Here is a 144,179-nt window from a genome sequence, read left to right as displayed (position 1 = left end):
TGAAGAAAATTAAATGGACTGCAGAAGGAAATTAAAGAGGGTTGACCCCTACTGTCTTCTGTAGACTTCATCTTAGCTTTGGAGTGCATAACAAGTTTAGGTACCATATTTCCCTAATTTAAGTAATCACTGTAGTAATACATTACTAGAAATACATGTAAGTTTAGTTTGTTTTCCTGCAACAGATCAAAATCAACATTTGGAAACAACCTTCAGAGCAGTCCGATCTGGCAGTCAAATTCTCAACACCTAAGAAAATAATATCCATAGTGCTGCTATCACCGAATTGATTTTTTTTTTAATAACGAATCAATTGAATTTGCACATTCCTGCTTGGGTTTTTTTGGGGGGACAGGGGCTGATTCTTCCTGTTTTGTTTTTATTGGATGTTTTTGTTTGGTTGATGGTTCTTTTTGGTTTGCTTTGGTGGTTTTTTTAAATAAACTAGGAGAATAACATAATTAGAGCTTTAAGGTAAATTAACAAGCACTTAAAATACAGCACCATGAACTCTAGAATGGTAACTCACAATCAAACAATAGTCAGTGTCAGAAAGCATTATGTTTTACATAAGGAACTAGTTTGGCAGGAAATCAGTAGTCATGTATGTAAAGTGAAAAGAAACAGCTCTTCAGTTTTATTAATTTTGCATGAATGACACACAGTGTGAGTCTGCTCTTGCTTTTTGTGACCCTTGACTCACACTGGGTCCATGTCATATCATGTAGCACTATCACTGGCTACCTACCCCAGATAATGACAGCAAAAAGGACTAGTAAGAGTTAAATGAGTCCTTATTAACCAAGTGCCTACACATTTACATCCCTGTTTCCAAACTCAGAACAAAATTCTGGCTTTTTTTGTCTACATATCTGTAGATGCACATGTATGTATGTGTTTGTGAGCATTTGTGTGTGTTCTATAAAATATTTTTCTCATTCAATATCTGACACTGGCGTATCTGTTCATGAAGACCTATGGGAAGGCCAGCTCAAAGATCTCCAGCAATCAAGCAATACAAATACTGCTTTCTATGCTGTCACCAAAGGATCTCTCCACGAAAAGACTCAGGAAGGTTAAGCAGTATGTGAAGTAATACTGTAAGATGTTCTTGAAGCACTGAGTTGTTTTGGGTGCAAATGTGTCTGTCCTGCTACAGTCAGGTAAGGCTTACAATGTAGATAACTCTAGGATCCAGTCACTGCAGTCTTTTAATAGTCAATAACCATCAAGTCAATAGCCTAGTATTACCTGCAGAGGGCTGATTTACCTCTCTTATCTGAAAAAGGACTGCAGAGACAACACTGTTGACATAAATGGGAAGTCCTATCCCACCTGTACTTGCAACAACAAAGCATCTTCTACAATGGCTTTCCATAGCTTCTCTATGCTGTGAGATACCGGGAACTCCTCTGCAGTTACTCTTTGGCAGTATTTCTCATTGCAGTACTCTGGCAGTTATGCAGCCTCATGCTGGGGATGTATTATAACCACATTACTTTAAAGCTGCCTAAAGTTGCCAGCACAGACTCTGTGTCTTTCTAAATGTGCATTGTTCTGCAGCAGCCATTCTGTTCCAGCCTTTCACAAGCTATGTAATGTGGTGACTCATCTGCTCTCTTTCCCCTTCCCACCCTGTATAAGCTTTCAATCACTGACAATATATTCAAAACAAAAGTATTCAAGAAATTAAAACCAGAATGAAATCCTCAAGGCCAGTATTCAGAAACCAGTTGTAAATGCAATGTCTAGTTGCCTTTATAGAATTTAAGTGGTGTAATGGTAAATAAGATTTCTCCTTTAAGGGGTGACTCATATGCCAGGGCACACTGGAAGGCACATGCAAACTGACCCAGTTTGAGTGGGATGCAAAGTGCTAAAATGCAGTCTTAGACATGTGCAGGAATTTTGGCCCCAGAAAAAAGTTAGCTGGGACTTTAAAAGGGACAGGGATCTGAGGCAATTGGCAAAGAGAGAAAACAACACAGCAGTATCAATGATAGCATGAAATGGGCTTGATTATGGATACCTGCCAAGAGGAATATTTTTGCACATGACGAATCAGATGCATCCGTGGCAGAAAGCTTCTCTTGTCCTTCAGTGACAGAGGATGAAACACTGACCATAATAAGTGCAATTGTAAAAGCAAAATTAATTCCAGCATTTTCCAGTTTAAAGTCAAATTCCAGGATTATTTCATCCAGAAGCAGCCACAAAGCTCATACAGAATGGAATAGAGTCTTTGCTTTCTACCCATTTGCCTGCCGGCAAAACAAAGAGCCTCACCAACCGTATAGACACATGAATATTATACAGTTTTGAGTGTGTAATCTTTTAACCTGTGTATGCCAATCCAAAGAAAAACTGTGAATCTCTGGTTCTCTGGAGAACCCTGGGAAAACACAGAAACGTAGACCCATGTGCTGGGAAGGTAACTCTCCACTGACTTACTGTTATAAACATTATGAGGATAAGGTTTAATAGTTACAGCAACACATTAGCAGAGGGATGAACTGGAATTGATTCCTTACATTTGCTCCAGCTTTTACATCACTGGGAACCTAACACATTCTCTCATCCTCACTTCACGCATTCCAGTCTCCCAGAGGCATAGGGAGACTTTTCCCACTCCTGGAAATTTGGTGGAAGGTGCTCTATGTGCAAAGTAATATTTGTAAAAGAAAAAAGGTGGTGACTGGAAGCTGAAGTCCTTTTGTTTGACATTGAAACATTGCCAGGGCAAGGCATTTATAGGCTGATAGACATTCTTAGTCATAACTCACAGCAGGAGAAAACACTAGAAAAATTTTCTACTATATGGACATTAAAACTGAGAGTCCCCTTTAAATGATGTGCATATTTATTTGACCTTCCTGTTTAGACAGTGCATTTGAAATTGTCAAATTGAGTCAGATTTGTATGTAGCTTTGTAGTGTATTAAATACTTTTCTTGTATCAACAATGCATTATATATATATCAACCTACCATATCACAAGAATATGAACAATACATATAAGGATATAAAACTGCTTCCCTTCCAGACTGGGATTCTTTAAAGGCATGTGAATGTAGGGTTTTTTTACTTTTCAGTGAAAAGACAGCTCTATCACAAGCCTCTTCCTGCTGATAAGCTAATTCTTGAACATGTTTTGAGTGAACGGTACATTTTCTGGATACCAGACTAAAATTTTACTTTGAATATATGGTGGAGGCGGGGAGGTTTGAGGAGAATGGAGTGGTTGGTGGTGTTTTTTGGGTTTTTTTTTCTGTTTTGTTAATTAGTTTGGGGGTTTTGTTGTTATTTTGGTTTTTTGTTATTGTTGTTGTTGTACTTCCTTTTTTTGTTTGTGTTTTTTTTGTTTGGTTCTTTGTATTTTTAATTGTTTTTTGTCGTTTTTTAAAGCCACAGACTAAAAACATACATTCACAGTTTTGGCTGTGAAACATGCATTTGTTGGCAGAGGTATTCATTTTTTTAACTTAATGCTCAGTGCCTAATCAACTGTAAGATTCTCATAATTTTTCATTAATAGTTCTAAGTTCTGAGACAATTTGTTTTGCTCAAAGGCAGTGAGTTGGGAAAATTGTACTAGTTATCTTCCTGGAGTTAGTATTTATTTAGGGAGCTAACACTTAATTTGCGTTAAGTCACACCTGCCAGAATGACCCTCTGAAACTCACACCACCCCAGAAGAACAGTGTGTTTGAAAGCTTTCCAGAGTTTGGCCAAGGACTCCATCAATCATGGGAATGACAGTGTGTTTGGATAAGAGAGCTGTCAGGTTTGCTTAGCCCTTCTGGTACTCGCCTCCCTTCTCTCATCTTAAACCAAAGTCTTTGAAAATGCACCAGCTGTTATTGGGGAGAAGGACCTGAAAAGTGTTTTCCAACTGTTGCTTTGAGAATGGGTTAGAGATTGGAACAGCACCATCAATAACAAAACACATGGAACATAGCCCTGTTTCATAATCAAAAAAGCAGAAAAGAAGCCAGCTATTGAGCATTCTGCAATTAAAAACAAAAGCTGAAACAATAGATTTGGGCAAATGTGATGTTGTCAGTGAACATCCTGCTTTTCCAGCAGTCCACATGGAGTGGGACAGTAATGAAAGGTCTCAAATCAGAAACAGTGCTGAGCAAAAGGTGCTGCTCCTGGTGGGATAGTTCTGGTCTGCCTCCAGTGGGCAGGCTGGAGCAAGGATGGGAGGGAGAAGCACTGTTGACACAGAGATCTTACCATAGCATTTTCACAGTAGCTTGCCATAGGGAAGTGCAAGACCGCTTCCAAGAAATATCTCGCTTCTGGGTGGGCCAGCCTAATGCCACACATAAGTTTATTGCATAGGGCTGCAAAGTTCAAAGGAATCTCCGGGAAGGGGGAACTGTGGCTCACAGTGCTGAGCCCAATCTGCTACACCACACATGGCTAAAGTACACACTATCAGTAATCAAGGGAAGGACCTCCCTGAAGCACAAATGGCAGTGGGGGTACCCTTCTATAAATATCCTGAGAAATAGCAGAGTTTCCCTTTCCAGTTGCCTGAGTGACTCCACCTCCTTTGATAGCTTGCAAATGTTCCCTAGGTTTAGCAGTCACCACCGTCGCATATGTTGTAGATCAAAAACAAGTGCATGGGAAAAGTCTGCTAAACACAATAGGCATGGGTTGAATTGCACGCAGTAGGAACTGTTTTAGAGTTGTGGTTCTGTCCCTTCCCTTTTTTCCATCCTTCTAATCCCTTTCCTCTTTCAGTTACATTCTGATTTCTTGTACTCAGAGAAACCTAATGCCAGCTACAGTTCTCAGCCCTGAGGAATTAAAACCATACCCACAAACTGGTAAAGGACAGATCCTGCTTGGCCCTTTTTTCCTGCTGCAAACAGCAAAGAAGTAGAATCCAAGAAGAGCCTCCAAGCCAACTCAATACCACCCGAAAACCATGCTGGCATTCAAACAATCTTTGTAGGTCTGCATATTCAGTTCTGAGGTCTGGGTTCAGTTGATGATCACAGTCAAATTTGCCCTGATACCTTTCCACTAATCATTGGAAAATCTGATGTAGACTTCACGTAATTCTGTAAACTCAGATCTACTTAAAATTATGCAAAGTACCAATAAAGCAAGAAAAACATATACTTAGATTCCTAAGAAGAAGAATAAACTGCAACAATTTCCCCTGTAAAATAGTATTTTTGTTCCATAACATAAAAAGAGGTAGGGAAATTCAGTAACTGTATTGCATCGACATCATCAAATTTAAATCACAGCTCATGTGTTAGTGATCAGAAGAATAAAAAGAAAACTTCCTCCTTCTTTTTCATGTGCCTGGAAATGATTCAGTGATGGATAAAACTTGTAAATCGCTGTGGGAACTGGCCTGTTGTACTGAATACAGCATGAATACTAGCAATTCCGTATCAGTGTGACTACCTGGAATTTAACATGAAAGAAACAGTACTAGAAGTAGTGTTCAAGCCTTACACTTTCCTAAGAGCTACCATTTATCCAAATGAAAAAGGGACTCACCTCATGCTGTAGGTGGAACTAGTCACCTCTGATGAGGATTTAAACCTTTTTAAGGCTCTGTGACGACTATGAGAAAAGTTTTCATTTTGGGAAAGGCTGGCTATTTCCTCCAGGTTTAAAAAAAGGTACCATACAGCACTGCATGTCATGTAGTTCATCTGGTTCATTTTTAATGGTTTGAGGGATGGACTCAATTTGAAATCACACTGCATTTCTGTCAGGGAAAAGAGGAAAGAGGAGACATCTTCATCGAAAGGTCCCACAAAATGCAACAGAGGCTTTTCTGGATTAGCCTGCAGTAATAGGGAATTATATTCTTGTTAGAAAATAGAAGAGGCAGGAGTCTTATGAAAGGCTATTATTGCTTTCCTTGCAATCATATCACATTACTACAGAACCAAGGTCATATTCAGCAAAACAAATCATTTCTGTCATGAGGATTAGGTGAAAGAGTTGAGTGATTTCTCGGAGCAGGAACTCCTCCACAGGTTTGGAGAACTTGTTGAACCTAGAAGTGCTTCTTCTTATGAATAGACCAAAAATGCAAGCAAAATTTCCTGACGATACCTTTACTTCTGAAATTTTGTAGACAAGCAGCAAAGAGTCACAAGCACAACAGCTAGCAAGTGAAATTTTCATTATTAGTGACAATAACAGTCCTCTAATGGCTTTTGCCTACCATGCCAATGTGAAATCTTACAAGAGCAGAAAAGGTGATTTCAGCCTGATTCCAAACTCAAGATCCAATTTTGCCTAAAATATAGTCCTGTACCTACTCCAAGTCTGTCTATTTTGTTCCCGTGTCCCCCACATGATATGCAAGTGGGGTAGATCGTTAGGCAGATACACTGATAAAACCAGACCTGTTAAATATCCCTTTCATTTGGTACATCACACTGAACAACCACAGGGACATATTAAAATTATTACAGGAGATATTATATGCTTACACAATAAATGTTACTTACCAAAATTTTAAGTTAAATACTTTTTATCATTATTCTTTGAGCAAGATCTCTAAAAAAGCCAAAGCTTTTTATCATATCCACAAATCTTTTTTCGTGTTTAGCAGAAAAAAAGTAAGTGGCAGATGCCAGAGATCTCTTCCTAGGAAAACAATTCACTTGGCTGTTTTTTACCCCCAAGCTATAAAATCAGATGCACATTAACAAACTCTGTCCATTGCCATACTTTATCTATGCCAGAATTATCTATGCTAATACTTTAATTTAATCAGGGTTATATGGTTGCCAAAAGGTAATTTTTCAAATACATTCAGAAAACAGCTTTGATAATATGAACATTAACTGCCCAAGTGTTTCCTCTACCTAGTTCACAATAAATTCATCATCAGACTTTTATTCCTGCCATACAAGAATGGGATTCTCCTCATAATAGAGTACACCTTATACACACATTTCACTCAGGTGTCCAAGGTATAAATTAATTATTCTTTATTATAGAAATTAACAAAACTTTTAGGCAGGTTTCTCATGATGAGCTTCTCTGTGTATACAAAAAGTATGATCTACTGAATAGATCTGAAGTAGAGATAAAAAATATATTTAAATACTGAACAGTGCTTAAAATTATGCAATCTATTAAGCTTGTTGAACTTGATGGGAGACTCCCAAAATCGGATGGTGTATAAATGTTTGTTGGATAAGAAACTTACACTTCATACTTAAAATAATGGGTCTCCAAAGCTTCCCAAAGCTTCCACTTAAACTTTTCAAACAAATTTGACCAGGGTTATTTCTGTTGTATTTTTATTTGACCCATAGCCTTTGAAATAAATACTGTAAAGGAATTGAAATTCTATAATCATTTCCCCCTGCTTTTATGTCACTGCAGTACTTAAAAAGATAGAGTTGATAAAAACATCAAGACCTTCTAGGATTTCTTACAGACATATTTTCCAGGTTTGATCATCATGTATTTTTCAGGTACAGTTACTCTTTCCCTCAGTGACTCTGATGTTATCTCTGAGGGATGAAATATCAGTTGATCTCCTTGCAGGAATTACATGCTCTGTCTTTCCATTAAGTGAACCCGATTATGACTACTACTTTGTGAATGATCTTCTAATATGGAAACAGCATATGGGATGCAAACGGAACAAAAAGATTTATCTTCAATTAATGCTAATAGAAGAAAAACACTCCAATCGCTTTAGTCAACCTGCCTTAAGTCTAACTTTATCAATCTAGCATGCCTTCTTTTGAAGAAGCCATAGTAGTTAGAAAAAATGTAGTTTACCTTTGAACAAAAAGTATAAATTTATAGAGAATATATTAACTAAGCAACCAAATCTAGGTCATGAAGAATCAAACTTCAGAAAATCTGCTTGATAGGTGTTTAGACATTGGTGTTCTGTTATGATGGTACTACTCAAACCTCAGTAGTGAGAAAAAGAGAAATTAGCTACATGGCAAACTTATTATTTTTAAAATTCTTTACACTACTGCAATATTTTATATGCTTAGATATTCAAAATTAATATATTCTCCTTTATTTTTCCCATTAAACTCTTCTATCTATTAAAAGAGTGTAATTTTCTTCAAACCCTAAGAGCACTCCAGAACAGCAATGAGCACTCTGGTTAAAGTGTATTAACACCGGCATTTCAAATGGATAGTACAGAAGACAGTAGAAAAAGATGCAGGTTTGATTTGTGGCAGGACACAGGAGTCATATATGGAGTCCAGATATTTCTGGGACAAATGCAGAGGGAATAACCCAGGTTCATTCTGCCATTTTGGGGTCAGGTCACTTCTTTTTGCCCATATGCCATCTCAGTCCTTTTTCACCTCCTCCCTTGTGCTTTCAGTTTATTTTGTTGTTCACTAGATGACAGTGCTTTACCATCTTTATGTTTTAGTAAAATAAAGAAAATATTATTAAGCAAAGAGGTGCAACATCCTTTGTTTCCTACAGTCTCAAAAAGTAATGTCTCTTTTAGAGCCAGTCCAAGCACCAGGCTCAGCAAAGGGAGCAACTTTTGGGAATTGCCTGATCTGTGACAGCCTGTGCTTTAGCAGTGTCTTATGATTTTAAAAAATCTGAGGTTTTCCATTAAAAGAGGAATGGTGCCTTTTTATCACTTTAATGGGTGTAAGAGACATACATCTCTTTTGCAGTCCCTCAGGATCCCTGGGAAACGCCCAGATGAGGATTGTTAAATAAGCAGTAATTACTCTTGCTATGACAGCCATACAGCTGTGGTCTCCATAGCTGTAAATGTCTTCTGTGAAACTCCTTTTCAGTAGGGTGTTAATTTAAAATCTTTACTCTTGTCACAGCATTTTGAAATGCATATAGATTTCTCCCTTGGCACATCACCTGCAACTGGGTAACATGCACATGATAACTCCAGACACACATTGTTTTTTCTGTACATTTCATATACATGTTCCCAAGTACACAACCTGCCATAGTAGAGTTCAGCACTTCTGAGTCATCAAAAAGTAATCTCTGAAAACAAAGAAAACCAGCCTCAAGCATGTTCACACAAACTTGGTTTAATTTGTATCCATTTGTTTAATGGTTGTTGTTGGGGTTTTATTATTATTGTTGTTGTTGTTGCTAGTATCATCATAGTCATTGTCGTCATCATCATTATTACAGTAATTTTTTGTATATTCAGACAATGATGAGACAGACAATTTTTCTGCATGCAATCTAGATCATTGTTGCAGCCTATCCCCTTGGGCTGCAATTATCTGAGACTTAAAAAACAAACAGCCTGAGATTGCTCAGCACATAGTCCTTCATGAAATAATACTACACAGTTGTGCTTGGGAGGTGATTATCCACTTCATTTTTTTCTTCCTTTCTGCATAACTTTAGGATAATTTTCTGCCAGAGGTCCTGGTTTTCTTTATAATAAGTCATAAGTTGCTTGTTTGACTGCGTGCTAAAATTAAATGTCTCTTTGTACTTGGGGCAAGAGCTGGGTATGCTCTCTAGCTCAAATTACAGTTTGAAAAATTACATCCTACTTTCTGAAATGCCAGCCATACATTCAGCTGGATATTAATACTTACCACATTTCAGCTTAAAATGCAACAATATTGGGAGTTTTTAAGCAGCTGCTGCTCTCCACTCACCCTCCCCTCCAGGTGGCTGCACTTTACTGACGGGTAAAGTGATTTTCGTTTAGAGAAAAAGCAGCTTTTATAGTTTGTAAATGGTTTTAGGGTCCTTTGGGAGGAAAAGCATGGTGCAGGAATGTAAGCTATTCTGATTTTTGTTAAGAGAGGGGTACAAAACCCCATGGGAACTAGACCAAAATTAAACTCCTGTAAAAATCTCCAGGTGTGCAACCTCACAGAGTAGGAACACTGCGCCAACAAAATGATCAGTTGTGGATTTAACTGAAAGAAAATGAAAAAAGTTGTTAACAACATTTGCATCATGGAGGGGGACTGGTGAAGAAAATGGTTGAGATACATAAAAGGTCCCTCTCTCAAATGTGTTTACAAAATCAGGAAACTTGTATGAGGTGCTGATGATATGACATGAAACAATCCCACTTCACTGTCAGAAGCCAGTTTTCTGTGAGCTCAAGTGGACTGCACTACGCCTGTGACCCAGAACGGATCCATTAAATTGTGATCCACAGGGATTTGTTGTGCTAAGGATGTTAATCGATGTCTGATTAACTATGCATGCAAACATGGACAGCCCCCACGGGTTCTGGCTTTAAAGCTCAAGCTTTAAACTCAGCCCAGCAGCACTGGTGAGCTTTAAATCCTGTCAGCAGCATTCTGAAGAGTCTCTCTGAGACACAGCCAAGATGCACGCAGTGCACTGGGAACATTAACAAGCGGGAACGAGACTGTCCCTTCAGTACAAAATGTTTTCTTCAACCAAAAAGAAAAAAAAAGTAGTAAAAGAAGTGATCTGAAATTTGAATAAACGTCTTAGATTTTAATCTGTGAGCTCATGCAATTTTTCCCATGCTTTCCTTAGAGAGAAGAATTCCACAATTTAAATAAAAAAGTTCCGTTTTCTTGTAAAAATATTGACATTGACAACACAACCCAGAATCCTCCCACAGACCCCCTCTGGCTGCCCTGTGGCTGGCAGGACAGGCATTGCCGTGGCCAGAGCCTGGCAGTACCCCAGGGACAGCAGGACACTCAGTGCATGGAGGCACACCAGACTCCCAGTCTGCTGCCACAGGATGGGAACAGCACAGCCTGAAGCCCTGCCTTTCCAACCCAAGGCTCAGAGAGTGGATCACATTTTGCATGTCTTCAGCAGGGTCACAATGCAGAGATGTTGAGCGGGTCAGATTTAACAGGGAAACTGACTGGTGGGATTTGGAAAGGATTTAAATTACTGCTGTACAGCTACCAGGCCATTTTCAAGATTGAATGCACATGGTTTTTTTCTGATACACTTGTGTCGGTCTGCTGGAAGCACATTGGCGCACTGTCCCTTAAAGATATCTGCCTCAAGCCTATATGGGAATTAGCTCTGTTTAATGCTCCAATCTGCAGACTACTACTCCTACAGCTGAGATGGGTCGGGATGATCTAACCTGTTTCTCAGCCGCCACCATTCGCAGTCCAACTGTTCATGTTCACTGCAATAAGCTCTTTAATTTGGTTTGCAGGGATGCAGTGGGATGTGAACCACAGTGGCTCACACAGCTCACTCTGCTCCGCCACATCAGCAATTGCAGTAGGCAGGTGAGACACGTCCTGCTGCTGCAAAATCAGGCAAGGGAGCATCACCAGGGCACAGCATGGGACTGGCAGGGCAGAGCCTGTCTCAAAGGCAGTCGCTGATCAGTGCAATAACACTTATGACCAACTCAAACCAGAGATGTAAATGCTAAAAAGGGAACTGACAAGATGAATCCCACTCTAATGACAGGCCTTCACATGTGTGACTGAATGTGCCTTCAAGGCAACTTTTAGGCAGCTCAGTGGAGTTGAAAGCAATCATTTGAGAGTAGTTTAGGGGGCAAGGGCAGCTAGCAAGAAATTTGGCAAATTTGCAAGGAGATGTGCACGGTAGAAGAGCAAATGCTGTTCATCAGGATGTATGACGTTTAGAGGTATTGATTAACTGTAAAAGGCCAGGCTAAGGGTGGGAAAAGAAAGAAGCTAATTACTTCTTTTGACTTAGTCCTAGCATGGCTTGTATCAGGCTGCAGACCTTCTGTTTTGTTACTGCTCCCTGTAGCCTTCTGGGTCCCACACTGACCAGGTACTGCTGGAGTATGTCCTTGTGTTGAAGTAATATTGACCCATTCCCCAAAGGTCCCTTGCGTCAGAGGATGCATGAAAGAAGGAAATGAAACTTAAACAACCTTCACATCTGCAGGGGATTTCCGCACTATCTAGATAGCTCTCGACAAAGACTGTCACTATCTGAGCAGTAGCAGCAGTACCCTGATTTTGTGCTGGGCAGATGCTCTCAGAATTTGGACTGAAGAAAACCCAACTTGCTCAGGAAAGGGAGAGGAGCGGAGAGGAGAGGAGAGGAGAGGAGAGGAGAGGAGAGGAGAGGAGAGGAGAGGAGAGGAGAGGAGAGGAGAGGAGAGGAGAGGAGAGGAGAGGAGAGGAGGAGATAAAAAAGTTGTCAAGTGGTAGTTTATCAAAATTTGTTCTTGGCAATGGTGCTGTTTGTTATGTCTTCTACAGAGACTGGGTCTGATTTGGTATGAGGAAACAAAGCTAGTCAGGATCACATTAGTCAGGAACTAAGCCTAGATGGCATTATTCCAGATGAGAGCTCTTTTTCCTACACATAGGTCAGCTTTGGGTTGTTAATTCATTGGTCTAAGCTGAGTATGTTAAACAGTGAAAGGAAGAGAATAATGAGAAATTTTACACACACAGAAGCACTGGCTCTGAGTTCCTAATAGCAATTTATTTTCTTTTCTATATTTTTTAAGAGGCATTTTATCACAAAATACATCTAGTTTAAAAGGAAGTAAAAGTGTTGTGAAAATAATTGCACTGCAGTGGTAGAACAGCCTTGCCCAGGCATTACACCTGAGCTCTTGTAACACTCAGAGCTGCTTGCAGCATCCTGGGTTCCCTCTGGCATGTAGGACATCACTAGGAGAGGAACCCTTATGCTGTCTGGGATGAGGACAAAGCAGAATTGATAGCAAAGGGTTGGTCCACAGAATTGGTACCGTTGCTGGTGGCCAAACGCTAGCCTTTGCCCCTCTCTGCTCAAAATGCTTGTTTGCCAAACAAGAACAGTAGTATTTCCCTATCATGTAGAAGTTGTGCAGGTGTAAGTGAACAAATTTTTCAGAAGGACCCACGAGGGTATTAGAAAAACCCTTGTTATGAAATGTCAGTGTTATGAAATGTCACATGCCTTTCCAGCCAGTGCAGACTTACAGGAAGCCAGGGGGCTGCAAGCCCTCCTGCCAGCCACTACTCCATCTGATTCAAATGCTCCTGCTCCCAGTCAGGTGGCATGGCCACCGTGTCCTCCCCTGCTGTGTGTGGTGGCTGTGTCCTCCTTGTTTATGGTGGTGTATATACAATGAATAATAGTATAGGTGGGTTGGTTATGAATTAAGCAAACAACATTAAAATTGATTTTGGATTGGGGGTAAAGTAAGTTATGAGGTGTTACAGTTGCAAACATTTTGGTTTATATGTTATTTCCAAGAAGAAAAATATTATGCTAAATGAAAAAGAGGTGTCAACCAATCGGCTCTCCTGATGCCTGTCCCTTCCTCCAGCAGTAACAGTCCCACCGTGCTGCTTTACAAGGCAGTAACCCAGTCACCAAGTGGAGGAACTACCAAATAAGTTCTCCTGGTTTATGCCAGGGAGGGAACCAAATTACGGCTCTGTAAAACAGTATGATAGTGCTATTATTGTGTGGGTGCTACAAACTGCTTAAAATCGTGTTTTGAAGAAGATTTTCAAAATATTCTCAGGAGAGAGAGTCTGTGATGCCGACTCATGAAAGCAAGCAGGAGACCTCAGAGCATGTGTGTCTGCTCAGGAACGGTATTCGTGAGCCAGGACCCAGTGCAATGCTGCATTCCTTGTTGAAGGCTGGACAAGGTTCAGGCTGGGGCTGCCAACATTTCCTGTGGGATTTTCAGTCTTTTTTCATTCCTTGGTATAACAGACATTTTACAAGGTTAACTGTTATCTCAATTTTTAAAAAAAAAATTTTAAAATTTTTAAAATATCTCAAATTTTTAAAAAATGGGCTAGGGTGTCAAGAGAACCTTTTAGCTGTTTTTGATCACTGATGCAAAATGTCCTATCTTGCCTTTTGTAGACTGCTCAAGCCTCCCTGCGACATTAATGCTGAAAGGAAACATTTTCCTGAAGCATACTAAGATGCAATGATAAGCAGACATAAGCTCCCTAGCCCAGTGATAATAAAAGGTAGTTTAGTATAAACCTCAAGAGCAACATCTAAAACTAACTAGCTGGGGGAGCAGAGCAGTGATAGCTCAGAGGGCTTCTAATCAAAGCCTCCTTGGATGAAAAATAAAGTCTCAACCAAAAAAAGTCTGCTTGTGGCAGAAAATGTTAAATTTCCATTGGAAATAATGTAAATGTCTGCCTGACAAACCAAAACATGTGGGTCAACAAGAAGTATTCCCATTTCGTAATGCTGTTGACAGCATGAGCTCTGAAATGCAGTTGTCTCATGGCTTATGAGGCAGGACCATGCTCTGTGACACAGCCGGGGAGATTTTTAGGGTTTACACTCTGTCTCAAAAGAGAAGGCTGGGATGCAGGAGGGAAAACACAGCTCGTAAAGAGAGCCCATGTTCAGGAAAGAAATCCTTGCTAGCATTAGCAGATCAGAGCATAAACATGGCAGCTCACCAAACCTCAGGTAGATACCTGCAAATGACACTCAGGTACTCCCTGAAATGCAGCAAATACACACACTTCTCCAAAGCCTGGAGGCTGGGAACAAGACAGACTGAATCTCTTTAGTTTATAAATCAGCACTAACTTATTTCTTTAATCTTTGAAAGATGTGGTTTGCAAATGAGCTAAAACATATTAAAAAACAAATATCAATCCTTATACATGGAATGTACACTTGCATCCATGACTTATGTGCTTGTAGGCAAGAAAAACAGAGCAGGGTGGCACTGACGCAGAAGAGAAGGCAGGTTTAACTTGTTCAATATTTGTAAAAATACCAGAGAGGAAATCTCATTGATTTAAATCTAGGCTCTGCTTGTTTGTTGCCTCTAGTAAATTAAATTCCCAGATAAAATTACCAGTGGGCATATCTGAGACTTTTTAAAATAACTTCCGTACATAAGGAATCGGGCAGACCTTCACATAAAACAAATACACAAGGAAACCTATTCATTTTAGTAGCATCTACAGATGATGATAGGGAAAGTAAAACTCAGTGATATTGTTCAAACAGAAGGCATAAATAAGGATGACTCACATTGTCCAAAAAACGGTAAGAATTAAATAATAATAAGGATTTTGTTCAAGGCTTCAGTGTAATTATATAGTTTACATCTTTTTCAACGCAACACTTTGTTTAAGCATGGGAATGTTCTAGCAGACTTACAACAATATTTCCACACTGTACATTTATTGTAGCTGCTCATTAAGTCAAATTGCTAGCACATGAAGTCATGTGGAAAAAAAGAGGGATTTAAGACATAACATTTGCAGGATGCAAACATAAGAAGTGAAGATTTTTTCATCAAACTCTGGTTCACAGTCAAAGCAAAATTCCAATGAGCATGCAGAGGCAAGCTAAAGGGAGGGAGACTGCTATCAATTTAAATATGATTTTACATTCAATTAGCAAATTACAGCTCTTGCCAGCCTGGTTGTGGTATATTTACGTGGTGTTATTCACACGAAAAAAAACCAACAACCTAGTAGGTAGCAAAGCTCTAAAATTCTTAAAAAATAGCAAGCAAAAGAAGCATTACTGTAACCAATCTTAGTAATTAACAAAGTGCTGTTATTCTCACACTAACAATAATCCATGTAGAGACTTCATATTAAAGGTCTCTGCAAAAAAATTTAAATCACAATGTAATTAAGCAAAAGCAAAAAATATTTGGGGAGTGAAGGAAGTTTTGGTGGTGTGTTTTCCTCTTGATTTGTTCCCCAGTTGTGCTACATTTGCATTGCCGCTGAGTTTTGAATCTCAGTGTCTCCTTAGCATTCATTGCACACAGCTGTATTTCACAAGTTAACTAGACATGAAAGCTGCGCTGCTTATTGTCCTCCTTCCTCTAAGCAGTTTCCATCTACCCTTTGCAGAGGAACTGGAGCTCAAGTCCAGTGAGTGGGCAAAGAAGGAGGGCAGCATAACCAGTTTATCCACCGTGAGAATGGCAGCTTCTTTCTAGGCCAGCCAGAAATCTGCCCTCTGCAAAAGCTATTGCTAAGCTGGGAATCAACAAAGCAAGGTTTAGCCAGGTAAAGTATCACAGGGTTTGAGGAGGGGCAGGAAGAAAGGCGAACTGTGGGAACTATATAATTATGTGTGTATATACACTAATGTATATTTTACAGAGGAAGTGAGACCTGTGTAACAGATGGAGTTAAAAAATTGGCAACATAGCCCTGTTGAGGAACAACAGCTGTAGCAACACTAAGAGCATCCACCCTCCTGCATAACACCTGCTGGGGGGGTCAGTAGTCATACATTTTTCCTGTTCATCTCATTACAATGTGACCAAAATATGTAGCTCTAAGAATGCACTTTCTACTCCCTGGTGCATATTATTTGTTGTTCAGTACAGCAGAAGGGGGAGGCAATAACAACTGCAGGAGCAATAGTTACATGTCAAGGTAACTCTTTCTGAGAGGTGAGTTCCTATCTCTAGATATCCTACATTGGCACAATATGGATGAATGTAGGAGTAAAAACCAGGGGCAAACAGGAGTTAGGCACAGAAAGGAGGCCATGCTACTAAGACAGCAGTTAAAAAGCAATTGGAGACTCCCCATCACTTCCACACCGCTGGTGTGCTAGGACAGCAGCTACTGAGATCCCTAAGCCATGCCATCTGAAAATGTCAAACAAGGCGCACAAAAAAATAAACAAGAAATACAGGACCACCTGCCTTCCTCTGGTCCAAGAAGCATCCCACAAATTGTCATCTGCCTACTTTGGGGAGCTTGGCAAGCAGTACACAGGCATGCTCTAGAACCACTGGCATTTTTAGGTCATTATTCCAGAAAGTGTACCTTGCTGTCCTGCCTTCCTCTGTTCAGTATGCCTCTTCCTCTTCTATCCCTAGCCTACAAAGTTCATCTTCCATTTTAGCAAGAGTTTCACACCAGAAGATCATGACTTATCTCAAAAGTTCATTTTTCTTGCAAAGTAAATAATGTGTGCTCTTTTCCACTACATGATCAGTGGATTTACTGAGAAGAGGGGTGCAGATTATATGCTGATGGACATGACAGGCTCAGGACATGAATTTAATCTTGTATTTTTCATTAGCCTATCACTGCCAGTCTTAGAAACCCAAACACAAAGCAACACACAGATGCTAAGGTGCTGCTTCCTGTTCATTGCTTTGTGCAACAAAGCAGATTTGCACAGCCTGGTAAATGCGTGCATTGCTGGGCACACTTCCCTGCTACTCTGAAAGCAGGTTTGCGCTCAGTGATCTTCACCAAGACTGTGCTGCAATTGCCACAGCTGCATAATGACTTCTTTGTGAACCACCTCAGTGTCTACTGTATCACAGCTAGGTATTGGTAATATTACAGTCAATTTGTTTTCAGGTGGAATGATGCCATTTTAGACAGCATTTTTTCAGAACATTGATGCATTTGTCCTTTTAATCCCTGGAATGTATAAGCACAATTAATTGAAAATTTTAAAAATCCCAAAGAGTAATTTTATTAGCTGCTGAAACACATTAGGATTCCTGGACTTTGAACTAGGAAAAATTATAATAAGCCTTTTCTGAGAGTGGGAAATTTTTTCTGATGTTAGATTAAATTATCTTTGTACTGCTTCAGCTTTAGTGGTACATAAATAGCTCTTTCTTAGTCTGCGTTTATGTGAGAGGACAGTAAATAAAGCTCTCTTTTTGATCAAGGTTATTGCATGGTGATGTTTAGCCACATGATGGCTGCCTTTGGGCAAACTCAAAAAAAGAATCCAAGTCTGTGATCTTTCCTTTCATTTAAGAAGCCTAATTTTTTATGGTTGCTGTTATACCTGGAAAGCCTGTAAAGAATCACAGAGAGAGGGAGGGAAGTGGGGTTGAGGGAATCCCTGATGACTTTGCCTATGCTTCTTGGTTCTTCCAGTGCTCTGTGTAAAGCCTCTGTGGACAGAGCTGTGGTCTGTGTTCACCCAGCCCTGGTGTCTCTGCACAAGCATTTATTTACAGGAAGCAAAGTGATGGAATGTTGGGCAGGTCTTCACTCACACACCTTTCTATGTTCAACATCAAGGCACTGAATACCTTTGATTTCTGTTGACTATGAAGAAACTCTGAGACTTTTTAAACAGATTTGAAGGTATATGTAATCAACACCACATATGAATCAGTTGTAGGATGAGTAAGAATAGGAAAAACAGACACAGAAATTATTCTAAGTGCCCTGTATTTCCCTCACATTCTGCACCTTCCCTGGCTGTGCTCTGGCCTTCTCATCTTTCTTGTTGAAGATTTTATTGAAAGTTGTTCTGAGGTTGAGGGAAATCCATCTCCTATTGTTCTAATTATTCCAGAAGGTGCTGGAACACACATAAAGACTGGTAAGAACAGAAACTTTGCCCTTTTTTTAAGATAATTATGCAAAGGCTGCATGATTTTTTATCAAATCAGTTAGATTACTAATGTATTTTCAGGTATTTTAAAGCTTGTTTTTTTATCTTTTTAGAGTTGTTGATTGCATTATTGATTGTTGCATTATTTTATCCAGATCCTCAACATATATGGAACCTCTTTCTTAAAGCCTTGAGAAGCTAAGTTTCTTAATCAACTGATATGACTTGTGCTGGACTACTTAAATAAGACATTGAAAATTGAGGTGCAGCCACAAATCTTAAAGAAAAAGAAAAATATTGTGACTTTCATTTTCATATAATTTTAAACTGTTGATTCATGGCAATTTCACAAACTTACAAGGTGCAATGTGTTATAATTTGATTTTTGGAACTGGCAAACCCATAATTTGTTCCTCACACTGCTGTTCTCTAGTCCTCAGAAATATTAGTCCTAAGTACTCCCTAACTAAAAATTAAAAAAAAAAATCACATAAAGTCTTTTTTGCTGATATTAAGCATTTGTTCTCAAGGTGGCTTTCAAGCTGGGTACTGAATGCCTCCTCCTACCTCTGTCAAGCAAGCAGCAGAAGCTATAGGTGAAAAAGTGGTGCATTAATACACGTGCAACACTGAATTAACCAGTGTTAACCAATGTAGTGAGTGCATGCAAAACGAAAAAAAAAACCAACAAAACAACCAAAACCCCAAACAAACAAAAAACCAACCCCCTTAAACAAACAACAACAAAACCTAACCCAGAACAAAACTCCAAACAAAACCCCCCAGTAATTTGCATTAGCCAGCCATTTCATGCTGAAGCGCTGTAAAGGAGAAATGTTATCATGACACTCCAAGTGCCACTATCTTTCAAGGACATACACGGAATGCAAAGTTTAAGAGTGGATGGTGACAGGTTACAGATGCGCTAATTTGGGTTTATTAAGCCACCACAGATAATCCATACAGGATGTTAATGGGACAACAGAATCTAGTAACTAATTACAGCATGGATGTACTGTTTGCACATAAGAAATGGGCCAATTTAAAATACATATTCATTTATCAGCCATGCATCATGGCCATGTGATTTTCTCAGTAACAGGAAACAGATTAATAGATTGTTATGTTCTCATCTCCCTTACAAAAATTCACCAAAGAAGTAGGCGTAGAATAAGAATGCGTCTTTATGGTTCAGCCAGTAATAGGTTACATATGTGGAAAGACAAACTGCTTTTATTTTCAAGACTATGATTAAAATAATGTGATGCTCAAAAAAAGACATTTAATAAACAAACATTCTAGTCTATGGCTGTGACAGTGAGACTTAAAGTCTACCTGTCTTTCCAGAAGGCTCAGCACATTTTTGCCTCCATCTGCATGGCTGCAGAAAGGGTGCCTGTTCAACCTGCCCTGCAGGATGTCACCTACAGAAGAAGATGATCTGTCTAAAGCTGTGCTTCCAGCATCAGTGCAGGAGTGAGCTGAGCTCCCAGTGTCCAACCTCAGCTATCTCGCCAGGTGGCCCAGAGAACCTTGCATGAACACATTCCAATGTTTAAAGGGATCTTTCTTTTTCATAATGATGTGATACATAACCTCAATGTCCATCCTCAGCCCAGGACTGCACTTAGGACAGTGTCACAGAGGCAAAAGCACCAGGAAACTGTCAATCAGCACATTAACTCCGGTCTGTGAGACTTCACACACTGTCACAGCAGGTAACTCAAGATCCTCTGGAGCAAGGCAGGCTAACCTTTCCATGCTCTCAAACTAGTTAGAAGGATTTCAGTGCAATGGGCATAAAATGCACACAGAACAGAGGAAGGGGGCAAGAGAACTGAGAACAAGAGATTAACTGATTAGAAAAATATCAGAAGCAGAGACTCACATGTGAATTGCAAAAGGAATTGAATATTTTTTTAAAAAACATTTTGTTAAGGGATTATTTTTTTATAAATGGAAAATGCTTCAAGTTCAAACCATGCTGAAAAGCACAACCATACGGGATGAGCGAGCAACTGCGGCACTCAAATATTTTCTTAAGAAATGGACATACATACTCACTCTGTGCTATATCAAAGTAACATTTCTGTATATCAGCTTAATTCACAAGTGCTTTTGAAAGGGGATCATTGTTTGTCTTTTCCAAAGCCATTTTTAGCTGGAGCCATCATTGCTGACTTTTCCTGGTGACACATAGTACACTGGATCCTCATAAGCAGAGTATAATATCCCTTTTCTGGCAATGAAGGGGGCATTGGCCCCTCAATATTGCCCGAAGAAGGAGAAAGTAAGACTATGTCCTGTCCACATAACTTCAATATTTATCCATCCTTGAATTAAACATTCAAGTATAACATGTTAAAAATAAAATGTTCAAGATCTTACTCATAAATACTTTATTTATGGCTTTGAAAATATAAGTTGGAATGTCAAACTGAAATATGTCCTGCGTTTACAATTATAAATTATACAGCACCATAAATTTACTGGGCATTTTACAAATACAGATATTTTCCCTGTCCCAAAAAATTTAGGTCTAAATCAGGCATGACAAACAGAAGACAACCTTTCAGAGACAGATATGGTGAGAAAAGGGTAAAAATTGTCTGAAGAGATGGGTATAAAGAGACTAGAGAGAGAACATGAAGTAAAGCTCTCCTTTCAGGTGCAGGAGAGTTTTCATTCCCAAGGGGAAGGGGAAAACACTTTTCTGGAGGTCTTCATTTACATGCTACTGATAAGTTCTCTCGCAGAGTTTTGAAAGTTCGACTGAAACTTTTTTATGTTTTGATGGTTAATAGATTATTCTTCTAAGCAGACTTACAGAAGGACACTGAATTTACAAGTGACAGCTTTTGGTGTAGTAACAAACTTTAAAAACTCAGACAGGGGTGGCAGAGGGCTTTGCTTTGCTTTGTTTTCTCAACTGGGAGAGCCTGTGCCAAGCACTGAGAGAAGTCATGACCATGGTGCAGAGCTGATTTCACAGGAAGTATGGAGAGAGTCAACAGCATGTGTACAAATCTGGCTACACAGGAACCTGGCTGGTGGCAGCCTCCTAAATCTGATTAATGGCAATTTCTGGCTAGCAGAAGATGAGGACTGATAGCACTGGGCAGTGTGGGTGTGCTGCAGGCTGGGACCTAGCCCTGTAGACCTCAATGGACCTGCAGAGGGCTGCTACTTCCATGGGCCCCTTCTCCACTGAGGAGTAGAGGGGGCTTTCAGTGTGGCAGCAGATAAAGTTTGCAGTGGGATTAGGCACTCTGACCTCAGAAAGGTGAACAATAAATACTTGGAGCTCAAGGCTGAACTTCATGTGAAATGCTTTGAAGTAATTTCTTCCCAAATATCAGCTAAAAGCACAAGGAACTATATGACTTGTCTTTGTTGGTCTTTTCACCCTGCGCAATAACACAGCAATTTCCTCTTATTAGTAGGCTGGAACTGGTAAAAAGTCAGAGCTATTACTCCATAACACAGCAGCAGTGTTACAACTAAGGTACCTCATGGGAGACATCGACCAACTGCAGCACCAACTGCAGTTGCATCGAGGTAGGAGGCTACTGTGGACTCCTGAAACCCTCATGCAGCACTTGTGGGAGCTCCGCAGCCCTCGAAGGTCACAGCTGATGGTTAGGCATGGTTCACCATAGGACATGAAATTACTCTAGACATCCATATTTAAGCAGCTGAATTTCTCATACGGTGTCAAACATCAAAGCAAAAAGAGGGTTTAAACAAAAAACCACTATAATCCAAGGAACTGGAATGATACTTTACTTCAGCCATTGTTCCTGATTACAATGAAGCACTGACAAATCTAGATGAATTCTCAAGCTACAAAATGCCCTGTGTATCTTCTATCAGCTAAAGTTGCTGAATCTTTCGAACCTTGTGCCATTTATCCCTACCTCAGCTTTAGCCTCATTTTGTTGGTCATTGGCAATATATTGAGTAGTTGAATGATGAGAGAAAGTCTGACCCTTGGGGGTCTGATATGTCTCAGAAATGCTGGACAGACATGGAACAGGACACATGATAAGACATGTGTAAAGCACTCTGGGAATTGATACATTGTGTCAATAGAGAAATCTTTGCCTCTTCTGTTGGACCGCATTTCATAGGCTGTCAGCTAGGTCAAAGCCCCCCACCATGGCTTCTTCTTCCCAGGAGGACAGCTGTTCACTGCTGTCAGTATGTACGGTGGGTCAGGTGTGCTTGTAGTAGGGGAGACACTTGCCCCTCCTGATGGCAAGGCATAGCCATTGCTCCTGCTGACCTGATAAAATGTCCCAGATTGAAATATGCATGTAAAGGGTTCTATGCTTGTTGGTGGATACATACAAATGCAAACAGCTTAGTTCTATGGAGAAAGACACATTGGACAATTTTTTCAGATGCACAGATTTCAATGATACCTTTTGACCTTTTGTGTGAGATCACAGTCACTTTTAGCATATAACCCTTTAAAAAAAGACATCAAGTTTGCAATTAGCAGTACAAACATGAGCTTCAGTTGCAGATCCAGACTACCTTCCCTTTTCTTCATCAACATGCGGTGGATAAAATCACTGTTGTCCTGATTTAGTATCTTAGTTTGTTAGAGAGACTAAGCTAAAAGCTATTTCAACTGTTTATCCCCATCTCCGCCCTTTCTGTTTAGTTCTAACCAAAGGTTAGGACAGATGCATTGATCTCTCACTACTCCCTGCTAGGAGTGCAAAATATCTGGTTTGCTAAAAGTCAGGAAGCCAAAACATCATGACCCCACAAATATGAGTTTACATAGTTTTCTAATTGCTAGATCCAGGTGCTGGTTCCCAAAGAGATTCACCAAGGTGCTCCTGAGCTAATCAAGAAAGAACTATGCTTTACAGGAAATTCTCATCATGAATTGTACAACAAAATTTGCTGTTCCAGAGATTTTTCAAAATTTAACAGCTACAGAAGCTTTGTTTTACCTGTGACAATGTTGGTGCTACCTACAACAAGTCTAATACTGGTTGTATGGAGGAACAGGCAGAATAGAAAAGACCCCTGCTCCCTGATACAATGAAGGGCTGAAGCACATGTCTGATCAGCCAGCAATACCACAGAAACTGCCTCAAACTCATTACTTTGGTTTTGCAAGCTGAAGTAATAAATTAATACAAAACCTGATAATATTCTAAATCCTGATCTATAGATTTGAGTATCTGGACTTAGCACAACAGTGGTGGATGAGGCTGTCAGAACAGCTCTTGACCTCCTACAGATGGGAGCAAAGGCATTGCTTCCATTAGGTCACAGCTGTAGCATAATTGCCCATTTAGATGAGTTAAAAATATCCAGTTTGTCCATAAGAGAAATCTTTACAGGAATAGGGTGGCTTCCACAAATTCATCAGGAAATATTTGAAATACACAGCTTCTTTTCTCCACTTTGGTTAACCTTCAGTTGCTCAGACTGTGACAAAGTTTATGTAACACTGTAATCTACCTGGAGAAAATAGTTATATACTATGAACATTATGTATAATATACACTAATTTAATTTTCAAAGTTCAACAAAACTGTAACACAAATATTAAAACAATTTTTTAAATACTACCACAGTAATCAAACCCCGTCAGACTTTTGTTTAATGGGAACATGTTACCATTTTATTCTGTTTTGGAATAAGCTTTGTCTGAAACCATTGGAATTTCCTTTAAAACAAAAATCCCAGTTACCAACCATTTTTGTTCCCATTGTTCCTGCATCCAGATCCTAGCACCCAGAGGCTAAACTTCTTTTCCAGTGTATGTCCTTGTTCCACCTCCCCATGCTCACACGTCCTGCTATGCAGGGTCTCACAGGCTCTCATTTTGAGAAAGAGCCTCTGCAGACAGCATGGGCCCACAGCCCACTCTTTGGAGAGCAATTGTATTGTGTTAGGTTCCTGTGCCTAAGGCTTTTTTTTGAATAACCTCTTGCAGCACAAACATTAACCATCTAGAACCATTTATCCCAAGGAGAGTCCCTGTGGACTACATTACCCAGAATCCTGGACAGGGGAGTCAATGAGTAGGTTAATGAGGGAAAAATAAATGATGCTCAGTCCCTGTGTTCCTCAGGATCTTTTTCTTGCATAAAAACTACTGGCCAGGTGCACACAATGGGTGATAGCAACGCTAGATAGAAATCAGAAATAGTTGCACATAAATTAATCTCAAAAACAATTGAAAAATTCAGACCCAGTCTTTCTGTTCACATCCATATCCCCAGGCACATTGTGAAAAAACTTACTTTTGCTCTGTTCTGATACAAATACAAACAAACAAACACACACCAAGGAAAAAAAAAACCCAATAATTGTAAAATTTGAGTAAAATAAAATCAGGTTCTGTAAACAAAACACCCAGGGAGATTAATCAAAGTTAGCCCTGCTAAGATAATGGGGGTCAGTGGTTAAAGACAGATGGCTCTACAGATGCTGTAGTAAGACACCCATATTGATTCCATTACAAGCACAGGTGGAAAGATGCCAACTTCCTCACTGCGGCTGGAGCAAATGATGGTAAATCTATCTGATTCTTCCCTAGGCAGCCACAGCACTGACCAGCAGATTGGCATTTGCACCCCCTGCTACCAGTTTTCTCAGATCAGAGTGCTACTGCTTTCACTGCTGACAGTAGTCCTCCAGTTTCAGAGAGGGATCACTACAATTTTAAAAAGTTTCCTTCAAGTTTACAATGGTGGAGACATCACAAAACATTTGGCTTTTCATGTGAAGCAGTGTAAATGGTGTAATCATATTTACAGGACATGATTGATAACATGCTGCACATGAACTCCTTCCTTTAAACTTTCCCATAAAACACATTCATCTGCCATTTCCCAATCTCAACTACCAAGGTATTGAAGTGAAAGAAGAAAAACAAATAGGTTCAAGCAGAGCAAACAGGCCCTAAATGACTGTTTAGGGACAGAAGATCAAAGTTCAGCTCCAAATTTCAGTTTGACGAATTATTATATTCTTTTTTGAAAAGTCTGTATAAAATTGAGGTTTTGGAGGGTTTTTTCTTTGTTAGTCTCACTGAACAAACTAGACTCACACCCATATAAGATTAACATGACATCCCAATGAATACAAATCCCAAGAGCAAGTGTTCACTTGATTACCAGTTCAACTAATTCTTCTTTTTAGCAGTGTGATTTCATTGATACAGAAGGCTATTCCTGAGCTCCACTGCTGTGCAGGGATCTATGGGAGATGCTGTGGAGAAGGCCACAGACTTCTTGAGCTGCTTTGCTTCCTGACAATTCTCTCCTGTTAGCTGCAAATCACAGAAAATCACCTAAGTCACTAGGTTATAGACAGCTCTGTTGGCAGGGAATCGAGGAGAACTCTGTTACCATTCTGTCTCTGGGGCTGGGAGGTGATAATCACAGGCTAATCACAATGGCAGTAGGGAGTAGCCCTGTTAGATATTAACATTTCCACCACAGATGTAGGCACAGAAGTCTTGGTCCAGGGAGGGACCATTTTACAACAAAGTCAATCACTTATCTTGTTTGAAATTCCCCTTCAACGCCATACAGGAAAAGTCTGCCCCCTGCAGAAGACATGAATTTGACCAGGTCACACAACAGGAAACACATTAAATTCTTGTAACTGGAGTGTGATGGAAAAATTAAAACAACAGTAAAAATGCAAATTTGTCATAGTGAAGGAAGAACATGGTAAATAAAGTCAGATGGAATGGAACATATTTGTATTGCATTAGAATTTCACAGGATTCTGACATTAAAGCAACCAAATAGCACATATTAGAAAACTCCAGATGCAAAAGAAACAAATTCAATTTTTGTGTCATAGAGAGGTGTATTATTTTACTATAGCAAGTTTGAATGTACAGCCAATAACGTCTAAAATACACTGTAAACCTTTGGGCAAATGGTAGGTAAGGTTAAATCATCCTCCCAAAATCTGTCATGTGGTAAAGTTGTGCTGCACCCATTTAAGATTACTTTGTGTAGCAGATGGACATCCCATCCTGCAGATGTTCAGATAACAAATGTTTTCAAAGCACTTTGAAGATGAAGTACATAAATACAAGGCTTCATTATTAGATATTAGGAAGAGAAATAAAAATAAATACAGTTTGTACTAAAGAACATCTGAAGGTTTTTTTATGAGACACAACATAGAGGTCTTTTCAAAGCAGTGATTTATTTTTTCACATTACTTCTTTTCATTAGCAGAGTTCACAAATTAATTTGAAAATTTCTGTTTCACTCAATCTAGCAAGCGTCAAATATTTTTGCCAAAAAAATACACAACTACTCAGAGAGTGTAAAGAAGCTTATAAAAAACTAGTAGATGGAGAAGTTCATTCAATGACTAGCAGCACTGATTAGATCTAGAGCCCCTATACGAATGGATTGCCAATACACACCCTTACCTTAAACCATCTCAAATACCACACAAAGGAAGGGAGACAAAGGAGCAAGAGAGCATAATGTAGAAAAACAAAATGAAAGCCATTCATTCAACATTTCAGTTTCAAACAGTTGTGTAAAAACACCTGGAAGCTGCAAATCCTGAAAAGCCCAGCCGTGCCCCGGTCTAATGTTTCACCCAAGGGCACCATATTTGGTTTCTACTAAATAGATAAAGAACAGGTACAAAAACAACTATAACAACAAAAACAAAGTATAGCATGTCAAATATAGCACATGCATGAGCTAGATATTTGTTGGCTCCATTACAAATTCATCTATTTTCTATGTAATCAATGAGAAATGTCCTAGTGACTTTGGCTGTGAGAGCAGCACACTGCAAAATTCCTTTGTTTTATCAAGAGACATTTGGAAGAGGGTCTCACACCCTGAGGCTTACATGGGTAAGTCTGATCTTTCAGCCCTGTCACTACAGTTACTGTAAATGTATACTGTATCTAGATAGCCTCTTATTTTTTGCCATGATGATTATACGTAATGAAAATTTTGATAGATATAACTTCAAGAAGGGAAATTCCAATAAGGTCATAATGGTGTTTTTGAAGCAAGAAATATACTGAAAGATAGCCATTAAAATTTTATGAAGTTTCCTTTACTGGTAGAAGACAAAGACCTGTAGTATTTGATAGACCTAAAGTGAGACACAAGGCAAATTTAAATACCACCAACATGAAAAAAATGAGAATGCAAGTCACACTGGATTGGGAAAAGAATGTACTGTCCTGTGCTTTGTATAAGGCAATTTTTGTGAATACTAATATTATCAGAGAAATCTCTTCACTGAAACACCAGACAGGACATTCTCAGAAAGAAGGATAGTGCAGGGAGAAAGGAAGTGGAACCAAAACAGATGCCAAATAATTGTCAGCTGGATCACAGAATCATAGAATAAGCTGTGTTGGAAGGGACCCACAAGGATCATTGAGCCCAACTCCTGGCGCTGCACAGCACCATCCCCAAGGGTCACACCATGTGCGCGACAGCATTGTCTGAACTCTTCTTAAGCTCTGTCAGGCTGATGACCTCACTTCTCTGGGAGCCTGTTCCAGTGCCCAATCACCCTCTCGGTGAAAAACCTTTTTCCATAAAAGACCACTCACAGAAGTGAGGACCAGAGCAGCTAAGGACAGGACAATACTACGGGATGCAAAGACCTAGATTTTCTTTTCAATGCTGGAGGGAGGGTGGGTATGTTGTGGGCAAACAAATACTTGTTCCTCTGATTCAGACATAAAAGATGTCATGATGTAAAAAAAACACAAGCAGTTTTCTAATAGAAGAAAAGTATAGAAATATAAGGAATATTTTAGAAAACTCAGATTAGACTTAGGATTACAAGGATGATGAAAAGAAGAGCCATAAGGGATGCATTATTTCATGTGTGTGGTGCACACATATAAGGCAAAAAATCCACAGTGAAGTCACAGATTCAGTTCTTTAAAATTAAGAATACCAGAACGTGGGGTCACTTGTTTATGTACCTTAGGATACAGCTTGGGCTACTAGTCATCACTGTGTCCCATTTCCAGTGCTCAGCATGTGTCTTCTGCATAATTCATACACAACTTTGAAGACATAAGCGCTGAGTTTCTTGCATGTGTCTCTGTTTTCCTTGCATTATAATACTTGAGTGCTTCACAGACTGCATTTGTACCAAACCTATGAAGTGAGGGACTACTATAATAACATGGAGATTGAAGCACAGCAGGTTAATGTCCAAGAGGATCAGGGTCTAAAGTGGGTGTCTAAAGTGAGGTTCCTAGATATTTTTTCTCCACTTTTTGGAATTAGCAGGAATTTTACATTTTCCAGATGACCCTTCCATTGACTTTCACAGCTCTTGTGAGTGCCCTGGAGTTCTGCAGAAAGCAATAAGCTGCTAAATTCTTGACAGTACGATGCTCATAAAAGGTGTTAAGAGAGAGAGAATTCAGTCAACAGAATTTTATCATCTGACTCTCCCTGAGTCAGTAAACATCTTCCAGTTTCCTCAAAGGGCTAAAACAAAGTATTCCGTTAACAACTCTAGCCCCTTGTGTATTGCATTCAGTGTGCTGAACTGGCCCACTCAGATGGTTGCCAGAAAAAGTCTCCAATGCAAACTGAAAGTAGCAGTTTTCTCCTAATATTCCAACAAGTTTCTTCCCTATCTTGAAAAATTTCTAAAATCTCAATGAGGAAAAAGTATCCAGTCATGAAAGATGTACTCCATGATAGACTTCCCATTGGAAATGCTATTTGGCAATTTCAAACACAAGCAAGGCAGTGGTACAGAGTCTGGAAAATACAAAGCCATTATGGATTCCTGTACTCCTGTTGTCCAAAAACAAAACAACCAAAAGTTTACTGGTTTACTGGAAGTTAGTTCTTTTGGTTTTGACACTGTAGACTGATGAATAAAAACAACTGATGGGATGGCTCTATACATATCTTGTGTTCTTGACTCAGCAATATAACATGGAAATATTGGTTGGCTTTCAAATACTAAGATTTGCTGATTATAATGAACATCTGAAGGTTATTTATACACATATTGTTCTGGCTGACCTTCATACAGACTATACATTTATATGCTGTATAAAGTGCAGTGAAGGTTGTTTAACATACCTGTAATGTAGTATGTTTAATGACCAAATTAAGAACAAATGAAATTCAATGGTTGTGAAAGAAGTTAATGGACCCTTCTGGTTTTAAACTCTTATGAATCTATAAGAAGATACTAAAAAGTTACAGGGGTATTTTCCCTCCTGGTTGTATATCAGTATCTGGTTATATCTTTCAGAGTTCTGATTCAACAGCTTCCCAAGAACCTGATGTTATTTGAAGCACAGAAGACCCACAACTCATGGCAACAACCACCTGAAAAAACAAATTAACTACTCTAACTTGCTTTCAACTAAAGAATGAGTAGTCCTTCCAGTATATGAGTCAATCCTTTTGGCATAACTGTTTAGACATTGTGGGACTGTATTAGATCTCATTCTATCATATCAGACTGTGACACAAAATAATTGTTGCCAGTTCCTTGTCACCACTGCTACTTCCTTCTTTTGCTGGCAAACAACCAACTCTTGTAACTTGACTGATAGATTGAAATGACTATCCTAATAACTGGTACCATAGATGACTATATTTTTCTGTCATTCTCATAAGACCTTCACACATACTCCTAGAGCAAGGTTTAGAAATTAGTTATTTGCAATACAAGAAATTAATTTCCTACCCAGCAGCCATTAATAACCACTAAGTTTCTCTGTCAAGCACTGTGACATTTTGCTGATGTGGAAGACTGAAATGAAAGGAGAGGAAGGACCTTCCTGCACATGGTATGAATTGAATCCATGTGGATAACCTACAACTTCTGAGAAGTTTCGATCCAACACTGAGACAAATGAAACTGAAGCTCCATTTTTATTTAGGCAGGAATTATTTTTTTCCCCCTCCTTCTTTCTGTGTCCTCAGGCACTTTAGCCATATTCACTAACACTACATGGCTGCTAGAGCCTCCATATTCAAGAGCATAATGAGTCATTCAGACCAAAGCTTGAGTGAGGCAAGGTGGTAAGATTCAGCACATAATACAGGTTTCATTGTAAGCTGCCTGGATATTCCGCACTTCTACAGATCAAATGAATATTCTTTTTCTGCTCTCTGCCAAAGAACTCAACACTCCTGTACTTCACAAGACAGACTTTTAGTCAGACTTTAGACAGACTTTAGTCAGCTTTTTACAACTACATGAGAACTTCACCATAATAACACCCAAGAGAAAGTGAGGGATTTCTTCTGTTTAAGTTGCTCATAGCATCTAGATTTTTTGCATATTCACCCCTCTAGGTCATCCTTCACAGTCTTGTTGTGAAGCTGGAGGAAGCATGTAGGTTATATCAAGCTCTGTTTTAACTCTCATTTAACATGTTGATTACTGTTATGTCACACAGCAGCTGCAGAATTACAACATTTTCAACCAGTTCTGTGCTGTTGTCTGTTATCTGATGAATCCAGAATACCCTGGCATTTTATGTCTGAAAGGCTAACATAGACCTGTGTATTTTTTGAATATGTCAAAATTTTCAGCATTTTCTTCAAGGTTTGTTCACACCAATAAGCATTTACATTTGAGGCTGTTTCCCACAACAAAAGGACAGAGTTTCTGAGTGTGGTCTTCGTGCTTTCTCTTTGACTCCAGTTATTTGCTGCATAGATGATCGGTCACTGTTACAGGTCCCCACCTGTAGTTATCATCACCACTAGTACACATTTTAGGGCCATGTCAGCCAATCACTGTTTTATGGTTGCCTCCTTTCATATACCACACACTAACCAAGGCTACAAAACATTGAAACTCTGCAGCACTACATAGCTCTTGACATTCTTAATTGAATCAAACAGCCAGAATTTCCTTTGTTTCTTTTGTTCTCCATTTGGAAACACATTTTTACTAATAGAACATGAGAACTAAACAGATTCACCATAAACTTTGACAGTAGTTCTTACTTAATACAAAGCCATATGAAGATCAGATTTATAATGACTAACTAGTCTCAACTGGCTTCTCAAGTGGCACAGAGCAACCATCAGTACTTATTCAGATAATTTTATAACTTTCCACCAAACATTTACCTGTCACTCCAGTACACTGCACTATTTTGACATATTAGCTTCCTGTACACATTGAAGAGTATATGTAAATTTTGATAACTAACTCAGTTTGTTGAACTTTAATGACATAGCTGCAGACCAACAACTCTGGGAAGGAATTAGAAGAAATCTTGCTGGAGAAGAGAGGTACACCGGTGTAGAATCTTTTGGTTTTCCACACAAGACTGCAAGGCAAAATTAGTTGTAGATTACAGCTGTAAATCTTGATTATTACAGAATTTTGCTTCCTTCAGTATTTTATTAGAATATGGCAAGAAGTAAATCCCATGACAGACATGTATCCTATCAGAGTAAGGCCACAAAGGCCTTACTCAACATTTTTCTGCTAGTAATATTTGCCATACGTGTTTTAATGGTGCAAAGGACTTTGTGAGGCAAACTGGTCAACACCTATGTTAGCCTAAACATTAAAATAGCTTTTGACATCAGGATGATCTCTAGACAAGGTTCTACACTGAAAGTTTCCGACAGTCACCTCAAAGAGAAAAGGAGAAGTTAACAGAAATATATCCTTCAACTATAATATCACTAGACACAGATGAGTTAAAAACTACTTTGCATTGGGGTCTAGCAAGCCAACCTCACTCCAAGTGGACAACTGCCAATAAGCTTGTAATGGCAACATCCTGAGGAGACAAGAAACACTTGAGGTGGGTGAGAATGCCCATAGTGACTGGAGGCAAAGGGCCAGGACAGAGCTGAGGACCTGAAGGATGCATGCTGTTGGATAAAGGGTATAAATGACTTTGAAACAGTAACTCAGGTCTTCACACAGATGCATCAAGATGCCTATTATCCTCTGAAGTTACACAGAGGTACACTTTAAGCATTAAGAACACATGAACTTAATGTTAACAACATTTTCTGAAAGCAGTTACTGCTTACAGACCATTATCTGCTCTCTGCAGTAAATTTTCACCTTTTCTGTTTTATGTTTTTTTCAGATTTAATACACATATCCTGAACAACATGAAAATATAGTCTAGGGATGAGTTGGAGAATACAGAAAATCCTTACACAGTGTAAAGAAGAAACAGAAAAAGCCAAGGAAGACCTACTGGCTTTTGGGAATTTCAAAGTCATGATCTTATTTTTTGTAACAATGCAGTCATTATTTCAGTAAATGTGACAGGATTCATGAGAAAATTCTTAGCATTTAAGAGATTTTAAATTATGGATAAATCTTATGTACAAAATACTGTCTTGGCTTTTCTGCATTTTTCTCTCTCACTTGCCTTTGGCACATTTTCCTCAGAGCTTCACACTTCAGTGACTGAGCAGTGTTTATTACCAGGATCTTCTACCCTTACTTATTCAAGCAGAAGAAACATACCTTACATGTATTGCCCAGAGAGAAGGAAAATCATGGAGGTTAAAAGAGAAAGTGTTTCCAAAGAGCTACAAAGCCTCATTTCTTAAAGTCTTTGCCAAATAGGAAAGAACTACCTGGCAAGAAGATTGAAGAGCAGGCAGTATTGCTTAAAATCCCATGGTTACCGCTTCACCCTGTATAAATTATCCCTCTAGAGGCCAGCAGAGTATCAAAAACCAATTACCATGAACTAGACCATAATACTACTGTAGACTCAAATCTTGCCCAAACTATTAACATTTAAAACTTCTTCCAGCTGTCCAAGGGCTGCCTTTTGCAATGAGACTGAACTGTCCTGCAATTATAGTAGCCATGTAAAAAAGCATTTCATAGCATTACCTCTTCCACAGATCCAGATTCCTTAATGTGATGTCAGGAATGTTAGAGAGTGCTCATGACAATAGATCTATTGCCTTCACTCATAAAGGGAAGATCTCATTTACGCAGTGTGTTTGAGATTAGAGCATACTCAGGAGGAGCAGAGCGTATTGTGGGCAGAGACAGGAATGGGACTCTAATATACTCCAGCACTGATTTGCTGTCTCTGAACTTTCTGTCTTAGTTTTACCATCTGTAAAACAGATACTATAACACTTAAAATGCAAAGCTGACCTGGGAGAAACAACTTCTGCCGCACAGAAGTAAGCAACGGGAACATTAATTACTGCAATCAATTACATGGGAAAGCCTCAGTGAAAAGCACAGTGGGAACACAAAGGAGCAAGAGATTTGCCAAATGAAACAGGTATATGCATGCCTTAGTACTTTGTTCTAATGAGTGCACTGATCTAATGCTTTCACTTAAAGTGGGTCTTACTCTAAGACCTGTTCCTGCAGCCCTCACACAGTCACATTCCCACAGAAGTTTGCTTGGGGAAAGCCTCAAGATTTGACTTTGTGTGTTTTCTCTAGTGCCAGGAAATACTATCCTTTTAATTAGCAGGTCCATTTCTTTGATAACTGTTTAAGTGGCTTCACTGCAATTTCATCTCTTTAGTTGTCATCCAGCACCTGGGAGGTAAGGAAAAAGGAAACAAGCACTGAATTTTTCCATAATTTCTGCTGAGGGATATTTCTGAGACACTGTACTTTTGTGGGTGGGCGGATGGATGAATAGACAGACGGAAAAGAGAGTTTCCTTTATGGGATTCCAATAATTGGTATGTGGTTTACATTCCATTCATCTGAAGGACTCTTATTTTAATCAGAAACAGGCTCAGGCTACTAAACTACCTCCAGCGTTCAAAACATATCCATGCTTTCAGCTGGCGACTTTTCTCACATGCATCTTTTCTTTGACACCCACAGGCCCCAAAGAGTAAGCTGGTCATTTACCACCAAGAACTCAGTGTCAGGTCCTATAATAGGGGTTGGTTCAGAGCCTTTTTCCAGACAGAGAGAGGTTTTCTGATTGCTAGCTTCACAAGCAGAAGCTTTTTAAAGTACGGTATTTGAAACTGGCATAGATTCCTCTAAGCTGGTTTTGGGTTTGGTGGGTTTATTTCCTAGCCTCATCCAACTCTGGGAAAGCCTTGTCTGGACAGTGTTGTTGAAGTCTGGCAGCACAGCTTGGTCTTAGTACCAGACGCTAAGGCAGACAACTGCTGAGAAAAGCCCAATATTCAGCAGCTGGACACATTGGTGTGCTTTAAGCACAAAGGAATGAAGGACTAACACCTCGTCCAGAACAAATCAGACTCAATAAACAATAATACAACAATTTTCAGCTTTGGGGCTGGTGAAAATGTGAAAATATTCAACATAAATTGCTGTCATTCAAGGGCAGGGAAAATATAAAATGACTTGCAGTAAATTAGTATTTTATTATTCAAATCTCTCTGAATGTTTTGTGATAGATCCCTAGTACACCCTAAAAATTTCTTCAAATGCCACCTTTTCCGATCAGCTAACTTGTTTCACTGTCCAGATTTGTTTACCCTTAATCTTCATTATGGATGCCCTAACAAATTTCTTTGTAGGGACTATATTGTCTAACCTGTCCCGAGAGTAACTGCACATGCTTTAGGGATTTTCATGCCATTCATCCTTGAATGTGGTCCATGCCACAACTCCCTCCAGTGCCTACTGTTCATCAGATCTGTCAAACAGCACAGCAAGAAATCTCCTGCAGGCAGATCACACATTACACAATCTAAGAAAGGAAGAACAGTTTCACAGCTAAGGTCTATGTCAACCTGGGTCCATCACAGAGTTTTTGCACATGCAGTTTGCATCCCTTGTGCTTCACTTTCCCTGTGGGGAAAAGGAAATGAGGCACACAGGCAAATATGCCATCAAAGGGAACAGTAAGCCTGCCCCCTCTTTCCCACGCTGAAGATGTGATAGAAATGACCTGTGGCAGTAGCCAGTGAGTACAGACAAGAGCTACACAGACACCAGTTCTTTCTGGATCCATGCATCCAGAAAAGACAACACGCAATATGGTTTGGCAATTCATCTGTCTTTGGCCCATGCTAGGCTAGTAAGAGTTGCTAATGTCACAAAGCAAATAAAACCTTCAAATACCTCTTGCCTATAATCATAGGCAAGAGGTATTTGAACACCCTCTTGGCAACATTCATTTCTCTACTGTTTATTCAGAGCATGAGACCCTTGGCCCCTAATTTAACACTGGTACAGGGACTGAGAAGTATTTGAAGTTGCATTCTGGGTTGCAAAGGTTTCAGCAAAACCCCCTATCCACAACCTGATGATTTCCTCTCTTATGCCACAAGGAAGCAGAAACCTCATTCCTTGGGCAAAGGCCTGTAGCCATGCACTCCGATAGACCTCTGACAGGCCATGCTACTCAGGGCAAGGAGACCATTGTTGCATATTTGTCACAGGATGCCTTCATCAAATTATGTTACCACATTTTGCCCTGCCTAGGCTTTCACAGATCCTGTTCTCTCAGGATACAAGATTTCTGTCCGAGAGAGTCACTTTAAAAGAGATTCTTTTGTTTTGATTTAGTTCAGAGCTACAATGAAGTTAATCTTTAAATACATGGATCTGGCAATTGCAGAGCTAGCTACACTACTTGTTTGGAGCCAATATATGCAGATTAGAGATATTCTGATCACTGAATACTGGACTGAAAACAGGATTTGGAGTACTCAACCACATTCTAGCCAAAAAATTTCAAATTGAATGAATAGTAATATTTTGTTTGTTTGTTGTAATTTCTTTCTGCCATGAAATGAACCATCATTTATTTTGGATACAGTGATTTATTACCAAGCTAAAATTTGCCACAATAATGCTTTGTTGCAAGATATTTGTAGCATTCCAGGGTAGAGCCATTTGCGTATTTTGGACAGCAAACCAGCTTGATTCAAGGATTCTTTAGATTGATTTTTCTGGGGCTTACAATAATAATTTTACACCACTTTTGATTAAAGGAAGGTGAAATGCTGAATAAACTGTGACCAGCAGACCACAGGGGACTGTTAGAGGCACAGCCAGTTCATTTAATCATTCCCTAGTGTTCTTCCTGGACTGATCAGACAGCACCTTCACACACCAGGAGCTATAATGCAGCCTTTAAAGTTAATTAATTTATGACTGCTTAAACTTATATGTTTTTTTCCCTTCCTTCTCTTCTCTTGGCTGGCCACAACTGTTCAAGTGTCGCTATCAGTTATTCTGCTTAAGTATTAAAAAATGCTTAACTAAATAGGCTAGCTTATTTGCTTTTGCTGATAGTAGCAGTCCACCCACAGAGCCTTTCAAATCTCTTCAGTGTTTTGGAAACTGGATAAGGGACTTATTCAGTGACGTGCAAGTTTGTCTGAGCCAGGAATGAAGCATGCATTTCATGAAATGAGAAATAACCTCAGACCACACACACAGTGTAATTTCTGAACTCCAGCTTGGGCTCTCTTCCCCTCATCCCTGTGCACACACACACACACCCCTGCTAAAAAACCAATGATGACTGACATCCCTAAATCCTTTAAGCATTCTTTTACAGCTAAGAGCAGAGGGAGGTTTCCAGAGCTTAGGTGGCTCATTATTAGTACCACATTGATGAAAAAAATGGATTACTACAGTATGTGCACACCATGCCAAAGAGAAATAGCAAAAAACCTGTGCCATCTAAATACTTTCAAGAGGAGAAACTGCTGATGCAAACATATTAAAGCTTTTTTTATTGCATAGGGAGATGAGAAGTCCTTCCCACAATTTTCCTAGAGACTAATGTTGGTTCTGTCACTACTTGTTTAGTTAAGCTAAAATCACTGAGTGTTTCAAATATTATTTTACATTATAATTATAAAAAGAAGTAAACTAGGAAGATATATTTATTGCATATTAAAAACTCACACTCTTTCCTCTCCTAAGCAGAGGAACTACACTGTATGCCTGTTGGGAACAAACTACACACAGAAGAGGCAAAGGGCAAACTTTTCCGCAGCTGTTACTCCACAGCTTCAATATCCTCTCCTAAACTTAATTCTTCACAGCCTTACACCAAATGAACACACTTAAACAATGAGACAGCAGGCGACTCCTGCTCAGCTCTCCTTAAGTATTTCCTTTATGCTGGACTAGAAGAAGTACCTTTACTGTCTTCAGCAGGTAAGGAGCTTTCCTGCATAACAATTGTAGCACCACCACTGTTGAACTGCCCCTGCAAAGCTTAAAGCAAAGGTGTTTACAGACTGACTCCTGTGCCTTTTCTATTGCCTTGTACCTGATCAGTAATACCATCGGACACTGAGCCACTGACACTATCTGCTTATGCATACAAATGTACATCTATACTCATACCATACACACTGGTATTGGTACTTCCACCAATGAAGCTTGCATAACACTTTCTGTTACAGGACCCTAATTCAGTTGTTAATAACTTTGTCAAACTAAGTGCTCAAGCTGAAATTCTTCCTGCTGCATGTCTCCACCAGGCTAAATTTTTTCTCACAAGTTTCAACTAAAACAGCTGTTCTGAAGAGGGGACTAAAGGGGATCAATCTCACTTTCCCTCATGTTTTTTTCTATAGCCATTTCACTGAGAATCTGTTTTGTTTCTATATTTGGGGAGAGATAGTGTGGGTGGCAACAGCAGTTACCTTACTGCAAGCAATCATGCCCAGTAATAGCCTTCTAAAAACATACCGAATTTTGGTCAGGTTCTAAACACTGTTTTACCCACGCTCCATACAAATCTCCTAGAGAGAAACAACACTTTTTGTGAACACTCTACTAAAACAGATCACTACCTTGCCTCATACACTTCCTCCATCACCAGACTAAATGCATGTCCTTCCCACAGATGAATTTAGCGCCTCCACAATTAAAAAAGGATTTATAGAGCATTTGGCATCTTTTTATACTGTTTATGGTACTGGCCTCCAGAAGCTGCTGTGGCACCAGAACTGAGAGCTGAGAAATCCTACCTGTTGCTCCATCAATACTCATTGATGGTGCCCAAGCAGGACACTGAGGAAGCTCATTAGCTTGGAAACAAGACAAAGAGCTTGCGCTGACAAAAAAGAAATAGAAAGCAGAGCAGACTTCAAGAGACAGATGCAACAACACAGGCAGAGCAGAGTGATCTATTGTGTTAAATACACAAACACTGTCTCCAGACTGTAGAATAGAACAAGATTTCACAGATGCCTGTACTCTTTTGTTTTCAACCAATTTCTGTGACATCCACATCCTTTCTTCCCCTAACTGGCTAGTCTACAAAAGAGACGGTAATCTAGTGCTATCAGCAACTCCAGTTGGTCAAGTAATTGGAATTGTGATTCCAAATTTTCATAATGATCCATGAGGAAATCAATCAATTCTGAGTAAAGGATTACCCTTCTCTTTACAGTTTTGTTTGAAAGTTTTCAAAAATCAGCTTTTCAGAACTGTGCAAAAAATAATAAAGTTATAAAAACACTCAGAAGCTAGAAAACGACAGCATTACAACAGCTCAGGCATCCTGTTGTAGTCTTCTACTGTACACTTAGCAATACTAACTTTTCACAGAGACATCACCCTCCCTCTCTGCAGATCACCACATTAGTAAAGAGATCCCTTTATCTCTTTCCCTTTAAGATTTATAGTTTTTCCCCTCTGTCTGAGCACAAAGCCAAGGATGAAGAAATCCCAGGCTGCACTACAGATCAGCTGCAGCCTCTGCAGCTGTGAAGCACAGCTGCACTGTGGGCTACCATCTCAGTGCATCCAAACCAAGCTACTGGGTAGTTATAATCTCTTCTAGTTAGTTTCCAGTTCACTGCTTGAAAACCAAAAGATAAAGCCAGACACAGATCAGAGACTTCCAATCTGTTATGCTATAATCTCAAAAGGTTAAAAATGAAAGTCCTCTGCTGCCAGGAAGAACAGATTCACTGAGGCTTCCCAGAGTTTGAATACCTGCTTCTCATTCCTGAAGGAATAAAACAACAAAACAACCTTTGCTTAAAAAGTAACATGCTTAAAGCACAGCAACTCAATTACAGATGGTTTTATTGATCACTCTGGGTCTTAAACACAATGACTTCTAAAATTTTGAGATTTTGATGGTGAGGCAAGTAAAATAAAAGTGTCTTGTTCTATTTTTTAAACTCCCCTAAAGTTTCCTAAATTGTTTTCTTACCAGGATTTTTTCTTTTCAGAGACATCATCCTACTACCAGATTACAAATGTCTCTTCTCATGGTAGAAACAAAGACTTCATGTGTGAGATGAATAAGTGTAACCACCCACCAACCTATCATCATAGCCTAAACACCTAACCATGCAGAGCAAGCTCTGAAAAAAGGCCTGAACCTTTATCTTTCTTAGGGTAAGGGTGACAGTTTTGACACTGGACATCAGGGTCTCCAGATGCAAACAATGCTTAAACCAAAAGATAAATGAAAACCTTTAAAAAACTCCCACCTCTTTAAACAGCTTTTCTCATTACTAAAGAAGATGATTGAATTATTAAATATTAAATTCTTATTTTAACTTTTTCATTACATAAGCAATAGTAAGTCAAACTTTACACTTTTAAGTGGCATCCTACCACTTCTATTTCTTTTAGTGAAGTGAAATTTACAAAGAGAATTCCTTAATATATCCAGAAATGTTTCAAGAGAAATACCACAGTTTAGTCCAAGCTAAAAACAGACTGCACAGTCTAAGAATGAAGTAAGAGACTGCACATTCTCCTCTGCGCAGTTTACAAAGAATCAGAGAGATGAATGGCACTGAATTCAGGTATTTCTGATGTTACCATTTTTCATTGGTTTCTCATCTGCCTAAGGTTTGAATAGAAGACTATCAAATAGCAAATTACCCAGTTACAATTTGATAGAACCACAAAATTCTAAACCACTAAATTATTCTATATTCCCAAGGTTCAAACAGCAGTATGCCAAATATTAAGATAAAATACCTAATATTTCTTTTACCTCAGGCACAAAATACTTATTTCATAATCATAATTTCTTGAACTCTATGCCTGAAGTTTATTATATTGTATAATTCTAATTTATACATACATATGTATGTATACTAAATAATATACAGTACAAAAGTAAGTACCTATATATTAAATATATATCATCTACCTCTAATGATTAGGGCACATAGTAATGTAAAGAAAATGTCCATTCAAAGGAACACAGGTTCTGTTTTTTCTAAATAGTGCAGAGTGACTGCATCAGAAACAGAACAGGACCTCAATATTTTACTAATGAGGAGATATTCCTCAATACTCCCTCCAAGTATGAGACTCTTAAATTAGAATTAGCATATTGTAATTACAGCAATATATATAGCCACAACTACAAAAGAGTGATGGCAGAGAGGCAAGGTGAGCACAAATGCCTCTAGTTATGCTATTACAGTATACACATATTGAGGGACCAAGCCAAGATCATCTCTGAGTCTGCTGTGGAGGTGAAGAGGCAAAAGTGATGTTTTAAGAAAACAGCTTTCTCAGAGGTAACTAAATTACATTTCAAATCAGACCACAGTATGAGTGTTTTCTTTGCTGCAGAATTATAAATCAGAACAAGCAGAAACTGTCACAGAAGTTCCAAGTTCCATCATAGTCTGAATCATGCAGAGGCAAGTGCTGATGACAGTTGTGAGCACTTACCTCAAACAATATAAACAGACATATGGTATTTGTTTTTAAAGTAAGTAGCATAGAATGATTTTCAGGATGATACATTAGATCATGTTTACTTGAGCATTCACATGATGGAAACAACTCAATACAAACAAAGGGGAATAAAACCTCTCTAGTATAAACAGTTCTGTTGAACAAAAAACAGATTCACTCTGAGGTTAGCTGGTGTTTGTTTAGCATCCCAGCTAGCCCTACTGATAAGTCACTGTCTTCACCGGGTACAGTGTTAGGGACTGAGAATGCTGCTATTAAATATACAAATAACATTCAGCCATTGTGACATGCTACAATGGACCAATGCAAATTGTAACGTAATTAAGTTGTCTCTACGTATTTTCAGAAAACAATGATTTAGTGCAGTGGGCCTGCTTATGCTCCAGCTTGTGCAAGTTGTGTGTACAGTCTCAATTCAGTCATACTGTGTGTTGACACAGACACTAGGTCAGGTTCTGACCACTCAATTCCATCCTCTCAGCTCAGGCAAACCTCAGAGAACAACTAGAACAATCTGTCCTCAAGTATCATGCATATACGTCACGCTTACATTCAATTACATCTTTTGTTTCAGAGTACAGTCTTCACTTGGTCTTTGAAAGGAAATTCAGCTTTCTGATGCCAACTAAACAAAGGTTAGGATGCCAAGCAAATAACTCTGAAGCCCTCCACTCATCCATTTAGATACACTTTCTTCCTCTTTCAGAATTAGCTGCCAGAATTACACACTTGTCCTTGTGAGATATAGACTCACAATGACACTGCTATGATCCACATATGATCTACAGGACACGAGGCATGTCTCTTAAATGCTCTGAATCACTGCCTACTTTTCTCATCTGCAATCTAGACATCCAGTTTCAACAAAAGAAATTGCATCTCCTTAGTCATCCCTAGCCAATTATCTGCTTTTCAGGTACCCTCATAAGGAGGGTAGATTCTGACATGGTATTTACTTAAGCGGTCATTACCCATTTTTTATAGAATGGACCAAGACAAGATGTACTGAATCGGGGAATGCACAAACACGAGGAGAGATAGCTTGTAACAGTATTACATCATTTGTTGCATAAGCTGGAAGGTATGCAGTGAGTAAGATATGCAGGACACTGCAGGAATAGAAAAAGACCTAACAGCAAAGGCAGTTAAATACTTCCTTGGAAGAATAAAATCCTCTCCTCCTTCTGCAGTTAAGACATGTAAGGAAGTAACTCAAGTCATTTTTTCTTACATAGTAACTGTATTATCACCTTTGAATTACCCTGTGATACTCTGGTTATGTTATTACCAATCACCCTTTCCTCTTTGTAATGCTGGTTTTTACTCTCTGTACTGAAGCCATGGCACTGGCATCAGTCTGCCTTCTGGTGCTCAGTCATGACCTGCTAAAGCTAAGCAAATGTATCCTTTCAAACTGTCTTAATATGTTGACAAATGCTTGCATCCACACCCTGACTTTCTCAAACATATTTATTACCTGAAATTATTCAGTCTCCCTCCCCCAGATCAAATATGGAACCACAGTACCACACAGCTACTGTCAAATGCAGTTCTAAGTATAGCCCCAGCTGCAAAACAACTTACGATCCAAACTACACTTCAAATCAGACTCAGAACACACAGTGTCTTTAAGAACACACTGAGTCCTGTAAGGTTGTTGGGATAGCTGCATTTGTTAGCATAGTCAGGGCCATTTTTTTACTATTTCACTGGCAACCTGATTTTTTTTCCAGTCAAAGAATTTCTATTGAAGGCAATACTGGAAGCACTGGTACCACCTGCAAGGTCAGGGACCCACAGTCAGACCCATAGGAACACCACTGAGTAAAAAAAAAAGGGAACTGCCATCAAGAATAGTAAAACCTACCAAGTCATTTCCACACGAAAGCAATGACACTCCATCTCCTGGATGATTTCTAGTCAGATCAGGTGACAACTATCATGCAGCTATTTCCTTATGCCAGGAGGTTGTTAAGAGTTTTCCTGTAGTTCATGCTTCACACATGGAACCTGTACATGGAAGTATGAATTCCACACTGTAAGTTTTTTTTTTTAAAGCCAAACAAAATTATAACCACAGATTTATAAGAAGACAGAATTGATCTCTTCAGTTTTAATATTTGAAGACTATGTCCTCAAACACAGGTAAAATTCATCTTTTTTATATGTGTAGATTCATTTTTAAAAATTATACCGATGTCTTGACAACCAAAATATTTTGCTTACAGATCCCTAGGGCACTAAGTTGCAATATTTATGGCTTAGGTGATATTTCCTTGTAAAACACATTAAATTTTCAGAGTGACATAAATCTTACCTCAAGACATGTTCCTATAGCTCAATTCAATTGCATATAACATATACATTTCCACAAATATACTGTCAGTATTTGGCATACATGTGAATAAAACATGCACATCTAAGGAAGTTTTGATTTATGCATACTATCACATTGTAAGAGAAACAATCTCCTGCTTACTTCAGGAAAATGATGACAGCTTCGTACTTGGTTATCAATAGAAATTTTACCTAACCCAATCAGATTTCACTCTATCTAGCACCTACTGATTCACACCATGACCAACAAACATGGCGCTATGGTGAAGCTTTCCTTCAGTACACCAATATCAGCTGAAATGAAACAAGGTTATCTAGCCCCTTCTGGCCCTTAGGTGGAGGCTATCAGTCCCTCCTTCCGGCCTAAAACAAGGACAGTTTTATCCAAGCAACTTTTAGCAGGTACTTTTCTCTCTACACACTGGCTCTACACAAACTATTAACTCCCTACAGGGTTTCTTTCTCTATTATCTAACTTCAACTATCTTAGGAGCAATTTAAGCCACCTAACTCCTCTTTTTTGCTGTAGACACAACGGGGTTATTCCCTTCCTCTTTTTTAACGTATTTGATGACCACAATTTTTATTTCACCAAACTTTCTCTTTCTAACCTAAGAAGCAGTTTGCCTCTTTAAGCATAAGAACACTACCTGTAAAGAAAATCAATACTGATGCCATGAACAGAAGGCCTTAATTTATCTCATATTTATTAACATCAATGAGGGTGTAGATATTACCTAGCTGAGGCTGGCTTTCTTTAGCTGTACATAATTCCAATGTACCAATGTGTAAGAGCTTCTTCTTTTACTTTCTTAGTTCATACTTCTTCTTGAAAAGCTGTTGCAACTGACCATTATACCATTTGGTATAATAAAGTGGTAACAGCATAGACTCAGAGTAAGAAAAAGTTAGGGAACACCATTTATGTTAAACATTCAGCTCCCTGTTTCAGGTAGTTAAGTCAGATTTTACAATCAATGGTTACAACAGAGACAGAGTATAGTCTACAACAGCTTCCCATGATCTAAAGTAGAAGCTGCCCCAGATCAAATTTAAGCTTATTTTCCAGTGGGCAGTCTTCCAGACCACAAAAACTACCACAATTCACAGACTGCTGCTGTGCAGGTTCAGTGTCCAGGGTTTCAAAATTTCGTAACATTTACCCTTCACATAAAACAGTTTATACAGTATATTGAATGTAAACATGTATACTGATGCTTACAAAAATCAAAAATTAGGGTTAAGGTTTCCAGAGCAACATGAAGCTCTGTTCTCTTCTAGTTATGTGTTACAAGGTACTCTTCACATCGTCCTGTACCACTGAAAAATGTGACATACTACTTGGCAAATGAGATACGACACTGAGTATCTTACATCCTTCCCATCTGTGAAGTACAGTTTTCATCTGGAAGTTCTATTGCATCCAGCATTCTACATGTAAGATGATAACCCATCAAAATGTTGAAATTCCTTACCACATATACACTGGATTGCATGTTTCCAACACATATACTGTGCTGCATATTCCCTGAAAAAGATATGACAGAAGTCTACAGAAAAAGGGAGATCAAAGCGTAATGAGATGAAATTTGACACCTAACATAGTTTAATGAGAAAGATCAAATAAAAAAACTTGGTGGTTCTTTACATCAACCAAGCTGAGAAACTCGCTTATATAGGATACTATGAATATTTCAAAGGTCCACAGCTTCAGAGACTGAGCAAAATCATGGAGGATGGGAATCCATCAAAAGCTACTAGACACAAAGACATCATCCCTTTCTCAGGAAGTCCTCCAGTCTCCAGCACCTCAGAAAATATATGCAGTGTCATTGTCAAATCCGTTATTTCTAAATTGTGTTGAGATGACTGCTGATGTCCAAATTTAAGTAAAGGGAAAAAATTACTTAGTATTTCTGTTGAGCCTAGGAATAGAATCAGAATTAAAGAAAGTAGAATGCACTCAAAAAATTCTAAAAAATTTTAATATAAAATCATTATATACCACAGGTTACAACATACAGTACATATGCATGACTATGCATATATGTACTATACATTGCATATGAAATTGCAAACATCTTCACTTGTAAATAACTACAAGTAAATAATTACTTGTAAAATGTAATTCTGTATCACTATAAATATAAAATCACCATTTTACCTTTAATTTCATGGAATTACCTTATTTTGTGGCATAATGCTGTCAAAGTTCAAATAAAATAGTTATAGTGCAACTTGCATAGAAAACTTTCATTTTACTACACTACAAGCTTTAGCAGTAGCTGGTTCATCTCAATCATCTGCACTGTATTTTTTCCACAAAAAAGTTTCATTTCTTTTCCAAAGAGAACTTTCACACACTTCTCTCTCTTCTGCCACTGTGGAATGAGGGGCTCTTTCACAAAGCTTCTCTATGACTGCTATATCTGTGAGCTTTCTGAAGGTGTCCCCATTCTGTTCATTCAGCATATCCCAGAAATCTTTTGGTCTCCCCTTTGATTTTTCTGCTTGTCCTGAAGAGAATCCCCTTGGAGATCCTCTAGACCCATTTCCATCATTTCTGAAGATTTCATCGAGAATAGAGGTATCTCCAATTAAGTCCACAAAAGAATTTTTCTTGCAAATCTGAGCTTTTCTGTCTCTATTTTCTGACTGAGACATGAATCTTTCCTTTGGTATCTGTATTTCTTCTGAATCTTGCTGTCCTTCACAACCTTTTACAGGCAGCACCTCAATTAGTTCTGATTTACTGCTTAATGAACCAGATGGCATAAAATCCTTGAATGCCTGACTGTTTCTTTTTTGGATATGTTGAGCAGCAATAGTAGGTGATTGTTTATATTTTGCATCAACAAACATATCTTGGAAGTAGGAGTCCTTGTGAAGCTGTTCTGCTTCTCCTTTATGGCCCTCCTGGGTCTGTGTTTCTGTAGTTCCACCCAGAAGTAGTCCTTTAGCTGATGAAGGTCTAGACTCAGATCTTCCAAAATTAACAATGGATTTTCTTTTTCTGGAGCGTGTTCTACCTAGTTCACTTTCCTCACAGTTATGTGAAGCTTCTGCTGGTATTTCAAGTGAGAAGAAAGACTCCATCTCTGGATGCTTGGAAACATAGAATTCCTTCAACATTTTCTGCCTGGTTTCTGATGTAGCTTTTGCAATGTGTTCTGCAAGGTCCTTCACTGATCCCATATTAAAGTGAGATACCATTTGCTCAAATTGTCTCCTGTAATTATCAAGAAGGAAAAATGTGTTATGCTGACACCCTTAACAAGGTAGTGGGGGAAATGGGGAGGAAATAGTTGTTCCAAGTCCTTTAAAAGACTTGCTAAACAAAAATTGGATAAATGTATGCGCAGGAGACATTGTCCACATCATCCTACCCAGTGAATTATGGAATATTTGTTTCTGCTAAAAAGCCAAGCTCTAATTAAAACAGATCACTCTAGTCGAGTGATCAACAATCCCAAGCTGGAGAAAAGATATGAAACATGTCACTTTTCCAGTTATGAGGGCTCCCAAAGGCAGTAAGATTTAACCCTGTTTGCCTCAACTACCACTTGACTGGATAGCTCCAATCACTTGATTGTGGTGACTGCAGGCAGCTTCCCAATCTGCCCTACAATTACAACAAACTGAGGCATGTAACCACCCTCATTCACTCTGTGGCACATCCACATGTACTACAAAGTCTAACGTCATGCCAGGTGCTAAAAATTAACCTGCTCAATGCTCAGGAGTGAATTGTTTCAGTTTTTTGGTAGATATGGCTTTAGGATCTTGGAATAACAGCCTTAGTCACTTCACTGCCTTTGAAAATTTTACCTCAAGAGATTTTTCGTAACTAATTACGATTTTGAACATTTTTAGAATGAAGGGTTCTCCTTTACCTGCATAATAAATATTTATAATTTTCAGTGTCTATAATAGTAAAAAAACCTGACAATTACTGGCACTTTGACAATAACAGTACAGATAACTGAAGCCAGCTAGCAGATATGACAGCTTCTGAATGCTTACAGGCATTACCTAGATACCAACTTTCATATAGTAATTTACTTCTCTCAAGGCAAATTGAAAATATATACCAAATGCCTGTTCTGTAGGTTTGCTTAGCTAGCTACAGCATTCCACTTTCTATTTCCACAAACCACCAGGCTATTTTTATGGAATTTCTATCTACGTAACAATGGAAATTAATATTCATATTAATAACAGCAATCATTTGGGAAAACAGAAAACAAAAAATTATTATCCCTCCAAAAATAACGGGGGGGGGGAAGCATTAAAAGAAATACTGAAAAATACTGAGCCCCATGCTAAAAAAGAAACATGAAGCCCATTTTTTTAAACAGCCATTCAATGCAAGTGATGAGATCTGGGCAGAATCAGTAGGCAGTCAGAAGCTAATGTTATAAAATGCCTCCTTTCTATATAGTTTAAACAGTGTTTTGTATAGCCCATGATGCACGTAATACGAACACTCATAGTGACGACATCTACAGAGTTATGTAATATATGACCACTGTATCAACACATTCAAGTAATTTGTGGATTCAATTAATTTTATTAATCAATTACAGTACTCATAGAGTAGTGTGAGTCGAAGTTTCCCATTAATTCCACTCTTGCCATAGAAAATAACAGTATTGCCTGAGCAGGGTTGAAACAAAGACAAATGCTACTACTGAAAAAGTTTGTTTCACCCTTAGAATTTTACTTCCAACTCACCAAAACAGTCTCACCTGCGTATTCCTTTGGGTGTCCTTCCAATCAAGAAAGTGGCTGAACCTACTCTGTGTACTTTTTTGCTTCTCTGGGTCACAGGATGTGTAACGTACAGATAATGCTTACTGTTCTTCAACATTTCTTGCCTTTCCTTAACAACTTTCTTCTCTGAAGTATTGTCTTCTGAAACTTCATAATTTTTCTAGTAAAAGGAGACATTGAAGTCATTAGAACAGCTGTGCCTCTGATGTAACAATGCACCCAACTGAACCCAATTCTGCCCCTTGTAACTAGCATTACCAGACTGAACAGAAATGCAGATTCCCTGCTCAGTCACAAGATTCCAGGGACATTGAAGGAAGTCTTGGTTCTCTGACATCTTGCAAAAAATATGATCCTATTTAAACCTGACTTATGTTTCTGAAATTTTCAAAAATTCACACCAAAATTTCCCCTTTGCCAAAACACATCTGCTTAGTGATATCCTCAGTCTTCCTACAAACACTACTTCAGAGATTAAATCACAAATTGCATTCACACCTTGTCATCTGCTGTTCGAAAACTCGTTTCAGATCTACACTGTTTCTTCTCAATGTTTTTCTACTTGATCCATGTCCATTTCCTTTATTTTCATGGGCTGTTCACAATGTTCTTGAGCTTTAGGATCTTACATGTGTTCTCACTCCACTACTTTGGTAACTAAACTCAAACTAGCATACAGAGAGAGATGTTAGTATCACAGAACCTACAGGCATACATTTCACTGTAAGACAAATGTGCAGCTCCAAAGACCAAAATTTTACTTCACCATTATGTTACTCCACACAACACTGAAACCCCACCCCAATTAAGATAAAAACCCTATTCTCCCAATAATGGTATAACATTAGTAACAAAATTAAGAATTAGTAGACATTATATGTCTATATTAGTAGACATTATATATTATAATATTCTACAGTTCTCTTGCTGGTTCTATATACATTTGTTAACTTTTTTACTTGGAAAATGTATTGTCAAAAAAGAAAGCAACCATAGTTTAAAAAATATTTATTTTTTGGATTTTTTGCATGAAAAATACTTACAAGTATTCTGATCTCACTATGATAAGACAGCCCATTTTTCACTCTGTTAGGAAACCAGGGCTGTATAATTTAATTCAAGAAAGTATAACTTGAATAGAATACAAGACAAACCATGTAAATGCCTGCCTTAAAGTTATGTTAAACCCCCATAAATGTGCATCAATCTACCTCTCATTAAACAAGACTGAAGTATATAAGGCAATAATACTTTGGTTAACACACATGTTCAAACACAGAAGATTTTTAATATCTTTGGGAAAAAAGCCAAATGTTGTAAACACACTGAAAGTCATAAAATCGCTTGTCTTTGCAAAGAACCACATTTAGCATGAGAAGCATTACTAATTGCATATAAATGCACAAAAGGCATTATTTAGTTCTGGAAGCATACAATTTTAGGTACACCGCACCACCCAAAAGAACAACATCAAAATACCACCAAAAATATACAAAGAGCATGTCTTCTTCCACTTAAATAAGTTGTTTAAAGGTGGGGTTTTTTTAACTCATGGCAGAAAAAGTTACTGTAAAAAAAATTATTGCAAGAACTGTAGGAGCGAATTCCAGTGAAAGTCTGGAGCCATTGTGAGTTACTCCTGAAAAACTTCCCAGCTCCCTAGAGCAAAAGCAATTGGTTACATGATACCCAGTAAGGCTGAAACACAACAACTGACTGCTGAACAGGCAAACGTTTTAGAAAGCCCAACACCTAGCTCCTAAATCCAGGAATTTATTTTTTAAAAAAATAAACATTTTTTTAATAAACCTAAAACACATCTTTTTTTACATATCTCCATGTTTGTTAAAGGTCAAATCTGATGTTTATTACTCTGAATGACACAATGTGTGACAGGGTCTATGTATAAGTAAGATTTGAAAAATGAGATGAAAATATTTTTTCTATTAGCATTACTATCAAAAAGTGAAAACTTCAGTCAATACTGCAGTACTGTCAATATTCTACACTACTTTGCTTTCCTTTGAATTTGACTTCCTGTATTGTCCTCCTAAATTCACTCATCTCGTGGCCAGTATCTTTTCAATTATCTTTCCGTATTTGCCCTCTGAATCACTGATCTCATAATGAACATTTTTCAACAGCTTTCTATATTTTTCTGTTCCTCAAGCCCTTTCATTGACAAATTACTCTGTCCACACTCCTCGCTTCTACAAGAAACATCGTGTATAGTGCTGGTCATGTTCACACAAATTATCAAACTTATCACATGCATAAGACAATCTCACAAAGCAAGACTGAAACCAAGACAACTTGATTCAGCTAGAAGCCTCTGACTCTTGCTCTTCTCGAGACACTAGCACATTTAATCTGTTTCTACTATTGAATGTCACACTCTGTATGACATTCAATATGTCATATTTGGATATTGTATGATGGAATAATAAAGGAAACAAAAATCCTTCTGCATGCTGAATGCTAAAAGAATACTGACAGAGACAATGACAGCAATCAGGAAAATCTTTACTAAATATTTAAATACACTACACACAATATGCCTTTGCAGTTCATGTTATAAAATTTCTATGGATCAAAGTGGAAAATTTCACCTAAACTTGACCAATACTTGTTTGTCATCTGACAAATTATATTTGTCTATATTGAATTATCTGTAACATAGATACATTATACATTTCTGTTTTCACAAACGTGAGGGGGAGGGACACAAGATGCAGCAGAATAATTACATGGACATCAAAGATAAAACATTTTGATTTAATTACTGAATGCACTATTTTTACTACTTTATTAAACTTTGTGCACTTCCATTATGTCAAGAAAACCTTCACAGCAAGTTCAAAAGAAATGCACACTTTATTTACTTTCAAAGGCATATATAAAAGATAAAGACCATGCAAGTGGTTTAGTAGAAGGCAGTGGTTTTTAATTGAAAAAACGAAATGAGAAAAAGATACACTCCAGAAATATCCAACTAAACGCAATGACAAAGTTAATGAAAGTACAATAAAATGAAATTATGAAGTGCTATTGTGAACCCATTGAAAAACCCACAAAACTGTAGTCAGTCCTTCCTGTTTTATCCTTGTTTACCTCTCCTATTCTGCCTTGATCTACTACGCTTAAGACACTTTTTATATATTGCAATGGGAAAGAAGATTAAGTAGTTGTTCAGAAAATGGTTTCTAGAGTATTCAGAAAACCCAGGGACTCTTACTACAATGGTAAAATACTTTGAAGAAAGCATGCGTTGACCCCTTTCATGTTCCATTTAGTCTATGATGGTTTTGATCCCTTCTTCTTTAGTTATGTAATTCTCTTATTCTTGAAAGTGTATATCGAGTTTTGGATACCAATAATGAGTTTTGATTCCTTTAAATTACATATTAGCTAATGCAGCAATCAAGAATGTAGCAAAAATGCTAGACACATTAAGTGTCACACAACCCAATTAAGGGTAACACTCTTCAAGAAGCATGAACACAGGCATCAAGCAAAAAACTTAAGTGCTACAATGCAGCAGTAATACCTATTTCAAGTTTCCATCCTGAATCTACAACTCTTAGACCTGTTAGCTCTGTATGGCAATCTGTCTCCTGCTGCCTACAGGCCAGTTACAACTGGCCAGTTACAACTGTTATTTAAAAACAGTATGCACCTACCAAATGAAGTTCTGATCTATCTTTGAGAGTACAAAATTTCAGTATCTGTCCTTCTTGTAACATGAATAAAGAGGCAGCTCTGTACTCTGGAGCAATGAATGCTAGTCCATGTACATGCATCATCTGACAGGACTGAGATAATTGGCACCTTAAGCCAGTAAATTCCTTTTCTTTAGTCTCTTCAAGCAAGGCAAAGGACAACAATGTTTCACTTTTTTAAATACAGCAAGATGAAAAGGCATGGTAGAGTAAGTGGGCAGAAGCTGGGAGTAAGATTAAGTAGAGAAAAAAAGAGAAACAGAGATACTTGTTTTTTAAACTGTCTCATGTCTGTGGCAATTTGTTATGAAACCTGACTTGGAGGATAATGAACATCCTTCAGAAGCCTGAAGCTGAAAACGTTTGTATCATTATTCTTTAGCCATAGTTGCATCATGTTCAAGCACCTTCCTCTCTTTTAGTGCCTCACTACCCAAAGTATCCCTGCAGTAACTAGTTTGCCAGATACTGACTTCCAGTAATCAATAAACTCTCTGACTTGCCCCCGGTGTTGTAAGAGTTTTCTCCTTCGGTGTGCATGAAACCACTGCTGTCAGATATCCAGGATACTTATCATTGCACAGTTTCATTATTTACGTTTCTATAATAAACAAGAGTAGCCTTCTAAAATGTCTAGTTGCAGCCACCCAAAAAACACAAAAGAAAGAAACAATAAATTCAGTATGACTAACCTCTTGAAATACATCTTATGACAAATAACAAACCATTATGCCATATCTTAATTTATATATTCCTCAAAACTTCCCTCAAAACTTGGGAAAACACATGACTTTCCCAATACATTGTGAGTTGAAGTTGGTTTTGGATAATTGCTATTAATTTGATGATTTGATACTGCATTCCAGTGACTCTGTCTACACAAACTACAATTCTAAATTATTTCAACTAATCTTATTCCCTTTTGCAGTTCTTCCTTGTGGTTTTTTGTTCTGGTTTGGAGATTTTTGTTGGTTTGGGGTTTTTTTCCCCTGGCAGTTTTTCTGATTATATATATATATATATACACACATATACACACATACATACATACATATATATATATATATATGCACACATATATATAATATATTAATAATTAATACAGACCCTTCTATATGCTTTTATTGAACATATGCTATTGCTACGTATTATTTTTATTTTACCAATGTCTCTCTGCTGTCAGGACATACACAAAGTACTAAGAAATGTTTGATACCTGACTGTCCATTCTTGGTCTTTTTTCCTTCTCTCTTCTACACAGGCTGATAGATTGGTTTGAGTTGGAAGGGACCTTTTAAAGCCTATCTAGTACATGTACATGTCACACAACAATTTCTTCCTAAATTATTCTGTATGTCAAGGAAGATAAATTATAATAGTGTCTAGATAAAATTTCATGCAGTTTCTTTAAAAATGAGGTCCACATGGTGAAGACAAAAAATACAATTATAAAAAAAAAAAGTATCTACTTTCACATGATTGTTAAATAAACTAGAATTACTTTTCTACCTGCCAAGGACACACTACTGAACAAACTGTACTTCAGAGACTTACAGTGAGTTATAAATTCCAATTTAAAATGAGCCTAAATCTTACAATATTTCAGAATTATTTTTCATGTGGACATTAGTTTTTCCTTTGAATTTAGCTTTCTTAATAGAAAAGCAGTCTGTGAATGAATGCATCTGCTGTTCTAGCAAAATAAGGTTGCAGAATGCGAAATACAAGTAACGTATAGTCAACAGTCAATATCTTAATTGTCTTAGAAAATGAAGGTAACCTACCTTAAAATTTTAGAACACTTTAGGATAACAATATTTATATCAAGCTTTCTGAGTTAAACAAAGTATGCTGGCTATGATTACAAGTATATCTAATATTTGAATGTATCCCAGCAGACTAACAGCAGAAATATTTTTCAAGTTCTAAAAATTGTTAAGATTTATTACAGATCCAAATTACTCCTCCAAAATATTTTGCCAGCACCAAGACGCCAGAAGAATTAAAGTTGATAAAATTGCACAAATTTTAGAGTAATACGTAGTGATTTCCCCAGGTATGTCACAAGTAGCTTTACTGCATAAACAAACTGAGACAAGGACATTCCATAAACTCTAATCTTTTTGCTTGGTTTTGGAGAACTGACTACTGTATCAATTGAGAACAGACTGCATCCTCTCTATTGCACATTTACTTGAGTCTGTTTCTTCTACTATCAGGTAACAGAGCAAGAATTTCTCATTAGGACCAATTTTACTTAAGTTTTTGAAACTTTACCTAAAGTAACTCCTATAAGACATATCACTGTCTTCCACCAAAAAGCTGACCTTGAATCAATATAGTTATTATTGTTGAGAATGAGAGTAGATACTCAGCCAGTCTCAGAATTCAAAGCCTAAGGTAATTACTTATTCCAGCAAAAGCTGTGGACTTGCAACCATCTTCCTTCACCGTCTCATCTTTCCATCAAAGAGGAGCAAAACCAAAGGCCATGCACATATATCATGATGAAAACTCCACTACAAGCTTCAAATAATGCCACATATTAACTCACTACATTATAAAAACACAACCAAAAGCAGAACAGTGGAATGGTTAATTCAATTGCAAACTGAACCAGTAAACTCAATAAAGCAGCATTACAGGCCCATCATTTGGGAACAATTACTTTAAAGCTGAATATTTCCCCATCCTAGAAGAGCAAGGACAAAGGCATGTTATCTCTCAAAAGCCTACTTTTTGTAAACAACTATCTAAACTTGTTGAATCTGAAAGCTGTGCAAACACACTGCAATCATAGTTCCTACAACTGATAGAAAATCTTTGTTTAAATAATCTACAGAATGTCAGTGTAATACAAATAAGATAGAGTTCTTAATGACACAACTTTTGTATTTACAGTATTCTCAACAGTACTTAAATCTGCATTGGAGATACAAAGGGCATGTTTTTTCCTAGGCTGACAGCATGCTTAGTTTTCTCATTTACACCACATTGCAATAACATAAAGAGGGGTTTACCATTAATCCAGGTTTTACTACAAAGCATCTCGTTATTTCTCTGTCAAACACTGGCAATAGTGCCAAATGTCTGTCATCCAATTCAGGGGATTAAGTCTTCCTTTATAGTGCAATTCTTGTACAAATTTATAAAAATACAGATAAAGTTTCTTAGAGCTGGTCACAGTCTATATTTTGGCCTGAATTCATGCTGCAGAGGTTGAATATGACAGCTGGCAGGAAGCTGAGGGGAGAATACATCCTCCCCCTTTTCAGTCACCACATTTCTGTTGCCATAGTGATTAATCCTCAATTGAATGGCTGTCTTTGTACACTTCTTTTCAGTAAACTTTAAGTAAACGTAAGTTGAAAACATGCAGTTGACAGAAAAAAAGACTTTACATATTTTACATTTATAGTACAAGTTCTTGTGACTAATACTGTTCCATATATTAATAAGGGCAAACTCACTCTAACATGGGATATCATCAGTGTTTCAAATTAGTTAGTATGTCCTGTTCCCATTTCTGTCTTTTTTGTGAAACCTCCAAGCCTTCTCCAAAGACTTCCCCATCCTCACACAGCCCCCCTCCATTCCCTGGATTCCTACTGAAGAAATACTACACAAATTCAGCTGTATAAGAATTAGAGAAAGCCTATACCAAACTTCCATACTATGCAAAACATTTAATGTAAGCTGGTTTTGTCAATTAACAAAAAAATTAACTAGGAAATGCATTAGGAAATGCAGTCATTTAATTCAGAAAAGACCAGAAACATTAAAAGACAATATTTAAATCTTGCCCCTGGCAGGTTTCTCTTTCTTATGGTAGCTAAGAAAAAGTTTCACAAACAGAAGTTTCAGTGCAACTTACCAAAAACCCAAGGACGTAAAAAGCTTCTGCACTGAAATTAGGTTGCTTTGGAACCTGGAGACCACCAAGAAAATAAAACTTCTAAAAATACTTAGTAGATGACTAAGGCCTTACACTTCCTTTCTTTCCTCAAAATTAACGTCAGAATAATTTTGAGCAAAGTATCACATTAATTACTCAAGACTTTTCTTTCTCTCTGAAAGGCTGAAATAAATGTAGATCTGCTCTGAAAATTACAGTCTGCCTTTGCAAGTCCACCATGTACAATCCACAAGTTCATTTCCCATGTTTGCTTTAAGAAGCTTTTGTTTTCCATATGATTCTTTCTGTGGTTACACAAGATAGTCATTTTTGGTTTTCATCTATGTTCTTAACATACAGTGATGTGATAATACACAGCAATTTCAACTTGTTTAATGAAAACACAGTGTTGAAGAAGTCCATTTGCAAGACTTGAATTTCAACTCAAGTGCAGAACAGAGTGCTCAATGTCATCAAATCAGGCTAAACCGAACAAAATAATCCCAGAAAAAAACAAGTTATTTATTCCAGTAGATTAACTTGCAATATAATCTTCCTCCTTCACACTTGTATATAATAGACTGGAAAACCCCTTCTATGAATAATCTTCAGTGAAGCAGCACATCAAGTGTGTTTTGTTGTCATACTGAGAGCTGTTGCTCACAGTAATCTTTACTGGAATGGCCATGTGTCACAATGAACAACATGCATTTCCTACCTCAAGGCGTTTACTATAGCCTCCTTGCATCATGGCATCACAAACAGAAACAAAACTCACATTTTAACACTCGTGACTTCTTAGCAAAGATTATGAGTAGCATGAGATCTTGAACTGCACAGAGACACACCTGTCTACTTTCTGTGACACTTAGGTTCTGGGGCATGCAAGCAAATGTAACCATAAAGGAAGATGAGATAGTACTATTAACCTGTTATACAGTGAAATCCATATCTCCAAATTTTTTTTCAGAAACGGCTGTCTGCCACACTTCTGCACTGAACAGAAATCCCTGGCTTTGTTTTGATTAGTGAGGCTCTAAACACCTCCAGGTATTGACACATCAGTTCCTTCTGCATAAGCAGCACTATCAGAAATATCAACTCTTTAAGGGAAAATTGTAATACTGTTCTGTGCTTCATCAAAAGAAGTGTGGCCACAGGTCAAGGCAGGTGATTCTGTTCCTCTGCTTCTAGTGCAGAGAAAAGCCAAAAAAATGAGTGGAGGAATGGAACACCTCTCCTATCAGGAAAGGGTGAGAGACTTGGAGTTATTTAGCCAGGAGAAGAGAAGACTCTGGAGAGAACGTACCTTGACCCTTCAGTACGTAACAGGGGTCAGTAATAAAGATGGAAAAGGACTTTTTAGCAGGGCCTCGTTTTGATCTACATGAGACATAAGGAAGAAGGCTTTTTGACAGTGAAGATCTTAAGATACTGCAGCTGGCTGTCCAGACAGGCAGTGGATGCCCCCATCCCACTCAAGGTCAGGTTGGATATGGCTCTAAGCAATCTGTTCTAATTGAAGATGTCCCTGATGATTGCAGGGAGTTTGAACTAGATGAACTTTAAGGATCATACTCTATAGGTCTTATGTATTTTCTTCTCAAAATCTACAGCAATCCTATACTGACAGTGGTGGGCCATGGTCAGAATACAGATAATCTTCAAACAACAGATAATTAATTCAAATAATGGATATTAGTACTACAATATTTTTATTATAATTCTAATTCTAAGCATTCTGCATTTAAAATATACCACACCACATCTGTAAAAAAACTCCAGTTAATCTTGGTCTTTAAAGTACTTTGCGCACCATACTCGCAAAATAAACTATAAATGAATCTCCACTGCTATGACTATTTATGAAAACCCATTCTGTAACAACTTGACAATGTCTTTCTTCACTGAGAACACTGCTTCAACTCACCTAACACCTAGAGCATCTTCTTCTATCTTTATGCAATCCCATGGACTTCTGTGATAAAAGGAACACGTTCCAAAATGGATCACATGTTCCACATATGTTTGTTGCTACTATTGTCATACACAGACTGCCTTATATTCACATGCTGGACAGGATTTATTTTGACTAATGATATTCAGTCAAATTATGGTTTATTCTATTGCTTGTACAATTAATGCATAGTTTACACTGTTACATTTATTACTTCTCGATTTTATCTCAGCTTTCACAGTTGCTAAGTTATGAGAGAGGTATCATGATGTCTTGTTTTTGTTTCTTGATGGTATACTTTATATTCTGGTTGCCACCACCAAACTGTGTTTTTCAGAGTCATACAGAACTTATAGAAATACAGACCAAACAAGCATTCAGTACTACAAATGTGAACATTCTAGCTAAACTAGTCAGTGGGCAAAATTCCTTAAAAAAACATATAGACAGTATGACAACACTCCCCATCAGCTCTGGGGAAAGAAGTGTAAAAGGCTCTGCAGTCTTGAATCCAGGACTGTTATGGAGCCCGGAGAACAAAGAAAGCAAGAAAAAAAAATAGCAGCAAGATCTATTTCTCATAAAAAGAATCAAAGTTTTGTCTCCTTAAGCCTTTAGAGGTACACAGCAATAGCAGATTAAAATATTATGTTCTACCTGTTTAGAGAAAAGGTAGCTAGGATGTACAATACTAGGTCAGGTAAAATTAAGGACAGACTAATAATAGGCACATTAGTGGATAAAAAATGAGCTTAATTGAAGTCTACAGTTTAAAAGGTTAAGAGAGACATGACTGAGAACTACACTAGTGCCAACTGTGCAGATTTAACACTGGCCTTCTAAACTCAAGGAAACAAAATATCACCAAGGTGAAATCTGAGGTAAGAAACGGTTTTCAAATCTTACACTTTTTTTATAACCAATTTAAATACAAGCTTGTTAGTTACTCATGTTCTTAGTATGTTCTACATACCTTCAGATATTTTCTGAGGAACAAGACTTGCTGCCTCCCATCCCTTCTAACCTGGCTTTCAAGGATCTTCTTCCCATGCAACCTCTCTCACTTTCAATGAGACCTCACAGGTTTTGCAGCCTGCTCCAGCTTTAAGCAGTTACTACAACTTAAGAAACCACATTAGTCTCCATGACTCAACAATAAATGAAGCACTAATAAACCTGATTTATACTTTTAGCTACTACAGGAAGACAACCAGGCAGAAGACATTGTTTTATAGTGCTTTCTAGCAACTTATTTTTTCTGTTACTCATACATAATTTCTATAAATTGGCTACTGAAACTAAAGACCTTAACCTATGTTCTAAAAGTTCCAGGAAAGTTCCAAAATGGCTAGTTAACAGCAAGAAGTCAACACGTCAATGCTCTTGCAAGGGGTTTTCTTTATTAATTGCTTTATCTTTTTATAATATTGCTTATTATTCCTGTCATTCCAGATTTCTGTGTAAGCATGAAACAAAAGTGCCACTCTTCCACCAAGATTTGTAGGATTTTCTATTTCCCAATCTACAACTCATGCAATTCAACAGAATACTTACAGTTTTTCAAAATTCTTTAACCCCTTTCACAGAGATATAAGTCGTTCTTTGGAAAATGTATTTAAAGTTTATTATATCAGAAAAGTGTTATTATACACTGCTTACTGAGTGAAATTGTAAAGCCGGAAGACAGAGTTGGCATAGGTAAAATGATCACAAGGGGCACAAATGAGCACAAGGGATTTTTTGGTCCTGAGCAGCAGACCTGTCTGTGGAATGAAAATAACCTTTCTTGATTGCTTCGACTTAGAAATAAAACAATTTGATTAGCTCTGCTAAGAAGAGACATAAATATTATCAGAGCATAAATGTTACTTTTGAAGATGCCTTCATGATGCTATCACATAAAGCTTCAGCCTAAATATACTGTAGAAAAGCTTCTAATTAAGAATCTAATATCATTGATACCCACAGCCAACAGAAAGAGCTACACAACAGTTTCTGAGAAACTACTAGACCAATGACACTTGAATTCTACATTAATAAGGAATTTTAAAATTTCTGACAAAACTTTGTTTTTTTCTTCAATAACTACCAGTTTCCAATTAACATTCCAACTTTCAAAACTGTAAATTTATTTACTTAAAACAATTATGGAAATTTAAATGACTCAGCTGTATTTTTAATATTACACATGATGCTACTTTAATCTACTGAAAAGCATTTTTATTAAGTAGCATTATTTATGATAAAACAGGTAGATGCTCAGACAGTGAATGTCTTAACTTCAGCTGATGGCAAATAAGTGAAAAATGGCCAGCAAAGCCCGATGGCCAGAAGCCCAACAGTGACCATGTTTTTCCACAAAATGTCTTCTAAGGAAATACAAAGTAACGAAGAAAGGAAAACAGTAGCAGTAAAATTTTAAGTAGAGAACCTTTCAAAATTGTCTAGGAAGACCTCTTTTAATGAGACCACAAAAAGCTCAAAATGCCACATCTAAGAATAGGCAGTCATCTATATTTTATTTCTACATTAGTGCCTTTACATAAATGAATAACAGGAAGTGAAAAAAGAGGCAGCCTTCTCCATAATTTTGATGTTCTTCCTACTAGGATCTCCAAGAGAAGTGATAGTACTGCTGCTTCTGAGTGAAAAGTGCATACCTTAAAAAAAAACTGACTAGTTAATCAAGGTGAGTTAATTTGCAATACTTGCACTCACATAACTCTACATAATAAGCTCTAAGTTACATGAACACCACAAACTAGTTTTGAACAGAGGTGGATCAACAGACATTTAGTCAAAATACTCTCTACAAAGTTTTCTTTCATTTTTATTTGGTTTTAATAATAATGTCAGCCTTTGCCAATTAATAAGTACCTTCCTACTGTACTCTTGAGTATTTTTGACCAACTTTTCTGCTAATTCTAATGCTTTTCTGCTAACATTCTAATGCAAATGTGTTACAATTGAAAAGGCCTTACTTTTACTGGTTCGCCTGGTTTGATCTTCCCAATATAAAAATTCTTGGCAACTCCGCTAATGGCTTAATTAAATACAGTACAACAACAACACAGGAAGAAACTCTTCTAGCCACTACGGATGTTCAACACCCCAGAACAACACAGTTGTAGATCTACAATTTCTGTAAGGATAGCTAATGTGTTTGTGAAGACTAAGCTGCACAATAATAAAAGACTTATTCTGTGCTTGTTTTATCTTAAAAATCACTCTAGAAAATTGCATATGTTTATTACAAAGCAAGCAACCAAATACCCAGATAATCAGAGCAGATGAAAAACACTGTGCAGTAAGAATAAAAAATATGAAAGATGTACCTGAATTTATTCCAATTTTTTTTGTATTTCAAATGCAATTAAACAAGCTACAGAACCAAAAAAAAAAAACATTAAACATATCCGTTGCTGCAAATAAGAATTCCCAGTAAACTCTACTTCTATGTTTAAGATATTAAACATAGACAGTTTGACTTAACTATAGCAACTGCATATGCTCACCTCCCCAAGAGAGTCTGCAAATTGATGTATGTTCAAATTCCTATGCTACAGGGTGTCCAGAATGTACTGTGGCAACTGGATTTTTGTTAACTGGATCCAGGATAAACTGAAGATTTTTCAAGGCCCAAATCAGAAAAACATGGCACAGAATTTGATTTCAAAAACCCTATCTTTAATCTTAACATTTCTCCCACAGAAAAAATCCCACAGAGGGTGCTGTGCTTTTTAATTCCCAGCTCTTTGAAAGCTGGCTAATGTAAAAGCCACCCCAAAAAAACAAAGTAATTTATTAGACTTCCAACTGAGCATTCTCTTCCCCCCATCCTCAGTGTCTTTGATCATGCATGGTGGCCAGTAACAGAAAAACAAGTTTTCTAGAGCTTTTTAAGATGAAAAATGAGGATAAAGTAAAGTTAAAATGACATTTCCAAAAATATCTCTTTACCTTGGCACTACAGACAGCAACATTAGCAGGGAGCTGGGAAAACTGCTTCAATTCAAATACGTCATGCACCGCCCATCGGCTCAAGTGATTTTCAGCCTTGCTGGATCCAACCACATTCTGATTTGAATGGATATATGCCACTTCTTGAACGCCATCTGATACATTATGAGAAAAATACAAGGGTGTTGGTTATTTCAAAACTCTAAAGGTACAGATTCACATTGAAGGATACTGTAATTAAAAAAAAAAAAAATTACACTGAAGCTGTAAATTTTTTTACTATTTCACTCAGCGCCAAGTTTCTCAGTTCTATGAAATTAACAATATCATGAGACTTATTTGGATTTATCCAGATAGTTTAATACTACTTCAATTTCAGTGTGGTTATTTTCAGATGGACAAAGATATTTCAAAGCATCTATGGCTTAACAGCTGCAACCATCAGTGGTTGAAATTAAGTCTTTAGGAATCAAGTCTTCCACATGGTGTTTAAAACTCCCAAATCACTTTTTTTTCTGTACGTTTTATTTAATAGCCCTGTCAAGACTCATAAGACTTTACAGTTCAAATATTTAGTTTCTGAATTTTTAATAACTCTTCAATCTCAGCATATTTCAAAAGATGGTAAGAGTTTAACCAAGAATTACAAAGCAGCCTGTCACCCCATAAGACAAAAAATAAGACTAATAAAGAGAAAGATACAGAAAGATGTTTCTGAATAGTAACTTAGCAGAACATTTACTACATCTTAAAATAAAAAAAAAATGTACAGCAAACAGAACTTAAAATCTGCTGACAATGGTAAATTATACATATGTTATTACTTTAGTTGAAATAAAATTGAATAAATTAACTTAATAGTTACCTAAATACTTGTCCATTGATTCCATTATTTTCACTTGATGCTCAAGTACAGTTTTACTTGCACAAGTTCTATGCGTAGTGTAATTGCTAGACTTCATTTCTGCAACAGAGGTATCTTGAATAGGACACATCATTTTAGACCCAAACTGAATTCTGCTGCTCTGTTGTTTACTCCTATAGCTTTTCTTTCTGGCATGAATCTTCTCAACTGGAAAGTTATCTTCAGAGGACGAGAATTCATCTATATTTTGAGAACCACTTTCCTTTCCTTTTCTATAGGGCATCTTTGCTTGTGGTAGAGATTTCTTCCTCTTTGGAAAACTCAGAGTTCCTAGCTTTCTTGATTCAGAATTATGGGGAAGTTCAATATCATCAGACTCATCACTTACGTCACTCGTTCCTTTCAAATCTATGTCATTCTTGACATCTTCAAAAGACATGGTGAAATTAGACTCAGTACTGTGGAATCCAAATTGACTACTATTTTCCTTAAATACAAACCCAGCTTTTTCTTTTGCTAACTGTTCACAATTTTCAGATGTTGACCTATGTATTTCAACTTCTTTAGTAAGCACTGGTTGCTGGCATACTTGAACTTGGGTAGGAAAGATGACATCATCATCTGCTTCAGAACTACTTTTAGTTTCCATGACTATGCCACATTGCTTTAAAATGCTTTGATCCTCATTTTTTCTTTCTCCTTCCTCCTCAGAGCCTGATAAACCAAGCCACTCTGTACTATGAATACCTTGTTTATCACTTCCATTTGGAGACAGAACAACTTTCCCATGCACCAAAACAGGCACACTGGTTTGACATTTCTGAAAACCATCATGCTTGCTATCTACATTTTTTCTTATAGTGTTATCATCAGAACTTGAATGATGAGAGTCATAATTGTGATCCCCTTCTTTGGTAGTCTCAATTTCCCTCTGCAACAACTTAGAGAATCCACATTGCATTAAGGAAAGCTGTTCTTTTGTCACCACAAAACTATTTTCATTGCATGGCTTCCTTCTGACAGATTTTTTCACAGAACTCTGCAGAATATCATCATCACTCAAATCATCCCAAAAATCAGTTTCTTCTCTTTTTAATTGTGCCCGAATGCTTTGGGGATCTCTATCTTCTTGACAGTCTGACTGTTCATTCTAAAAAAAAAAAAGAAAAGAAAATACTGCAAAGTTATTTAACTTTTATATTACACACAACATGCTTAATTCCAAAGCAGTGTAAAAAAGTGGATTTTCACTGATACTCAAGCAAAAAATACACAAAATAGTATTATAAAATGCAAAATAATTCATAGTGAGAAATTATTGAAGTCTCTGGCAGAATATTTTTAGCAGAAAAACACTGAAAATAACCAATAGTATTATGTACTTGAGACAATATATGCTGCACACTGCTAAAACACCTTATGTGTTCCCAATCCACATCCATATTTTTTAAGTCTATACTAATCTCATTGCTACTTTTCAACCTTCAAGGGTGCTTTGGAAGGTCATTCATGATTCAAACCTTAATATTATGCGTAATGACATTCATAACAAAAATAAATCTCAGTGCAGTGGTTTACTTCCTTGTATGAGTACTAACGTTCCACTCTAAAATTCATCAAGGTCTACTGTAATCAAAAAAAATTATGCCCAGGCAATCTTTAAACATTTTTTAGATAGAAGTCCAAAACACTGCTCCGAAACTGCATACTACTGAGGTAAGAATTATGACCGCCTGTAGATGGAAGTCAGATCAATAAATACCAAAATGCTGTACTCAGAGACATTTTAAAATTAATAAATTAATCCTGATAAAATTCTTCTCATCAAAAAGCATTTAATATAAGCTTAATAAGTTGCTGTTTGACAGCAAGTCGTATGTGAGATCATGACCATCCAGTTATGTATTATAAATATGAAACTGAGATCAATGTAAGGGCACATTAAATACTGACATATACTCACAGAAATCTCCAGCAGGCATAAGAGACAATGGCTAATTTGTAATACAATTCAGTCCAATCTAACCTAATGATAATAACCTAATTACTCTGTAAGAGTCTAACCATCTCTATTCCTTCCTCAGCTTCTACATTCAAAAATCTTTCTATCAAGCATACATATCTGTGAGACTTTCTTGTCAAACTTTCATCCTTCCCAACATTACTCAAAGTACCTGAACATGGCACTCAGTCAAAACATTCCTACAAATGCAATGCTCCTATTAAAACTGGCCTTTGTTGGAAAAAATTTAAAAAAAAATCTTATCCCAGAAGGAAACCATTAGATAATTACATATATTAAAAATAAAAAAGACAGTATTGAATAGACCACTGGTTTGGTGGGAATCAGGTCTTCTATAGTTCCACAAAACCTGAAACTTTCAATCATCTGAACTCCCTGAGCTCTTTTCCACAATTCCCTAAACAAAATCTTCTTAACAACATGGTAAAAGTATTATCAGCCTAATGATATATTGCCCACATTTGCCACTGCAGTATTGGGAACTAGAGGCCTGTCATGCTCTGGTGTACAGTCCACAAAGACATCTCACCTCTTCTGAGCTGCATGAATGATTCTCTTCCTTCAGCCATGTAGTTGTTGTCATGACTCCCGCTTCTACTTGTCCTTCCCTCTAAGACAATCAAATATGTTAACAGATACAGTTTTTATTACACACAAAGACAAGCACAGGAAAAATAAGTTTCCTTCTTTTTTTTCAGAAGCGTAAGCACCATAAGTAGAATCAGCAAGGTCCAGAGTAAATTCTTAGCAGAGGAAAAATAACAAAATAAATGGAAGGATGGAAAGAAAAAGAAACATGGAATAAAGCTGCAGTAAATTTGAAGGTGTAAGCTAGCTGCAGCTACCTTTTTTTTAACAATTATTGACATCCCAAAAAGTACTCTGAAGAGGTTAATGTGATCATAAAAAATATTTTTATGATAAGAATTCTGACTTAAAAGGTCAGTATGAGTTACTGATGAATTAAAGGTATCTGTGCACAAAGCTGCATGAAAGTATCAAAAAATAAGTTATGTAGTTTTTATAAAAAATATATATATACTAGGAAATTTATGAAAATTATAAAGCAAGCTTTTACCATTTTTGGATTTAGAGAAATTTATCTGGTCTATATCAGAATGAGAAATTAACATGCCTACTTCACTTAAGTCAGTGCACAGACAAGTACTGATTAAGTTTCATCATTCTGTTTTATAGTGTTTCCACTCAAAACAATGACCAAAAAGTCTCATGAAGAAAGGAAAAATGTAAAACTAATACACAAAAGTAAAAGGGTATTACTTCATACCTCTAGTATGTCTTTGGTAAGACAGGACCCGTGAGTCCTAAGTTTGAAAAGGTTATGAATCCCAAAAAGCTCTCCTTGATGTTCCTTTGATCCTTGCACTGCCTCGAAATACCGTCTGGCATTTTCAGTTCCAATCACTGCACAGTGAAGTTGCTAGAACAGAACAACACAAGAGATTTCAGAAGTGTTTGCAACAACAACACGTCAGAATTTCCTGGCACCCACATTATATACACAGCTTTAGCTGGAACAAGCAGAAACTCCTAAGCAAGGATATTTTGTTTGAGTTTCCCTGGCAGATGTTAGTATAAGATTGTGGTATAATATGAATCTGCTTGGCTTTACTGAATTAAAAAAAAAATAGAACATTCGAAGACTTCTACTGCATTGTTGCCTATTATCAGACACCTACCATACACATGTTACTGGCACTCCTCTGTATCTTGACAGCTGAGCTTCCACTATACTAAATTATTAGCATTTTTTTCGCCTTCCTCTGCACTGTATATTTACTTGCTAAGGGAAAGCAATCCAAGGATAGCTGAAAAAACCCCAACCCTCACACTTCAATTACTCTTGTTTATTACTACTTATTCGACTTGAAAAATACAAGTCAATTTGAAAAAAAAGAAAAAAAGAAAAATATTTATACATCCTTTCAAGACGTATACATGCTTTTTGGAAAACCAAACAGATAATATCCAGGTCTTCTTTTTCTAGGAGATCATCATCTTATCTTCTATAGCATCAGCAAGATTTCTCCTTTACTTTCTCCAGACTTTCATGACAAAAAGCTGTGTGAATTAGATTGCTGCAGATACTTCCTAGTACTACCACAGTTGTACTTCATAAGCCTTCAAATAAAAACAGTTCTCTGTATAACCTGGATAATGTACACTGCATAATTAAACTGTCAATAGTTACCGAAAAACTGTAACTATTGAGTAGAAATATAATTCTGTTCCATTCTTTAACAGCTGCTCAATTATGCGCCTTGGCTTCGTAAGTTAAGATAACATCATATATCATAAACACAAGGTCAACTACAAATTTACTACAGGCTAGATTAGCTTTCAGTCCCTGAAACTGCTGGGAAGAGCTCCCCATTTAAACAGTTTGTGAGCTTTACCTGTTTATACACTTGTCGCAAGTACATCATCTCTTCCACAGTTCCCAAGGATATCAATCTAAACACTTTAACAGCTCTGTGTTGGCCAATTCTATAAGCTCTGCAAAGACATGGCACATTAAAAACATTTGAAGAAATGAGAGCTCTTAGGGGTAGTAATGAACAGTAAACAAACTAAATACACAAGAGCATTCAAATAAAACAGGACTATTCGGAATCATGCATATTTTCATTGGCTTGTTTTCCTTACTTTTCCGAATTTTCCTCAGTAATTGATTTCCTTTTCCTTTACCTTTAATATTTTGCGTTCCTCTCCAGGCCTATCCAGTGTAAAAAGCCTTCTCCTCATTTTTTATCACAAGAACTGTCTCCCACCTCTCCACAAAACAAAGCCACTGTTTATCTCAGGTTTGCTGGTTTTGTTTTCCTTTTGTGTCTCCACCTACTTTTGCTCAAAGTATTCTCCTATTTCCATTATACAGGAATTAACTCATTAATTACTTGGAGCAGTCGGTTCTTTCTTAACTTCATAAATTACTTCACAAGATACAGCATCATAAAAACAGCTAATGAACTGGAAGTGTTCTATTCAAAGTCTCAGAATTTACCATTTAACAGATTACACAAAATTCACAGGAGGCTAAAACAAATCATAGTAATGTGATCTTACAAAAATTCTTTAAAGATAGTCCCCAACACATCTTTCTGATATATTTCTCTAGAACAGATGCACATAAACACATCCTAGAAATCAGACAGACCTGTTGTATTCCATTTTATTTAAATGGTATGCTCTGTCTCACCCCTCCGAAATGTATGGTATATTCTAAGCCTGTGGTCCTGCCCTGAACCATCCTGTACCTGTAATCCCATTGGCCCAAGTCTGGTTCCGCGCTCACTTCAATTCCCCTCTTAAGCTGTGCTAGGGGATCAGTCTGGCTCTTAGCCCTTCCTCTCTCTCAGCCTCTTCCCCCCTCTTGCCCCCTCCCTCCCCCTTCCCCCCTTTTCCCTCAGTAGCCATGCTGTACCCAGGGTTGGGACCCCAAATAAACCTTCATCTGATCAGAAGCCGTGTGGAGTCTCCTTGCCTGCCTGCTGCTGCCAGCCAACTCACAGCCTAGGGGGCCCTCCGGGGACATCCCCGGGGTGCCCCACCTCAAAACACACCGCAACACAGACCCTTAAAACAGGATTACATAATTGCATGAGATAACAGAAACAAGTGTATTTCTGATCATGAAAATATGTAAATCTACTGAACTTTAAATATTCTTTTATAGGTTCTAGTATTCTTTTTAAGTTTTTAATATTCTTTGCTTCAGTTACTAAAAGGTCTGCCTTGGATTCCTAGGGAAATATCCTACAGTCAAAAAGTCTTGGAAGAAAAATCTGCATTACTGGAAATATTCCAACACCATAATATCAGAGAGAGATACTAAGTATCACAGATAGTGCTAAAAAGACACTAATCTCCACAATGGTGAAGCAGAAGAGAACATAAAGAGCCCCTGTATTTTGGGTTTGGGTTTATTTTTTGGTTTAGTTCAAAACACCATTTGAACTAAGGTCAACTACAATGTATTCTTCATGAAGAACACAAGACCAATGTGAACTAGGCACACATATTCTAGATATCACAAAAAGTTATAGTAACCACAAGGAGTTTTTTGTTGAGTTTTTGTTTGGCCCATTGCTGGAAAAAAAAAAAAAAAAAGGAAAATATATTGTAAAATTTGTGTTAAAATAATCACATCAAAGGTAAAAACTAATTTAGTTGGACTATTTCTCTTGTCTTGTGGATTAATCAGATGAAGTAAAAAATTTCTTATTTGAGGAAAAAAATTAGTTGGACAATCAGATAACAGAATCAATGCAAGAGTGCAACATGGATCAAGTTCTGTATTTTGAGAGTGTACCTGTCAATTGCTTGAAGATCATTTGCTGGATTCCATGTAGGATCAAACAGTATAACAACATTGGCACCAACAAAATTAAGACCCAGTCCACCAGCCCTGAAAACATAAAAACGAAAAACCAAAACTACATGATATTAAGAAAAGAACTGCAACTAGATTATTCTGTATTAGGTCCATACTTGCCTACCCTTCCCCAACTTAAAAAAAAAAAAAAAAAGAACACATGAAAGATACTGAAACAGTGCAGTACAGCTTTGTGTTACTGTAGTACTAACAACCACCAAGTACTCAAATAACCACTGCCATTAATTTCCCATGAAGTCCTAAGAGGGCAACACCACCAAATACTATAACGAAATTCATAACCAGTTTTATGCCAGTTAACATTATGGAAGCAGGAAAATTTCAGGTTAAACTTTTACTTTATCTAATTCCAGTACATAGTTTTTGACAATAATGCCATGCAACTTTCACTAAGGTGGTCACAATCTTAGGTAAGCCATACCTGTAAGCATTAACAACACAAGTGTATTGGTACAGTAATTTATTCAGCTGTTAAAAACACAGTTGGCCACACAGCTGCATATCAGCAACATTCATACCAGTCATTAAAAGGAAAAAAGCCACAGTCAGAAATTTGTCTGTTCTGTGGGTTAGGAGTCACAGGGGTTCCACCTGCATCATCTTACAACACACAACAGCTGTAGAGTGTTTTCAGGTAAAACCTGCAAGCCAGAGAAGAAATTGAGCACACATCTAAGCTGATGCAGCTAACTACTGAACCCTGCAAAACTGCTCAGTTACTCAGAGTTTAGCACGTGCATAGATTAATGATTTGATAGGAACAAAAGTGAGGAAAACACCGCTTCTCATCCAGCTGCAAAGCAAGCAAATACTGAAATTTTTTTTTGACTGGCTCAACCAACTATCATAAAAAAGACACAAGTTCTTAGACAAGCACAAGCTAAATACTATTATTAAATAAACCATTAAAACAATTATTCACATTAGCATAGGCATCACTAATTCCAAGTGTGCTATTTTTCTGAAAGAGGTACTGCAAAATTGAAAAAGCCAATCCCATTTAACTTATCAAGCACCTGGTTTAACAGATTACTTTAAATTTTGCTTGTTTGAAGCAGATAAATACAAGAAAGATAAAGTTTTCAAGTGTAAGAGTGAATGGAGACAGAAACCAAAAACTTATGGAGCCCCATCACTTTTTGGTTTTCATGGAATCCATATCAATGCAAATGCAGCTGTGGCCTTTCACTTTTAAGTATGGTGTAGCTTTGGGTTAGTTATACCTGGAAAGGGAGGGGATATAGAAACTTGCCAATATTAATGGATGTTTCCAGAGAACTCGCATTCTCAAACTGTGAACTAAATTGAATACTGAATAACAATATTTGGGTTGGGTTTTTCTTTCAGAATACATCAGGGTATTTTTCAAATTTAATGTGTTTCTTTTTAATGAAAAAAACTCTTTTTAGTAAGAGTTCAGCCTCTCCTGTTTCCAAACCAGCCCTGCAGTTGGACTGAAACGTAAGACAAGATGTAAAACCAACTGTCTATAAAAATCAACAAAACAGGATATCTAGCTTTATACCGATTTTATCTTTCAGTGTTTTTAGGTATGCCCCAAAAATTCAGTTAGACCAAAACAGAAAAGAATGGTTCCTATATCCTTCATATATAGAACAAATTAGAAGTTTGTGCATTGTGAGTTATGTACTCCATTTTACCTTTCATTTTAACTAGCAGTTAGTCATTTCCGCAATTTGGTCCATGAAAATTACTATGATATGGCTTAAATAAAGAGTTTTGTTAAAAAGAACAGTTTTCAGAAGATCATCTTACTTGAAACTGCACAACTTAGTAGCTCAAAAGGCTACATTAGGAAAGGTTCCATGAAAGTTTTGATTATCTAATTTCTGTTTACCAAGATAGGTTTTCCATAGTTTCTGTGCTCTTTGTTTCAGAGGGATTTTGGTGGCTGAAAGTTCTTTGGATGTTATCATACGCACACTAAAAGTTGTTCGAAACATTGCTGTGAAAGAATTAACGCTAAATGAAGCCCTGTAAAAGTAAAAAGTAACTAACAGCAGTCTGGTAATAGACAGTAGTAGAAAATGCTGCAGGTAGAATGGAAGCGGATATGTAACCTTACATGATAAAAACTACCTACAAATTTCTCTAGACACTTCTCTTTAAGTAAAAAGAAAGCTGAGAAGCAGTAATGGATTTTCATTAACAATTCTGACAGAGCTAACCTAGAGATAGACTAGCACAAAAAAAATCCAGAAACAGTGATTTAAAGGCAGGCATACTTGCTGCTTTTATTTATTCCAGCAAACTAGGATGGAACAGAACTGTGCTGACTTTGGTATTGTACATAAACAGTTTCCCTTCTTTTGGCACCACTTCTTTCCAGCACCACTGGAACTGAAAGCTTTTACATTCTCCTATCAAGTTACAGCAACTCCAGCAATTATTTTATTGTTTCTAAACATGCCTAAAATAATCACATATTTTCCCAGCAACACCAGTGCAAGACTGAAGTATTCTCAAACAGGTATTACTTCATGAGACTTAGAAGTTTCAACAGGTATATACCTATTTTTCCCTAGTGCTCCACCTGAAATTCATGATCTAATGGTTTGATGAAATGCACAAGCTCTGAAGAAATAAATTACATTTTCTCTCAACACCTATAAAATATATATATATCCATAAAGCTGTATTAGTCACAGCTGTCAATAAAAGCATTAGGGATTGCCATGTGACTATGCTTGGTACCAATATTAACTTCAAGACTTAAGGTCAAATCTACAGTTAGACAAACTTTTTTTTTTTTTTAATTCTTTTCTTTTCTTTTTTAAAGTCCCATTTCTCAAAAAATTTCACTGATCAATTAAAACCAGGATTTTCAAATCTCTACGGGCTATCTATACGTGATCTTCGGCAGAAACAGCATTTTGAAAAAATAGGAATATAAAATACAAACATTGAAAATTTAATAGTGAAAGTTATCATTAGTGCTGCACTGTAATTCTCACATTTTATGTTTTTTACGTTGCATATTAATTGTGCCAGTGAACATAATGGCAGTCTCAAGATTACTATGCAGAGAATCCATCCTTTGCAGAATGCACCTACGCATCATGCAAGTATTTTCAGTGAAAATCAACATTTGGTTCTCTGAGCAATGAGACCTTCAGAACACAGAACAGACCAGTCAGAAACTTTGCAAGAAAGTACAGACAGAAGAGTATCAACCAATTCTGTCAATGTACTCTGCAGTGAAAAATACAGAATATACTCTAAAGCCCATTATTATTTTATATATGCCTGAAATCTGAGTGAGAGGAAAGATTAATCTCTTGTACAGCAGAAATAGGATAAATCACTAATTTCCAAAGGACTACAAATGTAAAGATGCTTCCATTACTGTGCATCAAGCAAGAAAAAAGATCATTTCCTGTTATCTGTAATAAACTAAGCAAATCATTGCACCCTCTGTTTTGCTTACAACACAGTACTTATACTGACTGTAATTCCATTACAGTTTGTTCCTCTCAGTTATTTCATAAGATAAGTAAAACTACAAACAACAGAATCAAGCCTTTTCTCCAGCACCATCAGCAGGCAGAGAAGGCTCACTAGTCTCTATATACAAGCTCTCAAAACAGAGACGAGAAAGTCCATCTCTGTTTACTTAACCTTAATTTTTATTTTGATTTAAATTAATGAAAGAGAACTTACATGTCCATGATTACAGCACTGACTGAAGCAAAAATCAGTCCTTCATAATGCTACAGATTCTGAAATTTTCCTCTGTCTTCAGGGACAAGGGGTATGGACTCATGAAGGTCTTAGAGAAGCCAATGGGATATTTCACAGTTGACAGAGATTACAAGCCAATGTACATGACCAGTGTCACAAAGCTCTTCTATGACTAGTATCACAAATCTCTTCACAGTCCTATACATAAGCACCAGAGTATTTGAAGACTGCTCTGACATTCACTAGGCAACAGCCTTTAAGATGATGTCTGCTCTAGTTATATTGAGGTAGCTTGGATCCTCCTAACTCCAACATACCCACTTCCAGTAAAAACTACAGAGATCGTACACTCATATTTCATTAAGTTTCACTGAGTTTTCCCCTCTGGGTAGGAGGCAAAAGGAGCAAAGCTTCTCTCTGCTCCTTTTCTGCCCTTCCCCAGTAAAAAAATTTATCAAGAGGAAGAAAGGAAGTAACCTGAATAAAACAAACAGTCATTGTAGTAACAATAATTTTAGTTGAACATAATAATCTATTTCAAAACAATCTGCTATCCATCATAAATTGATAAGCAAATCTGATAGGTAAGTGCATTTTAAAAAGACAATAAAAGATCTTGTTCAAATATTTTAAATAGACATGCTAGCTAATTAACACTATTAATAAATTGCAGGAACAGTGAGAGAATTTTTCAGTTCAATATGGTATTTCATGCTCACACTTATCACTTGCTAGTTAGTTCCACTAGTGTGAAACAAAAAAAATGAGTCTGTCTACAATAAAATTAAAAGCTTTTTGTAGATAATGACATAATCATAATTTTTTTAATAATAGTGTTTAAAACTACTTCTTCAATCCTACAACAACTTTAAACTAGGATCCAGAAGACAACTTCTTTCTGATCTTAGAAATCCTCACGAAGCAGGAAGTGGGGGAGGGAAAAGGTGTCTATATATTTTAAAAAGCTTCAGACCAAAGCAGTAAGTCTATACTTACTCTCACCTTTTCAAAAGGTAATCCCTCACAGACTCAGCAAGAAAAATGCACAGTAACTGATTTACTAACACTAGAGAGACATATTGAAACAAACTACAAGTTAAATTTTCTTACATTGTAGATACAAGACACAAGTTAATTTCCTGAAGGCTGTTGAACTCTCTTACAATTCTGATCCTATCTTCTGATTTTGTATTTCCATCAAGTCTTCGGTAATCTAGCCCAGATGCCATGCAGTACTGTTCTAGCACATCTAGCAACTAAGTGGAAAAATGAAGAAAAAAGGAAAACAAAAAGTTAAGTACTTAATAGTATCTTTTAAATTAAACATGATCACAGGGACGATGTTTATCAAATATTTTTAGTACACCACCCATTGCCACACTTCAGAACTTACTGCTGCAGTTAACGTTAAAATCACATGGAGCTCACCTTTGTGGAAAAGGAGAAAAGAAGAACTTTATCTTTATTTTTTTGGAAGTGATTTAAAAGCTGCTGAAGGACCTGTAAATGAAGCACAGCACAAAAATCAAGACATTTTTATCTAAAATCTGAATTTTTAATCTAAATTTTTATCAGGTCATTTTACACACACTTAACTCACATTTTCAACCTTCAAACAGGCTACAATGAACTTAATTATTTGCAAAGCCAAGCAGAGCCATAACAAAATAATTACTAACATAATAAATGGGCCAAGGGTAATGGAGATGCTGGAACTTTGCATTTTTCAATGATGTACATAGAAATGCTGCTGTGAAAAGGTCATCAGACCACTAAGAGGTAGATTCAGAAGCTACTTGTGTCAGTGTATAGACTGCAACAAAAAGTTACTTATGTCACACACTAGCTCAGATTCTGAGTTTTTTCATTTAAAAAATGCACACATTTATCCTGAAAACTCCAAGGTCTGTTTAAACTTTCTGTCCTACATCTGAGTTCAGAGCTTCTTGGAACTTGTCTTCTTAAAATAATCAGTGAGATGTATGCCCCTCCCCATTCCCACTCTCATCTGTTGCTCTGTTTACAGTAGGATCCAGCTTCCCAGACTCTGCACAGACCTTGAAATGCCAATAATTCGCCCACACACAACGTTCTTCTGGTGGGGAAGCAAATAACCCAGAGCCTTGTGTATAATAGTGATACTGTTATTTTCAAAAGAACCATGTCCACATCTGGCAATGGCAGCTCCAGAGCACTGTGCTGAAGCCATACACAGTGGGAAAAGAGGAATTTTCTGTACCATGACTATAGCTTTTTTTCACTGGGCAATAGATATTTTTGAAATCGTATTTATTCAGTGATAAGTAGATAAACTGTTAATCAAGAATTATTTCACCACAAGCCTAACAGATCTTTGACAATCAAATAATGATGAATGTTTGTATTAATGTTACAATTTTGAACAATATCTAGAACATAAAAAGGTAATTATATGTCAATTACAAGCTCCTTAGTAAATGTTAGCCAGCTTGTTACAAGTGAAAATAAGGTACAAATGACAGATTTTTTGGCCTCATTTCATTGTACATGAACATATAAACTAGGATTTATTTTACTGGGAGAAAAAATACACAACAGGCCCTTCAGCAGGAGCTATACTACTCACATTTGCATTTTATTTAGCCACATTAAGAAAAGAAACAGAAGTTACATTCTTTTAAACTAGAAGGAATTGGCTTCTCTGTTATTGTTGTTATTATTAAAGTAGAGGTCAAATAGTGAATTTCCTATAGGAGAATACAAAAATAAATCCACGCAATTTGCTTAAATGAAATGGATCAATTTCATCCCCATTGGGAATTTAAGTATTCTGGAGTACTGAACAACTGTAACAGGGAAAAGTAATGGAAGTTTTTGCATCAAAGAGAAGTGAATTCTACACATGGTCACCCAAATATTATCCCGTATGTTTTTAGCCCAAAACAGAAACACTTGATCATACTCAAGCAGAAGTCACATGTTCTTTGCACAAGTCCACATGGATTTAAACATACGTCTCCCCATTGCTACACATTGTGAGTCATCTGTATGTGATGAAATTTTACTTCTTGCTCTTGAGAACTTTTTTCTATAGAGATGTTCAAGCTAACCCACAGTACTTTTTAAGCCTTCAAAGCCAGCCCTACTTGGGGTCAGGGTTGTTTTTAATGGCAGAGGTTACCATTTCTTTCAAAGTGCTCCAATAGACTTCCATTTTCCTACTGAATGATGATAGCCCAAGCAAAAATAATTAAATCAATACAACAATTATTCCTAAGAGATTTGTATTAAGAACAGTATTCCAAATGCCACAAATGGCTCTCTGTAGAAATGCATGCAGTTAAAAAAAATAAATCTTCAAAAAAATATTTCAACTGCCCAGACATTTAATAACCCTTTACACCTAGAAAGAGTGTACCTTATAGAGTCTCTCTGAGACACAATTTTAATAAAACTGTAGCAATAATCAAACAAGGTAGTCTGAATGAGAATTACTGCAGGATTGTAAAGCTATCCTCACTCCTTTTCCAAGCAGTCCCCAGTACTTCTGTGCGGACAATCTGAAATCATTGCATTTCAAAAGCAACTAACTACTTGTCCTTAAACTTTGCAGGTCCCCACTATTTTACAACATCATGACAGAAAAACAGTGGTTTCCAAAAAAAGCAGGACACTCATTCAACTCAGTTTTCTTACATTCAACTACTTCTATTTAAAAATCTAAGTATGAAATTTGCCTTGTAACAAAACATGTCAGCAAAGCTTGCAAACCATACCTTCCGCAGTACAAGGGAAAAGGAGGGGATAATTTCACAAAAAAAGCTGAAGCTTTTAATCACTGCATATTATCCACCTCCCATTGTAACACAGACATATTAGTGTCCTTGTTATACTGTATGAAGTACACCATCAATGATTATGCATGTTGTACATTTGGACTGTAGGGCTTATTTTTTCCAGGCTCTTGTAACCCAAAATTCAGAACAGAAAACCTGGGGTGATATGTTAATGCTACAGCTTGCAAAATACAGAGAGATGACCCACAACAACAGGTAGCACACAAACACTACATACAGGCCACTCTCTAACCTTTGCGTACAAGCAAATCTAGTTCTACTGGTGGAAGTAATTCATATCCCATAACAGAATGTTTCCCTGCGTGTTTTATCTCTGTTTGGTTGGAGAACAGATAGGCTGAGCAGATGGAACCTTTGCAATTCTGCAAAACACCTACAGCTGCTTAGCTAATAAATTTCATAAAAAAAAAAATCACAGCCATTCTCCCTTTCCTGAATAATTTTTTAAAAATACTGCAAACTATTCCTTTGCAACTATGCTTATCTACAAAAGAATAATCACCTGTACCGAAATTTCTGCATAGTCTGCAGTGAATTTTAAGTTAAAAGATAAAGTAATGCTTATTCAGTCTACACTACCAGATGAAAGTTACAAAAGAATGCCGCTTAGTTTCTAGAATTTATTTATTAAATGAATTATGAATTTATTTATTTAGGAAATGCAAACTACTACAGTGCAACAAGGTTATTAAAAAATTTTACTACCATTTGTCTCAGTTATTTCCAAATAAACACGTTAAAAATTTATAAAGCCATTTCCAAGCTCTAGTACCAGCTGACTCCTCTGTGATTACTTCCTCATGGTACAACAACTTTCTAAATTACATAATTCCTGAATGACTTTGCTTTCACAGTATAAAATACAAAATCATCAAAAATAGATTTCATTCTATAATTTAGGAAAAAAAAAAAAAAGGCAACTCACCACACCAAAAAGGTATGAACCAGATTTTGGCACCATGAAGTTAAAATTAATGGATCCAAAACCCAGCTTATTTTCAATGATAGCTACATAACCCATTATCTTCCTTCCAGGCACAAAGATCATCAAATCATACAACAGTTTGGGTAAAAGATCATTTCATTTCGAACCACGCCACCACAGGCAGGGATGCCACCTACTAGATTCCAAGTCCCATCCTAACTGGCCTTGAACACTTCCAAGGACAGGGCATACACAGCTTCTACAGGCAACCTGCTCCAGTGCCTCGCTATCCTCACAGTGAAGAATTTCTTCCTATTATCCAATCTAAACTTACTCTCCTTCATTTTGAAGCTGTTATCCCTTTTCCCATCACTGTAAAAAGTCCCCCTCCAGATTTCTTTAGAAATGTTTTTTTTTCCTATTAAAAAAAAAATTCTCTTCATCAGTGAAAGGCAGCAATAAGATTCCTCAAGAGCCTTCTGTTCTCCAGACTCAGCAACTTCAGTTCCCTCAGCCCTTCCTCATAGAAGAGGTGTTCCACCATCCAATAATCTTCATGGCCCCTCTGGAGTTGTTCCAACATATCCATATACTTTTTGTACTGGGAAAGCTGAATACCCACTGCATGAGTGGAGGAGAAGAGGAAAATCACCTCTCTTGCCCTGTTGGCCACACCTCCTTTGATGCATTCCAGGACACCTCTGGCTTTCTGGGCTGTACAGAATAACCCTTTGGCCACACCTGCACCACTTCAGGCACCTTCCCCTCACAGCTACTGAACAAAATTAACTCTGGCCAGAATCAGCACCACATTTTACCACAACCTCATTTCAGGTAGTTGGACAGAGTAATAAGGAGGCTCAGGGGAGACCTTTTCTCCAGGCTAAACACATCTCAGCTCTCTCAGCTGTCTCTCATAAGCCTGACACTCCAGACCCTTCATCAGCTCCTTCGCCCTTCTCTGAACACACAGATGCTGCTCCAGCAGCATCTGTGTGTCCTTCTTGCCCAGAGGGACCCAGAAATGAATACAGTGCTCAAAGTGTGGCCTCACTAATGCCAAGCACAGGGGAAGAATCACCTCCCTGATCCTGCTGGACACAAAATTTGATACAAGCTACGGGTCTTCCTGGCCACCTGGGCAAACTGCTGGCTCATGTCCAGCCGCCACTGACCAGCACCTCCAGGTCCTTTCTCACCTGGCAGCTTTTCAGCCACTCTGCCCCAGCCTGTGGTATTGCAGGGGATTGCTGTGGCCAAATGCAAGACCTGGCATTGCCTCTTGCTGAAACTTACACCATTGGTCTCAGCCCACTGATTCCTCTGCAGAGCCTTCTTAACCTCCAGCAGACCAACAATCCCACCCATCTTAAGTTTACAAACCTACTGAGAGTGCACTTGATCCCCTCATTCAGATCATCAGTAAAGATGTTGAACAGGACTGGCCTCAAAACTGACCCCAGAAGACACCAGTGGTGACTGGATGTCAACTGGATGTGGCACCACCCATCACCACTCTCTGGGTTCAGCTAACCAGTCAGTTTTTAATCTGGCAAAGGGTGTACAAGTCCAAACCATGGGCTGCGAGCTTTTCCAGGAGAATGCAATGGAAAAAATACAATAAAATAATAACAAAAATGTAAAATAGTAACATGAATAATGTCATGGTAAAATAATCAGTAACAGAATTGCTTCATAAGAAATTCTTCAACCCCTAAAGATGACAGATTTAGTTGTTAAAGCTATGTATTAGTTCAACAGCTAAATTCACCTTCTCAAAATAATCAAGTGTGCACAACAAAGTTAATATGTAGGCATTTCATACATATATATTAACAATAAAGAAAGATATTGCTTGCATAGTAACAAATCAGTAAAGTGATAACAGCCATTCCTGCTACAGCAACATAGTCCTCCCACTGCCACCAGTCCCAAGAAGAAAATGTTATTATCCAAGTTTACAGAGAGCCAAAATTCTGTACAGCTCCTAACTCTCCCAGTTTCTCTCAGCCCCAGAGTACTACTAAAACTGGTATGGTTTTGTTTATAATTATATTAGACATACTTTCCATCTACATTAAACAACATCATCATAATCTACACTATATGTCATCTCATCATCTTTTGCTCCTCTCTGAAACCAGAGAAAGACAGTTTCTGACTGAGGGGTTTTTCAGATTCATACTAGACACATTTATTTTGGTCATCTTCAGCACACTACTATTATTTTCATCTAATGTCCTAAGGGTTTGAGAAATCAGTAAGCACTCAGTACATTTTCACCAGTTCCATGCTATTCATAATTGTGTAGGTCCCACTCAGATTTACACTAAGACATTCTTTACAGTCTGGAGGGTCCCAGCCTAGTTGGCTGCTTCTGACACAGTTACTAATTACACTTGTGACCCTTTTCTGAACTGTCCTCTGAATCTTTTCAAAGTCTAACATCTGCTTTTTGAGAGGAGAGACTGGAACTACACACAAAATTGAAGCTGTGCACAAACCATTGAGCCCATAATGATTTTGTTTTGCTTCCTTTTCTTCGCCAAATATTTCTGACTGTCACCAGAATCCATGGTTTCATGAAACAATAGTTCTGTTGACTATAAAGGTCATTTCCATGCCCACTATCAAACACATGAAGCTAAAATCTCAGAAAATTTTAGCATCACAGATTACTCTTATCCAGTCTTTGCCCAGATAAATACTGATCCATGACAGGAGATTCCTGCTGTTGTATGATGAACAATAAACAGAAAAAATTAAAACCCCCAAAACTATTAGGTCTATATTTTCTTATATCCATATAATAGAGGCCAATCCTATTGCTATTAATCATTTATTTTTCTTTAAGGAAGGGGTTTTACCTTCATTTTTCCACTGTATTTTGGATCTGAAATAGTTTCAAAGGCTGCATCTTTGCTTAACTGCATAAAATCTGGAAAACTGGAAAATACCTGGCTGCAAACTCGTTTGATATGTGCTTCCTGGAAGAAAAGCAGAAAGATTGAACAGGTGTTAAAAATCAGTGCTATATTAAGCCATGGAAGGAGTTAAACAGGTTGAAACATGATCTGCTGAAGTATCTCAAGCAGAGTTATGTGTTTTTTAATACAGTTCACTACAAAACTGCTGGATAAAACATATCCTCTGTGTTTTCCTTTGTTTCATTTAAAAACAAAAGAGATTCTTAATCTGAAATCATGGATCATATTCAGAATTTCTTCTCCTGGCCAGAATCATCAGTTTCAAAAAATTCTCTTGCCTTGACGTTTGCATTACCCAAGGGTTGTGCACCAACACTTCTCTTGACTCTCTTGGGTAACAAGCCAGAATGGGAATTACGTATTGTTCCACAACAAAAACTGTACAGGAAACGGACTTAAGGTGTTCAAAAGCCACATAAAGCTCTATTGGTAAATTTAGCTCTGAACTTAAAACACAACCTCACACTTTAAGTCCACTTCGCTCCAGAGAGAAAGAAAAGATCACACTTCTCACCTACGAATAACACACATAAGGACCTTCAATACTCAAGGTAAGAAACACTACGAGGTATTAGTTTCTTTAGCGAATGTTGGTGAAATTAATACTTATGCATGATGCAGAAGCCTGTAAGTCACAAAATAATTGTGTTCTGTTATTTCAGAGTGTATTTAAATATCAGATGTTATTACAACAAAAACTACATATGCAATACAAAAAAAAAGCCTACTAAAAACATCTGGGTATATGCTGTGCACAATGTGCTGGACACTAGAAGTAACATTTATGAAAAAGCAAAACTGCTTTAATGGAACAAGCTAGCAAAATTAAGTAGGACATTGTGATTTCTCTTCCTTGATAGATTCTAAGAAAAAGTTGCAATGTCCCTAAATCCCTTTCTTCATTCCTGGATCTTAAGGCTCACAAACAAGTATTACGGAAACTGCCACTTGTGGGTCTTGTTGCTTGCCACAGTAACAAGATAAGCTGATACTGATCTTTCATTGAGCAACTTCTTCTAAAACATGTTTCTCATTATTTAAAGAAACTCAGTTCTTAACATAAAGTACCAGAGAAAAAACCCATTCTAATTATCTATTATTTATTTGCACAAAGACATTCCTCTTATAGGCACTCCTTATAAATGTAACAAAATTGGTACTCTTAGAAATTATTAAAAATTACTCTCCCTCCTAACCTCTTTAATGTTTTATAATCCTTACTTTCAGACACGAATCAACTAAATGAACATGTTGTTTTGTATAACATCTTTATAAGGTATGCATTCTGTATGAGGAAGGAATTTTACAAAATATCTTAACTGCAGTTAGTTAAGACTCATAAGGAGACCCACAGCAATTTTCATTCAAGAGTTTTCATCCTATTCATTTTCCACAAGTCCATTTTTTAGATACTTCTGAAACTAACCTGCAGCTTGCTAGTGTTGTCTGTCTGCAGCAGTGCAGCATGATTTGCAACCTTCTGTAGGATCATTAGGTAACTGAAGCGCAATGACTTAATCGTTTCACCATGTGCATTTACCTACAAAAAAATAAACAGTTTATGCAAACAAATACTACTGAAAGTAAGTAATAATCTCAAATAAATGCTACCAGGTTTAATGCATTAACAATTCTTAATACTACAACTGATTTCGAAGAGATGAATTCCGTATTTCTGATAAAAATGAATCAAGTTTTGTTTTTCCTTCAGCTTTGTCACCCTGTTAATAGAAACATCTTCTCAATAAGAAAAAACCCTACAGCTATGTTCATTGCTTGCTAAACATTTCAGACAGTAACTTCTACAGACAACCCATGGAGATAACCAAGAATTCTTCAGTAAACAAGAAGATGGTAACTTTATAACCAATTAAATCACGCAAGAGCAGTTTGAATGACTTCTTACCTTTCAACTGCTAACTTTACTTTTCTCTCCAGCAAAAGCCTATAAAGCTTTACAAACATATCAAATAGCATAATTCAAGCTTCAGACATTCTGCAGTTCAACAGCAACTGTGCAACAGCATCAGCTATCTTCCTAGTTATGGCTGGCTGGCTTGATCAATATTTGTTTTCCTTTGCCTTCTCAAGTTACTATATTTCACAGTTAACTTTGGAATAAAACAGCTCCTAAGAACACTCAACTATGTGCAGGCCTGCCTACTGCCCTTCTGTGAACCAAGTCCACCAGCATTTATTTTTTTCTACAAGACATCACTCGAAACAAAAGCCTGCAGAGAGGGCTAGTATCCATTGTATATTAAACAAAACTGATAAGGGGATTGCTCATAAAGAAAGATGCAGAAGACTGAAGAAGCTACATCATTTGAAAAAAAAACTCTACACAAGAATCAGAGCAGGCCAGAGAGATAAAAGGGAGAAAGAAGCATGTAACATATGCTTCTAAATGTTTAAAAGATGTGCTTAATCTGAGCCTCCTGAGTAAGGCAAGCAGAAGAAGTCCACAGAAGATTAAAGAAATCTGCAAAGGTGTTACCCTTGGACAAAGTTTGTCTTGTGCTCTGTGGCTGCTGTTACAGTTCTCCCCCCATGAAGCAAGGCAAAGTGAACAGCACAGAAAGGTACGACTGCAGTTAGAACACAACGAACTACACTGGCAACCTGCTGGGTTCAGCATGCCTCCCATTCACAGCTCCTGCGCAAACCACCCGAGGCACCCCGGAGCAGCATGCTTGAACATCAGACACATACTGAACATCTCAATGCACTACCCTTGCCAGTATCAACTAAATCACAAGTGCATTTGTTAATACAAAAGATCCAGCATTTACTGCATAGGGAACAATCACCTGCTCAGGGCGTGCAAAGCAGCTTCGCAGTAACCCCAAAGTGCTTAACTTTATCATGCTGGTGATGCAGCTCCCCATGTTTCCAGCTGGGATATCCCAAACAGATGAGCTACAGCTAGCTCATCTAGCTAGCTGTAACATTTCAATCAGCCCTTCATCAGCAGAGAGTCTCTTGAGAAATTCAGAAGACTATGCACTAAAATCCAAACAGTGCTAAGTTCTTACTTTGTAACAACAGTTCTTCCTCTTCCGTCCACTGTTGCAGCTACAGGGCTCTCCTGCTCTTAATACCAAGGTTACATCATCTGTCTCTAGCACAGCCTGGTACACAGCTTTCTGGAATTCGGTGAGGGAACAAAACACCATCTGCCAAAGAGAAAACACAAGAAACACTATCATGTGCATCATGCAATGAAAGGCAAAAGCCCACTGCATCAAAAAACACAAATCACAGATTACTGAAAACAGAAATAAATTCTACACTTGCTCAAATAGTTACAGGAAATTATTCTACCACCAAATGAAAAAAAAAGTGGATCCTGACACCAAAAGAGCATGAAACTGTAGTAAAAATGTATGCATACTTATTTTATTCCACCCCAAAATTCTACAAAGACTATCAATATCATTCTACAAAAACCTGCCATTATTTTGCTCAAAACCTTCAAACATAGCTTTTGTGAAGGAATAGGAGGAAGGAAAAGTGAGAGAAGTAAATGCATAATGTTAATTACAAATTCCTCTCTGTTTTGCAAGGTGCTTAATTTGCCCTTTCTTTCCCCTTTTTAGGCATTGGCTGTTGTAGGGCAAACAGAATAAACAATGAGAAAGCAAGGATCTACAAAGTGCTATGGCAAAAACACTGATCCCTCTTCTGAAAGACCATGGGTGGCATCTCCATGACATGTTTAGTCTTAAGCAGCAGCAGACAGAAATCCCAAGATCACTCCTTAACCTACACTATCCATATAGCAGTAGCACCATGCTGAGCCATAATAATACAGCAGTAACTTGAACATATACTCACATTAACAAGATAATGAAAAGAGTAAAACCTGCTAGATTCAGAAAGGAAACTGACTCATGTTTGTGTTAATCTTTCCTTCAGAAGACTGCCTAGATGACATCATTATAAACTAAGAATGAAGAAAAACCACCAAATTTTGAAAATAAAACCAGATGCAAACATACATATTTGTCAACTCAGAATAAAAGATTTAGAAGAACTCTTAGCTATATCTTTATTTAGATAATATAAAGTATTATCACTTCATGTAATATTTACAATTGCATGAGATGAACAGGATTGCAGGCCTATCACAGAATCAGTTTGCCTGAAATTTTTCTTTTATTTCAAGACTGGAGTGAGTTAAAAGCATACTGTTCCATACACAAAGTGTCAAGATGCAAATTCAGAAGTTCGGCATAGAATTTCAAGACATTTAAATACATTGCTTTGGGCTTGCAGACATAAGGACAAAAACATACATAAAACAGATGTATAAATCACTAGTCAGAAGACTAACTGAGCATTTTCATGCTTGATTACTCCATTTCAATGTTCAATCATAGTAATTACGTGAACAAAGCACACTACTTCAAGTGCACTTTCTTCCAAGACTATGGATCCTTCTTAAGTTAAAAAGATTAAGAGAGAACCATAAACTACAGACATGATGCAAAAGAGAAAATACAACAAGAAAACAAAAAAGAAGAGATACATTCATTAGCATTGTATTTGAAATGTGAAGGCACTCTTACTCTGTCTTCCTTTTTTGGCAACTGATCACTGATAAGCGCTTTGGTACGTCTCAGAAACCAGCGAGACATTATTCTTGCTAGCTTCACCATGGCCTTACGACCTGTTGCTAGCTCTCTTTTAGTTGCAGTGTGCCTCTGGCCATGCTCCACTGGATCAGAAAATTTCTTCTTGAAATGTACTCCGCTACCTAAAAGTCCTGGTACAGCCCTATTAAAGAAACAAAAGGGGATGGGGGACTGAATCATTGATTTAAAGCATACCATAATTTTTTTTTTCTGACTAACAGCAAGATCTCTTAAAGTAGCAGTCACTAGAGAAACTACTAAAAAATTTAAGTACAAATAGAAATATATACTATTTTAAGACATGCCGTTTTTCCTTTGTCTTCTGTGATTCTCAAATGCTAAGACATACCCCTCAGGAAAATGGTTTCAATCTCAAGAAAAGAAAAAGTTTAGCAGAACAACAGAAATCGCAATTATATAGAAGCTCTAAACTACAAGGCTGCTAGTGGTTAAGGAGCCTAAACTGGAAGCTAAGCAGTCATGTTTTCAATTTTTACTGGTTTTATGAAATCAGAATATACAATTAACAGATATTATAATTAACTAAATAAAATCTTGAGAAACACAATAGTAGAAAGAATTAGTAATTTTTGGCAGCATTACACATTGGAACAATTTACTGACAACATCAGCATAGTTTTAATGAACCAGATGCAACACTAAGCTTAGAATATTCTTCCTGCTATTTCTGTTCTAAATATCCATATATTTGAAGTATACTTGCTTTGTTCTTCCTCTGCAAAGCATTCCCAGGAGATTTAGATTTGTATCTACGGTCAGTTGCACCTCTCCTTGACTATTAAAAGTTTTTCGGGACAAGACGGTTACTTTTCAAATATGTGCACTTGTGCATTTTGAAAAAAAAAAAAAAGGCAAAATATTATTACTTTCATCCTCTAAGCAGGAAAAGACCTGCCCATCAGAAAGACCTGCGCACACTGGACAGAGCAAAGTCACTATGTTGGTCAAGGCTGTGTAATTCTACCGGGCGAAGGACAGAAAAAAAAAAGGAAAAAAAAAAAAGAAAAAAAAAGGAAACGGAAAAGGAAAAGGGTAATATGGGAGGTGGAGGAAGAATAATTTTAACTACTTCCCAAATTCCCCAAAGAAGCCAGCTGGGAAGAACTCCAAATGTATTAAGTAACTGTAAAATACCACGAGCTTACCTCCCCAGTAAGTTATATTCTCAAAAAAAAATCAGGTGTTTTGAAGCTGAGGGCTGTGTTTTGTTGTTTTTTTATAACACAGATGGGTCCATACCATCCAGTCCTGCCCCAACCCCACTGCACAGTCAACACACTGAAGGGCTTAAACATAAAAAAAAATATTTTATTTACCAGTCCATAACACACCAAAGTTCCTTCATATTGTTTTGAAGAATGGTTCCAGTAAGACCTATGCGAACACTGCATTTTAATGACTTCATGGTTTGAGTTATTTGAGCCTTTGGATTCTTGATTCTATGTGCTTCGTCCACTATCACAGCAGACCACTCTATACTGCAGATCAAAAAAAGATTTCATTAATTGACTTGTCCCATCACCCCACATACGTACAAAAAGTGAAGTCAGTCACACAAATAGCTGTGATTATAACACATCATTACTTTTTGATTTCCCTGGTTTTTTATATTATATCACTCCACTTCCTTATATTGTTTGTTTAGTAAATTCAATTAACATAGCTGAACATAATGGCTAAACTACATCATCAAATAAATGAGCTACTGTTACCTGTATCAAGTACTTTCTGTGAACAAAGAAGCTTTCAATCCGTGGACCAATGAATCCAGCGTATCTCACTAAAATTAACTCCACTCATAATTAAGATTTATAAAAAATAAGTAAGTCTCTGAAGGTAAACTACGCTTAACATAGGTATGTTTCATTTCACCAACAAAAATTATCCAAGGCAAACACCAGTGAACTGAAAACATTTCAATCTGCATGGTTTTCTACAATGAAGTATCACTCAAGAATATATATACAATACCAATATAGCAGAGGAATTTTGATTTTTTGGGATTGTGATGACAAGGAACATAGCTATAAGCAATGACCAAAAGATATTTTGCAGTCAGTTCAAGAATAAAACATAGGAGTCGAATGACCCGCATACTGAGATAATAATAAAGTCTTCAAGTTCCTAGGAAGAGATTTACTAACTCTATGAGTTCACTTTATATATATTAATCTTTCAGAACACAACCATATCCAGACTGATATGCTGCAAAGGATTGTTCTCCTTACACTGACAGACAGATATACCTTCTATATATCTTTTAGTAGTCATCGGGTTTCAGGCAGGCAATTCCTCCATCTTTCAGAGAACATTTCATAACTCTGTTACCAACAAAGACCGGTTTTATGAGAACTATTCAAGCACTTACTGCTACCAAGTGTCCCATTACAAAGACAGTTGTATTGAGCTTGGCTGAGATGGAGTTAATTTTCCCACAGCAGCTCTCACTGGTCTGTGGGTAGTAGGAAAGGTGTTGTTAACACACCAGTGCTTTGGCTACTGCTGAGCAGTGCTGGCAGAGCATCAGCACTGTCTCTCAACATTCCCCCCACATCAGTAGACTGGGAATGGGTAAGATCCTGGGAGGGACAAAACTTGGCCAGTTGATCCAAACTGACGGAAGGGACAACTGATCTCATAGGCATCAGCACACATACAAAGGCTAAGGAAAGGAGGAAGAATGGGGCATTTGTTACTTATGATGTTTGCCTTTCAGAGCAACTGCTACGTGTGTGGAAGCACCATCTCCTGGGAAGTGGCTCAACACTGCTAGCTTATGGGAAGTAGAAAATAAACCTTTTCTTCTCTTTGTGCATGCCTAAACTTTTGCTTTTGCGTTAGTAAACTGCCTTATCTCAACTAAAGACCTGTTTTTTATCTTAATTTCTCTTCCCTGTCCAGCTGGGAAGGGACTGATAGAGTGGCCTGGTGAGCACCTGGTGTCTAGCCAAGGTCAACACACCAGAACTGGACAGGTTAAATTCAGTAGTACAGGATAAATTCAATAGTACAATGATTCTTCTCTGCCACACAGTGAGTCAATGGATTTAACAGCACATATGTTGTATGGAAAAAAGTCCTTGAAAAGAACAATGCACAATTAGATAGTTAAAATTCAGTGTGTACAAAAACATATAAAAACTATTACCTGTTAAATTCATCCAAATACAGGCGAAGTACCTCGTAAGTTGTAAGAGCAACTTCAAATTTCCCTTGCTTGATGCGACTCATGTCATCATCTTTTTTACTGCCATGTAAGACAGAGACTTTAAAGTATCCCCATGTGTCCAACTCATCCTTCCAGTTGTACAGCACTGAAAGAGGGGCCACTATGAGGAAAATCTGAAAACAAATATATATTAAAGTATCACTAGAAAAACCACAACACAGCTATTTCTCAATAACAGAAGTCAAGATCTTGACTATTTTACTGCTCTGAGCAGTCTGACTGTTTAATTCTGCCATTTCAAAGGACATATGCAAAATATCTAAAGTTAATATAAATTCAAAAATAATCAGTTTACCCTGAGTATGTATATAATACAGCAGAAAAATATTGTCATACTAAAATTAAATACTAAAAAGCACTACTTACTTAAATTATACTCTTAACAAATGCAGTAAGATGTGAAACACTATCATTTTGCATTGTCATAGCATCTGTATACCATAAAATGTTTTACAAATGGAAAAAATAAAAGGATGAAAAGGGTAAGCAGCTTCCTCAAATCTATTAAGTCTAGTCATCATGTGACTTGAAAACAGATAGTCCTGAAAAGAGTTAAAAAAACTAGGACAGCTCATACAATTCACTTAGTATCACATGATAATAAAATCAAAGAGGTACAAATGACCTTGGGACATTTTCAGTCCAACTTTATAGTCAAAGCAGTGGCAACACTGACTTCAAACCCAGGCTTAGCCAACTGAAGTCTTCAAAACACCATAAGGATGGATGGGGTCTACAACCTCTCTGTGACCTCTTTCAACATTAAATGTCCTCAAAGTGACATCCTTCCCTCACGCATAGTCAGAGTCAGAACCTTTCCTGTTTCTTTGCACATGAAGTGCTATCCCTCCTCTGTATAAGTGCTATACCCATTCCTCTGTATTTCCGGAGGAGCATATATCCATTATTCACAGAGCTACAGTCATAGCTGACTGTATGACTGTCACATGCCAGTCAAATTCTCTAACTATTGCAGCAAAATAAAAATAACAATGGAAAATAAAAATCACATGATTTCTGTAATGGGTAAAATTAAAACAATCTTCAGATCTATCTTATTCACACAGAACTTTTACATGTATCTTTTATTTGCTGTCACTATATTCCATTACCTATATTATCAACCAGACTTACTTCTAAAATTATGACAGCCAATCAAGAAAACACAGGACAACACAAGGCTATTAGCAATACTTTCCAAACATATGGATTTGTCTTAATTAAATACCCTGTTATTATAGGTACACATGCTTTTTTTACTTTAAAAATATCATCACACAAGACTAATTTTCTACTCACTGACATGGGCTTCTCAATGTACTCTAGTCACAAATCTAACCCAGACACCTCTAAATGTTTTCCATTAGCGCAGATGAAAAGTAGTAAGAGATTAGACAATAACAACTACAGAGAGAGGGCACTATGGCAGTCTGGAAAACTGAAGGCTTCTCAAACACTATTAGGAAAGGCATGAAATCCTACTTCAGCAGCTGAATTTTAAAAATTAATGTACGTAAACTCCTAGAACAAACGAACAAATCCAAGTATTGCCTTTCATCAAAATCCTTAAGCCTGCACCACTAAAAGTTGTACCTTCTTGGGGTTACAATCTGAGCCCTTTTTCATTGTCCGCAGTAAAAACTCCGGCTTATTATTTTCAATATCCTCACGTGTTCCCTTTTTGTGCAACACTGCAGCCAAAAATGAAATGACCTTGAAAAAGAAAACAATTCTCAGTGACTATGTATAATAAGAAACTGAATTAATTCCACAAAAAATAAACATTTAGGACAAAATCCTGGACAGGACTCTGGAAGGTGGTTTGGTTTGGTGGGAGGGGGAGATTTTTTCTAGGGGGTGCAGCCAAGGGGTGTTTGTTGGCTTTAAATAAATCTGATTTTAAAATGGGACCCCCTCCCTCCTCTGGATTTCCAAGAACTCCTTGAACTAATAAAAGCAATTAATTGCTCTATCTCACTTTTGTTCTTTAAGTAGAAATGCCACAAAAATACACAGGAGACAGAGTATGAATGAGTCAGAAAAAAATATGGATGAGGCTTGTCTTGCAACACTCCTCCTTTTCAGGGTACTTGAATTTCAGATGAGAAAACAGAAGGAACAGATATCCTCTAACTATCCTCTCAACGTTATTTCAGCAAAAGGAAGAAGAGGTTTATCCTACAGGTTTGTTTTTTACTAATACGTCTTCTGTATGTTTCATTCCTTCAAATTCCTGTTGTTGACATCAAAACAATTTTTTTTCTTTTGTGCTATATTCTCCCATCTGCCTCAAACCAGTCAAGGTGATTAAAAGAACACATTTATTACAATACACTGCAGCAAGGACAAACATCCCAGCACAGGCCATTCCAAACTGCTCCTATCATAATCCAAAACAGGAAGAAGGCAGAGAAAGATCTGGCCAGAACATGCAAATTCAAAATTCGCTTCAGATAAATGGTATCCAAGGACTAAGTAGCAACAAGGATCAGTTGCATCATCAGAGAGGTGCCCTTCTTTTGAAATCCCAACAGACCCCTTTTACTCAGAGCAGCTAGCTCCAGCCACTTCGTTTTTGCAGCTGCTACACAGCTGCTCATAGCAGGATAGAGGTAAAGCTATGTCCAAGAAAAGAACTTTCTCCCTCTAATGATAGGGAGAAAGAGCTAATCAGGAGAGCAGAGTGCAGAAAAATACCTCCCTGAAGAGTAGTTGGATGGACAGAAGAGAAGAAATCTATCATAGGTAAGGCCACAGAGTGAAAGAAAGGAATGTAGAATAAAAGTAACCCAAACATTTTTATACATAATATCTCATAAACTGAGGTTGAGATGAACTGCCAGTTTGCACATGTTGTTCAACGAATCACTTTTATTTTTAAATACTTTGAAAATTAAAATCAAATTCAACTGAACAATAAATCTCCATGTCTTTTCCACATTCTCCATTGGTAGAATTTGCATCACAAATTTCTAAGAGTAGAAAAGGCAGTGAAACAGCAACTCATTATCAAAAATCTTTGGCTTTTCTAGATAAAGCAAGAAGAAACCTAAATGCCTTGATAGCAAACTAGTTTACTGTAACCACACTAAGAAACAGCATTATTCTATTTGCCTTCACCTAAACTTCAACTTGATACAAAGGAACCATATGGTTGGGATAGTTAAAGCAAAAATCACGTCAGAAATACAAAGAACATTAAAATTCAAAGGATTTCTAGAAAAGCTTTTATCTCATGAACCATCCTATAATTCTGAAACAGTAAGCTTCAGCCAACTGACAATCATGAGACAACTTTTTTCTATATCAGTTATTCAATGAAGTTTAGATTTATTTTTTCATATGTACTAACTTTTTCTAAACAAGTGAATTCTACCATTTTACTTCATATCCACTGAACTACCTTTCCCAAGCTGAACTTGAACACAAACACTGGGTTTAATAAAAAATACACAAGATCACAGAATCATAAAACAGTAAGGGTTGGAAGGAACCTTAAAGATCACCTAGTTCCAACCTCTGCCATGGGCAATGATGCCATTCATTAGACCAGATTGCTCAGGCCCCCATCTAACCTGGTCTTGAACACAAAGGTTACTGGAAGGTCGTAATGAGGTCCTCCAAGAGCCTTCTCTTCTCCAGGCAGAACTGCCCCAAATCTCTCTACCTGTCTTCATAGAAGAGGTGCTCGATCCCTTGGAACACCTCCTGGCTTCCTCTGGACCTACTCTAACCGGTCCACATCCCTCCTGTGCTGGGGACCCCAGAGTTGATTGCAGTGTTCCAGGCGGGGTCTCAGAAGAGTGGAGCAGAGGGGAAGAACCACCTCCCTCGACCTGTTGGACATGCTGCTTTGGATGCACCCCTAGGCTGCGAGCATACACTGCTGGCTCATATGCAGCTCTTCACTCACAAGAATCTCACAGTCCCCCTTCTCAAGACTGCTCTCTACAACTTCTCCCCATTTCTTCTCATGTTTGGGAGTGCCTTAGCCCAGGCACAATATTGGACTTGGACTTGTTGGACTTGTTGAGTTTCATAAGGTTCTCATGTGCCCAATTTTCAAGCTTGTCCAGGTCCCTTTGGATGGAATCCCATCCCTCTGTTGTGTCAACTGCACTGCTCAGATTTGTGTCATTTGCAAACTTGAGATTGCAAACTTGAGATTCCACTGTCTGTGCCACTGAAGTAACCACTGCAGAGCAGTGATCTTAAACCAGAGCCTGAGGGACATCACTCATCACCAGCCTCCACCTCAACACAGAGGCATTGACCACAACTCTCTGGCTGCATCCAGCCAGCCAGCCAACTCTTTATCCATTGAATTGTCCATCCATCACATCCAGCCATCTCCAGTTTGGAGTTAAGGATGTCATGTGGAACCATATTAAAGGCCCTACAAGAAGCAGATACATCGGTCCATCTTCCCATATTGACCATTACCATAATCTCATTATATAAGGTCAACAGACTGGTCAGGCACGAGTTTGCCGCTGCCTGAGATCAGTCTCCTCAACCTTTCTTTTCTGACCTACGTACCTACAGAATCCCATCTTGTTATTCTTCACATACGATACTCTTCACATAAGATATTCTTTGAAATCTCTACCTTTCTTCTAAAAACTTGACAAAGATTAAAAGAAATGGCCATCAGATGTAAATTCCACACAGGAACACACTGTCACTGTGATAAATGTTCCTAGAGAATCAGCTCTGAGATTCAAAAATGCAAGATGCAATCAAGACAACTAAATTTAGTTTTTGCCCCCAAAGTTTACTATTATCTTTCACACATAGTTAGATAGACAGACAGACAGACAGATAGATATAGACAGATATTTCTTACTACATTAAATCATATTATTAGCAGTTCTGAGTAGAAACAGTCTTCCGTAACTACTGAGTTCTTCAACTACCACGGACAAGAAACATGGCCATGCTTAGAATGAAGCATCTGTTAACAGAGCATCACCAGCTATTTATACAAATCCAAACCTCTAAATGCTCTATGCAGGTTTTTGACAGTTTAGTTTACCCACTCCTCTTGTTAAGTTTGCTACAGGACAGCACTTTTTTGTGCTGAAAGGCATCTGTCAACATTCTCCTAAATGGAAAGACAATAGATACCACAGGCAATACCTGTCAGTGTATAAACTTGCATTGGACACATGGAGCAACACAAAAGAGAGTGGGACAAAGACGAGCTCGCATAGAACTCAAACCGCTCACTATAAATTAGACATACTATAGAGAATTTCCACGCATAAAATCACCTTAATTACAGAAAAGTGAGGAGAAGGTGAGGAGAAGGTGAGGAGAAGGTGAGGAGAAGGTGAGGAGAAGGTGAGGAGAAGGTGAGGAGAAGGTGAGGAGAAGGTGAGTAAGTGAAAAATCAGAAATTTAGGTCACACAGATTCAAAGCACAATGACAAAAATGCAGCTACACTTTGTCCTCTCATCAATCAAGCTGCATTATCAAAAGAGTGATGGAAGTAGCATGGAACACCAAAGCACTCTTTCCAGAGATGGGAATGAAAGTGTCAATTCTTTTGCATTCCCAGAACACTGAAACTATTTGTTTTCAGAAAAAAAAGAAAAAGGTATTTTAAAAGCAAGAGTCAGATAAGGGTGTCAAGTTCTTTTAGTGTACTCCAGTGCAAATTGCTTTTATGATAGGCAGGCAGCAATCCTCAAAGTAAATTCAACACACTAACACTTTAGCTATCATAATTACTCATGCTTATACTAAAAGGAATCACATCCCAGTTTTATGGCCTGTAAGGAGTGAGTCTTAAATCAGCAACGCACTCCTGGCTCTGAGTACTGTCCTGGACATGTCCTGCCTCAACCATCTCTGCAACAGCAGAGGGAGGTTTAAACTTCATAAATACAATGCAAAAATATTTACAGATCCCAGAAAATACTATATTCTCCCACTGTAACAAACGAAAAGAATACCTGTATTGTCTTTCCAAGGCCCATATCATCTCCAAGAATACACCCTTTTTTATTAGCATAGTGTCTATACAAAAACTGGGCTCCTTCCCTTTGATAATCACGCAGGTATCTGTTAATTGTATACGGGATAAAATCGCCATTGTCAGATAATTTAAAAGCAACTCCAGGAGATGGAAGATTTTGGTCAGGAAAATATGGCTTTTCCAGATCACCCTCATCAAATATTAAGCTTTTCCAGGGTCCTCTACTGTCTTTCACTTTACAAAGTTTTGTTATTAGTATTTTCCTTTCTTCAGACTCCAAGAATGATACAACAGCAAATGATTTTCCATTCTTGTCCGTTTCAAGAGAAGTTATTATTCCTTCATGAAGTTTGCCATTTTCAAAACAAGGGGCAAGGCACTTCTCCCCAATACGCCAATGATCTACTGAAAAAAAAACCCAAAACCACACATAGTTATAAACTGGCCTGATGGACAAAGTATTTAATTTCTTCACTATTAAAGCAATGGATACAAATTTAGTTTACAAAATGCATACGACTTCATAGAAACACTTTATTTAAGGTAGAACTAGAATCAAAATAGCAGTTACTGTTTACAGCTAGACATAAAATTATAGTTGCTCTAACACCACTATTTTAGAAATAACAGAAGGTGTATAGGAAAAAAAGCAAAATACAGATTCCAATGCATTAAGTTAACACAGTGGCTTCACACATGCAAACACAGCAGTATGTATCAAAGTGGAAAGACCCCACATCACACTGGCAATGAAAAACAACACAAAATACCTCTACTAAAAATAAAAACCAAGGTCTTCACTCTTCACAGTAAAAAGACCTCACAAATAATGGCCGCACACAAAGTTTTCCAAATCTGAACTGAGAGAAAAAGGGGCATTCTTTTCAAGAAGAAAAAATTTCTAATCTTCCCCTGCTCAGTCATCCCAAAACAAAGGGATACATGATTCATTTCAGAACCTTTATTGTTTCTTATCTATTGCTGGAGTGAGTTTTGATACTTACAAGAAAGTCATTATCAATTACCATGAGATGCACCTTTTTTATAGGAAGGAGTGAGCCAGGGAGAATCTTCCACCAGAGCAAGTATTCATCATTCTATGAGCAGTGGTGGTATATATTCCTGGACACATCAACCCAGACACTTTTCAGAGGTAAGGAAAAAAGTTCTGAAGGCAAGAAGCTCCACCTTTGCCTATTTTAATGTTTCTGTATAAAAACTGCAAAAAGACTGGTTCTCCTCACCAAGTTCTGAGCACCTGGAAGCATACACTTACAGGACTGATGTTCACAATGCATTAGTTAAATCAATGACAACCATAATTCATTTACTAAATTGATTTAACTTACATACATAATGTATTTAATTCACATACATAATAACACAGAGAAAACAAAAGCATCCATTTAGCCAAGCCCACTATTCTGCAGCCAGCATTGGCCCTAAGCTGATGTGCAGGTAACAATAAAAACAGTACAAGCCTACAGAACACCCCTGTTCCAAAATTATTTTGCCTCTATTCTTTTAGTTACAGAGATTTCATAGGCCACAGGTGGTTTGTCTGTTTAGTAAATATCAGCAGACTGCTCTCTTTCAAGTAACTCCACGCCCCTTTCAATGCATGCAGATTTGTAGCATTTGATTACCTCTGACTAAAAATATTGTGGGTCTCCTCTGGATAGATGTCACACCTTTGCCTGATATGAACTTCAATCCAAAGACCAAAACTGATGGCCTACTAGTTCTCATACTAACAAGGTCATAAACCAAAGCCTCCCCATTCTTTTCACCATTTTGCAGATCTCTTTAAAAAGGGCCCCATCATCCTTATTTGGCATTCAGCCCCACACCCTGTGACCTCCTACATAAGCTGCTCCAAGATGCTCAGCCATACCCTCAGATCTTCTCAAAGACTTGAAGCTCAAATGTAACTTCCTGAGGCAAAGGGTGAAGTACAGGCTGTCTATTCAACAAATCATACATAAATAATACTTAAAGATCGTGGCATTTGTACACATCTCTCATCTCAACGCAAAAAGATGAGTAAATTAACTTCTTTCTGCAATTTCATGAGAACAGGAACCAAAACTGAAAAACTGAAACCAGCTACGTACAGCACAATGTTATATAGGCAAATCAAAGTTAAACAGCAGAACACTTCTGTAATTCCTTTTTTTACAGTAGTGAAGGAACATGCAACATGTTCAGAAACTCTCAAGTTAAAACCACGATTTAAGATGACAGAGTTTTTGTTTTTATTTTTAATAAGATTTTATTTGAGGCTAAGGAGTTGCATATGGGTCCTCACAACTAGAGTTCAGGTGCAAGGTGGAATAAATTATACTGGGCAATTGCACTAGTGTTACTAAACTCCAAACTTAGTGAGAAGCAGGGAACAGAATGAGAAAAAGGCTGAGACATATAATGGTATTAAGGACACCATTGCTGCAAAAGGCTAGAAAATAATGCTACTAAAGCCAAAGCATGAACCGCTTAGTTTAACTAGCCTGATTCACCAAGTTCTTGGCTTTTGAATTAGAACTATAATTCATGTGGACCAGTCTTTAAAAACAAAGAAAATTATCTCACACAGCTTCCTATCATGGGTATAGTACACTTGCCACCAATGACGAAAACTGGTATTTAAGATGCTTACCTGTACTTACGCCTTTTACTACAGGTGGAAAAAAATGTACTACTGCCAACATTAACTGTACTAAATCATGGTGGTAATGGCCTCCTGTCACACACTAGTTCCTTTCGACCACTACTCCTCTATGAAATTATGTCGAACGCTTTCTAACTAGTGAGGGTTGACCACTTAATTTAGAGCGCAGGGTTTCGTTTTCCTTTCGGTTTTGTTTTTTTTTTTTAATTTATTTTTTATTTTACGCTCTAATAAATTACTGTAAAAACAGAATTCGAGGATACTGTAGAGCAAGACACATGGAAGACGCTTACCTGGGACACCATCACCACCCATTTTAACTTTTGGCCGTGCAAAGCCCGACGGGGCCCGCGGGCGGAGGCACCGGGGGCGGACGGGCACCGGCGCGATGGGAACCCACCGCCGCCCCTCCGCGGGGCGGGTCACGGTGGTGCGGGCGCCGAGGGAGCCCCCGGAGCGCCTGAGGCCCCGTGGCTGTGCCCGCTCCCCGCAGCGCGGCCGGGCCCCGGAGCGCCGCAGCCGGCGCCTCACATCCGCCTCGCCTCGCCCCGCCCGGCACGGGCAGCGGCCGCGCGGGTATCGCGAGATGTGCGTTGCCGTGGCGCTCCGCGCTCAGCGGCGCCGGCGGGAAATATCGCGAGGTGTGCTGGCGGAGCGAGCGGGCTGCGGCCGGGCGGTCGGCGGCTGGCTCGTGCTGCCCGGTAATGCTGCGTCCGGATCTGGCATTCTCAGGAGAAGAGAGGCTTGGAGCTCTTGGAGTGGGTGCAGCACAGGGCTAGGAGGCTGATGAGGGGCCTTGGGAGCGTTTCTTTTGTGAGGACAGGCTGAGGGAGCTGGGCATGTTCGTTGTCGAGAAGAGATGACTGAGGGGGGACCATGTCAATGTGTATAAATACCTGAAGGGAAGGTGTCAGAGGATGGAACCAGGCTCTTCTCGGTGGTACCGAGCAATACGACAAGAGGCAATGGGCACAAACTGATGCACAGAACTTCCCGCCTAACATGAGGTAGAACTCCTTTACTGTGGGCAGATATTTTACTCCTTTACTGGAACAGGTTGTCCAGAAAGGTTGTGGGGTCTCCTTCACTGGAGATATTCAAGAACTGACGGGACACAATCGTGTGGAATGTGCTCAAGGATAACCCTGCTTGAACAGGGAAGTTATACTGTATGACCCCCTGTGGTCCCATCTGTTCTGTGATTCTGGGCAGCAGGGGGAAAGAGATCTAAAGTTATTGTCTGTGGAAAAAAATTGGAGAGGTGAGGAAGCAGGGCAAAGAGCTGATGCAATGGAAGGGACAGCTGGCACAGTACAGAGCAGCCAGCTGCACGGAGATCATGGGTGCTGAGAGCCAAGGATCTGACATTTGGAAAGAAGGTAAATCAAGAGAGACCCACTTGTTTACAGCCATTCCACCTCCATCCATGAAAACCACTCTACTTTCAGGACAGCTGAACTGGACACAGTTATAGTTTTCAGATTGTGAAGGCAGTCAGTAGCAATTACCCTGTTCTTTCTGAAAAAAAAATTGGGCCCCACCAAGAAATCTATTCAGATTTACTCATATCTCAGTAGCAATGCAGTGGCGTATTACATGAAAGGCATGGCTTCCCAGATCCTTGCTATTACTTTGACAAAATGCCTTCACATGCATTTAATTGTGCTATACTAATTTCACTTCTGAAAGTTAAAACACATATATGTAAGGAGCATGTAAGATCTGCTTTTAAATAAGCTTTGATTTTTAATGCAGAAGACAACAAATTTGGGATGATTACTCCATTCCTTTTAATTATCTTTCAGCTTATATAATTTTGGTGAAGTTTTAGAAGGGATTGAACATTCACAGTAAAAAACCTGTATTCTTTTGGCATATGCCACAAAATTCTATACAACGAGGATGGATAATTAGACTACCTAATCAAAATTCTGCATCCTATAGTATTTTCAGAAGAAAGGCAAGGCAGTAGATAGGGGTCTCCATGCTGTTTCTGCTTGCAGCAAATGTGCAAAAGGCTGCCTGTTTGCTCTAAGAGTAATATAGACTTGTGCAGCCGAGAGCAGCATTAAGTTGCTTCTTTAAGTTGTCTGCTATCAGCCAGAATTTTGTTGTAAAAGAGGTTAATGAAAGATGGGTTGTGGTTGCTCAGCCAGTTAAACTAGACTAACAGGAAAACAGCAAGCATGAAAGCACTATGTTAGTGCTATGTAAGAAAGTTCAACTATGAACTACATGAATATTGAGCACCACATATATTGCAGGAGGTTGCTCAGCAATAGAAAATAATGTAGTACCAATGTTACATTATTTTTAAAATGTGTGTAGTCATGCACTCATTCCAAAGGCAGATGAAAGGAACTATGCCAACCACAAAAATATCCTACAATTGAAAGGAGTGGCATGCCAGATTTTAAAATTCTCACTGAAGAAACACATGTAAACTGTACAAGACCTCAGATACCTAACAGACCTTGATCCTGAGAGCATCTTTGAAAAAGGAATAAGAATATAGGTTCTGATTCTCAGGAAGCTTTTAAAATGTATCGTGCTGGAAGTTAAATGTGTGTTTATTCTACAAGGTTGCATTTGATCCTTATAAAACTGTTTGTGCTTAATAAGGACTCTGATGCAGGCTTGAGCTGCTGTTTTACAGTGACAAATTTGTTATTCTGACTTCACAATACAAAAAATAAGAAACATTAAATTCTTTCTTAAGCACTTCAGTTTCTGTGATTAAAAAAGGCAGAAAAAGTCTGCATACACTTTAAGGATCCATTGTGCTTCTATGTCAGTGATAAGACCGCAGTGGCTTAGCTGCAAAGAGAATTTCACCTGGAAATCCTGATGAAGTCATTAGAATGAGTCTCCCTTACATTTAGGGACGCTCTTGAAGTTTTTCCATTCAGGAGGGAGAACAAAGAGAGGAAAGTACCCTTAACAGGAACAGCTGGGTGGCTGTGTGTCAACAGGTAGTTTTCTTTTTACCTTTAAAGTTTCTCTTGCCAGCTACAAGCGGTTTCTGTATCTTTACTTCACTTTGAAGAAGAAGCTAGAAATCAAGCTGTCCCACTGAGATTAGGACTTCTTTCATGCAATACCATGTTTGGACTGAGCCCATAATGAAAATGCTTCCCAAGGCCAGACAGTACCTTTAAAAGTTTTTGGAATATGTAAGTCCTTTCAGGAATCTTTCTAGCACAAGTTAGAAGTTATTTTCTGGGATGTCAAAAATATCTCACATCATGTTTCTTCAGGAAAAGATTTGTAAAAGATTTCATTTTGAAAAGCTGTTGCCGTTACTGAAAACTTGAATATATCCAAACTCCATATTAAAATTTGAACTCTCTTCAGATCTGACTTAGTTTAGATTTCATAAGAGAAGTGTTAGGCTCAGATAACAACCAAAGCGAATACCATAATGGGGATAAGCACTTTTTAAATATGTGCTACATCCCTGAAAGCATTTCACATGTAACATTGTGGCCTTCCTGTTCGCTCTTCTTTGACAGAGAGAGGAGACAAATTAACTGATGTGCATCTAAAAAGGGCAGCTTAGTTACATTTGCAGCATCCTCCACATCAGCAGGTCTGAAAACAAAGCAAGACTGATTCTCAGATACACTCAGCATTTGAAAGCCTAACTAAAGCCCACAGAGAGTACAGGCATCTAGAATTCAGGAATTTAAATGTCGGTTGTTTAATTCTATATTAGGAGAAAGAAGAGGTGGTTCAATTAATTGGCATTAATGAAACATGACAGCATTAAAAGTGCCACAAAGAGGAACTTCACGATGTGATATTCACCAAATTAATATATTGGAAAGCCTTTTGTATCTTCAACAGTTTTTTTTTTGCCACAGTTTTTTAAACATTACCCATCAACAGTATTCAAGAAGCTCTCAGAATTCTTCATGTAAATGAGCCTGACTGGGTGCTCTGAATCACATCCATACAGAACAAAGAGAAGGCATTAGAGCCCTGGTGTGCAGCTGCAGGGCCACAGCTCCTCCTTGTGATCACAGAGTTGTGGAAGGATAGCTCACACAGCTGAATGCCACAGTGGGCAGATGTGGGCAGGATTTAGAAAGGACGGGTCAGGACAGTAGGGAGCAGATTTGGCTTTTTATCTCAGACAGCAGCAGGGATATGTGAAGCTCTGCCTGGTCTGTACAGACCACGGGATGTTGGAGTCCAGGATCTTGAGAGAAGGGAACAAGGCAAATCTAGCAGTAGGATCATGACCCTGAACTTCAGGAGTTTGCTGGCTTAGGGTTTAGGGGAAAGCAGTTTATGTTATTTATCTTGATTTCAGCAATGTGTTCGCTGTTTTCTCCTGTAGCATCCTCAATATACAGACTGATGAAAAATGAACTATGTAGATGAGCAGTGAGTTGATTGAAAGCAGGCTGATATTGTGGACTTAAACAAGTGTCATCAGCAGCACAAAGTCCAGCTGCAGTCTCATTACTAGTGGATTATTTTGGAGTATAATACTGAGGCTAGTACTGGCCATTAATGGCTTTGATGGTGGGACAGAGTGCATCCTCAGCAAGCTAACAGATGATACTCAGTCGGGGAGAGTGGTTAACATCCCAAATACTCATGGTCCCACGCAAGGGGGTCAGTGACATGCTGGAAAATGGGTAGGTAGTAATCTCATTAAGTTCAACAAAGTCATACACCAGCAGTCAAATAGCACTGTGCAGCACTGTAGACTGGAGGTTGAATGGTTGGAAAGCAGCTTTGCAGAAAAGGGCTTAAGGGTCGTGGTGGGCATCAAATTGTCCATGAACCAGTGGTCCATCCAACAGCATGGAAAGCCAAGAATGTCTTGGGCTGTGTCAGGAAGAGCACTGCTCAGCAGCCCAAGGGAGATGAGCTTTCTGCTCTGTTCAGCCCAGGTTAGACCATATCTGTCTGTGTACAGTTCATAGCTTCCCACAACAAGATAGACATGAAGATAGTGAAGAAAATTCAAGGCCATGAAGTTTAAGAGATTGTAGTTGGAATTGTGTAGCCTTGAGAAAAGTCTTGGGAGATCTTGTCTGTGCACAAACACTTGATGAGAGGGTATTAAAAGGATACTTTGCTCAATGGTCCCCACAGCAGGAGGAAACAGGTGCAAACTGAAACAGGAAATTCCATTTAAAGATAAGAAAAAGCTTTTCAGTTGTGGGAGTGGGCAAACACTGTCACAGTTTGCTGAGATATGTGGAATCCACATCATTGAAGAGAGTCAAAACTCATCTGGACACAAGCCTGAGCAGCCTGCTTGAGGAGACCCTACTTGGAGTCCATAGTTGGGCTAGATGTTCTTTAGGGCCTTCCACCCTTGGTCATTCTGTGAGTGATGAATTGTGTAGGTTAAACTGAGTTGTGGCTAACTGCTTGTGCTATTATTTAAAAATTAAGAGCTGTAGATACCCGGCAGATTGCTCAGACAGAATCCAGCTTGTCCTGTTGCCCAGTGCTGTAAGATACGGCACCACTTCTCATCTACTTCGATGTATATTTTTCATCTTCTGGTTATTCTTAATAACTTTAAGATATTCAAGTAATTTCTCTCTTTTGTACCCTCAATTGTGAAATAAAAGCCTGAAAATGCTAACTAAGGATGTTTGGAAATGCTGCACACTTAAACGTGGGCACAACCCATAAAATAGATAACACCTTGAAAGTTTAACTTAGTGAGTCAGATATTCCTTGTATTGTTAACTCATTTTCCCTCAAATTATACTCTGGCTAGTCCTAAATCTTACTAACTCTTAGAAGCCAGAGTAGTATAATTCTTACAACTGCTGCAAAGTTGTCCTTTAAAGTTGTCTGCCAGATGATGTGTTACTCAGCTTGAATAAACCTGAGAAACTGCTTCCACAAGTGTTACGAAGTATTGATTCATTTCCTTTGAGTGTCTGGCTAAAGGGTGACTTGAGGAAAATGTCAAGTTTTGTTCTTAAACAAATATTGTATATAAATGGATCATGTCAGCAACACTCCGATTTCATGATTGCCTGGAGTGGGAACTGGATAATGAGACTTGTCAGCTCCACTGGATTTGTAGCAGGTATTTGTATAGAGCAGTTTTGAATGTTTCAGAAAAATCTGTGAACATTTGAAAGGCTCGTGGACCAGTTTCAGTTATGCTCTGGGTATGGTTAAATGAAATCAGCATAATTGTTCTTCAGAGAATCTTTTATTATGTGTTACACATTTCGCTTTACAAATAAAAATTATTTTAGAAAGGGAACAAATCTTTCCATTAGGACTAGTAGTTATAGAAATACTTTATGCTTAATTACAGTTGAGTTTGGTTCCTGTAATCTGTTTTTTCCTTGAGGAAAAAATAAAAAGTACTTGCTTCCTCAGGTTAAATTTCACTATTTTCTGAGGTCTGATTGACAGTAAAGCATGAAGGGAGTGATTTAAAAGCAGTGCACACAGGAAGAAAACAAAAAAGACTAAATGGTAGGGGTCAGGTAGGGCGACATGGCAAATTATTCTCAAGAGATAAGAAAATCTTCATTTAAACCTCCTAAGAAGATGAGGTGGAAATGTAGTCTGGTGTGGGAAATTTGAACAGGCATCTTTCATAACTGAAATCATAAAACCTGTAATACACTGCCCTTGTAAGCAGCTATCTGACTCAATCATAAGAACAAACCTACCCAAAATATCTCTAACCAAATGAAAGTATAGGAAATGTGAATGCCTACAGTAAATTGCTAGGCTGCTGTGAGGATCCAAAAATAAAGAAAAACTGTATAGTGATTTTCTTAAAGATAAAACTTGTTTTCCTTTCTGACCTGTTTTAAGGAGTTTACATCACTAATTTTGTGAACTGTAACCTGATGTGTTACACTTTTGAGGAAACGAGCAGAGACATACATGCAATACTCACAAAAAAGCATATTAGGAAACAACTCTGGAGCTCCATTAAGTATAGGACTCCTGTTTAAACACAAAAAATTATATTCCAATACTGTGTGTAGAACCAGTGCTTTTTACAAGTTATTTCCTGTGTTTCTTCTTTGTGCTGCCTATATGTCTAGCAAAGTAGGGTAGCTTGATGAATTGGCAGTTTTTTAGGGAATATAATAGCTGTGTACAAATATGCTATAAATGTAAACTAGAGACAGGCTAAACTGGGGTCTTGTCAAACAATTCACCAGTCAGCTCCCCTAAAGCATGTAAGAATGCTGGGTTTTTTTGTGGAAGGCAGGGATATTTTTACTGTATCCCTGAGGGTATTTTTCTCTAACTCTGAAGTCATTTAACCTCTTTTAGTAGGGGAATCAGACTGCTGGTGGTGCCAGAAACCACAAATGTCTCAGACCAGTATGTCAGAGATTATTTCTGCTGAATCAGCTCTCAATATAACAAATGTATTGTCAGTAACCTAAGCACATTTTTTAATAAAATGGTAACTACACTGTAAAGTATATCTTTGATTCAGACAAATGTTCAGCCTCTGTTCAATGATTTACAAAAGTAAATGTGTTACAAAAGTATGAAACCTTTTGTGACACTGGCAATAGATTATAATACAAGTAAAATGTGGTAGATTTTTTCAAGTTTTTGCTTATAAATAAAATGGAAGATAAAGCAGGAGAAATACCATGATATGATTTCCAAAGCATCAAAGGACTTACCAAGCCAGCTACCTTAAAAGTTACTTTAACTGAAATGAATCAAGAGCAGTACATTCTATATTAAAAATTAAGTTGCCATACACACCTTTTAATGTATAGATGTTTTTCTTTTTCCCTGGCCCACCAGGGACTTCTCACAACATTCAAGATTATTGCCAGTCCAGACTTTTCTTATTTGGCTGTGTGTTGTGGTTGAACCTGGGGGCTGGTTCTCTCCATGTGGGTCTTTGGGTAGAATGAACTAGTAACTGACTACCTAGGCTAAATGTAAAAAGAGGTCCATTGACTTTGACCAAAAAGGGATGTGGTAAAACTCCTGACCTGCAGTCATAGATTTAATGAACTGGAAAAAAAAGTAGCAGAACAAAATGTTCCCAAGAACCACTCACTCATTGCATGTCTTTTTTCTTCTCTTTCTTAAAGAAGATATTAACCTAGCTTTGTTTGTGTAGCTGTGAGGGAATAATTCTGGTTTAAGACAGATTTGTTGTTATTATGAATTCTTTGATATTTATCATCTAACAACTACAACAACAGAGGCATAAAAATAAATGGAGTAGCAGTTGTCACCATAGATACTGTGTCAAAGAAGTCACCTTCTAAGCCAGATAGTTGAGGTTACATTTCATCTACATTATATAAAAAAGTATTTTAATTCAATTGCCTTCATGTAAATATTTTCTTAGAATATTTTAGGTAAACGGTAGGAAGATTAAAATATCTCAGTATGTGGCTGTGTTCATTAAGCTTGTGTGCATATAATGTTTATGTAACTAGTACAAACTATCACAGGCAAGTAAGTTTTCTACAGAGTCTGGGGTGTTCATTTACAGCGCAAAATTTGTATAAATATACCAAAGGAAAAAAGTGTTCAAACTTTTGCTTAATGCAAATTTTTGGATCACTACCATCCTTTCACAACAAAGACGGAACATCAGATTCTTTTAGCTGAGTGATGCTTCAATTATTTTCTAAGCAGAATGAGATTAGTCAGTACTTTTTTGTAGAACAAATTAGATCCTCAGTTATTATGTCATCTCAGAAAGAAAACAGAATCCAGAAAGAATTTCACCTTATTTCTAAGAAGCCATGTAATCCTGATTGCTTAAAAAAAAAGAAGGCAAGCTACTATTAACTCTTGTAGGGTAATAGGTTGTTTTGACAATCATGTCATTATGCAGATTTATGGATGTATCTTTCAGCTTCACTCAAGTTCTAATTTACCTCAATAACAAGGCTTGAGAATTCAAAGGCTGCTGCAACCCTTCATGAATTGCCCCTTATCCTCAAGGACATTACAGCAATTACAAAGTAACTTCCAAACACATTTATTTAAACTGCATATCCCACCTTGGAAAGAATAATCTACAACATTTACACATTTACATAAACACAGAACCTTTAAATATGTAACAGATGTTTCATTTTTTGAAAAGCTCTTGCATTCATTGACAGGCCTTTGGCTAAACTGATGAATTAATTTGTTCGGGGCAGATTTCATAAGTCCTCTAATAATTCATACCCTTACACATCTTGACTTGATTTCTGAGGTCTACAGCATGTGTTTTAAATGTTTTAACCTTTACTACTTTAATCAGGTAACATTTATTTCAGGGCTGGATGATGATCGGTCATTGAAAGATACAGTTGACTAGGAAATAAAATTCAATTTGTCAGTTAAACAAACCTATGCATCTGAAATAACAAAAAATCACTCTGTATCACTCTGTATTACTCTGTATTACTGAATCTCTGAAATGTTTAGTGGTTTTGATGTCACTCTCCCTTCAAGAATATATGGTGCTGGATTGCTAAGTATAGCTGGATGAAGTGCTCGTATGCAGAAACCACAGTTGCCATGGTTATTTATAACCAGTTTCTCAGGGTGATTTTAATGTAAGCCTTTAGCTCTAAAATGAGATTTATTTCTATAATTTTAAGCTATTTTTCTTTAATACTTCGAGGCTAGATACCAATTTATACAACAACAAAATCAGTCTGGAAAACACATTTTGCCTAAGCTGTTTGCTTTGCAGACATTTTCAGCTTTGTTGCTGCCTCTGATGTAATGTACCAAATTATGTAAAATTGAGGGGGGGTTTATTGGTGTGTCTGATCAAATGCAATAAATTGTTCAAGTAAAACTGCATAAAAAAAAGCTTTTGTCTTCCATTGCTAGACAACTGACATAACAGCCACCCACACAATAAAACATATATTTTCTTAGTACACTGGGTCATTAAAAGGTCCAGAAGTATAAAATCACTCAGTTATCATAAGAATATATTCCATTCAGAATATTTTTATTTCAGATGAAAACCATAAACAGTACAAATGGCCATATTTTGCCATTCATCTTCCATGATGTTGACTCATAAATTGAGGTTTTGAATATTGAAGTCTGAGTACATCAGTGTTGACTATATATTTCTAGTCTCCATCTGTAGGAATGTGCAGAATTACAAGTGCTACAACCTTATTTGAGACACTGATATTCATTCTGGAATATTTGATACCTTTTGACTTTTATGCATTTCTGAAAAACTTATGTTATATCAAGTATATTCTTGGACTTGTGAAAGAAGCTCAGGATTAGACAGTACATAACAGACCTGCCAGTCTTTCATCCAATTCTTTCAATTCTTTCAGCCTTCCAAAACAAACTGAATACTGCTTAAAATGCATCTAAGTGGTTTACATTTATTTGAAACAAGTTTGCAAATAAAATTTCTTAATCTGGGCTAGTTATGTATATTTGCTTTCTAAAGCTCTAATGTAAAATACTATTAAGGAAGTGGAACTACATTACATAGGTGACAAAAATAGTTGAAAAATGAAAATTCTGCTTACCATCATGTGTTTATTAATTTTCCAATATATTCTGGAAACAGCAGAGTTAACAAAGTTTATTTTTTATTCTTGATGTGTTCATTAATTTCCTTCTTGACAGTTTCTCTGTGTGCCATAAAAACCTCAGCCATAAGATAAGAAACTAACTAGAGAAAGTCAAGCAAAATGTGTATTGCCTTCTTTTCTTTGACAATGACACATTTATTGACCTCTTTACCAAGAAGACAGGTTTTATTAAATTTTAGAAATGTAATATAACAAGAGATTTTTTTTAGGAAATGGATAATCAGATATTTTATTTTTAGATATTTTTAAAACTTGAGTGGACAAAATGCCAAGCTTCTAAACTGAAATTAGGTTTCTAGCTTGAAATAAGGTTTCAAGCATGAAATTAGGTTTTGATCTTGAAATTCTTCAAGCTTCTCTGTTGAAGTTCTAATGTGAAATTAGTCCTGTTTTTAGCAAGAAGGTGAATGTATAATCACACAAAACTTCTGACAAGACTTGTCAAAGATTCTCCTCCTTTTTTGTTGAAATTGGTTCAAAATTTAAGAATTACAAGAGGAGACTAGTAGAAAATATAATCACATCTGGTTTGCTGAATTACTTGGAAGACTGCAATATGTATGATCCAATATTCAATAAAAGGTCCAAAGTACAGAGTGCACATAGCTAAATAACAGTTCATCCTGTGAATCACCATGCAGCTCTCATTGGATATTTCAGAATTCTTTGTTATCAGAATTCTTTAATTTATACGTTCTGTAGAAGACTGTCAAAATCTCCTGGTTTACAATTTGTTAAATACGTCACGTTTGACAATCTGATCACACTTCAGAGACTGTGAAATATGGTTACATCTGAGGAATGAATCGCTTTCATCTTGTTCACTAGATGGAGTTTTCTTCAGGATGAATGTAGATTACTGTATTCTCAGGGGTCAGGATTCATATCAATGTGCTATTCAGATTGCTGTCAGAAAGCAAACAGATCTTATGCCTTTGAGTTGCTCACTAGAAACAAACCAAGCCACTGCAGAATAGGCTAGATGCATTTTCAAATTGTTGTCAGACACTGTAGCTTGCAAATGCAAAACAAACTACATACAGTATGTTATAGAAACAACAGTGTGATAATGTACTAGTGCAAAACAGGTGATAGGATGAACCTGTATCTGAAGAACAAATATACCATAAACTGTGTGAAGTCGTTGCTAATTAATTTTCTTCAAATATTTTACTTAACAGTAAGAATACCTTCTGTCACAGCATCTCTGCTACCTAATCAGCAACATATTGTGGCATATACAGAGGACAGCAAAGTATTTCACAGCTAAGCAATCAAATATGAGGAGGTTGAGTGAAAGACTTGCCACAGAGCAAAAAAGAATTCTTACACTATTCAGAGAAAAAGTGCCCTTTGATTTTTAGTTTCACATTTCTACGCTATAGGTCTGCGCTGCTAAACTCAAATTCTGAGGTCAACTTTTACCGGTAGTATGTTATTTTCTACTTTAAAAAAAAAGTAGTAGTCGCCCCAGATTTAGCTGAAAAAGTACAAAATATACAAATCTGCAGTGAAACAGCATTGTTCATGCAAAATAATCTTATATAAACACAGAAGTGATTCTTGTACATCAACTAAAATGGGTGAGGCCATTTTTTCAGGGTAGACAGAAAATACTACATTGCACCATGCTTGACTTCACTCTCTACTGAAGTCCAAGAAGACAGTGCCCAAAGTCCTTCTCATCCACCAAATGGGCCACTTTGTCTTAGAAGGGAGATCAGGTTGGTCAAGCAGGACCTGCCTCTCATAAACCCTTGCTGGCTAAGCCTGGTGCCCTTGCTGTCCTGCATGTGCCGTGTGATGGTATTCCAGAATATCTGCTCCATGACCTTCCCCAGCAGCAAGAGGAAGCTGTCAGGCATGCAGTGCCCTCTGTGCTTCTCCCAACGCTTCTTGTAGTTGGGCTAACTTCAAATAAAATTCAAATGTTTAAGGTGCAGGAACTAAATTTTGAAAAGTGTTTTCCAATCACATTGCAAACCTGTATCTTACAAAAGCTTTTTCTAACCTTTGAGTAATATAAACCCTTTCAGTGAATTTGGATGAAGACAGAGATCTTACTTTGGGGTTCATTTGGGTTTTTTTTACCTTATCTTCCCTTTCACTTGTTTTCCTTCTGAAACAAGAAACACAAGAAATCACTTTCTGGTACTGGAAACCACAATGCTGATGCATATATACCTATGTATATTTAATGACTCACAAAATTATTTATTGTTTTATCCAAACATCCTACAGATGGAGCTATAATGCAGTTTGTAATGGCCTGATTGCTTTTACAGAAAGGAAAGGGGTGGCATCTTCACAAATGGGCTTCTTGTTTAGATGCTTTATATTGTGTTTCCAATTTACTTGTGTTTTCTAGAGTATTTTTCAGAAAAGGTTAATTTAAAAGGTACTGATCTGCTAGGTTGAGTTTTATACAAAAAAACCCCAAACTTCTGAGATTAAAGAGCTTCATTTTCTAACTATTTAATGCTAGTATATTTAGCTTATTCCTTCTTTAAATCCTTTCTTCAACATGGCAGTTAATATAGAAGGGGAAAATCGTGAAGAGGATATTTGAAGAAAACAATGTTTTCTTGCTGTATCATTCTACTCTCGTTGCATGCTTTTTGACGTTTTGCCTTTGCTGTTATCTAGTGTAATGTAGACTTTTGGAACCAAAGCTACTTCCTCTATGTGTGGGGGTTACATGGATAACAGTCTTCAGCCTCTGTTTTAGAAAAAGGATGAACTGCTGCAATTTGATTTTTCATGGGTTCATCCAGGGAGTTAGAGAGATATCTTAAACTGTGTCTTTCAGACTCTTCAGACACTTTCTTCCAAAGTATTCTTGTTTTCAGATCTTCCATTCTGCCACATAAGTAGCAGATAGAGAGTAAGAGCCTTGTCTGGCACCATGGACAGAGACGCCTTATGAAATGGCTGGAGAAGTGGACAATATTTTCCTGACAATATTTGTCATGTGTGTAACTAAAATATTTAAAATATTTAAAATATTTAATTAGTTTAATAGAATTAACTGCATTAGCAGATTTTGAGTGTGTATAATTCTTCACTCAAAATTTGACAGAACCAACAATACCTTTTCTGTGAAATATCTGCAGTTTGAGGGAGTTTGGAACTGACTGGAGACAGAAAGATTTGACAGTTGTATTCCATTCCATATAGTCTGAGGGTGATAGCAAAAGCCATGATGAATTGATGGTCTAATCTTATAGCATACACTGCCACACCGCTCTTTAGTAGTGGTCTTTTGCCCTCCAAAATACATTTTTGCTCCCTGCAGTGTTTTCCTTTGCTTGTATCTAAGAAATACATAAAGCTCTAGCCCTATGAGAATACAATTCAGCAACAAGAACTGTGGCATATGGGGGCTTCTCTTTCTATTTTCATCATGAGAAGTAGACTGAAGATAGAAGATATTTTCTGTCTAGGAAGGGTATTATACTTCCAACTTAGCTTTTAGAATTTCAGCACTGCATTCTGATTAGCCATTCTGACTAATCAGAAAAATGAAAATGAGGCTGTGTGGTGAGTGCATCCTAAAATTACTCTTGTCATTTATTTAAGTTCAAGATATTGTCACACATTTATAGCTCCAGGCTCCTTGCTTCTTGGTCTTGTACAGTCCTACATCAGCCACACCTGAAGTCTTAGCAAGTGGATTCTCAAGACTAGGTTGAGATGAGACGCTCCTCAGGCCTCAAACAAAGCACTTATCCTGACACAGTGCTGTATGCCTAACCTTTTTGCCTAAGAAGGTCGGCTCCTTTTGCTTAGTGTTGGCTTTTATTAGCAAGTAGCCTTTTTTTGGTTTATTCATCGTATGCAAAATACAAGCAGAAAAATCCTCTGCCAGAGGCCCTCCGAGTCCATTTTGGGATACTGGTAATTTTGCCTAAAACATAACGGCCAAGGACAGATATAGGCTTGGAGAGGAGATTCTTACTGGTTAAGAATATAGACAAGGGGCTCCCAGAAAACCAGGGAGAATAATTTCTGCTGGAGTTTATGGTCCATAGTTACGGTAGTGTTAGGCTGCAGTCCCTACATTTTGTTTTATGGTTAATGCTTGTCTTGCTGCAAAAGATTATCTATTTGTGACCCATATCTATTCATCTGGCACCCTTCAAAGAATGAAAATGCTCCTTGTCTGGTAAGGTAGACCTCCAACGTGTCCAGTGTGACTAAAAGTAACAAAAATTCTTTTCAGTGGGTCATATATGAATCAGTTGGGTGTATTGGTCTATTAGTTTTGTGCCCATGGAACGAAACTCAGAAATATTATGGAATGTATTATGGAAATTATTTTCTTTGCAAAATAAGCTCTTCAAGAAGTGAAGCATAAAAATCTAAGTCCCAAGTGGTCATTGATTGAGAGATTCAACTCATAGTTATTACTTTGTATAATGACAACTTTGGAAAACCTCTCATACTGAGAAGAAAAACCTTGTTTCATATAGTCCATTCTATTCATCATGAGTTAATCCAGTTTTTCTTCTGAGAATGCACTTGTGGCCAGCACCAGTGAGATTTCTCTGACAGATATTATCAAAAGTATGAATCAAAGACAATTTAATGATAAGAAGAAAATGAAATTTTTCTTCTTGAAAGGCATATTGTGTCAAAAATGCAGCCTTTTCTATTTAAATGATACTAAAATTTTATCCTCCAGTGGCATCCTCCTAATGTAAAACTGAGGGCACTTTCAAAAATTGGTCTCCCAGCTAAACTGAAAGCTACCCTGAAAAGAAGCAACTGAGATGCTGTCTTTAGAATTCTATGTATTTAAGGAATTAAGGAATACTTTTTTTTTTTTTTTTTTCCTGTTATAGAAATTATTGAATATGATGAAGGAAACACACTCTCTGCCATTCCTTCCCCTGGCTGCCTGAGGCATTGTCATTTAGCATTTCAGAGTTGTACCTTTCAAGCTCATAGGAAGGCCTCACAGTTCATATCTGAATATCTGCAGGAAATGCATTAATGACTGTAAGCAGTCATTAGGAGCAGATTGCATTGTGACTTCTGTGTATTTGTACACTTCCTCTTGCTTTGTCTGGGGACAAGGGCTACAACCTTCATCAGGATCCAGACAGTGCTATGTGAGTAGTCTCTTATGGGCACTCCTTGTAAAGTCTACACTATGTATAAACTAAATGGAAAGGTGAGTGCTCTGTAAAAGCACACTGCCACAAAAGCGAAGTCAGAATACAGAGCAGGATGTGCTATGCCATATTCAGCTCCAAAGATTAATTGGTTCCCTGCTTGTGACACCTCTACAAACTATCACATCCTTTGTCCCAGCAATCTACTGAAGAATTTGTTCACTCTTTAGCTAGACAGAACTCAAATTACTTCCATAGTAATTTATCTATTTTACCACAGTCTAACTATTGCTTTACTCAATTCTAACCACTGTACTTTTTTGTGTCTCAGTTTGTGTCTTGTTCCCTAATGTATTATGGTCTAACAACCTCATCTCTATTCATATGGGTCCTGGAGTAGAAGACTTAAAGTTGGTCTGTGGTATTAAAATACAAAATTAAAAGCAGCCTGAGGAGGTCTGGTAATTGATAACATTTGCTATCAGCATTGTTCCTCTTCCTTACAGTTTTGTTAGTAACTGAGAAGGATTTTATCTGAAGTTTATTGGAAGTCCTAAGGCTGTGTTCTACTGATCTCAGTTAGGCATGTCTCCTTGTTGGGTCCTAGACCTGAAATGTATACACAGTACTGTCTTGGCTGTAGAAGTTTATAAAGGTATGCATTCAAGTATTTCAAATCAAGATTTGTTTTCTGATTTAAAATTCAGTCATATAGTTTATTTCTGAATCAGATAACCCATCTTTCATATTGAGTCCCACATAGCCTCCAGAATAATCCAACTCAGCAGCCAAAAGAAATCACTCTACACTTGCTTGATATTCAACACCAACACCTGGGAGGGCAGTCTAGGTGTCGAGTGAGGAAATGGCAACACCCCATTTAGCTAGACTTCACCATCTGATCTTATGTCTCTTTTCAGCTTCTTGTCAAGCAAGTTCCTGGTTTTGGTTTGAAATATGTGCTCCTTTTCCTTAGTAAACAACTCTGACTTGTAATGTGGAATGCTGAAGCACAAGCCTAGGTTCAACAAGAAAGCCTTCCTATCCTCAGTGCGTTAACATGGAGAGCATCCAAGTACAGGAAGATAAGGAGAAAAGGCTTGAAAGCAGCCTCTCAATGGATCCATACCATATAAGTCTTGTAAAAGATACTAGATTATAAATAAAACATGAAAATTGTCAGAAAGGAAAAGTGGGAGCTAAAAAATCTTTATCTGGAACAGAAGGTACATGCAGTGAAAGATGGACAGTTTGCTCAGACATGAATGTTCCCTCTATTTTATTCTGCTTTTAAGTCTGATAAAGAAATAAAAGAAAGATATTTTTGTATTTACCATATTTTAAACCAGCGACCTGAAAAGTCAGGGGGAAAAAAAGTTGATACTTGTGTAACTCAAGTATTTTAATTTTTTTTAGGTAAATCTCCTGCTATTGGCAGGGCTATAATTTTCATTTCAGCATGTTCTTTTGATATTTTCTTCAGGAGAATCTTGCACATTTAAAATAATTACTGTTTTCAGACTGTCATCAAAAACTTTGGCGATTTTTATAACAGTAACTGAACATGTTGAAATATGGTCTCCTTGAAAAGATGTGGGGTTCATTACTCTGAAAAAATGACACAGAACTTTAATAATGAGGGAATAAAATCACTCGATTATTTTTTTATTTTTACATAAACATTTTGTGAATACATTTATTATCTTTGGAAACAAAATTTACATTGATTTTATATAACTTATGTTAAACATACCTACAAACTTACGTACACCTTAATATGAATGATGTTCTTAAATATAGGATAACATTATCAAAAGTACTGTTGTGGACTCCAAAGACTATGGCTTAAAAGCTATTTGCTCCAATAGTTCCAATAATTTTAAAACACCATTTTTTATCCCTACTTACTCATTAATTCTGGAGAAGAGAGGAGTTTGATTCAGTTACATTCTATTCATTTGTGGTATAATCCTATCACATATAAGCTGCAAAGATGGCACTGTTAGTCACGGAAAGCTTAGGAGGTTGAGGACAAAATCTGCTTCCAGGAAGGATGCACTAGTGATAAAAAGAAAGCATAAACTTGGGGTATGTTGACATACCAGTTTTCAGGACCTCTCCTTGAAACACAGAAGATAGAAACTTCTTCTGAGAAATCCATTCAATACAATGTATGAACATCAGATCACAGAAATCAGATTTTATAGTCTGTCTTTCCTTGGTTGTGCTTAGAACTTTGTTGCTATAACTGTATAGGTCAGGAAGTCCATATTGCATCCAGCTAATTAAATTGAGTAAAATATTCAGAAGTTATGAGATAACTAGGTCATCTTGACTGGATTTTGGTCAAAAAACCATAGTAGCCTTGACAACTCATGCAAAAATAAATGTGATAGGTCCTTTATTGTAGCTGGTCTTAGTGTCCTGTGTCAGTCTCATTTGAAAAGTGATGTCTGTAATAGCACAGTACTAGCAGTATAGACACAGGATGTTGTCAGTATTAATTATAATAGGGAATGGTTCAAGTGCTGGTGAGGAGCTGCTTTAATCTGTAGAAAACCATTCTTTGGCTAAGAATACCCCAAGCACATAATTAATTTTAAAAGTCTGTTCAGATTTTTTTTTTTTTAATGTGGATTCACAGAATATTTTTTAAAAAGCTGTTCTGATCTGATTTGTGATACACTGTGATTCACAATTACATGACATATAGGAAGCAGTCAACCAGAACTAGAGGGTCATTATTTAAACCTCTGTCATGTTCTGTATTATTTGAAAGATGTGCGTGTTGTGTGGAAGTACTGTAACTTGGCAAAAATGTTGAATAGTAATGTTTCTGACTTCTCAGATCTTGCTCTGACAATTTCAGTACTTCTTGCTACTGTACCTGTCATCACTGAGTTGTCCACCAATCAGAACAAGCATGTGAGGCATTCAGCTGCATTTAAGAATCAACAGTGACATAATCACATGATCTGCAATGGAGACAGCGCAGCCAATATATAGTAAGTCTTTCATCAAGCAGCAAAATAAACAAACAAAAGATCTATACAATGGAGTGGGTTTTTATTTTCTTTTTTTTCCCCAATATACATATTAAATTGGATATGGAGTACTGACAACCTAAAGCACTGCTTTATGCAATAAACATTTATAGTAAAACTTGAGTTTTGAGGGCAAATCAGTGCAGTGGTGTAGACAAATGCCAACAAATGGACCTTACTGTGCAGTGGAACTTACTTATGAAATTTTATTCTGCCAGAGTCTGGCATATAGACACAGTTTCCTTCACCACTGTTTTGTGTTAGTTCTAATTTATGGTGGGATTGGAACAACAATCACAGTATCAGGAAAATCTGACTAGACTGTTGCCTTGGAACCCATCCTCTTACCTATTAGAGCATTCTTCTCTATATCCAAGCTAACACCAAGATGACAGCTGTTTGGTCTAATTTCTGCCACAAATTTATCTTTGTCCTTTCCTTGGTAAAATGGAATATTTGGAACGCCTATACCTCTATCCTTTCTTGCACATTCCTCCAATATATTTATATATATGATAGATATAGACACTTAAACTTGCTTTTAGAAACTATTTGCTTCAAAATGTGTGGGAGCAGACCATATATGATTACACGGTCTTCATTTTGATCTCTAGTAGAGACATCTTTCTCTTATAGAAAAAACAGTATCTGATCTTTATTTCTCTTGGGTTGGGCATTCCAAGTTTCAGACAATTCTAGCAGGATTTGTCAGAATTTCATGAGACACATAGCCACAACTGACATTGGACCAGCTTAAACCAATACTGAGCTTCAGAAATTCAAAGTGAGAAGCCTAGCACTGGGGTTTTTGCTTGGTTTCAGGTTTTTTTGCTTTGAGAATGGGAGGAAAAAGTGGGGTTTTTAATCTGTTACTGTGGTTGCAAAAGCATTGGCTGAGTGCCAGAAACTGAGCAAGATTGCTTCCAGTGGGAAGGTTGATAGGAGGTGATTACTTGTTTAGCTGCCAAAAACCAGCTTAGGCTTGCCTAAACCTGGGCAGGATAGAGGCATTGGTAGAGTCTATCTGCAATGAAGAGTCTAATGCAAGTCTGCAAGTCTGCATCTAAAAGTGGTGGAAGAATGTGGGCGTTCAGGCTTATTTTGGACTCAGAGTATCCAAGAAGGGACAGGCCCTTATGATCCTGTAAGAGATACAGAGGTCTGATGAATAAGCTGACAGATCAAGAAGAAAAGTCTTTCACAGTGACCTGCCAAGAGTTGAGAGTACAAAAAAAAACATTTGCAATCTGTCAGAACCCAGGACATCCCCCTGACTGTCCTGGATGGTCCAGCCCCAGCCAGGGGGCTTTGAAGCCCTGGCAGGGGTGTCGGAGACCCTGGCATGCAAAGACCCCTGTGGCTTTGAGTTCAACCCATGGAACAAATTACCACCTTTGTATGAAGAATTAATGGTCACAAAAGTTCAGATAACATAACAGTAGTTGTCACAAGGTGAAAGGTGGAATTTTGAATAATTTGACTATGGGGGTCTAGGAGAAAAGATGGAGGGATTTGGGAGTTGTCCTGTTCTTCTCCCTTCTTCTTCCTAGCCTCCATATTCTTGGTGATGGTGGCACTTTAGGATTGGTGTAGAATAGAAAGTCACTGTCGAACACAGGTGATAGGTATTGGGACATAACTGTAAATATCAAATACATGGGTCATAGTATAAAAAACAACACCAGCCTGGGGGTAGGCGGAGTGTGCCTCAGACTGACCTGCAGAACAGATCTCAGCAGGCCAGACAGAAAATATTCCAGATAAAAAATAATAAACAACCTTAAGAACATGAGCCGAAGACTCCTGATCTCTTCTTCGACAGCCTGGTTGGGGAAAAGAGACTTTTTAACACACCTCAGGATCATCTCAACCAGAGGGAATCCTGAGAGCAATCTTCATAGACACTTTAGAGTGCTGTGCATACCTATCCCAGCTGTGGGTGGTTGACATTTAATGAGAAGAATCATCAAGACAATGATTTCATTTTTCTTTTCACTATATAGTTGTAATAAACACAGAAGACATCTAAAACCTTGGATAAAGAAATATGCCATGTTTGTCATGTATATGATATGTATGCATCCATATACTCAAATACACATTCCCAAATTCATTATTCTTTAAAAACTATAGATTTTAAAATTATTTGATTGTCCAACAAGAAGGACAAAATACACTTCTTTGACTGTTAGCACTGAAATCTTTCCCATCTATTAAACACAATAGTGAATACAAAGAAGTTTTCAAAAACTTCATAGAAATAAAATTCTCTGCTGTTAACTGAATATACAGTGGAAATATTATATTGATCAAGAATGATGACTTGTCCTGAGCTTTCAGTTTAATTTTTAAGTGTTTAATGTTGTGTTGCAGGATTCATTTGGTGTGTTCTGTTACCCCCTAAAGCTATAATGGTTCGGTCCTGGGACCCCCCCTTCCCCCTCCCCTGGAACCTCTCTCTCTGAGAGTGTCAATTCGTTCTCTCCTCCCCTGTTTCCCTGGTTACCTTCTGTCAATCCCTCCCCAAGTTCCTGTCCATCACCCACTGTCTCCTTCCCATATTCCAGAAAGTTCTCCTTTCTTCGGTGGGTGATTGGATCGGGAACAAGGGTCCCTCCCTGTCACATTCCCTACTGGCTAGCCGGCATGTTTCTCACGAGTTTGTTCACTCCCCAGTTCTCCCTCATTGGTCAATGTGTCATGTTTCCTCCCCCTTTATAAGCTGCTGTATTCCTGCCTCGTGGCCCCTGCTCGGCTGGTGCACCTGGAGTTAACAAAAGGCTCTGGATTTTACCCCCGAGGAGGGTCCCTCTCTTCTTTCTTCTACTTCGCCTGCCTGCTGCTCCCTGCTGCCCCTTGCTGAGGCGCTCCCGGGACGCCCCGGCGCATCTAGAGAGTGCCCCCCTCCCGGCTGTCGGCTGCCGTGCCTTCAGCTCAGCCGGTGCGACCTCCTCCCCTCCCCGGGGGAGTAGAGAAACTCGGACAGCAGCACAGCAGTTTAATAATTATTAAGTGTAGTGTTGCAGTGATGTTCCTACTGGATAATGCTATAATAGAGTACCAACACAGTCCTTATCCTTGTGGCAGATCTCCTGCCACTATGTGAATTCTATATTTCACCTGCACTGGTGAGTAATGTTACTGGCTTGAATTTGCTACCATTACCCTTGTTCTGCCTTTCTCCCAGGCAGTGGTGCCTGTTCCCTGGTGTGGGGAAGTGGACAACTGTCTCTAAGTGCTCAACAGTTCAAGAGGGTTATACCGACTAAAAACCCCTTATGTCCCCACAGTAGGAGAACAAAGATTTTGAGAGTAAAGGCCATTTGAAGCTAAGCTGCAATTTCAAAAATGTCAAGGTGAAGCACTGGAAAATGTTGTGGGTGCCCCATACTTGGAAGTGTTTAAGGCCAGGTTGAATGGAACTCTGAGCAACCTGGTCTAGTGGAAGGTGTCCCTGTCTGTGGTGGGGGTGGGTAGGGACTGTATGATCTCTTTAAGGTTCCTTCCAGCTTAAACCGTTGTATGATTCTATGTTCTGACACAGCCAGAGACTGCAATTTGATTCACTTTGCATACAAAAGTGGCAGGAAAGTCAATCTTAGTCACATAGTTAACATTTGAAGTAAAGCCAAAAGCATATCTAAAAAATGTAAATGCATGGGTAATGACATCCAAAAATAAGATGCATGTTGGATGGTAATTTAGACTCCCAGCATGATGTCTTATGGTTATTTTTAGTATTTATACAAAAATTAGTTGGCCATCTTGAACAAGTTTTAATAATGTCAGAAACATAAACCATGCCGAATGAAAAATGAAGAAGATATTGGCTATAAAAATATTAAGATCTGGTAAGAAGCAAGGCGTATTATGTACTGTATATAAAACTTAGTGTGTGTTTTAAACAGCAATGAAAATGCAAGTCATATTTTTAAACTAATTTTACTTATCCTTTTTCTGTGACTAGTATTTACTTTGTTTACAGAGTGGATATGAAAGACAGAGGACAGGAATATTATAATGACCATACATACATGAAGTATGTGCATTTTAAAAGTTGAATCTTTAATTACAAAAAGTGTGATCTAGATTTTTAACAAGGAGAGGATAAAATGTTTTATATTTTGACTTTGCTGCTAAGTAGTGATAAGACTATAGTGAAACAAATGTTTATGTAAGTCCATTTGAAACAACATGAACTATTTAGTACTGCCAGGAATTTTGTAAATAAGTCTTCTCAATCCTGGCTACAAATTCCTGAGGAGGTAACAGGAATAATGTGAATGGAGACTAAATTATTGTCTGAGATTAACATCATTCTATTAGATACTGATCTAAATATCTATTAACACTAAATGAGGCACTCAAACCTTTCTTTTCATATCAACAAAGGGTTCATCTTAGTTCTAAATTATATGCCTAAAATGAAATTATCTGGGAATGTCTCTAAGAGAATGTCACCTTTACTTCCTTCAGTTTATCTGCCTCCAAAGTGAGACAATTATAATGATCTGCATTATCACTGTGAAACTAAAATATTACAAGTTGATTTTTTTGTACTTCTAAAGTGGGCTGAAGTCTTTTGACATAAGATATTATTATTCTATTAAAATCATGCTTAGTCACCTTCAGTTTATAGAAACAAAAATTTTAACCTGGAAATCAATACTCAACTTGCTTTCATTAACATGAAAGGTTTTTACACAGTTCCAAACTACTGGACACGTGTTCCTTTATTGCTGATGAAGGAGAGCTTATAATTGACGACAGTTCAAATTGCAAGGATTTAAAATAAGTCTGACATTGGTTTCTGCTGTGGTGATAGGTTTTTCTATCACAGACAATGTAAAGGTCACATTAGGCTTTCTTTATTAGCTCTTTTTGTATTAAACATTGCTCAAAAAATTAAGGTCAAGGTTAACTGTAACTTCATACAAAAGAAACTTAGCCATGTTAGAAAATCTCTAACTGAACATCCAATTCTATTTTGAAGAGATTTTCCACATTACAAGTTGAATGCGACTAGACCTATTCTACTAAATATTCAACACATCATTAAAATATTGAAATGTTACTTGAGAAATACAAAATTTTGTTTAATTGAGGCCTGAATAAATTTTACAGGATGTGATCTTGTCTACAGTAGATAGATGGTTTTTTAATAATTTCATTTTTGCATGATAAAAGATGAAAGAAGAAAGAAGGACTCTGTGATAAACACCATGAAAACATAAAATAAGGTTATTCAAGGAATACATTTGCAATCATTCCAATTAAAGGTTTAATTTCAGTCTTGAAAAACCTCTTATTTCTTTTTCTCTTTTATGCAGACATGATTAAAAGGATTGATGCACGCGATTTTATATTTGTGACATGAAGTCATGTTTCTAATGCTGAGGAATTTTATCCTCCCCCTTTTTGATGTGTGGAAAAGCTGCAAACTGCTGGTTCAATACAAATAATATCAGTATAGAGTCTTAGATACCTCAGGCTGCTGAAGGAGCAGCCTAAGGACTGGGTAGGGCAACCCAGAAAAGGGGTGTCACTAGGATGTCTAACAGTGGTGTCAGACAGTGTGATGCCAGCAGAGCTGTCACGAAACACAGCCACAACCCCTCCACAGTGATGAATTGCCCCCTCTGGCACAGGAGGAGTTGCTAATATCTGGAAGTGCATATTACATCTCCCTGTGGTAGCTTGTCTAAATCTGAACCTTTAATTGTAATTAAATGATGAATACATTCCCTTCATTTTTGTTTTGTTTTGCTGAATTCAGGTCTGATAAAAGTGACAGGTTAATTGCACTGGGGAATTAAGTCATTGAAGATCATAGAATCATAGGACGATTTGGTTTGGAAGGGACCCTAATGATCACCTGGTTCCAATCCTCCCTGCCACGGGACTCCTTTCACTGAACCAGGTTGCTCAGAGTGCCATTGAACCTGGGCTTGAGCACTTCCAGAGATCCAAAAGGCATTCACTTAACCTTTTTGAATCCACGTTTTATCTAAAAAATATTTCACTGAGCTCTAAAGGGCACAGTTTAATAACAGCAGAAGAGTCTCTCCCTTCTACCTGCATTCAGCTATCCATACCACACCTTGAAGGGCTGGTTATTTGTGTAATACAGCTGGATGGAAGCCACTTGGTTGTGTCTGTTCTCCCTAGGACAAGCACTTCAGAACAGTCAGTCGGACGTTCACATGAATATCTCCCTCGAAGGTTCACAGGATTTTCCTGTTCTTAAAAAGAGAGATAAAAATCTCAGATTGTTTACAAAAATGAATTGAAATTACTGGTAAGTATTTTTGAGGGCACAAGTAGCTGGGCTTGCAAGCCACAGAAGGTGCAGATGTAAATGCAGACTGACCTCTCAATAGCAGCCAAACAAGAGGCCAGGTGAACTGCCAATATTTGGGATAATAAAGGGCACGAAGATGAGTGACACCAGCCAAGTGAATGGACACTAAAAGACACAGCAGGAGCCTGGCAATGCCGAACTTTATCATAACAAAGGAGATGAAGCCCGGTGACACCAGCCAGTGAGGTGGATAGAGGCAGGGACAGGAGCCGATGCAGCAGAACAGTGAGACTTGAGCTTGGTTGGACTGTGAGAGCACAAAGGCCAGGGATTCCTTTTCTGTGGGTTGTCCTCGGAGGTACCAGCTTGAGCTGTTTCTGTGTTACTGCACTGTGAATAAATGGCGTTGTGGAATGAAATATCTGAGACTGCCATGGGAAACCTGGTCTGATTTTGTGGGAGTGGAGTGTGCAGGGAGTCTTGTGGGGCTCCTGTCAGGTCACTGGAGCTGCCTGCTCTGAAAGAGCTGCAGTCTCAGCAGTGACAGTCTGTGGTGGTGGGACTGCAACTGCCAGAGTGGCTCTGGATGGTCAGGAAATTTCTTTGATATATACCCATGTTGTTAGGGTTTTACTTGTACCAATAATTGTGAGTGGTATGGCAGAAAAATAATTTCTACAGCCACTGGTAATTTATGTTGCATTACCCCAAAAGCTTGAGAAAAGTCTGGCAAAAACCTGGTGGCCTCCTCCAAGGCCCTCTCTGGAACAAGAATACTGTATGCAGGCCAGATACTGTTTCCATTTGCTCATTGACGATCATGAAAGGAAACTACCATAGTTTAATTGCTAGACTTTAACTTCTTATTGCACCTTTTGAGGGTTTCTGTGCTACATGAACTAAGTAGAACAGGAGACTAAGGACATGCAAGTGGATAAATCATTATTTAAAAATTGTTGCAGAGAATCCTCTGGTCTACTAACATTACTCTACAGAGGTTGTCTTTAACAAGGAGAACACTTTTACATACCAGGATAAACAAGAGAACATCTAGCAAACTGTACCAGGGCTGATAAATAAAGTGATAGTTGTTTATATGCGTCTGTTTTATTCCACATGCGTAATGTGAAGAGGCAGCTTTCTGCAATGAGGTGGGGATCTTGGTCACAAAAAGTAATTCTGCTACCAAGCTAATGCTTTGTATAATACAGAGTTCTAGCTCACCATCCAAGGTTTAGAGAAGTGACAAAGGATCAAATCTTTTACAACCAGACATTTCTGCTGATGTGTACTTTCCATCTTATCTACTCCATTTTTTTAAGCAAGTTGTTTTTATTGGACTAGGAATAGCAAATTCCTACAATTTTATAGCCATGTGACATTGTTGTCATTGCTTTTAGCACAGGAAATGGTTCATCTGTTAGTATAGAGACCAAAAGTACTCTCCCATGAGTCACTAAAAATCATCTGCCAAAACTAATTAAACTGATGCCAAATACGACAAGTCAGTTTAAGACTGGTAACAATTTATAGTACACTGACTTAGCGGGAAAAGGTAGAATGTGGAGATGAATTTAATGGGAGGTGAGGATAAAGGTCTGAAGAGGTAAAGATCTCTTATCTGATTTTTTTTTCAATAATACGCCTATCTATGCTGAACTAGTCTAAAACCTTTTTTCAGATCCTTTGTTTTGCAGTTTTATTCATTTATCATTAAATTACAGTTAACAAGAGGACTGTTCAGACTATTTGAACTCACATTTTAAATTTCTCAATGAAATTTTAGTAGTATTCTAAGATGAGAACTGGTTTAAAAGAAAAGTTAATATATCCTTGTACAGAAAGTTTGCTAGAATTTCATGGGACTATCATGAGAATCTCCTAGGGAGATGTTTTAATCTTGGTTTTCTAAAGGAAATTCAGAACGAAATACAAGACCTTTTAAGTGTTAATCTAAAGAATAAATTAAGAAGAGCAATGTAAGTTTTGATAATAAAGACTGTAGAAATGGTCTTTATGCATTAGGTATTTTTACCCACAGTCTTACATGCCTAGCTAAGGCCTGTCGTCTAATTTTAATTTTAGAAGTGCATACATACAATGCATCAAAAAAGCTGAAATATCAATAATTATCAATCTGATTTCCACAAGGGGTCATATATAATACTTAGAGGAATTAGCTCTTTTGAACTAATTGTATTATTTTGCTATTAGTATTAGTTCACTACTAATTGTATTAGTAACACTATTTTATACATAGACTTTCTGAAATATTTTTCATTTCTATAGGAAATATAATTATTAAAGTGCAGGCAAAAGAAAACAGTAAAATTATTTTATATAGGTGAACCATTAAATTTGTTTTTATTTTAAAATATATTATTGTATGGTTGCAGGGTTTGGACCATAATGCAGACAACAAGGGACACAAGGAGGAGAGATGGCTTATCCAGAGAAATGACCAAGGCCCTATCACCCTTGGTGATTTAGTTGACAAAAGACCCTCCAGTGAAACTAGCTTGCTTTGTCTGCTACCCTGCCTTGTATCAATAGAATGTGGAGAATTGAGCCCCTGCTATTGTCTTATAATGTGTTTGTCTCCAATGTTTGTCTTACCTGCCAAAATTTCTGTTGACAGTGATATGAACATACTATGGCATGCTTTCCTTGCTTAGTCTCCTGTGGCAAACATTAATTTTAGTAATATTTTTATCTCAATTCAGCCCAATGGTCTAGTACAAAGAATCAGAAATCTCTTTACTACTAAGTACATTGCTTCATTCTTTTGACACTTCAGTGATTCCTGATCTTTATTCCATAATAACTGTGCATCCTCAGCCTTCCTGTTCACACTGTTTTGTCTGCTAAGTTAATTTGAGTGGGTCCAAACAGTTCCTATGAACCAGTTTCTTCCGTCTTTCCAGATTAAAATCAGTGTAGTACGTCTTCCTGGTTTCATATCTGTGAGCTTGTACTTTTCACTCAAATGAGGATTTTGTGATATCCAAAAAAATCTATTTTCAGAAAAATTATTTCCTCTCATCACCACTGCTGTGTGCTGTTGAACCATCTTCAACATTAATCATGATAAATTTCTGGCAGAAGTAGTTGTCATTTGCATGTGTGTCTCTAGCAATTTGTTTAATACTGAGTTTTCTGTAACTTTTCACCCTGTTGCAGAACTGTTCTCCACACAGATTTCCTGTTTATGAAGTGAACATCTTCTGATAATTTAGCATATTTAGTGTTCCTAAATTAATATCTAATCCCATTATGTGGGAGGAAGTATGTCATACTACTTCCATTAACTAAATTGAAACATCTGTGGCCCAAAGTTCCCTGGCATGGACTTAATGATCAAAATCTCTATAATCCTTTTGGTGGTTCATGACTTTTTTCTGACAGAAGCCCCTGGTTCTAACATCTCCTGTATGGATTACTACAGTTGTTTTAACCTGGAATAAATTATGTCATTCATTTAAGAGATACGGTGAACTCAAAATACAGAAATTTTTCCATTACATGCAAGCTACTTAGAAGTCCACAGGAATAATGCTGTAGACATAATTGTTCACATTCACATTAAGTTTACCATATGAAGATTAGAAATTTTAACATTAGTTTCTAGCATTAGTTTCTGAAGTTATTCTTGTTCCTTTTATTAATGTCATAACTTGATCATGCATTATACCTCGTTTGTAAAGGCATTCCAAGCACACTGATTTTAGGACCGTGGTATAGAGATCATTCATTCCCTGAATTTCTCCCAAAAGATGCGATAAATAAGTTTGGCTTTTATAGCAATGGAAATCTCTCTCATAAGGAAACAGTAATCTTGCCTACTTCATTTTACCTTTAAATAAAATAACCTGTAGGGAAAGAGGATAGGGAAGATAACTACAGATGCTGAAGATCTGATACCCACTGTTGCAAAAATAGTATTTTTTGTTCAAGGATAAAACCTACTGTAGTAAGAGACAAAGTTATTTAAATAAGGAAATGCAGTATTTTAAGCAAAAATAAAAGTGTTTGTACTCTAAGAGGAAATAGAGAATAAGTATTATTCTAGTCTGACATTGGCAGCTCTTGATTTATGTTTTTCTTATAAATAGAAGAGAACCACAAGCTTTCCTTAGAATTCTATGTAAAATGTCCATAGCAAACTAACTGTAGAAGACTGTGGTATCAACCATATTTATAGCCTTTACAAAGTCAAAAGTCATGGCAGTCAAACAATTTCCCAATGACTGGAATTTTTTTTTTAAACATTGGAAACATCTTATTTATTTTTTAAAAAGGAGGAAAGGGGGACCCTGTGAACTATTGGCCAGTCATTTATGCCCAGTGGTGCATAAAATGAAGCAGATTCTCCTGGAAGGTTTGTCAAGGAATATGTATGAAAGGTGAAGGGGTGTAAGAGGCAAGCAACATGGGTTCACATAGGGAAAATCATGCCTGACTGATCCAGTGCCCTTTTAGGATGGAATAACTACATTGGTGGATAAAGGAAAAGCCATGGATTTTATTTTGGATTCTCTGTAAAAACTACACAACACTGTCACTAAGTTGGAGAGATCTGAATTTGATGAAGGGACTATTTAATGGCTGAGAAACTGGCTGGCCATATCTGAACAGTTGCAATCAGTCGCTCAATGCCCAAATAGAGAACAGTAACAAGTGATATCCCTCAGAGGTCGTTATTTGGCTCCTCAATATCTTTATTTATGACATAGGCACTGGAATTAAGTGCTGTCATTTGTAAACTCAGCAAGTTTACAAATGACAGCAAGATGTGTCATGCAGGTTTGCCATGAATGAAGGGATGCTGTCCAGAGGGACTTTGGCAGGCTTAAAGGTTGTGCCAAAGTAAACCTTATGAAGTTCAACAAGGCAAAGTGCAAGGTTCTGAACCTGGGCCAAGGCAACCCCTGCTATTGATAAAGACTGAGGGATAAATGGATTGACAGCAGACCTGCGGAGAAGAATTTAGGGTATTGGTAGACAAAAAATTGCATATGACCCAGCAATGTGTGCTTGTAGCCCAGAAAGCCAAATGTGTTCTGGGCTGCATCCAAAGCAGCATGGGCAGCAGGGCTAGGAAGAGGATTCTGCCCCTCTGCACTGCTCTGGTGAGAGCCCAGATGCTCGACACTAGTCAGTACTCAGGTCTCCAACTGTGGAGACTTCAGGTGGAGGAAGACATGGACAGGTTGGAGTGGATCCAGAGGAAGATTGTGAGAGGGGTGGAGCATGTCTGCTATGCAGACAGGCTGAGAGAGTTGGAGGTTGTTCAGCCTTGAGAAAAGGAGGTTCCAGGGAGAGCTTACTGTGTCTTTTCAATACATAAAGGGGGTTTATAAGAAAGACGAGGGACTTGTACCAATAGAACAAGGGGCAATGGATTTACACAAAATACAATAGATTTAGCTTGGACATAAAAAATAATTTTTTTACTTTAAGGGTGGAGAGACAGATTGCTCAGAGAACCAGTGGTTGCACCAGCCCTGGCAATGTTCAACATCAGTTTGGAACAGACTCTGAGCAGGCTGGCCTGGTGGAAGGTGTCCCTGCCCATGTTGGGGTGTTGGAACCACATGAACTTTGAAGGCCCCTCCCAATGCAAACCATTCTGTGACTCTATGTTTCTAAACAGATGATAGCATAGTACAGCAAGTAATTTTATGTGTTAAGGCCTCAGTTAAGTAACTAATGCTTTGCTACTGATTTTATTTTATTTACAAAATATTAGGAAGAAATCAATTAATATTAAAAAACAGAAGTACTATTAGATACATGATGGTTTTTAGAAGTGAGATTTTTATTAAGGAGGAAAACAGTACCTTATGGAATGATGGACAGCCCAAATGATTTTGTAAATATATGGAAGGCCTTTTAAATAGTTTTGTCAAAATCATAACCCTTTCAACACAAGAATTATAAACTAAAGACTCCAAGCATGACTAGAGTCAGAAGAAAAATTAACAGTTTCTTTGAAAAGCAGGACGCTTCTATTTGTAATTCTTCACTAACCATAAATCAAGATTTACTCATTATACCTAGATAAAGCTTTATAGGGCTTATATACATTAATACTTCAAAATTGCACTCCTTGTTATGAAACATAAACACATATTGATATAGCTTAGCCTGTTATACCTGCAAAACCAGAGAAATTTCACCAACTTCACTGAAGTTTTATGGTACTATATCTTATGTATGTAAATACAGGCTTTGGCTAATTTGAATGTATTTTTCAAATTAGAAACGAATTCTAGCTGTGTTAGAAGCCATGGAGGCTTGTGTATAATCATTTTCTCTTTCTTTCAAATCAAAACCTACTAAATAAAATACTATTAAAATACTTTTTTTTAAATTCTTTTCAAAAGGAGAAGCTGTTTTCTCACTATCAGCTTTGCAAAAAAAAATCCCCAAAGAATATGCTGAAGTCAATTAAATCTCCAGTGAATTCTGCTTTGTTATAAGAAGAAAACAAAAAAAATTACAAAACATTTACCAACTTTTAAAATAAGGTTATAATTTAGCAGAACAAAACCAAAGCTTTTGGTATTGTATTTCTTTATTTGCTTTGGCACTGGCATAATTTTTCAATTGTGTATTGAATACTCAGTTTTGCCCAATCTATATTTCTTGCTTGTTCAGTTGTGGTCATAAAACAAGACATATCTTGAAAACAGGCTTTGGATGAAGTTTACTAATAAATATAACTGTCTGTGAAAACCAGCTATCAGACAGACATTAATCTGATCTATTTGCTGTCCCATGTCATGCTTGAAATAAACACAAAAACGGAAGTTCAGGGCTTTTTTGCTCCAGTTGCTCTGTTTCCTCTATTCCAGCAGAGTTTAAAGATTCTGAAGTCCTTTATTATGAAAAAAAATCCAACACTCAAAAGAAATAGAAGAAGTGTAGAGACTTCTACAACTGTGGTGTTACTGTGTCCCGAAGAGAGAGGTCTAATTCTACATCTTGTTCCATAAAGTTGTATTTAATTCACCAAATGAAAATTCTGAAGTTCCTGAGACCCTTGTAAATAGACCTTCTGATATTTTTTTGAACTTTTTTTTCAGTTATGCTTAAATGTTAACTCTTGTGCTTTCCTTGGCAGGGATAATGAAGGGGTGTAGATTCATAAATGGAAAAGAGAGGCTTAATGGAGTTTTCTTTGCAGAACTGTGGGATCAGAGAAATCAGCCCTACGTTTAATATGCTTGTTAAATTCTGCAGTGCATCATGAGGAACTGTCCTTACAAATCTCTGAAATCCTTAAATGTTACCTTGTCTTTGTTGCTGTGATTATGGGGAGAGAATCTTTTATACTGTGGGAGACATTCAGACTCCCCATTTCCCCCCCAGGAAAAGCATTTTTAAGGTACAATCATGTAGGCTGTGTCACCAGTTAGAGAGGAGCAAAAGCCACACACAAGTTCTTTTAAAAGCTGTTTTCTCCTCACAGAATCTTTTTGGTTTTAACAATAAAACAAAGAAAATAAAATCTCAATTGAAAACAGAAGTTAGAAGCCTCCCTGCTTTGACCAGCTAGAGGAGAGAAGGGAAAAAAATACATCCATTCTCCGAAGCTCCCTACCTCCATTTTCTAATAAAAGCTCATCTACAGAAGAGCCAGATTGCAGACTTTTCCATGCCATGTTTTGTTCTCTGATGTGATGTCAATTGATAAGCCATTACATAATTAGAAAAAGCTCTGGTTGGTTAGAAACTACCAGAAAAAAAGATAAAGAACACCTTGATCTGAGTGTTTTTTGAGGAGTGAGCAGGGCTGAAAATTAGCCAGTTGATTACTCAAGGAATATTTCACATTCTGCCTCATTTGGTGCACAATTTTGAAGTAGTCTCTTGTGAGAGGCTTGAAACCCTACCACTGTGCCTGGGTCTAAGCTGCAGTACAACTGCAGATCTGTGAAAGAAAAATCTAATTCTAAAAAGACTGCAGTCATCAGACAGCGGGAACTTCCCACAAGATGGACAAAGAGGTTTGGATAATCAAAGCCATGAGAAGATGCAGACTTGTTCTGGAGGTCAAGGAAGAGAATAAATGAAAGCATGCAAAACACTAAGAACTGAGGGAGCTTGAGGGTTACACTGAAAGTTACTGGTATTTCTATAATGAAATATTTTGCACAGTAACCTGGCTGTCCATATATTGCTATAAAGTACCTTGTTAATGTGCTGGTATGTTAGTGTTAGAATTTGCCAAGAAAATCTGTCTCTATGTTTCATTACTTAGGAACCCAATAGGGTATATTTTCCAAGTACATTATTTCAGCAATATAGTCGCAAAGATCTATCTGATACTAGGATTGTGACACCCGAAAATATGTTTTGCTTCTACTGCAAGCTTAGACCAACATCATATAAAACATTCAGTAAGCATTTCCAGGAGAAAAAAACTCTGATAGTAGTAGAGTGCGTAGAATACTTACTGCAACATTTAGTCACTTGCTGCTGTGCATCTACCTGTAAACTTGCTGAGCAAGGTATATACAGAGTCAAGAACACAAAAGAGCAAAAGCAGAACTGAGATGTACTAGGGAGCTGGGATTATTCAAGGAAGAGAGATTTGACAAAGATTTTGAGTTCAGATTTTCTAATGCAACAGACTTCTTTAAGCCCCATTGTGATGAAGAATTATTGAAATAAAGCTGAATACTTTTAAAATATCCCTCCATTTTGCTCTGCCTGTAAATTGCAGCGAGATCGATGTAAACATATCCAGCTGAAAAGAAAACTGTTTTTTTCTAGTTCACAGATTTAATTGCATGATTCATAGGAAGTCTTCTATAATTTTCAGTTCAGAAAAAAAATAATTTCTGTATTCTGTGGTGTTTATTAAAGCAAATCTAATTTTGGAATCCTAATGTTTAATTATATTGTCTGAAAATAGTACATTAGCACACGTAAAATGTAGTGTGCATCAGTTCAAATCCTAAATTCCAACCCAGAAACTAGAAGAAATCCAGTGTTTTGAGAAAGTTTCAAAATTAAGATATAAGTCTATATAGAAACTATAAGTGAAAACACACTATGTTATGAGCCTGCAGACCTGAAAGCTGAGGCAGCATTCTGGAAAAGGGCTCTAATGATGTAGTGCAACTTGAAAAATCACCATCTTATATAAGCACAAACCAGCCAGCCTGTTTTAGTTGGGTTTTTGTTTAGCACCCTGGGTTTTACCTACTTGCAAGCAAAGTAAGCAAATATTTGATAACCAAAAATATTTGATAACCAAAACAGTACAGTTTTGAAGGACTGAGTGTGCAGAAGTGTGACAAAGCTCAAAGAGGAGATTACCAATTAAGATTAACAAGGCCAGTGACAGACATTTGACATCACAGCCAGAATCAAATGTATCAGGAAGCCTGCTTCCCATGAAACAGTGATGCTGAGACAACTGATGACAAAAGTATTTTTTTCCACAAATGATGATGTTGGAAAGTGTTGGCCTGAATTGGGGCATTCCTTTTTGTTCTGCACTGGGATGGAAACATTGAAGATGCATTTAAAACTGAGCTATGGCTCATTCTATAGTGACCTCATACAGAGACCTTTTGTTTAGCATCAGAGACAAAGTGAGCATGCCAGCCAGGGAGTAAACTGCCTGCATCTGTCTGTGTATGAAAGACTATTGAGTTTCCTCTGAGGCTACAGCTGAGATACAGTCACATGTGAAATCATGTGGAATACCACCAGTGCGAGTGAATATACCACACAAGATTCTGCCAAGCTAAGGCATGCTATGCTCAGCTTATTCTCAAAGTCACACTGAACTTAAAATGCTCATGAAACATTTATTTCAAAACAGTCCTTCTGCCTTGTTGTTTTCCCTGCTTTCCCTTCTCTTTTCCTAGTTTTTGTTCATGGGAAGCACAGGAGAGAGGATCTGTAATGATTATGGCACCTGGGTTGTATTAATAAACACAGGAACATCTCATTAAAACATCAGTACTTTTCAAATCTTACTGCAGAACAGATACTGGAACTTCTGTTCTTCCAAAAAGCGACTTCTTGGGAGAGAGAAAATTCTTATTAACAGATGTTACATGCAAGACTTTACATTTTTCACTGTTGAGTTCGTGCCATGGCTCCCATCCTCAAACTTGCCTAATTCCTGTGTCGTGTTTGGGTTCTCCTCTGGATGAGTGTCATCTTCCTCCACTCCCTAGGTCAACAGCAAATGCTATTACCTGTATATGTATTAATGCTCTTTTAATCAGCTAAAACAAATAATTAATTTTATCCTCAGAATGGATTTCCTGAAATAATTACTTTCCAATTAATGGCTTTATTTTAGTCAAGAATTTTCCCTTTAAGCCTAACTCACTGTGTTTTCTTATTTAGCTAATGTTTTCCACACCTTCCAGTTCTTCTGCTAATCATACATAACTTAGTTTCTGATACACCAGCATAAAAATATCTTCTTCCATGTATCCATGAATCTGGATTAATTAAATCTACCAACTTTTGTGAATTGGATATGATGTTTTTCTCATTAAGAAATAAATACTGAGTTAATGTGGCATGGACTAAGTATAAATTAATGCTAGTTAAGCTGGGATACTTCTAAATGCAAACAACTGTGTCTGCTTGATGGTTTGCAAAGCCCTTCTCTTCTGCAGTTCTTACATATAGATTGAACAGCAAAAGTGACCTCACAGATGACAGGGCTGCTAAATACTTGTGGTGAAAATAAAGTTTGCCTACAGGTTCACCAGTATCATAACCAAAATCATGTGGATTAAACTTCAATATGTGGACATTGACCCTGACAAAAAAAAAAAAAAAAAAAGACAGAACAAACCTGCTAAATGAGCAGAAATCAATCTGTTTAAATGGCAAGTGAGAACATAAGAGGCCTATAGAACAATTTTAAATTTTAAAAGTGAAATAGATCTAAGTTTGGCTTAGGTCAAAAATGTTTATTTATTAAAATACTTATTTTTGCTGTGTAGTATGGTGAACAGAACACTCAGTATGGCCCCTCTCCCACTGGCTCCCCTAAAAGCTGAACCAGAATGCTCACTTCAATTAAATTTCTTACCAGTTTAATTAATTTGGCTCACCTGTGCTAATTTTTATGTCTATTCTAAGTTCTGCTTCTGTTAATTTTCTTAACTGCAACAGAAGTATAATATGTATATAGACCTACTGCTAAATGTTAATTTTTTTCCCAGGGATACTGTTGTCCTGACTGCTAGGAGATACTAGTCCAGTCATTAGAACCTCGGCATTTACCTCCACTATGCAGAAATGACACAAATTACCTTAAGGTGTAAGATGCCCTCCAGAAAGGTCTTCAGAAAAGCTGGAAGGCAAAATGTTTTTCAGTTCTCTACCTGTGATTAGCCAGCAGTTACAACTAGCCTTCCGAGTACCCTGCTGTATTAGGAAACGGCTTCCCATGGCTGTTTTTTGCCTTTTAGCAACATCTGACATCCATTTAAATAAAACAAGCCAATTTCCTATGTCACTTAAGTAGAAATTGCGGCAAGAAATACAACCTCTTGCTGAATTTCCTCTTGATTTCTTTGAAATTAACTGCTGTACAAGTTGAATCTTAATAAATGAGACAGTTACTTCACCTTTGATGCTGGTGCTGTTCCAAGCATAGCCCAAGAGAACTCCTCTTGGGCTCTAACAGACATGTTATATGGGCATAAGATTTATGAAGAAAGAAGAGCATATTCCTATGTCACGAGTGTCTGTCTATTGTCAGAGAAAGCAAAGAAGGGTACAAAGAAACACAAGCTTTTCTTTCTGAAGATATTGCTCTTGTAGTGGCAGTGCCTTTTTACTCTGGGAAATCAAAATATTAATGTTTTGATAAGCAAACAGAGGAATTAAGTTCTCTTTTCAGATCTGTCTCTTTCTGCATATGTTTCTCTATATACTCTCAGTGAGAGGACCAGAGACAACAGAATACTAAACTTGTTTTTTCCCCAGGTTTTGAAACTTTCATTAACAATTCAGCTACAAGTATTAGTTGGCTTCTTCTAAATTACAACACTACCGAATAAGTATTTGTCTTAGACTTTCTGCTAAAAAAGTCTTGGTATTTTTAAAATTACAGTATATCTTTGAAATGTTTTTCTAAATGCTAGTTTTGTAGTATTAAAAACTGTCACCATTTTTGTTTCCAAATAATGTGTTCTATTGGTTAAGCCAGGCAAAAATTTATAAAACATTAACAGTATGGAAGAAAAGTCAAAATACTTATTAAGAATTATTTTAAAGTTTTGGCCAGTACTTTAGCTATCTAGAAAAACAACATATCTTCTGTCTGATATCTAATGTGGCTGCTTTGAAGAACGCACATCAGATGAGTTGTGTTTGTACTCATGCCTGTGGGAAAGTGCATGTGGGGAAGAAAAAAGCACTTCTGAAAATGTTTCTGAGCACTTCAGTTGAAAATAGAGAAGAAACTAGAGAAGTATTAGTCTGGAGTATTAGTAGCAATAGGAATTAGGTGAACTGTCAGAGTCCAAGCGTGATGGTTCTTTTCTTAGCAAATCAGATCTGCAGTAATACTTGGAGTAAAGATCCCTTGGAATAGTAATCATTCTCTGAAAAGTTTAGCAGAGAACACAAGATCCATGTATAATGTGCTGATTCAAGACAAATTAGCATGACATGAGCTCTGGTAATTCAGTGTTCTCTAAAGTGTGTTGCTGCTATCTGATAGATTAAATAGTACTTATATTTTTTCTATGAAGTAGGTGCAGCAGTGTTTTTATCAATGACCAATTCCAGATTCACCAAAACCAGAACCTCCTAATTACATGTCTCTTCTAGCTGGAAGAGTTAAATTTTTCATTTAAATAAATGCATTCTGGGGCCGTTTGAACCCAGTCAGCAGCTAAGGTAAACTAAACTGAAATAAAGCTAAGCTAAACTAAGTTAAACTAAATTAAGCTAAGCTAAGCTAAGTGAATCTAAGGTTAGTTTTGGTCAGCTCTCCAGATTCCACCCCATTCCCACTTCTTGACCCATTCCCACCCTTGGGCTGCTGCTGGGAGGAAGGACAGAGAGGGACTTCCATCTCAGTTTTAATGGTGATAATACAAATAGAGAGTGTTCTGTGGGGAGAAATCTGCTGCCCACACTATGCTGTCAATTGTATCATATTGCTTGGCTTAAATAGCAAAGGTAAGCCTCTATCAAGATTATAAACCTGTAGTATAAACACAGGTGAGTTTTATCTGCTCAATCACCAGCGCCACTTTTACACATTGCGAAGACTACAGGTTAATCTGAGAGATTATTCTATACTTTCATTTCCTTTGCACAAGATTACATTTTTCTACACAAATGGGGTTCTGTGACATTTATTTACCTTATCATTTAGAAATGCTGAGTTAGGTTTTTTTGTGTATTTGTGGTTTTGTGTTAGTTTTTTGTGTTTTCATATATGAAAGGATGTAGAAATGGAGCTAAATGCAATAAAATTTCAGATGGCAACACCACTATGTCAGCTAGATTTTCTTGATTACATTGTTTACATCAGTGACTGGGAAGTAATTACCTGGGTGCATTTCCATCATAATTTCCCAAACAGTGAGCAATATTTGACTTGCCAAAGACAATATTAAAAAAACAGTCAGTCCCAGCCTGCTTCTTCATATGCCTGTGAGAAGTGTTCCTCTCACAAACATGCCTCACTGATTCTCTGTGATAAAATTTTCTTGGTCTTTGTAAGTGGAAAGCAATTGTCTGAAATAAAGATGCTAAGTGTCATGAGTCTGAAGGTACACAGGCATAGAGCAATATAAATGTAGATGATTAAGTTAAAAAATGAAGAGAAGAGGGGAAGTTTGGGATGCATTGAGGCATACAGTGAAAGGACCTAGACTTCCACCCAAAGCACTGATGAGATTTCATCATCGGTTATTGTGATCTCCTATATGGTATCTGCAGGTGAAATACTGGTATCAGTTTCCTGGACAGTTGTACATCGCCACTCTTTCAAACCCTTTTTTCCTCACTCACAAAAGTTAAGTGCTATGTGCAGAGCTTGACATAGTCATAAACTATGACAAGCACCCAGCTGTGGAAGGAGGAAGAACTTGTGGTTCCTGGCCATGTGCTTAATCATTTCAAAGCAGCTTTGAGGTGGGGAACATAAATACATGAAAAGAATCTGAGCAATCTGCCTTCCTAAAATGGAAGCAATATAGGCTAGTGGAAAGCCATTAGACCAGCAAGATTCTCAAATCCTTGTGAAAGTCATTTATCCTCCTGCTATTCACAGTTTCTTTTACAGAAAAATCAGGATAAAACACTCCTAATTCTTTTTGATAATGAAAAATTTCTTTAAAAGAAAGACAGTGTTTGAATATTAAGTATTGTGCTCTGCAGCAAACAGTACTTAGTTTTTTGGACTACTCACAATAAAATGAATAGCAATTATGTCAGATTTCAAGACAGAAAAATCTAATTTTCATTATGTTAGCATAGCAGAAGTGGAATAATTACTTTGCCAATGAACTTCACATGCAAGCAACATTTTAATTAAATTTTTAAAAATTAGAGTATTTACCCAAGACTTTACAGTGAAGGATAAAACTGGTTGCACTGATAGTTAATGAACTCAGTAGATTCCTAGCAGCAATCATGCATGAGAAAGAAAATAACTAAACAAATCACTTCCAAAGTTTTATAGCAATCATATCATGAGAGTGGCTATTAGTTTGTTATGGTTTTATTCCATGTCTTTCTTAGTTGTTTAGAAGAAACAGTTTAATAGGATAGAAAAATACAGTGTTTTCATGGCCCTTGAAGCAGAGCTCCAATGTCACTCTCCAAGAAGTTCTCCAGGCATGAAGACTCTGAGGAGCGAGAGTTTAAATCAATTTACAGTGCTGGAAAAGCATAGCACAAGAGAGGGAGATGAAGTAGATGGAGCAGGAGCAAGAGTGCAGGAAGGAGGAACATGCCTGGAAAAGCAGCTTTCTGAGCCTTGGTGCAGCAGGGAGGGAGTCTGAAGCAGTTGCTCTACAAGACAAAAGCAATAATTAATGTGCTTCCAGCGCCTTGTTGTCCCTTCTCTTCTCTGCCTTATCTGCTTGATAACACGAGGAGACATCTAGCTGCTGCTCAGACTGCATGTACATTAAAGAAAAGATGGGCAAATAACTATTTTAATTCTGCTTTGTTGCAGCAGGGAGATGTTTTCTAGCCAGGCAGAGGGTGGTTTAGAGAGCCTTAAGGGAAAATGGCGCTTGGTATTCACACAGGCCACACACATGGATCATGCAGGCATATGCACACAAACACTTGCAAAAACAAATCCTTTGCACAGGCTGTCTTGGCAAACATCCTAAAAATCTGCGCTTCACCCACAGAGCCAGAAAAACCTTTAGGATTAGGGCCTTTATGATTGTTGTTTAGACAGCTCCACAGACATCAAAAAGCTTGTCATGGAAAACTGAGAAAGAGATGGAACAAAATGGAGACCACAAGTTTTACATTAGAAATAAACATGCAATATGCTTGCTGAATATGCAAAATGTTCCTAGGACATGTGGACTTCCAGGCTGAAGACAAGAGGGATAGATCTCTGCCTATTTCAGTTTTTCCATGCAGATGTAATAATGGTGTGTGTCATCATGTGTCATTAACACTGCCCTGCAGGCTTTAGGCTCAGCATGCTTTATCTGTGCATATGTGTGTGTGTGTGTGTGCTGTAACTAGATAAATGAAGTAAAGAGAACAGCCTACAGTTATGTCAGTATGAGGAAAGTAAAATCAACTCCAAGAGGGAAAGGCACTCAGTATTTCAAGGGCTTGTGTGAGATCTCAGTCACTTTTACCCATAAAATTATATTTTGCTTTTGTCTCTTGTGATCAAATGCTTTACCAGAGTTTCCTGAAATAAGAATCACAAGAAAGCAGTATCCTGCAATCCTCTTCCCTTGAAAACATTACCGGTAGATAGACTGGGGAACAGGTTCTGTTTATCTTCTTCATGTACCTCTCTGTCTACCATTTCTTTGCTCTCTTGTAGTTTTGAGCCTTTTACTGGATGCTCCAAAGTCAGCACTAAGAGCAAAACAGTAAGGAATTTGTCAAAAAATGCATCTCTTTATTTTCTAGAGTGTTCTTCTGAAGAGACCACACACAAGTCCAGCTTGTGAGGAATTCCATGCCTGAAGCAGAGAGCCCTTTCTGAACTCAGCAGCCCACAGCATCACTAGAGACCACGAGTCAGAACACTTGGCACAGTGACATCAGCCTGAGTTTCCCATCTTCCAAAGGTGGAAAAGCACTATTGGTATTCAAGATGGGTTTGTTGCAACCAATAAGCAGGGAATATTAGTAACAGCAGGATTTTAATCTTGTTTCCATATCTCAGTTCAATGCCACAACTTTTTAAGGATGAGGTCACTATTTTACCCCTAATTGTTATTTAATTTATAACAAATCCATATCACACTTTAAACAAAAATTTTACTGCGGAAATTTTTCTAAGGTGAGAAATTCCAGAATGCTACCATCTTATTTCAGTGATTTTCTGCTGATGATGCTACAGAATGAATTGAAAACTGTATGGCAAGGTGGTCTCCAAGTTAGGGTTCACTGCCCAACTCCCATGCTCTTGATAAGATGGTGTTTCCTGCCTCCAGAGGTTGGGGAGCCTTCTGATGATGGGAAAGTGATCAGAAGTTTAAAACAGAGCCTAGGAGAGCAAAGAGTAAGTAATGCTGTACCTATTTGGGGAAATAGTTGAATTCAGAGTAAATCTCCAAATCTGAGTGTCTCCTGATGAAAGAAAAAAATACCACAAATAGTGGGGGAGACTGTAGTTTAGGTGGATGATTGCACTAAATGGATAGGATACTACTACTGTTCAAGATGAAGAAACAATAACAATGAACAATATGGAACTCAAAAACTATTCACAATCAGTTCACAGTATTCTGGCTATCAAAGGCAAAATACATTTTCTCTATCTCTGCCCTCTGCTGCAGGTAAAGGAAGAACCAGTCTTACAAAAAACCATTCATAATATATTTTATGTGTAAATAGATGTGCCATTGCTCAAATAATACACATCTAGAAAAGTAAAAGAAAAATCAATCAAATTAAAATTCCTGGAAGTAGTAATAGAAAGGTATGTATTCAGTGTACATATGATATATGTACAGAACATTTTTGCTTTATGATAGAGAGAGACAAGCCTTTTAAAATTATTACCAACACAGAATTAACATTAGAGACAAGACAAGAGAACATTAGAGAACACACGAGAAGATGACACTGTGCAGCAGATATCATTATTCCTCATATGGAGCCAGTCACATGCTTTTAAAGCAGCGGTTTGTAATGCCCATCCTGAAAGGCCACAGAGAGCTGTCTGCTCAGCCATGCTGAGTAATGTATTAGCAGTAATAACCACGGTTCTGCCTGGTTAGATGACCAGAGAACTTTGATCTTGCAAATGGTGTACCATAGGTGGTTCCCAACCACCTAAAGAAAAACAGAAAAACATATAAATAGCTAATTTTTTTTAAAGCTCATGATGTCTGTATTCTTTCCAAACAAAATTAATACCCTGAAAATACATAAGGTGCTGCTCCATTAATTGGTATCCCTTCTGACAGAATCCAGTGGAGTCACCTCTTGAATGAAACTCACATGAAAGTAGTCGGATATGAGTAAGGATTGGATACAATGCCAATATACTTTCCAAATATTAAATATTATTATTATATTTATTCCAAAAGACAAATATTGTATTCCAAAATAAAGTTTCCTTTCTTTAAATTAGTAGGTCTTGATGTTCCCTTTGTTTTATAAGTGATACACTGCAGTTAATGGCAGTGCAAGTCTTTCCACCTAGATTTCACTTTGCTGAGATGCATTCTAGGAAAGACTGAGAGAGTAATTGTGTCATAGTATTCATCCTCTGCAATAATGTCCACATAGTTTTGCATAATGGAAATCTTCCTGTACTCATGAAACCCTTTTTAGCCAAAAACACAATTGTTCCCATGACACAATCAGTTTCAATGACAGCTATCCTGGCCTGAGTTTGAGCTGATGATATGCCTCTGTCTATTTCCAATTGTAGAGATAGAGGTTCAGTGTTGGAACCCAGGGCACAGGGAATATTTCTCTGCCTGTCCTGGGAAGTCCTGGTCCCCAGGAGAGCACTACTTTTAACCTTCGTCCATGGAGAAAGCTTCCAAGATTTTGGGATGAATTGGAGTCTACAAGTGTGTAAAATAGATAGTAGTATAGTTTATGACAGGGTGAAAAATGTAGAGTTTTGGGTTTTCAGTATGAGGTGGATGGGAGACAAGATGGAGGATTTTGGGCGTTGTCTGTTCTCCTTCTCGTTCTTCATCTACTCCATTTTCTGCAGTTGGAAACACAGAGTGATTGGTTAGAAAGAGCCACAATGCAGATGTGTGGACAGACAAATAATTAGTTATTGGTAGAAATAAAATATGTTCTAGGAATGAACTGGATGATATAGTTTTAAAAGACCTTGAACCTGTGTGTCTTGTGACTTTTGGTGCCTTCTCTTTGTACGCTAAGTCTGGCATGTATACAGTGTACTGAACTTTTGATAAGGGACAAAATAAACAACAACCTGAAGACTGAAAAAACCAAAAGTCCCGTTCGTCTGCCAATCCTGGCACAGAACTTTTTAGGGGTCTCCCCATCAGGGGGTTCTGGGGTGGGGCGGGGGGAGGATTTCAGAGTTCAGTTTGTTATTAATTCTTGTTGCAGCTCCATGCTCAAAACCACAGATTTGCATCCAGGTTTGTGTATAAAAAATTCTGGCCATCTAAGGTATATTTGTCCTGCTTTGGACTTGTCCTGCTTTTCATCCTTGCTTTAGCTGTTACTGTACATTCTAAGGTGTCGCCCTGACTTTGTAAGACTTTGTTAAGCCTTCTGATGTTTACATTCTTTCAACAAACTTTCTCACACACAGTTCTGTAAATAACCTATGTTTTGCATTCTTTCATGGAGGTGGAGAGAATTGATGGACCCTTGGTCTGTCCAGTCACATTGGAGAGGCGGCAATGTCGCCCTCCAATCCACTGTCACCTTTGGAAAACTATAAATGTTGGAGTCAGAAAATAAAGGTGCTTCTTTTTTGTTCCCCTCGAGAGCAGCAGTGTCTGTGTCATCATTTCGTGTCTTATCACAACACTAAGGAGAAATTAAGTTGTTTGAGAAGTAAGACTCTGTCTGACTGCTTAACAAAAAAGTGCAAAACTTTGCTTTCACTTCAGAAGCTTCTTTTGGTTTCCAATCTCTCTTCCATGTGATTCTTGTCAGGTTATACTGAATCCATGTGGGTTCACCTCCTGCTGCTTGAGTGCTCTTGGAGCAGAATTCCCAAGATTCGTGAAAGCCTCAGAGAGTGTATTCACTTTAAATGTTTGAGAGGTAATATCCAAAATTATTGCAATAAATCAGGGGTAGCTAGAAGCAGGAGGAGCTCCTTTCCTAGCATTTGAGAGGGAAGCAGATGACTAGGGTAGTATAATGGGAAAAGCTTCTTGTTTAGTAAAAGATATAGTAAATACCAAATTTGTTGATTGTTTAGAAATGACACAATGATGCATTGCATTCTGGAGATTACAGAATTCATGACAAAATTAGATAAACAGTTCAGAACACAGTCATCCATTAGAGAAAATATAAAATATCCTCCTTAATAAGTGCCTAGTTTCAGCCAGGACAGACTTAATTTTTTACAGTAGCTGGGAGGATGCATGGCCAGACACTACTGTTAGAATACTAGCTCATGCGGGAGTAAGGGAATCTTAGTGGGAGTAAGGGACTTAGTTGGTGGGTATTGCCTTGCTTTCCATTAAATTATTTCTTTGCCTTATACCTTTTGTTATTGTTACTAACATTGTTGCTGTTACTGTTGCTGTTTCTTATCTCATTGCTGCTCCCAGTAAATTTTTCTTATGTCAACCTGTAATTTTCAGCCTTGTGCCTCAAAAGGGGAATAGGAAGAACATGGGGATTGAGCTAGAGTGCCTGGTTTGGTAGAAGGAGACTAGGGACATTCTATTGGGAAGTACTATCCCCAAACCATGACAGTAAGGGTCATGGGTCATGAGATTGAGGTCATTGGAAGAAGTGGAAAGAGGGGAGAGACAATGGATAGAAGAAGACAGAACAACACTCCAAGTTCAGGTAGACCCTGAACTTGAGGAAAAATAAAAACTTGACCAACCATTATTTTTACTTGACCAACCATTATTTTAAAGTTCTCCCTTTATGGTTCTGATATTTTCAGGTTTCTTCAAAATGCATTGTCTGGTGCAACTAAATGTGTTAGAAACATAGGAAATATTTGAAATAAAAGTAACAGTCTTCAAAAATTTTCACACTTCATTTCAAACTTGCAAATGAGCCTATCTTGCCAAAAACATTGTTTTATTTTGTCAATGTTTTAAAAAGGGGTTTTGCTAATGGAAAAAATGCATCATTTCCAAGAAAACTATAGTTCATTTGAACAGAAAGTACTGCTGAAATTAAAAAGTTAGCATAGCACAAGAGCTTTAGCTGGGAGAATTAGTTAGAACCTCCTGTAATCTCTGCAGGCACGGTCTCAAACTTTCCTTCCTCAGCTAATTAGCACAAAAAAAGAAGCTTTACATACTGAAAAGCAGTATTACTACCCTTGCAAAATAATCTAACTTACAGAATTGCTGCAATGGAGTTGATCCAATTCTACCAGCCCCATAGACAGTCTAGAAAATCATCTGGTAGGTTTATGGTGAGAATAGCATGACTTCCTATCATGCATTACCCAGCCTCCAGTACCCAGTGTTCGAGATGTTTATATCTCAAGCATCTAAGTTCCAGAACCTGGAGAAGTGGAGAAAGTCAGTACTTCTTACTAGGTCTGTGTATGATAGTTTTGTGTATGTCCCCATTACTCGTGTCATTAAATCCTTCTTCCCATCTCTTCACTACGGTAATAATGTCATCAACATTATTTGATTATTTGATTTGATTCTTTGCCCCTATCTTTATCCTAACCCATTCCGCATGTTGCAAATGGAAGAATCATTTTTACTCATCTTTTCCAGTATGAGCTTTATTTCCTGATTCTTTTATAGTGTTCTTCGTCACCATTCTCTGCTTTTTTTTTTTTTTTTGGCTTTTTCTGCAATGGTTTCTTTAAGAGAGTAGTACCAAAATGGCCCAAAATTGTCAAATCTGGATACACAATATTCCATAGCACAACACTTCTTATATCATGTGGATAATGATCTGAGAGCAAAACTTGAGAATTTAATTTTTAATTAAATTTCCAAGCAATCATCCCAAATAAGTGCACTGTTCAAAGGCTGCAGTGCTCTATCAGTGAGTGACTCATTGGTAAAAATTAATATCAATACTCATGCTCTGCCTAGTGAATGAAAAGTAAGTTATCATAAGTGATAAGCCAGAACAGTAAGGAATACTTTCAGTGCTAATTTAAGCTGAGTCTGGATGTCCACAAAGCTGTACAGGTACAAACTAATGATTTTAAAATATTTCAATGTAAGAATAGTTTTATCACATGTAGGAAAATGAATTTGGAGGGGCTAAAATTCCAAAAACAATGCAGCAAGTAATTTATGAAAAAATTTTCAACAATATTTTTACTTAATTGTAAGGCTCTCTATATATAATATTAGACTTTCTCTATTTTTAAAAATATACACTTAATGATAGCAATGAAAGTCCATTACAGGCAAGGATTCACAACCCTGATAATTTACACCCAAACTAATAAGAAGCCAGGACATATGAATTCAATTGCAAAAATAAGGCATCTGAGACCAAACTAAAATTCTGTCAGATTTTTCTTGAATGAGATATAAAACTAACTGGGTCAAGAGCGCATTCCTACAAACTTAAAACTAGATATGAAAATATTTCATTTCTCCTCTCTCTTGGAAATCAGTCAGTTCTGACCTTTGGGCTTAAGTAACAAATAGGAATAGATTTATGTCAGAGGAAATAAGGCTGAAATTCACAACATATTCAACATATTCCTAATGAATGCTTCATTTACTTCATATATAATACCAAATATCTAGTTATAGAAGACAATTTTTGTACAAGTCAGCAGTGACAGAGGACCTACTATTAAAATAACTTCTAAAGCAAGTGCCTTAAAAGAACCATGTAAGAAATGTATAGCTGTACTTAGATCTGGACATAGTTTCCTCTTTATAATCACCTGGGTCATATATAAAATATGTTTTCCACTCAGATTTAGTCTATTTAAACTAAGAGTGAGGCAA

General features: G+C 37.5%; 2 protein-coding genes across 2 annotated transcripts; both read right to left on the bottom strand.

Moving 5' to 3' along the window:
• Positions 1-43,907: 43,907 nt before the first annotated feature.
• Positions 43,908-48,690, bottom strand: LOC121333261 (DNA excision repair protein ERCC-6-like 2). The gene is given in 3 exon segments (XM_041399463.1): positions 43,908-46,473; positions 47,993-48,177; positions 48,516-48,690. Coding segments are annotated over 2 exon segments (1,098 nt in total). The 5' UTR covers positions 48,115-48,177; positions 48,516-48,690; the 3' UTR covers positions 43,908-45,497.
• Positions 48,691-65,718: 17,028 nt separating this feature from the next.
• Positions 65,719-97,378, bottom strand: ERCC6L2 (ERCC excision repair 6 like 2). The gene is made up of 14 exons (XM_041399462.1): positions 97,133-97,378; positions 94,149-94,576; positions 89,784-89,903; positions 88,110-88,303; positions 86,278-86,439; positions 84,875-85,082; positions 83,339-83,479; positions 81,730-81,843; positions 80,184-80,303; positions 73,984-74,055; positions 73,666-73,811; positions 68,770-68,865; positions 66,854-66,953; positions 65,719-65,877 (listed from the first exon to the last, which is right to left on the bottom strand). Exons 1-14 carry the CDS (start codon positions 97,152-97,154, stop codon positions 65,719-65,721), a joined length of 2,082 nt encoding a protein of 693 aa, XP_041255396.1. The 5' UTR covers positions 97,155-97,378.
• Positions 97,379-144,179: the final 46,801 nt, after the last annotated feature.

Source organism: Onychostruthus taczanowskii, unplaced genomic scaffold (genome assembly GCF_017590055.1).
Source record: "Onychostruthus taczanowskii isolate IOZ18803 unplaced genomic scaffold, ASM1759005v1 scaffold160, whole genome shotgun sequence".
Lineage (NCBI taxonomy): Eukaryota > Metazoa > Chordata > Aves > Passeriformes > Passeridae > Onychostruthus > Onychostruthus taczanowskii.
This window is presented reverse-complemented; position numbering and strand designations above follow the sequence as displayed.

Coding starts and splice junctions, on each gene's coding strand:
- ERCC6L2 (XM_041399462.1), bottom strand. CDS start 97,154: ATGGGTGGTGATGGTGTCCCAG. Junction 88,304..89,783: donor CAGATTGTAACCCCAAGAAG/GTACAACTTTTA, acceptor ATTTGTTTTCAG/ATTTTCCTCATAGTGGCCCC. Junction 83,480..84,874: donor TGCCAAAAAAGGAAGACAGA/GTAAGAGTGCCT, acceptor TCTCTTTGGCAG/ATGGTGTTTTGTTCCCTCAC.